General features: G+C 46.4%; 1 protein-coding gene across 5 annotated transcripts; it reads left to right on the top strand.

Annotated features, from left to right (window-relative positions):
* The first annotated feature begins 1,801 nt into the window (after positions 1-1,801).
* Positions 1,802-78,755, top strand: PHKA1 (phosphorylase kinase regulatory subunit alpha 1). 5 transcript variants are annotated; one of them, XM_020978937.2, is made up of 33 exons: positions 1,803-2,316; positions 3,213-3,371; positions 5,884-5,931; positions 8,711-8,879; positions 17,657-17,739; positions 18,249-18,329; positions 23,727-23,825; positions 24,710-24,856; positions 25,919-25,972; positions 27,874-27,996; positions 30,611-30,706; positions 31,180-31,287; positions 37,435-37,513; positions 41,680-41,814; positions 47,713-47,822; positions 49,412-49,556; positions 51,890-51,968; positions 52,932-53,110; positions 53,974-54,150; positions 55,488-55,582; positions 56,227-56,366; positions 59,047-59,203; positions 59,401-59,480; positions 62,510-62,588; positions 62,690-62,819; positions 64,880-64,981; positions 65,731-65,846; positions 65,936-65,974; positions 70,982-71,029; positions 71,590-71,760; positions 73,770-73,823; positions 74,553-74,753; positions 77,118-78,755. In XM_020978937.2, the coding sequence occupies exons 1-33, from the start codon at positions 2,239-2,241 to the stop codon at positions 77,289-77,291; spliced, it is 3,735 nt and encodes a 1,244-aa protein (XP_020834596.1). In that variant the 5' UTR covers positions 1,803-2,238; the 3' UTR covers positions 77,292-78,755. The 5 variants fall into 5 exon arrangements, with proteins under 5 accessions (XP_078004054.1, XP_020834596.1, XP_020834599.1 ...); XM_078147928.1 differs by lacking the exon at positions 5,884-5,931 and having other exon boundaries at positions 1,802-2,316; XM_020978940.2 differs by lacking the exon at positions 24,710-24,856.
* Positions 78,756-119,605: the final 40,850 nt, after the last annotated feature.

Genomic DNA, 119,605 nt, shown 5'->3' with positions numbered 1-119,605 from the left:
TTAGCAGAGATACTGGAGTGGTTTGCCATTTCCTTCTCCAGCTCATTTAACAGATGAAGCCTTTCTGTCCTTAGCTAACATTCATATAGTTGGTTTGCAAATTGCTTTATACAGATTCTTCTTTGATTATAAGGATAGCCCCTGGGGTAGGTACTATGATTATCCTCATTTTCCAGAAGAGGAAATTGAGGCTCAGAGAGTGGCCTGTCCAGGATCATACAACTATTAAGTATCAGGAGGATTTGAACCCAGATCTTCCTGACTGATTCTAGTCCCCTATCCACTACACTACAGTCCCTCTACCTCTAGTTAGAAACAATCTCCATCATATAGGGATGACTTGTCTTTGGAAGGCTTGGGAAGAATTCGCCTGTGACCCCATATAAAGCCATGATTGTGAGCTGACATGTTGCAGGCACTGCAGCCAGCTCTCACCTGGAGAGGTAAATGAGAAAAGTTCAGAGTGAGCTTCTACACCTAGGAAATCAACAAGTCTGGGCTTCATTTATTGTTTGGTCCTTTGTCTAGACTTTAGAGTGTGCTGGAGAAAATGTCAATGATGCAGATTAAACTTCAAAGAGAGTTACACATACATGTCTTCACCCAGCTCCCCCAAGGTTGTTAAACATTTACCAGCTACCAGCTCTGTGTTGGTGAATTTCCCTACGCTGGCAGCAGGTTTGAGCCCAGAATTCATTGGTGATTCATTTGGTAATTTCTGGCGCTTAATTTGTTCACCTTAAGGCATCTCTTTTATGTAGTATTAGTTTGAAAAACTTGGGAGATTTTGCTAACAAGTACCCTTTACATTTAATTTCTCCAAGAAGCCTAGAGCTTTCTTATATTCCCAGATGAGCTGATGAACTTTCTGAGCTCGAATTTCAACTCTGTTTTTCATTCCTTATATGACCTTGATCAAGTCATGGAACCCTTCCATGTCCTCAGTTTCTCTATCTGCAAATGAGGCATTTTGACTACATGGCCTCTTACCTTCGTTTCCTCTTTACATCTCGGTGGCCTCTGATTCTAAGACCGCACACTATCACTGGCAAATAGGAGTTCGGGGGGGGGGGGACTTGCTCTGCTTGGGCCATCTGATAGAACTGGCAGCAAGAGGCCGATTTAGTTGGAACCAGAAGAGCTGGCCCCGGGGCGGGGGGGGAGGGGCAAGGGGCGCTACATGGTCGCCGAGGGACCTTCTAACAGTAGTAACAGAGTCGTTGTAAAGAGCTCCACGGGAGGGACAGGCCTGGATGACCCCTGACCTGCCCAGCTGGAGGGAAGGCCGCAGACCAGCCGGCCAATGGCGGCTGAGGAAGAGCAAGGCGCCTTTCCGGGCCGGCCAGGACCGGGGGACGAGGGCGCCACTGGTCCGTGCGCTCTCCAGCAGGCCTTCGGGGCCTGCCAGCTTCCGGGCACTGGCCTAGGTGGGCCCCATGCGGGAGCGGGGAGAGGCGGCCCTGGTGGACCTGCGTGTGACCTGGGCCGTGGTGCCCCGCCTGCCTAGCCTCATTTTCCTCCTCTGTAAAATGAAGGGGTTGGCCTGCGCACGGCTGGAGTAAGCAGAGAGGAGGGGCTCAGGGCTGCGGGGGAGTCTTCTGCGCAGGCGGCTGACTCCCGGGCCAGGGCCGCCTCCCGTCGGCGGTGGCTCCAGGGGCGGCCGGGCGCCTCCTGCCGGCTGCCCGCCCGACGCCCGGCTCGCGGACCTCCCTAGGGATCGTCTCCCAACTCTGTCCCGGGGCCGGCTGAGGGGAGGACGAGGGGAGGAGCTGGGCTCAGCTCGCAGCTCTGGGCCTGCGCGAGATTTAAAGCGAGCGCTAAGAAGCCACGGGCCGGGCTTCGCGCCACCTTGTGCTTTGGCTCTAAGTCGAGAAATGGCTATCGGTCCCTCGGAGCCTTCCGAGGCGAGCACCTCCCGAGGTGCCCCAGGGCCCCCCCGGAGCAGAGAAAGAGTAGGGGGCCTCTCAGCGGCCTGGGATGAGGGTGGAGGCTTTACGTGTGAGTGTGAGTGTTAACGCGAACGCGCGCCCCGCCCGAGGAGGACAAGGAAGAGGCCCCGCCCCCGCCCGCCCTTTCCCGCCCCTGCTGTCCCAGCACTAGGCTCCTCCTTCGCGCTGCCGCCCCGCCCCTCCCGCTGAAGGAGCTTCGCCCCTTCCCCGCCCTCCCGGGCCGCCCCGCCTCCGGCATAGCCGAACCCACAGCTGCTGAGACCGCAGCCGCCACCCGGACGGAGGCACGATGAGGAGCAGAAGCAACTCGGGCGTACGGCTCGATGGCTACGCCCGCCTGGTGCAGCAGACCATCCTGTGCCACCAGGTGAGAGCCAGGGGAAAGGGAGCCGGGGACCCATCCCCGACCTCGGGCAAGTTGCCTTCTCCGCCTCAGCCTCAGTTTCCCCACCTGGGAGTGGAGAAGCTCTCCCGAAGTTTGGGATCCCCAGCGCCTGGCACATAGCAGGCGTCTAATAAGTGATCTTTGGCTTGGCTTCTCCGCCCCGGGCTTGACAGACCAAGCAGGAGGGGCCGAGGCACTGACCTGGGAGCCCGGGGTGCACTTCAGAGTGGCCTGAGATACCCTGAGATACCCTGATTCTTCCTTCTATTCCCTCCCCAGGACTTAGCTCCAGAAAACACCCGAACAAAACCAGAGTGCCAAGCCCTATTATGATCCTTTGCTCTCCTAGCTGTTAATTCTTGTCTAGACTTACTTTGTCAGAGCTGAGACGGACTTTGGAGACTGTCACTCCAGTCTCTTCATGTTACAAAGAGGGAAACCAGGACCCCCAGAGGGCGATGGACTCAGGATCACAGAATAACCCAGATCGAAATGACCTTGGAGAGCACTGAGCCCAACCTTCGAATATCACAGAGGAGGGAAACTGAGTCACACAGCCAGCAAGTAGGGGGATTGGGCATTTTTGCACAGTTGGGGTTCAGAATTCGTTCTTCTAAGACTCTATTCAAAGTGTCAGTAATTCAGACTTAAAGGCCAGACTGCAGCCTTAGAATAACAAGGTTTGTGGTTTCAGAGCAGAGCCACAGCTGAAGTAGGAGAGCCAAAGAAGGGAATGATGAGCCCATTTCCTGGATTAGGTTTCCTCCAGCTCCCTGGGGAACTCAGGGACCTTCCAGGTAGCTTCCATCACCCCACCTCTCCTCTCCCCACCCTTCTAGTCTTTGGACCTCTTCTGACTTCCATTTTTGGCTCTGCAGAATCCTGTGACTGGCTTACTTCCAGCCAGCTATGATCAGAAAGATGCTTGGGTCCGGGATAATGTCTACAGTATACTGGCGGTGTGGGGCCTGGGCCTGGCTTACCGCAAGAATGCAGACCGAGATGAGGACAAGGCAAAGGCCTATGAATTGGAGCAGGTAAAGAAATCCCTTAGGGCAGTGGGGCACTCACGTGGGGACACCTACAGGTACCCACACAAAGACACTAGATGTCCAAAGGGCTGAAAGGAGATGGACAGGAAGGAGGAAGAGAGGCAGCCGGGGCTTACCTAGCAGAACTGAGCAAAGAAAACAAGGCTTTGGGTCTACTCTTTCCTCTCCTCTCTCTCAATCTTCCTTTCCCCTCGACTCCTGGGACATTCTGAGCCTGCTTTGCTGAAAGTTTATCTGGCTAGGGCAGTCATTCCTACTCAAAAGGCTTCTGTGCTGTTGCCTAGGGGTGTCTCCTAAAGCTCAGATTCCTCCTTGGAAATAAATGCATTTCACTGGCCCAGCATATTTGTTCTAAGAGTACTCTTATGTACATCATGTTGTCCCTCATGATTGACTGATGATGTTTGCAAGGACCAACAGCCCTTCCAGCTGGACACAAGGAAAGACTGGTTTTTGACATCCACAGCTTTAGCCACCCTTTTCAGGCCCTGTTGCTTTGCTCAGAGATCTTATTGTGGGGGCAGCATTTAGGTGAGCTTCCACCCATGCCCCTGAACAGGACACCTAGTCTAGCCACTGCCCATTCTGGGTGGATGGTCACCATTCAGACATCCAGAATGCCATGTCTAGAGGCCAAAGAGTCAGCTTCAAATCCTCCCCAGTTCTCCCCTTTACTATTTTTGGAACTGTGGCAAAGTCACCCCTCCTCTCTGGGCTTCCTTTTCCTTGTCTCTACAAGAAGACGTTGAATTACATGACCTCTATGACACCGATAGGCTTGAAATCTTTTGTCTCATGACTTGAGCAAGGGTGTTCAGTCCTGAGAGCCGGGATTGCAAACCAGGACTTGGGTTTCCAAGAGCCTGACTTCTTCCCTCAAAGCAAAGCTCCTTCTTGGAGCCTGGGCCAGCTGGTGCTCCAGTAGGTATTAATTTGGTGTCTTCTGATGATTGAAGCCATGTGCAGCCACTGTCGGGGACCAGGAGACCTTCCCAGCTGCCATCTCCAGTCTGACTTCAGGGTTAGGACTAGGACATGGGAATGGGTGGAACCTGTGGAAATGCAAGGTGTCGTCCATGGGCCATGACATTCCCTGGCTTGTGCCATTAGTGATCCAGCTGGGAGGATTCAGGCCTGGATGGCAAAGAGTAAGAGTATAGTTAGGGTGACAGAGATGGGTGTGAGGGGAATGGGCAGGGGAGCAAGCCAAGGAGCCAGATTTCTTACAGAATGTTAGAAAGGCTCCATCCTAGGCCTATAGTTTCCTCTTTGAGCACAGACCCTACTGTGCAGGAGAGTGTGTGTGTGTGTGTGTGTGTGTGTGTGTGTGTGTCTGTAACAAAAACTTCAGTAGGTTCAACTTGCTCAAGTAAGGGAGAAAGGAGGCAGTGGACATGACTGCTAGGGCAGTTGACGTGACCCCTGGGGCAATGGACGTGATCCCTGGGGCAGTGGACGTGGGGTGGGCTGTGGGGGGCTACAGAATTGCACGTGGCTTCTCACAGAGTAGTGGCCCTGACTTTTCCCTGCCCCCTCCCATCCCCCAAAGTACTTGAGCAATGCCATATGACGTGTCTTATAAAACAAGGGTGGCAGCTCGTGTTCTTTGCCGGGGAGGGAGCTCAGAATCCAATCTTCTAACTTTATAGTCCCAGCTCATGGTTGATCAATTACAAATAGACATCTGTTCTCTCTTTCGCTTCTTAGAGGAGGGGCATTGCTTTGGGGGAGGTGGCTATCTTTTGGGGGAAGCGTCTTGAAGTCACTGCATTAAATAAGGGCTCCTTTCTCCTCTGCCCCCTGTCCCAGATGTCCTTGGTTCCCCCCAAGCCCTCATTCCACTCTTTGCCTGGCTGTACTCCATTGGCAGTGTGGGACAAAAGCTGCTTACAAAGTGGGGCCAGGCCACGTGGTTTATGCTGTATGAGTGGTCCCAGCCTGGGGCCAGGGTGTTAGAGGGCTGGCGTTGGTGATCCTCAGACATGGAGAGTCTAGAATCAGGCCCCAGTGGGGGAAGGGGGGGCCTCTGGCAGGAGGGGTGGGTGGGGGTTCACTTTGGGCCTAGTGCCTCTGCACTTGTCTCTGAACTGAAGCTCCCTGTTCCCTGGAAAAGGTCCAGATGGGTGTTTCTGTGTTCTTTCCAACACCAGAGCTCCTGACTCTGGGAGAAGAAAAGGGCAAGGGGCTGGGAGGCCCCTTCAGCCCTGCAGCTTCAGTAGGATGACTTCCCCCTCCTGCCAGGGGTGGCCAGCTCAGGGGCAGTTGTTGCTTGGGTTCTTTCTTTGGCCTGCCTGGATACAGGCGGTGGGTAGTTTTCCACCGTGCTCCCAGCACCCCGTGCTCTTCTGTGTGCTCATAAGCAAATGCCATTTCAGTACTCAGTGGGGATAGAGTTACATGCTTTGCAAAGGTCGGGGACCAGCTGCACTCGCTGACTCAGGGCGCTCCTGTTCTGGAACGTGGGACTAAGAGGCTGATTTTCTGTTCCTCCCTGCAGAGTGTTGTGAAGCTGATGAGGGGGCTGCTGCAGTGTATGATCAGACAGGTATGCCACCATGGGCAGCTGCCCCACAACTGAAGATGCCATAATCCCTGAAGAACCTGCCATTTACTGTGGCTTCTTAACGTTGCTGGGTGCAAACCCCAGCTCTGCCGCCTACCCCCTGTGTGACCTCGGGCAAACCACGTCCCCTCTTCTGGCCTCAGTTTCCTCCTCTATCAGATGAGATGCCTCCCAACCCAGAATGGAGGAAAACACACCCACAGGCTGCCCAGCTGTCAATCCTGTACCACATTGTACCCTGTTCCTTGGCCTTCTCTCCTCACAGCCAGATCAAGGAATTACTGTTGGTAATAGGAGTGGAAGCAACATAAGATACTGAAAATATCAGGGCTGTAAAAGAGAGAAGGAGGGGGAGAAAGATTGAGGTGGAGACAGGGACAGAGAGGGAGGAGAGGAGGAGAGAGACCGAGACAGAAATAGAGAGACAGTGACACACACAGAAAGACAGACAGAAACAGAGAGCACGATGGGGGGAGAACAGAAATGGGGACAGAGAGGGCAAGACAGAGACAGAAAAACAGAGACACACAGAGAAATGGGCAGAGAAAAAGAGGAGAAACAGAAGAGAGACACAGAAACAAGGGGAGAGATAGGAGATACAGGGACGGGGTGGGGGAAGAGACACATAGAAAGACACACAGAAAAGAGACAGAGGGAGCAGAAAGTGGGGAGAGAGATAGGGACAGAGAAGTGGAGGGGGAGAGAGAGAGAGACAGAACTGGACACACAGAGACAGAGAAAAAGAGGGGAAACAGGGACAGACAGGGAGAGAGACACAGACACAGAAAGGAACAGAGAGAAGGAGGGGGAAGACAGAGACAGAGAGAGGAGGAGGAGGGGAGAGAAACAGAGACAGAAAGTGAGAATTGAAAAAGACCTGACCCTTCCCTTTGGGGCCTGGGACCATCTTTTAAGGAGTCAGTCTGGCCTCACTGCCAGGGTCCCTTGGATTTGTTTAGGAAGGAGGTGCCCCCTTCCCACCCTCTCAGAGGAGAAGCCACGGCTTGCCTTGGTGAGGTCAGGCCCACACCTACAACAACCAGGCTCTAAGTTGAAAGGAATAGGGGACAGCCCATAGGCCTCTTCTGCCTCTGGCATTCACGGATGCAGGCATTTAAGTTCCCTCACTGTCCACTAATATCCTTCATGCTGGGCAGCCCAGCTGCTACTGCTGTCTTCCTGTGCTCGGGCCTTGCCGCTTGGTATCCCATATAAGCATTAGGAAGGAGAGATGCTTGTTCCCTTCCCAGATCTTTCCAAATCAGTTAAAGAGCCCCCTCCCCACATCCTCTCTAGTGCTAGCCGTCACTCTTGGGTGGCAGAGGTGAGATCCCAGGAGGCCAGAACTTGGGGCTGCTTGTTCTGTTACTCCCATGCACCCCAAGCTCCCTCTGGGCTAGCCTGTCACCCTTGCATGTACTCTGCCGGCCTTTGTCCCTCCTTCCCACCACACTCTCAAGTCTCAAGAATAACTGGTGATAACTGGTGCTGTGTCCGAGCTGTAAACATCTCAGCATGTGTTGATGTAACAGCTGACAAATGTCTTTGACCAACTTTTCTCCTATCATTATTGTGACATTTGGGGCTGGGAGAGTTGTTTTAGTGATATGTGGGCTGGGCACAGAGGGCATAGCAGCCAAAGGGACCCTGCCCACTATGATCCCAGATCAGAGCAGTGAAGAGAGGACAAGGAACTGGGGGAGTCAAGGCCAGCTTGGAGGAGGAGGAAGCAGAGGGCGGGTGGCATGGCTTCAGGGAAGGACTTGCACTGTCATGACAGGGGCAGGCAGGACTTGGAGATAGTCCAATTTTTGTTGTTGTTCAGTCATGTCTGACTCTTGGTAACCCAGTGGACCACAGCATGCCACTGCTGGCTGTGGGGTTTTCTTGGCAAGGATACTGGAGTGGTTTGCTGTTTCTTTCTCCAGCTCATTTAACAGATGAGGAAACTGAGGCAAATAGGGTGAAGTGACTTGCCCAGAGCCTGAGGCCAGATTTGAACTCAGGAAGATCAGTCTTCCTGACTCCAGGCCCTGCACTTAACTAACCTGAGAGGGAAGATGCTAGAAGCCCTTGGAAATCAATTAGGATAGTACTGCATCAGTGCAGATAAGTCGTGCCAAGGGCCTGCTTGAAGGTGGTAGCTATGAGTGGAGACGGAGGACATAAGAAGAGCAAGGTTTGGGTGTGGGAGACACCTAATAATAATGATAATAATAATAAGGGACATGGAGACAGACTAGGAGGACGAGGAGGTTTCGAGCCTGGGACACTGAGAGGACAGATTAGGAGGTCTGGAGGAGGGCCAGACAGAGGGGAGATGACAGGGTCAGTCTGAGATGATGACAGGCCATTTGGGGGCCACATCCCGGAGGCTGTTGGCCATATGAGCCTGGCACTGAGGAGAGAAATTAGAGGTGGACAGATGTGGAAAGAGGTGTGGACACATGCAGGTCTAGCTATAGGTGTAGATGTGTGTGTGTGTGTGTGTGTGTGTGTGTGTGTGTGTACCTAGTATTTTATATGTGATAAATACCCAGGTTTCAAAAGGAGCAGTGAGCTCCAAGAGAGCAGGGATCCCCCCCCCCCATGCCTAGCACAGTGCCCAGCACTCAGCAGGTCTTAGTAAAAGAGAAAGGAGATGCTAGTTTTTCCAAGCTCTTCCTTCATCAATGGCAGTGGGAGAGCATATTACTGGGAAGAAAAGGGGCTGAAGGCTGCAATTCTGGAGCCCTTTCTAGTTCTACCTGTTCTGTTTCAGGTAGACAAAGTGGAGTCCTTCAAGTACAGTCAGAGCACCAAGGACAGTCTCCATGCCAAGTACAACACCAGCACCTGTGCCACTGTGGTGGGAGATGATCAATGGGGCCACTTGCAGTTGGATGCCACCTCTGTTTTCCTGCTGTTCCTGGCCCAGATGACGGCCTCAGGTGAGTCAGGATTTGCAAGGCCAGAACACTTGGTCAGGCTCTGTTACCCAGGGCTTTCCACTGCTAATAGCCATGCCATTCAGGCTGCTTTCTAGGTGTCTCTGAGCCAGATTGCTCATGATTCTCAAATGCTTGGCCTCCCAGGGCTAGTGGGGGGGGGAGGGTGCAGTGAGCTCAGTGATGTCAATGTGTTGGAGAACCATCATTCCCCAAGTACTGAGGGCCAGCCACTGGCTAGTAAGAAGCCTCGGTGATCACCCTCCATTGGTGGGGATTGGAAGGGAATTAGTAGGCAAGAAAATCCGGTGGGACTTTTTTCCCCTGCAGAAAAGTAGCTTCTTCCACTTTCATGCCATCTTAATCTAGCTTTATGACTTGGGGCTAAAGTTCCTTCTCCTCTGTGGGCTGCCTCAGAGGCTTCTTCTGTCCTGGCTCTGGGGCTCCTTAGCTGGCTTCCCATGGAGGTGTGGACACTCTGGATGTTAAAGGAGAGTCGTGTGGGTGTTCAGTCAGATTCCATTGGCCCCATGTCAGAAAATGGAATTAGAAATTCTTTGACTCACAATAGACTCCTGTAGGATTATGGGGGCACAACGCTAGAGCCCAAAGGGACCTCCAGGCCATCTAGTTTGACTCCTTCATTTAGAGGGGAGGAAAAAGTCACACAAGTAAGTAGCACAGGTGATGGTGACCCTGTTAGAGCTGAAAGAACCTTGGACATGACCGTAGTCAATCCTATGTTGTTTTTTTCAGTGGGGGAGGAGGAAGGTTTAGACTTATGGGTGAGACATTTCCTCTACCAGGCAGCTGTGGGCACCACAGGTAGAGTGCTGGGCATGGAGTCAGGAACAGCTGAGTTCAAATTCTTTTTTGGATTTTTTTTGTGTGTGGGGGGTGCTAGGCAATGGGGTTAAGTGACTTGCCCAGAGTCACACAACTGGTGAGTGTTGTGTGTCTGAGGCTCGGATTTGAACTCAGGTCCTCCTGACTCCAGGGCTGGTGCTCTCTCTACTGTGCCACCTAGCTGCCCCATGAGTTCAAATTCTGCCACAGACACTTAGTAGCTGTGTGATGCAGGGTCAGTCACTTTACCTCTTGTCTGCCTCAGTTTCCTTAACTGTAACATGAGGGTAATAACAACATCTACCTCATAGGATTGCTGTGAGAATTAAAAATGAGATAACATACAGAAAGAGCACTTTGCAACCCTGAAAGTGCTATGGAAATCATAACAATAATTGTCATTATTGTTGTCATCATCAGTAAAACCAGAGACATTTAAATTGTTTTGTTATATGTCATAGAACATAGAATATTAATGCTAGGAGAGGCCATAGAGATCATTTTACAGAGGAGGAAACTGAGGCCCAGAAACAGGAAGTGATTTTAATTGTAGCAACAAGCTTATGTATTCCAAATATTTTTACCTCAAGGAGAAAGACATATAATTATTTCTTTAGCTAAATGCACACCATGATTTTAATTATAACTGTGAAGTTGTTTTTATTTTTAGAAAATATTTTTAAATATTTTCATAAAGATGTTTATAGTTGGCATACATGAATATGGGAAAGATCTGTAGTTTCTCGAATGGATTTCCTGACCTCTTGATCTGGGCACTTATTCTCCCAAGAGAGATTGTGATTGTAGCTAAGTTCCTGGAAGTCGCCTGAGGCTTGGAGAGGTAGATAAGGTGCTGAGGACTGAGAGAAGGCTGAGCTACTCTATTATTATTTGCTTTCATTTTCTCTAACAAGGAAAATGACCTTTGGACTGGAAGATTAGATGGTAAGAGATTAGATTGTAAATTCCTTGTGGGCGGGAACTAGTTTTGTCTCTATTTATAACCCCAGTGATTAGCACTGAGGCTGGCAAATAGTAGGTGCTTAATAAATGTTTGTTGATTGATTGACTGGTGTATAAGGAGATAAGTAAGAGAGCTTCTGGCTGCCTTCTAGATCCTCAATTGCCGAAAGCCATGGTAGTTGTGGCTGAGCCACTCACTGTCAGTGGTATGAGAAGGGTCATGGAAGACAGGAGAGGCATTAAAATGGCACCCCACCATGGCCCCCCCCGATGGCATCCCCACTCCCAAATGACACCCCGATTTTCATAAAAGGGAAGAGAACAGAGTGTACAAGCAACAGGCCAGGGAGCTTGGCTTCCATTCTTGGGAAAATGCTAGAATGGATCATTAAAGGCATGGTTAGCAATAAACTAGAAAGGGAAACAACGATTCCAAAGAGCTCTCAAGACCAGGGCCTGCCAGACTCACCTTATTTCCTTTTTGGCCAGGATGACTAAACTAGCTGATGAGAGCATTACTGTGGACACAGTTTACCTAATTTTTTATCAAGTATCTCATATTATTTCCATCATTGCAACATGCGGCTTATGCAATAGCATAATTACATGTGTTCAGTGATAGTTGAATGTCTGGACCCAAAGAATAGTCATTAATGACTCAGTTGTCATCTTGTCAGGAGATGGCCTCAGTGGAAGGCCCCAGGAATCTCTGCACGTACAGTGACTTTGAGCTAGACCTACGTGGTATGTGCATCAAATGTGCAGCTGACGTGACACTGGGAGAGAGAGAGCTGACCCAGCTGCCAGGCAGGATCCCAAAGGCCCTTGCTGGGCTGCAGCACCAAGCTGAACCCAACGAGATGAAATTCACTAGAGGTGAACGTTAATTCTTACATGTGAACTTCACCAGTACAAGATGGGGGAGGTACGGTTAGACTGCAGTTCTTTTGAAAAAGACCTGGGGGTTTCAGTGGCCTCCAAGCTCAGTATAAGTCATCAGGGTGTGATGTGACAGATCCATCTTGGGCAACACTAAGAAGGGCAGAGTAGCCAGGTTCAGGGAGGCCCTGTCTGGAGGACTGTGGTCAGCTCAGGTGCCACAGTTTAAGAAGGATGCTTAGAAGCTGGAGAGCATTCAGAGGATAAAGGGCCCAAGTTTGTGCCATAGGAGGAGAAGCTTGAGAAAAGGACCTGGGTGTGTTTATCCTGGAGAAGCAAGGACTGGAGGTGGGGGTGGAGTGGGAAGGGAAGAACATGAGAGCCGTCTTCAGGGATCCAAAGGGCTGACGGATGAAGAAGGGCTTCTCTTTGGCCCCAGTGGGGGGATGTTGCAAAGAGGCAGATTTAGGCCTGAGGTCAGGACAAACTTCCTGTCCCAGCATAGAAGGGGCTGCCTTGAGAGATGATAGTGGCCTCCCCCTCCTTGGAAGCCACTTGCCGGGTAGGTTACAGCGGGGAATTCCTTTCCTTTGTGGGTTGTACTGGATGCCTCTGGATTTCCTTCCAACTCTGATTCTGTAACTTGCTAGGGGGCATCCAGTCAATCAGTAAATATTTATTAAGCACCTACTGTGTTCCAGGTACTGTGCCAAGTGCTGGGAATACAAACATGAAAATAGGAAGACAGCCTCTGTCCTCAGGGAGAAGACAACACACAGAAGGAAGATGGAAAGGGTGGGGGAGGTGCCGGATATAGGGGCTGAGAAAGGAGAGCAGGGTCAGAAACAGGATCTGGACCCAGGTCTTCCTCACTGTGAGCTGGCCCTGTCACCTAGGCTGTGCTGTTTCTCATAGCTATGCTATGTGTATACAGCTGAAAAAGTGGAAGCACCCTCTGTGCCTGAGGTTGGTTGGGAGCTAGGTAGCCTGAGGAAGAGTACCACCATGATCCCTAGAGCATTGCAGATACTGGCAAAGAGTAAGGAGCTTCTGGAACATGGAAAGAGCAAGAGGAAATAATAGAGAAAGAACTAGGAAGATGATATGCTTTTGGTAATAGCCAATGAAGATGCTATTTTTCTGAACCAGCCACATGGTCATAGATTCCTATATTCTAATGAGAAACTCAGCCCTTGCTGCCAAATGAAGCCAGCTCTGCCTGAGCACCAGAGTTCATGATCCCCGACTTTGTCTGACCAGTTGGACTCCTCCTAAGCCAGTGGGGTAGTTGAGTGGGCCAGCCAGTGTCTGCAGTGGCCTTCTTTTATAGGAGAGGCTACCCCTGGCCTTCTGCCAACTTCCATGTTCATTGCTCTCTCTGCCTCTCTCTCTGTCTCTCTCTCTGTCTCTCTCTGTCTCTCTCTCTGTCTCTCTCTGTCTCTCTCTCTCTCTGTCTCTCTCTCTCTCTGTCTCTCTGTCTCTCTCTGTCTCTCTCTCTCTGTCTCTCTCTCTTTCTGTCTCTCTCTGTCTCTCCCTCTCTCTCTGTCTCTCTGTCTCTGTCTCTGTCTGTCTCTCTGTCTCTCTCTGTCTCTCTCTGTCTCTGTCTCTCTGTCTCTCTGTCTCTCTCTGTCTGTCTGTCTGTCTGTCTGTCTCTCTCTCTGTCTCTCTCTCCCTCCCTCTCTCTCTGTCTCTCTCTCTCTGTCTCTCTCTCTCTCTCTCTCTCTCTTTGTCCTCTGGTAGTTGACCACAGGCTCTACCTCTTTACATTTTGTCATGGCCTAGGTCACAGGGTACTGCCATTCTGGAGTCACTGATCATTGGCCATAAAAATGCTTGAAGTTCTTTTTGCTGAGCCACTTGGTGGATGGATGCTCCCATCTTGGCCCTGATTCCAAGGTACAATGAGTGAGAAAACAAGCAGGATTGGTTGTAAACCCTCTGGTGACTTATTTATCCAGCTTTTCTCTTTTCTTTCTTTCTTTCTTTTTAAGGCAATTGGGGTTAAGTGACTTGCCCAGGGTCACTCAGCTATTAAGTGTCAAGTGTTTGGTCTGAGACCGGATTTGAACTCAGGTCCTCCTGACTTCAGGGCCGGTGCTCTATCCACTGCGCCACCTAGCTGCCCCTATCCAGCTTTTCTCTAGAAGGTTCCAAGGATCTATATAACAAGTGTTATAAGTGCTATGAACAGTAGCTCTTTGTTATCTGTGATCAGCAAAGAAGGCATTTCATGAAAATTGATTTTCCAGTTAACTGGTATTGATTCTCTCATGAAGTTGGTTTGGGTTTTTGGTCTGGACCTGTGGTTCTCATCATGTTGGGAATTTCCAGTGTGGAAACTCCTCCCACTGATGCAGGTTGGTAATTGTTCTAGGACTTTGAGTCTTAGAGAGTGGCCTGGGGCATTGCAGGAAGTCACTTGCCTGGGGTCACACAAGTCAGCAAAACCTGATCTTTTTCTTTTTTTTGGATAATTAGTCATGTTTATTACAACGTCCAATATAAGGCACAGCTTTTACACATATTAAATTTAGAGCTCTGATTTTGAATTGTTTTCTTTTTTCCTTAATAGTATAATAGTGTGACATTTAATAGTATTTTTTTCCCCAATTACATGTAAAGATAGTTTTCAACATTCATTTTTGTAAGATTTTGAGTTCCAAATTTTTCTCCCTCCCTCCCTGTCTGATATACAGGTTACACAAGTACAATCCCGTTAAACCTATTTCCACATTTGTCATGTTGTGAAAGAAGAATCAGAATAAAAGGGAAAAACCACGAGAAAGAAAAAACAGCAAAAAGTGAAAATAGTCTGCTTCGATGTGCATTCAGACTCCGCAGAGATTTGCAGTTGGTGCAGTGGGGTAGCTAATGCACCAAGCGGTCAGATCTGAATTCAAAATGATCTTGACAGACTGAGTGATGGGCCAAGGCTAAGACAAGGAAATTTAACAGGGAGGAATGGAAGGTTCTGTATTTGAATTCACAGTCACTGTTCAAGTGTGTCATGGCTTGAAGCAGGGTTAGACAACAATTCACGTGAAAATGATCTGAGGGTTTTGATGGACCACTCAAACTCAAGGTGAGTTTGCAGCATGCAACTGTTGTAGGCCATGGGAAATGGCCTCATGTCTGGGATTAGGGAAGTGATTGTCCTCTGTTCTGGTCACACTATCACATCAGTGGGCTTAAGTTCTGGGCACCACGTTCTAGAAAGGATGTAAGTCCACACACAAGATGGCAACTGGGATGGATGGTGAGAGGAGCGAAGCTTATGATCCACGCAGACCTGCTGAAAGAGCTGGGCGTGTTAGCCCAGGGAAGAGAAGGCTCAGGAGGAACAAAAGTACAGTCTTCAAGTCTTTGAAGGGCTGTTATTTGGAAGAGGTGTTTGACTTGTTCTCCTTGGCCCCAAGCAGAATTAAAAGTGTTGTTTGGATTTGAACAGCTTCCTCACAGTGAGAGCTGTGCTATCTTGGTGTGTGGCAGCTCCCCTTCCTGAAGGGGCTAGGGGCCCACTTGGCACATATGTTCTGGCTGGCATTCTGTGCCAGGTGGGGGTTGGACTAGGGACCTCTGAGCTCCTATCTGTGATTAGGCCTTTTCTTAATGATTCTTGGTTGGCATTATGAACTTCAATTATTGTATCACACTATAATCTATAGAACATTTCATTGTGATGCAGGATTTGATGATCATCTCTGGTTTTTAAAATATTTTCATTAATTTATTTTGATTTATCAACAATCACTTCCAGAAGCTTTTGAGTTTTAAATTTTTCTCCCCCTCCCTCCCCAAGATGGCATGCAATCTGATATAGGCTCTACATGTATTTTCCTATTAAACACATTTTCACATTAGTCATGTTGTAAGTAAGAATTAGAACCAATAGGAGGAACCACCAGAAAGAGAAAAGAGAACACAGCAGAAAAAAAAATAGCAAACAGTCTGCTTCGATCTTCATTCAAACTCCACGGTTCTTTCTTTGGATGTGGATAGCATTTTCCATCATGAGGCCTTTGGAGATGTCTTAGATCCTTGTATTGCTGAGAAGAGACGTCTAACATTAGTCCTTGTACAATGTGGCTGTTACTGTGTACAAAGTCCTCTTGGTTCTGCTCACTTCACTCAACATCAACCATACCAGTCTTTCCAGGTTTTTCTGAAGTCTGCCTGCTCATCATTTCTTATAGCACAATAGCATTCCATTATGTTCATATACCAGAACTTGTTCAGCCATTCCCCGATTGATGGGCATCGCCTCAATTTCCAATTCTTGGCCACCACAGAAAGAGCTGCAATAAATATTTTTGTACATGTAGGTCCTTTTCTCATTTGTATGATCTCTTTGGGACACAGCCCTAGAACTGCTATTGCTGGGTCAAAGGGTATGCACATTTTTGTAGCCCTTTGGGCATAGTTCCAAATTGCCCTCCAGAATGGTTGGATCATTTCACAGCTCCACCAACAATGCATTAGTGTTCCAATTTTCCCACATCTTCTCCAACATTTATCATTTTCCTGTTTTGTCATGTTGGCCAATCTGATAGGTGTGAGGTGGTGCTTCAGAGTCGTTTGATTTGCATTTCTCTAAGATGATCATGTCTGTGTAGATGGCTCCCAGATCTGTCTCCCCAGCACTAGGCTCTCTCCTGAGCCTCAGTCCCACATTACAAACCTCCTGTTGGACATTTCAGATTGGATAGATGTCCAGGGGGCATCTCACACTCTCTATGTCGAAATCTGGATTAAGGTTCCCCCCACCCTCTTCAACCCATTTCTATCAAAGGCACCACCATCCTTCTGATCTCCTCACTTCATGTACTTAATTAATTGTTAAATCTTGTCATCCCTTCCTCCTCCACCTGTCTCCTGTCTGACCCCTTCTCTTCACTCATGCAGCTACCACCGTAGTTCAAGCCCTCAGCACAGCCTGCCTGAATCCTTGCACTGGCCTCCTAACTGGCCTCCCTGCCTCTCCAATCCAGCCTCTGCTGCCGCCACATTGATTTTCTTTATGTGCACATTTGACCTTGTGCAAATCTGACTCCCCTGCCCAGTCAACTCCAGTGACTCCCTCTTGCCTCAAGATTGAAATATAAACTCTTCTGTTTAGCTTTTTAAAGGCTTATCCAAACTGACCCCACCAATCCTTCTAGCCTCTCTCCTTCTCTTCCTCCTAGATTACCTTATATTTAACTACTGGGCAGATATTGGTATTTATTCTTTTGCTATTTCTGCTGCATAGCCTTCCATATGTATATGTTGTCTCCCCTGATAGACTCTAAGCTCCCTGAGGTCAGGGATTTCTGTCATTGTGTCTCTATCCCCAGTGCCCAGCACTTAGTAAACACTTGCTGTTCCTCTAGGTCAAGCCCCTGTAGCTAGTGAAGGGGTCAGCCTCTAGCCTCCCTCCCCTCACCCTTCCCCATTCCTGAGCTCCTTCTGACCTGCCATCCCCCTTAAGTTTAAGAGGAGCCACGGATGACTCAGGGAGAGCAGTAACCCTCGTTAAGCTCATGAAGTCTGGAACTTTCACCATTCACCCAGTTTGAAATGGGGGGCTGTCGGCTTGTCTTGCCTGCAGCATAAGCCTTGTGACTTTGGGCCGGACAGCACTTTTTGTCCTCATTCATAGATCTCCCTTGGGATTGGTTGGTGGCCACAAGCCATGAAGAGCTAAAACAGCCCTGCACAAAGCCCTTACCAATCACCTTCTGTGTACAGGGCTGTCCGACATGGCTGAGAATCCTGGGGAGTCCCCACTGCCTTGCCTTGTCTTTCAGTGTTTCCCAGGCCAAAGCCAGGGTTCATGTGCATTGGTTGAGGGGGATGGGAGTTCTTAGAAGAGCAGCTCATTACTATCAGAGTAGAATTGCAGTGGGTAGAGCATTGGCCTTGGAGTTGGGAAGTCCTGGATTCCAATCGTGTCTTGAACACTTGCAATCCCTGACCTTGGACAAATCCCTTGACTTTTCTGTGTCTCATCATCTGTCAGGCAGGGGCAGGGGGAGGAGGAGGGAGAGGTGGCCTGGCAATGAGAATTTGTGGTCCATGTTTAAGCCTCTCTCTGTATTCTGTTCTCTTCTCAGGGCTCCATATCATCCACAGCCTAGATGAAGTCAATTTCATACAGAATCTTGTGTTTTACATTGAATCTGCTTATAAAACAGCTGTAAGTATGTGTCTGGGAGCAGGCTCATTGGCCTAGTAACAGACCTTCCTATGTGGCCTTGTCCCTGCCTTGATGTTGACCTGTGGTAGGGAGGGGCCCCTGGGTTCTCAAGGGCTGTAGCTGTTCCTGCCACGCTGGCAAGCTTTCAGGCCTGGGCCTGGCCCTGACCACAGAGATTCACCACTAATAGTGTGTGGCCACCCCCCATGGCAGTCCAGGAAACAGTGCAGTTCTTTTTGCCAAGTGCAGCTAAGGCCCTTGCAACCATAAACATGTAGAAGGGTGAGCTCCCCGAGGCTGCCAGGGGCCCCCTGGGGCGAGATCGTGTTGAATCTCAGTGTCAGGCATCTCCACAGCACTGCTAGACTCTCCCCTGGTTCTCTCCTTTGCCGTGCTGGGCCCCTCATAGCTCCTGGGGTGGCTGTCCCTAGCTGTCCCTCTGACATGGGGTCTAGGGCTGTGTGCGTATCATCGGGGTTCTGCTGACCAGGCTGCTGTTTTCCTGGCAGGATTTTGGCATATGGGAACGTGGCGATAAGACCAACCAAGGCATCTCTGAGCTGAATGCGAGCTCTGTTGGGATGGCAAAGGTAATTCTCTTTAACTGTAATTAAAAATACAAAGCTAAAAAAAAAAAGAGGGTCAGCTAGGTGGCACAATAGATAGAGCTGTGACCTTGGAGTCAGGAGGACGAGTTCAAATCCAGCCTCAGACACATGACACTCACTAGCTGTGTGACCCTGGGCAAGTCACTTAACTCCGATTGCCTAGCCAAAAAGCGAAAAAAAGAGATACAAAGCTTGTCTCCCATGGAGCTGAGCCCTGTTGGCTCACCATGTGTGCCAGGCATGCGGCCTAATCCAGGAGGACAGGCTGTAGAGTTACTGAATTATCAGGGAGCCCAGAGACAAGCCACAGCTGACCACGAAGCCCCTCTTTGGCATCTTCAGTGTTCAGCAGGAATCTGGCAGAGAGTGGCAAAGAGCTCTTCATTTGGAGGCAGTGCACTTGGGTATGAGTCTGGGCCTCAGTTTCCTCCTCTGTCAAATGAGGGAGTTGGCTGTGACCCTATGAACTTGCTGCCTCTGTGTCAATTGTGGTCCATTGCTGGGCAGCCCCAGTTGGTAGAAAGTCCCTCATAAGACCTCAACTAAAAGGGGCATTAAAGGTTCCCCCTGTGGTGGCGCTTCCTCGGTCCTCAAGCTTACCCTCATATGTTACAGAGGAACAAGGAGCAGACCCACATGGGCATGTACAGACACATCAATTGTTAGAGAGACACATACTCCAGAGATGTCACCACACACATGGACAGGGAGATACAGAAGCAAACACATTGAAGGAGAGGCAACAGAGAGACAGACAGAAAATCTGGGTATGGAGACGTAGGGGCCACATAGAGACAACTCGATGGCACATGCAGTGGCGGGGGAAGCGCTGGACAGAAGTGAAGAAGCATGTGGGGCCCCCCAGACAGATGTGGTGACACACAGCAGAGATAGATGGGTGACCCAGAAGAGGGGCCACCCAGGCATCCCGCCCCCAAATGAGACAGGCACAGATAGAGTAAACAGAGGCAAAAGGAGAACACAAAAGAGAGGAGCACACATTGATGGGACCACTCACACAGATTGGGGGGATGGGGAACACAGACAGAAGGGAATAGACATATGGTGGCATACACGTGGGGGTTGGGAAGACACACAGATCATTGACTGGGGTGTGTAGGTGAGCTCCCATGAACCAGTTCAGTTATCATTTCTATGTAGCTGGTTCCCTGGTCTATGTGTCCAGCGCTAACCTCTCTCCTGAGCTCTAGCCTCGAATTTCCAACTGCCTTTTTTTTTTTGGCAAGGCGGTTAAGTGACTTGCCCAGGGTCACACAGCTAGTGAGTATCATGTGTCTGAGTCCAGATTTGAACTCAGGTCCTCCTGACTCCAGGGCCAGTGCTCTATCCACTGTGCCATCTAGCTGCCCCTCCAACTGCCTTTTGGCCATATTGACTTGGATATTCATAGACATCAAGCCCATCTCTAGGCCCACATCACCAGTCTCCTGTTAAACATTTCCAGCTGGGGGTGCCACGTCCAAAGCAGAACTCTCCCCTCTTCCAGACTTCCCTCCTTTGGTTGAGGGCCCTGCCATCCTCTCGCCTCCTGGCTCTCCATTTTGATCATATCCTCTGCCTCTTCCCTCACACGTCTCACCCCTCCTCTCCTTTCATGCTCTCACTCGGCTTGAGGCTTATCATCTCTCATCTAGAATATTGTAGTAGCCTCTGCTTGCTCTCCAGGCCCCTTCAGGCCAGCCAGCACTCAGCTGCTAAAGTCATTTTCCTGAAGTGCAGGTCAGACCATGTTACCCTTCTCCCCCTTGTTCTCTGAGTTCCAGTAGCTCCCTATTACCTCTAGGATCAAATATTTCTTCCTCTGTTTGACATTGAAAGCTCTTCACAACCTGGCTCCTGCCTGTCTTTCTTTCTTTCTTTAATAAATTTATTTATTTTTAGTTTTCAACATTCACTTCCATAAGATTTTGAGTTCCAAATTTTCTCCCCATCTCTCCCCTCCCTCCACCCTAAGATGGCATGTAAATTGATATAGGCTCAACATATATGTTCATATTAAACCTACTTTCACATTAGTCATGTTGTGAAGAAGAATTAGAACCAATGGGAGAAACCATGAAAAAGAAGAAGCCAAAAAAAAAAGAGAGAGAGAGAGAGAGAGCAAGCAAATAGTATGCTTCCATCTGCATTCAGACTCCATGGTTCTTTTTCTGGATGTGGATAGCTTTTTCCATCCTGGGTCTTTTGGAATTGTCTTAGATCCTTGTATTGCTGAGAAGGGCTAAGTCTATCAAAGTTACTTATCACACTACGTGGCCGTTACTATGTACACATTCTCCTGGTTCCATTCACTTCACTCAGCATCAGACCATACAAGTCTTTCCAGGTTTCTCTGAAGTCCACCTGCTCATCATTTCTTATAGTGCAATAGTATTCCATTACATTCATAGACCACAACTTGTTCAGCTGTTTCCCAATGAATAGACATCCCCTCAATTTCCAGTTCTTGGCCACCACAAAAAGAGTTGCTATAAATATTTTTGTACATGTGGGTCCTTTTCCTGTTTGTGTGATCTCTTTAGGATACAGACCTATTAGCGGTATTGCTGGGTCAAAGGATATGCAGAGTTTTATAGCCCTTTGGGCATAGTTCCAAATTGCCCTCCAGAATGGTTGGATCAGTTCACAACTCCACCAGTAATGCATTAGTGTTCCAATTTTCCCACATCTTCTCCAGCATTTATCATTTTCCTGTTTTATCGTGTTAGCCAATCTGATAGGTGTGATGTGGTACCTCAGAGTTGTTTTGATTTGTATTTCTCTAATCAATAGTGATTTAGATATGTTTAATAGGAATATGTATGTAGAGCCTATATCAGATTGCACACTGTCTTGGGGAAGGAAGTGACAAGGGAGGGGGAGAAATTTTAAAATCAAAAGGTTATGAAAGTGATTGTTGAAAACTAAAATTAAATATCAAAAAAGTGATTTAGAGCATTTTTGCATATGACTATGGATAGCTTTAATTTCTTCATTTGAAAACTGCCTGTTCATATCCTTTGACCATTTATGAACTAGGGAATGACTTGTATTCTTGTAAATTTGCCTCAGTTCTCTATGTATTTTAGAAATGAGGCCATTATCAGAGACACTTAGTGGTTGTAAAATTTGTTTCCCAGCTTTCTGCTTCCCTTCTAATCTTGGTTGCATTAGCTTTGTTTATGCAAAACCTTTTTAATTTAATGTAATCAATCGTCCGTTTTGCATTTTGTAATGTTCTTTATCTCTTGTTTGGTCATAAATTTTTCCCTTCTCCGTAGATCTGAGAGGTAAACTATTTCTTGCTCTCTTAGTTTACTTACAGTATCAGTCTTTATATCTGAATCATGTACCCATTCTGGCTTTATCTTGGTATAGGGTGTAAGATGTTGGTCTGTGCTCAGTTTCTGCCATGCTATTTTCCAGTTTTCCCAGCAGTTTTTGCTAAATAGTGATTTCTTATCCCAGAAGCCGGAGTCTTTAGATTTATCAAATAGTAGATTATTATAGACATTGACTGTTGTGTCTTGCATACCTAACCTATTCCACTGATCCACCTCCCTATTTCTTAGCCAGTACCAAGCAGTTTTGATGATTGCTGCTTTATGATACAATTTAAGTTCTGGTACAGCTAGGCCACCTTCCTTTGCATTTTTTTTTCATTAATTCCCTTGATATTCTGGACCTTTTGTTCTTCCAGATGAATTTTGTTATTATTTTTTCTAGGTCTATAAAATAATTTTTGGTAGTTTGATTGGTATGGCACTGAATAAGTAAATGAATTTAAGTAGAATTGCCCTTTTTATTATATTAACTCAGCCTAGCCATGAGCAAATGATGTTTTTCCAATTGTTTAGATCTGACTTTATTTGTATGAGAAGTGTTTTGTAATTGTGTTCCTAGAGTTCCTGGGTTTGTTTCGGCAGGTAGGCTACCACATATTTGATGATGTCTACAGTAACTTTAAATGGGATTTCTCTTTCTATCTCTTGCTGCTGGGCTTTGTTAGCAACATAGAGAAATGCCGATGATTTCTGTGGGTTTTATTCCTGCCTGTCTTTCTAACTTTCTTGTACCTGACTCCTGCTCACACACTGGGTCCCAGCCACACAGGCCTCCTTGCTGTTCCTCACACACAACATCTCACTTTCCTGACTCCATGCTTTTGCACTGGCTGTCCCCCATGCCTGGCATGCTCTCCCTCCTCATCTCCAAGGCTTGGCATCCCTTCAGGCATCACTTTCTTCATGAGCCCTTTTCATTGTCCCCAGCTGCTAGGCCTCTTTTCTAAAACTACCTTGCATTTATTTTGCATATATTTTCTTTCTTTTTTTGTAAAAAGTATTTTATTTTTTCTAATTACATGTAAAGATAGTTTTCAGCTTAATTTTTATCAGATTTAGAGTTTTTCTTCCCTCCTCCCTGAGATGGCGAGCAATCAGATCTAGGTTATACGTGTCAAACATATTTTCTGCTTACTTGTCTGTGTATGTGTTGTTCTCCCATTTGAATGTAAACTCCTTCAGGGCAGGGGCTATTCCACTTTGTATCACCCATCCTAGCACATAGTAAGCACATAAATGCTGGTTGATTGATGGATTCATTCAGTCATATATTTATTTCTAGAGCCTCCCCTGAAAAAAAGGCCCAGAGCCCACTCCTCTGAACCTTCCTCCACATGCACGCCCAGAGGAAGGGCACCAGAGGTGTTGTCAAGGACGCAGCCATCACTGCCATGGTGACAGAGACCTCAGACAGCTTGCAACATGGCCTAGCTCATGAGAATTCTCCACAGACAGACAGACAGACACAGACAGACAGACACACACACACACACACACACACACACACGACACAGCAACGTGAGAAAGCCAGTCAGGCACTGGAGCTTCCCAAAGACCCTGCTGGGAGCTCCTCCAGCTGGTTCTCTCTGTCAGACCTGCAGCGTGGTGGTGGGCCTGCCTCGAGCTTCTGGGTCTCCCTGAGGCAGCACTGGAGGCTGATGGGAAGCCCTTGGGGCCTCCTGGGGATGGGTGGGTCATTTGATGGCTCTGTCTAGGCCATTCTCTGGGCTTTGGTTGGATTACCCCTTTGGTATAATGATCCTTTTTTTTTTTAAAGGGATGCACACTAATAGCATTGCTCACTCATTCATTCGACAGCCAGAGTGCCAGCCTGAGCACGGAGGGTGATACAAAGCTTACGTCAAACAGAGTCCTTGCTTTCAACGCAAGGTCTAGCCACAGAAAATGGACAAAGACTTTCAGAGATGCTGCTGTGTCCATATGCAGAGTATGCAAAGGACAGTGAGGGGTAGAGAGAGGAAAGAGATGTGTGGGTGCTCAGGTGTGTGTTTGTCTCTTTGCTTACTGCTCACAGGCAGCCCTGGAAGCTTTGGATGAGCTAGACCTGTTTGGTGTGAAGGGTGGGCCCCAGTCTGTAATCCATGTCTTGTCAGATGAGGTCCAGCACTGCCAGGTAAGAAAACAGAAGCTCTGCTTTGCTCTGCCCTGGCTTAAATCAGGCCACGGGCTTGGACCAGTGAGCCTTGGTGATGGGGTGTGGGCCTGTTCCCCGGCGGAGGGCGTGCCACCATTTTAGGTGGGGATTCAGCCCCTGGGCTAACTGGGAACAGCATTTCTAAAGCTTTTCCTTTTCTGGATTGGCAGAGTGGGTGCTGAGCCGCACTTGGTGGTGGCCCCAAAGCCAAGGAAAGGAGACGATCCTGGCAAAGTGTTCGGGGTCGCGCTAGAATTGATGTAGGGCTTAGGGCATTCAGGGTCCTCTCTGCTGGGACAGGGAATTGAACTTTTGAGATACTGCCCAATGAGGACTTCAGAACATGCTGTGGAATATGGCTTTGGGGATTAAGTCTGTAGCTCATGGCATAGACATTGATCTTTGAAGTTATTTTTAAAAAGTCTGCCCATTTGGGAGAAGGCCCATGTGAGATGCTGGCAGCGGCAGTCTCACGTGTAGCTGCTCAGCAGCTTCGGTTTCCCTCGTCTGAGCAGGTTCCCAGTTGTTTGAACAGTTGCTCGTGGGCTAATGGGGCTTGAGGGATCTGTACCCATTAGTAGCAGGTGAGGGAAGCTCTGTAGGGAGTGTAGGCCCGGATCTGGCCCTTCATGATGAAATCATCAGGCTCGGGTTTTATCCTTGGCTGCCTCGTACTCCTTGTTTGGGAGCGGGGGTTGTTGAGTCTGGCCAGACTTCACAGTGGGGGCAAGCCGGGTCTCTCAGTTGGCCCTCTCAATGTCGCCTCCTTCAGGCCTTGCAAGAATGAACCTTCCAAAGCAAAGGGGCTTGTTGTCTGCATCCTAAAGACTTGCCTGATAGGGGCCCTTCCTTTCCTGTCTTAGTCTATCCTCCATTCCATGCTGCCCCGGGCCTCAATGTCCAAAGAGGTAGATGCCAGTGTCCTTTCAGTGATTTCCTTCCCGGCATTTGCAGTGGAGGACAGCCAGCTGGTGGAGATTACAAAGCAGGAAATCGTCACCAAGCTTCAGGTGAGTCACCATCCGGACCCTCCTCTCATTCAGAGTGCCGGCTTTAGGGAGACGTGCCAATAGGTGGGGTGCTGGGCATTGGTCTGCTTCAGATTCAGCGAGTGCTGGCCTCTCAGCTCGTTTCTAAAATGGGCCACTGGGGAGATGCGCTCCTCTCTTGGCTTCAGGAGCAGAACGCCCCATGCTCTCTCACGTACAGTTGTTCTTTTCAATGACGGACTGTTGAGGGTGGAGGCTCTGGGAGACCAAAGGAATCAAACAGTTGGATTATGGGATAAAATCGTGGAAGAGACTTCAGCTCATCTGCTTCAGCACCATTGTTTTACAGAAGGAGAAACTGAGTCCAAAGAGGTCACGTTGAGTGGCAGGTAGTACAGCGAGGTTTTGCACTCAGATCCCTTGGCTCCAAATCCCAGGTCTTTCATTGTTCCCATCAGATGTCACTGAGGCAGCTGATGAGCACTGGACTTGGAGTCAAGAAGACGTGAGTTCAAATCCAGCCTCAGACACATTTACTAGCTGTGGGACCTTGGCAAGTCATTTCACCTCTGTCTGTACAATGGGGATTATTATTGTAACACCTGCTTCCCAGGGTTGTTGTGAGGATCAAATGAGATAAGATTTGCAAAGCACTTAGCATAGTGCCTGGCACATAGTAGGTGTTTAATAAATGCTTGTTCCATTCCATGTCCAATCAAGATCCCTAGTCTATACCCCTGGGCCCTGATAGGTCAGGGATGGGGCTGGACAGAGACTGACTGTTCTCCATGATTATAGCCTGAACAGGATGGGCAAACAGGAAAGACCTTGAAGGCCATAGAAAGGCTGTGGGGGCAGGAGCTCTCTGGCCAGAGACTTGATGTGTTATTTCGCCGTGCTGAAATCATCGGCTCAGTGGCAAAGCTGAGTGCCCGGAGCTCCGTGTTTCTTCAGTTTGAGCTTTCCTTAGTTGTTTTGAAGTGGGCTTGTGCCCAGTGCTTGGCTGGCACGTTCTGCTGCCCTCTGGATCTGCAGAGGAACCTAGGATTCTGATGCTCTCTTTTCCTCTTGTCCCACCCCCAGGGTCGTTATGGCTGCTGTCGCTTTCTCCGAGATGGGTACAAAACCCCCAGAGAGGTGAGTTTCTTTCTGCTTGCCTTCCCCCACCCCTACCTGAGGCCAGCAGAGCTTGGTCAGTGCCTAGGATTTGGCACACCTGTTTCAGCTGAGCCACCTCCCCTAGGTTACAGGCAACCGTGAGATTTTTTTCCAGAGCTCACAAGGACTGAAAACTTGGTTGGTTACTGCCTTTCTTGAATTTGGCTGCCAGCAGCAGCAGGGCCCTCTGGATTGGTGGCTAGAGTCTAGAAGAGGCAGATGCAGGCGGCCCTCTGCTGTGTCGGCTTTCTTCTTTGCCGGCTAGCAGCTGGCTGTGGGCTGAAGGCTCCAGAGTTTTATTTCACTTGCCTTAAAGCCGAGTTTCTCTTTTGGAGTCCTAGGGAGAAGCTGGGACCCCTTCTATAGGGCTGAGGGCATTGAGGGGCTCGGCCAGGGTACGCTCCCTGGCAGTACTGAATGTCTTCAGGCTCGCGGCTCTGCTAGCTTTTTCAAGTCAAGGAGGGCCTGGAGATGTGGCCCAAACTCTTTGGAGATGTGTGCCCTTCCCCTGCTGCCTCGACTACCTCAGCTCCCCTTCCCTTCTCTCTCCTTGCCAGCTGCCTTCCAGCTTGTCTCCATCACCAGATTCAGTGCCCTTCCAGAGGCTTCCTCCGCCCCCAGACACCCGCTAGCTTGATGACCCTGGGTAGGTCAGCAGCAGTAACCCGCAGTTCCTCATTGGGCCCTTTCAGCTCTGCATTCTGCACCTGTGACCTTTATGTACCATTTCCCACAATGAATCCCTCACATCCTACCCCTTGCTTTTTGAGACTCTCACCTCCCTTTGTGTCTGTGACCCTGCACTCATTTACTCTGCCAGTCCGCGTGCCAGCAAGGCCTTTGTTTGTCTCTTGTTCTAGCCCTTTCTCCTCCTCTGACCCCATGGGGGGTGGGGCGCGGGGTGGCAGCAGCGGTGGCAGCGGCAGAATCTTCCCAGAATCCTCTCCTTAATATTCTATCCTTCCTCCACAGTCATTCTACCTAAATCTTGATTTCTGGTCCTGACCTCTCTCTTCTGCTCCAATCTTGCCTTTTCAGTGATCTAATAATAGAAACTTTCTCTTGGATATCTTTTCCACCTACACTCACTTCCCTCCCCATATTTCCTATCTTTCTGAGTGACCCCCTTTGGATCGCCACTCCCCAGTATTAAAACTGGGGATACGCCGTGCCTCCCTCATCGTCTACATCAGAACTGACAGGTAGAGAGCACTTCACAAATATGATCTGGAGGGTAGATAGTATTATTAGCCCCATTTGACAAATGGAAAGACCAAGAGGTGACATGATTCAGGTTACACAGCTTGTCAGTGTCAGAGGTGGTATCCAGGACCAAAATATCCAAAGCTCTGGTGTCAGGACCAAGAGAGTAATCATCAGCATCCCATGACCCCTGACCCAAGCATGCGCTAGGGAACAGAAAGGTCAGAAGGTGTTGGCAAGGGCACAGATGTCCCTGACTTGGTAATGCAGCCGTCATCAGCCAGCCCTTTGGTGTTTTCTGTGCCTAAGACCTCCAGCTGCAGACAGGAGAGCCCAGTGCCCAGGGCTTGGTGTGTAACACACATGTAACACATATGTAACGCAGGGACAGCCACACGACTCCCCAGAGTTTCACTGCCTTGCCACAAAAGGCTCTTGTGTGGCCCTCCTGCTCTATCATAATCAGTCAACAGCTGTGGTGGCGTGTGGCCCGGAGGCCTGGGTTCTCCTTGGTTTGGTTTTTTGCTTGCCAACAGGCAGCCTTAGAGTGGGGGAAAGGCTGCTGCCCTCCTGTGGGCTGTTGGCAGAGGCTGCTACCTTTCCATGCCCACAGCTCTCTGTGCTTCTGCCCTGCTTCTCTGATCATGGTGACACATGCTGGGCCTTGCTTTTTGCAGGATCCTAATCGTCTATACTATGAGCCGGCGGAGCTGAAGCTATTTGAGAACATTGAGTGTGAGTGGCCTTTGTTCTGGACCTACTTCATCTTGGATGGTGTCTTCAGTGGCAACGTGGAACAGGTATGGTGGCCTCCAGTTGGGAGTGGCTGAATGTCTTCTCCACCGGGATAGTGCTGAGATCCTGCTTTCCTCTGTGTCCCAGTGGGAGGTTCTCAGGGATCTGGCTGACCTGTCTAGAGAGCAATCAGAGGCCCCAGCAATCACAGCTGAATATCATCTTAAGAGACCCTGGCTCTTCAGGTGAGGTCAGCGAGGCTCAGACGGGATATGAGCCACAGAAAATCACACAGCAGGAAGCCAAAGGTCACTGGCACTAAACACAGGCTTCTTCCCACTTCACAAGGTCTCTGCTCATGTCTAATATTAAGGCGACATCAACAGGCTTGTTCACTTCAACCCATCGAGCACCTACTCTATGTCAGTCTTCATGCTAGGCCTTAGAGAGATGGCAACACAAAAGAACTCTCGGTGTTTGCTCATCTGTCTGTTTGGCCTTGGGGTATGAAGGAGTTCCATGCCTGGCTCTGTCTTCCTTGCCCTTATGTTCCCTCAGACATCCTAGCTCCTGGTTCTAGTCTCTTCAACCTCCTCCTCTTCATCTTAGACACCCCAGGGGTAATCACAGCCTTGATTTCATCAACCCCCATGTGTTCCCTTGCCATCATCAAGAACCCTGAAATTCCTCTGTCCTTGATCTCTCCCTCTACCTGTTTTTCATCCTCAGCCGTGATCTCCAGTCCCTCCATCACGTAGCTCTTTCCCAGGCCATCACCCTCACACCGGCTACACTTTCCTCTCCTCTCAGTTTCCACCAGTTCAGCTGTGCACAATCCTCTACTCTTGCATCAGTCAGTCAGTAAACATTTATTAAGTGCCTGCTGTGTGCCAGGCACTGTGCTCAGTGCCGGGGCTACAGAGAGAAGCTTATTCATTCCCTTGTCCTGTCACCACTTCTACTGTTCTCACCTGTGATCATTTGCTCGATTACAGTTCCTCACTCACTTTGAAACCCCCGAAGTCTACCTACTGACTTCCTCGTCCAGCTGAGACCACTCTCTCCAATATCACCAACTGTCTATTGGGTATTTCAAACTGGATGTCCTGTAGCAATCTCAAGCTGCAACGTTTTTCGTCCAAAACCAAACTCGTGTCATGTTTTCCCCGAAGCCCTCCCCTCTTCCCAGCTTTCCTCTGAGTGATTGGCTCCCAAGCTGGATGTCACCTGGACTCTCTTCCCTCAGATCCAGTCTCTTGTTAAATCTTGTCACTTCTATCTTCACAATATACCTTGAATCCTTCCCCTTCTCTCATCTGATCCTCTTCACTCCTCTCCTGGACTATTGACCCCTCTGCCTCAAGCCTGTCCTCCTTCCAGACCATCCTCTACTCAGAAGCCATGGCAATTCTGTGAAAGTAGAGGTCTGACCATATCAGCCTCCCTCTTCCCCCTCCCACACATACTCAATCAACTCCAATGACTCCCTGTTATCTTTAGGACCAAATAGAGTCTCCTGTGATCAGCATTGAAAGGTTTTCCTGACCCCACTCCTTCGAACTTTTCCAGGTCCTCCTGTGGGGGCATGATCCACACTGTGTGCCTCAAGACACAGCTGCTTATCTCCTGCCTTGGAGCCTTTGTACTCACTGTCCCACATGCCTGGCAAGCCATCTCTCCTCACGTCTGTCTCTCCAAATTCCTATTTTCCTTCAAGGCTCAGTTCAAGCATCGCCTTGTCTCCTGAACCCTTGCTCCATCCCAGTGTCCCCCATCACCTCTTTTCTGTATATCTATGTGCTTGGGGGTTATCTTAGGCCTCCAGGTGGGACAGCGGATGAGCGTTGGCCTTGAAGTCAATGTACACGAGCATTGTTGTGAGAAGCAGATGAGGTGAGGTGGAGAACTCTCAGCAAACCTCCAAGTGCGACCTAAACGCTAGCTGGGATTATTAGTATTTCTTGACCTGATGTGAGTGGCTTGAGGGCAAGGGCCATTTCACCTCCCTCTTTGTGTTCCTGTGCCTGGCATGGTACATGATGCACTGATTGCCCCTGGTCTGGAGAGCTGTCCCCTTTGTGCCCAGTGCCCTCTGCTCAGCCCTGGAGGAGAAGGAAGGCTCGCAGAGCTCAGTGGAGGGCACTTGGCAAATATTTTCAGATAATGATGATTTCACACTGACACTCACTGGGATCATTCCCTGATGCTAGTAATTAGCATTGCTAGAGTTCCAGACATTCTTGGCAAACAGCTGTGAGTCCTTACAAGATGGCAGTCTGCAAGCAAGCAGGTGAGATCAGGCGTGTGGTCTCCTTTGGTCCAGGAGCTCAAGGCTCCAAGGGCCCAGGTGGGCCAGGGACCTGCTTCCCCATCCTCCTGCTGGCCTCCAGCAGGCTCCATTCCCTTCAGCTTCCCCAGGATGCTCCCCCTGCCCTTCTGGCTGCATGGACTCTGTTCTCGCTGCTGGAGTCCCCAGCCCTTGGGCTGGGCTTTGGCTGCAGTACTTAAAGGTGAAGGCCCACCGGGCCTAGGTCTTTGGGTGCTCTGCTCTCGGCTGGTTGTGGCCTCCCACCCATCCTTTGATTCAGTCCAAGATGAAGCAATCTGGCAGTGGCTGCCCCTCCATGCCCTCCTGGGGAAGGACCCTAAGGTGTCCCCCTGCCTTGCTTTCATTTGCAGGTCCAGGAGTACCGTGAAGCTCTTGAAGGGGTCCTTATCAAGGGCAAGAATGGGGTTCGCCTTCTGCCTGAGCTCTACAGTGTCCCTCATGAGAAGGTGAGCATAGCGCAGCAAGAGAAGAAGGATGACCTGAGGCCCCAGGAATGAGCCTGTGCTTTTATCGTTGACAGATTTTAAGGATGGCCCCAGAGACCGTGTCTCAGGGCCTGAATTTTGGGCGCAGGCATCCATGGTGAGGCAGAGCTGGGATGATGTGTCTGGGACGCTGCCATATTTGACAGCTACCTCTTATGCCAGGGGTTGGTGGCCTAGGCCAGGGCTAGCTGAGGCCCCATCCGTGTTCTGCACAGGCAATGCCTGGGGCCCCTTCCCCTACAGGACCCAGGTGGAGCACTCTAGGGCCTGAGGAGACATCTTTTCCTTTCCCTGGAGGTACATGGAAGGAGCTTGGGTTAGTCATTCCTGTATTCGGCCCCTTGGCCAGGAAGAAGGAGCTCAGACCTCCCAGAACTCTGGGATTGTCTCCCGTGTCTAACATTTGAAATTGCTGCTCATGTGGCTTCTTGTAGGTTGACGAAGAGTACCAGCATCCTCACACTGTGGACCGAGTGCCCATGGGCAAGCTACCTCACATGTGGGGCCAGTCCCTGTACATCCTGGGGAACTTGATGGCAGAGGTAAGAAGAGCCCTGATCCTCTCAGGACTTTTCACATCCAGGTGCGCTGTGTCCAAGGCAGGCATTGGGCATGTGGCGGAGCAAGCAGGGTAGGGCAGGACAGGGTCAAAGGACAGGGCGGATGCCCGAGGAGGACCAGTTGGGGGAGGTGGCCACATGGAGCCAGGGCAGACATGTCAAGGAGGAATTAGCTTTGTCGTGCTTTACCAAGATGGGCAGACCCAAGGTTAGCGATGGGGAGTCGAGCTTCTTTGGTTAGGCTTGTGTCAGGAGAAATTTCCTACCGATGCCAGCTGTCCTGAAGTGGGAAGGGCTCCTTGGAGTGGTGAGTTTGTCCTCCCTAGAGGTCTTCTGGTAGAGGTTCCTGGGCCCTCAAGTTAGAGGGGGGATTCCCCTTAGAGGGCTGGGGCCTCTCCCCCTTGGTAATGCTGTGATGCTAATGAAGGTGACATTTGTCTTTCCAGGGCTTCAGTTGGAAGCTCTCTGGAGTGAGGCCCTTTCTTGGGAAAATTATTATCATTCTTCTTCTTAATAATATTCATAGCATGAATTTCTCTGGCACTGGGGGTTTGCAGAGCCCTTTCCAAAGCCCTCTTGTCCCACCTGAGTCTCACAGCCAATCTGTGGGGCAGGTACTACTCATCTCCATTTTGGAGTTGAGGTGACGATTGCTATTTCTTGAAGGGCTTGTAGAGAAGACTGCTGAGATTCATTGCCTCCCTGAGCCTCCCCCTGCTTCTAGGCTGGGGGAGCTGAGCCTGGCCCTAGGTTCTCGGGAACCTTGGGCACCTTGGAACTGGCCTCCTTTATGTTTGTCATGAACTTGGCGGTGATGCTCTCCAGAGTCGTCATGAATGTGGAGACAAGTTCCAAGGCGTCTCTGGGAGGGTTGTGACTGCTGCCCGTGGTGGATATTTAGGCAGGCCTTCCGAAAGTAGGTGAGCCTTCCATCTGAGTTTGGAAGGAATGGAGACCATGGGAGAGGGGTGGAGGTAGGGGACTGCTGACAGAGAATAATGACGGGGCAGGAGGGGAAGCAGGCCCAAAGGAATGCTAAGTGGACCCAGAACTCCATTTTGTCTTTGGAACTTGTGGCCCCGGGCCTTGTACAAAATAGAAGCCTCATTCATGCTTGTTGGATTGAACCCAGCTGGGGTGGCCCCACCCCTCTTCATGTGACGCTGATGGCCTCAAGACCTCTTGCTCAAGCATTGCCTCTCTGAATCCTAGCAGTTGTGTGTTCTCCCCCCACATTACTTGAAATGCATTTTGGATTTCGTGTTTCCCTCCAATTGAATGGAAGTTCCTCGAGATCAGGGATAGTTTGATTTTGATTTTGATATGTGTTCAGTGATGAGCACTGTGCCTGGCATACAATAGGTGCTTAATAAAGGCTTATCAAGTGAATAAATAAAAAACACTTACCTAATGCTTACATGGAAACAGTTAATGGAGTCCAGCTAAGGTATGGCTGTATTCTCAGACAGTCCTCCCAGAATGCCTTAGGGCATCCAGGCCAACCTCTACCAACCTCTGATTTTTTCGTGTGTCCCTTCCAAATCATCCTCCATCCTGCCAGGGATGGGGCCTTACCGCGTCCCCCCTTCCCCAACTCACATTCCTTCCAGTCCTTCCACTGACATAGAGGCCCTTTTACATGGGCCCACAAACAGCTCATCTGCCTCTTCTGGCTTTTCTTTTAGCTCAGTGTCCGCAAGTCCTTTGGCTAATTGGGTTTGTGTCCTCTCACCATACAGGCCTCTGGTTGTCACTGTCCCTTCTACCAGGTGGCTGAGGGCATTAGGGTTCTGCAAACAATCTCTTCTTGAAGTAGCGATGGACGCTAGGTGGCGCACCTGCTCAAGCCTGCTTTTGGAAGACCTGATTTGGAATTCCATCTCAGACCTTTATTAGTTGTGTGACTCCCAGCAAACTAGCCAATTAGTTAAGCATTTATTAAGTGCCTGCTGTGTGCCAGGCACTGGTCGACACTGAGGATACCAAAAAAAAAAAGTAAAAGATAGTCCCTATCTCAAGGAACTTAACATCTCTCAGTCTCAATTTTCTGATCTGGAAAATGGGGATAATATTAGCAGTTATTCCACAAGGTTGTTGTGAGAGTCCAGTTAGATAATATAGGGAGTCCTAAAAGTCTTAGTATGGTCTTAAGCTTGGGACATCCTGGATATGTAAGATGATGTGCAAGCCTTAAAGTACAATATAAATGTTAGGTATTATTGGTGTTATTACTCTTATTATCATCATCCCTGCTTTGTAAATGAGGAAACTGAGGCTCAGAGAGATGGTGTGAGTGTCAGAGGTGGGCTTTGAACTCAGGCGTCACAAGCCCTGCTGCCTCCTGGCTGTAATGGGCACCATGAGGCAGTCTGGGAGCCCAGGCCTGACAACCGCAGGACAGTCCCTGGACACTAGATAGCTGCTCATTCCAAAGCGCTTTGGGTCTAGCCGCTGGAGCAGAGCTCGGCCTGCAAGGCTCATCTCTGAGGCATTGCTGCCTGAGGAACAGTTTAAGTAAACAGTAAAGAGCTAGGCCCATACGCTGACATGTGCCATGGCCCTAGTCCCTCTCTTTTGAACTTCAAGCTTTGGCTTCATTTCTCCTTGTACTTAGGGTAGAGCAAATAGCAGTAATACCAGTAAAGGGGGAAAAAATGGCCAATCTGAGGATATTTTCCACCAAGGGTTCCCGAAGGCTTGTCTAGGGGAGGTAAGGACCAGAACCCGGGCTTCCAGGGAAAGCTGCTCTCCTCTGTGGAAGAGTCTACTCTCTATCTCTGGCCTTCAGGCTTTAAGGCCCAGTTAAAAGGCAGGGTTGCTCTTTTCTCACTTTGCAAACCAAAAAAAAAAAGATCGAAATTCCCTCAATCAAAACGTCCATGGCCCATTTGCTGATTTAGAAACGTCGCTGGTGGCTTTTGTTCATCAGCTTCATTTTTTGCTAAACCTTGTCTGTGTCCTAGGCCCCTTCCACAGCCTGGGGAAGCCTATGGACTCCTTCTCAGGACAAGATGTTGAAATGAAGCCCAAAATGAAATGCATAAGGTTACAAAGGAAGCCAGTTCTGTTGAAATGCAGCTATCAAAATGTTAACCGAAGCCAGGTCGTGGGCTCCAGGTTGGGAACCCTTCGCTAACCCGGCTCTCCCCACCAGAGAGCCTTCTCCTAGAGCAAACGGTTCGCAGAGAGAGAGCCGAAGTAAGCAACACGTGAGCGGAGGGCTGGCTTCGCATCCCGCGTCCTCTACCTTTGCGTTGCCACGGCTCTTCTTGTGCCAGGCCAAATGAGGGCTGTTGGTGTTTCTCATTTCCTATTTCTATTACTGTAGGCATCGGGTATATTGTTTTCCCAGTTCTGTTTACTTCACTGCATAAGTTTACCAAGCCTTCCCATGCTTCTCTGTGTCCTGATGCCTTTTATTCAACTTAAAACCAAGCTGTGCCCCTCCCCCCGCTGCATTTCAGCAGACCTTCAAGGCTCTAGCCCTGTACCCTCAATCTAAAGGGGAGAGACTTCCCTGAGACTATTGCACTTGGAGTTTCTGCCAGAAAGTATCATAAAGTATCATTTTCTAGAAAAGATAGGTTGAGCCCGCCCATTGGGCCAGGAGGGTCCTACTTTCCCAAGATAGTGATGCCCACTCGGCCTTTTCTTTGGGATGAACATCTTCCTATTGCATCTTTTCTGGGTGTGCCAACAAGACTGTGCAGGATAGCTTAAGAGGACCTCTGGGTCCTGTAGGCCCCACCACCCAAGCTTTGGGGCCCGGTGAGCAGAGAGAACAGGAAGAAGAGGGAGGAACACATTTCTTTTTCAACAGTTAGATTTTTCTTTCTATCTTTTAATTGTATCCAATCCTGTCCCAGAGAGCCATCCCTTATAACAAAGAATTTAAGAATAAAGAAAAGGAGGAAGAAGGGGGAGAAATTCAGCAAAACTGAACAGCCCAACAGCAAATATCTGGCCCCATGTGCAAGGTTACACACCCATGGGCCCCCTCTGCAGAGGAGTGGCAGGGAGCTGTCTGCTCCTTAGGGTCAGGCTTGCTCTTTGTAATTTCACAACATTCATTTTCCTTCTTATTTTTTGGTTCCATTTTTTTCATTTATTTATTTTTTATATATTTAAAGATTTAAAAAAATTAATTTTATTGATAGCTTTTGTTTTTATATCACCTAAATTTCTCCCTGTATCCTTCCCCATTACTCACTGCAGAGAGCCATCCTGTATAACAAAGAATTATTTTTTTAAAGAGGAATAAGAGAAAAAGACAGTCAGCAAAATCAATGGCTACTTTGAAAAAAATCAGACATCGGATACAGTGTGTCACTCATCGGCCTTCTGCCTCTGGGGCAGGCGGCTGGGGGGCTGGGCTCCTGGGGTGATTGTTACCTTCTCAGCTCGGCTTGCTTCGCTTTGCCTTAGGTCACGTGTTCATCACATTCATCATTTCTTTTGGCGCAGACATATTCAATTATATCCATGTGCCATTCCCCACCCGACAGGCATCTTTGTTTCCGGTTCTTTGCTACCACAAACAAGGGCTGCTAGAAGTCTTTTGGCATGTTGGGGGCCTTTCTTTTTGTCAGGTACCTCCTTGGGGTATGTGCCTAGCAGTGGAAGCTCAGGGTCAAAGGGGGTGGGCCACTTTCTCAGCATAATTCCAAATGGCTCCACCGACAGGGCATCCACACGAGCCCATCGACACTGACTGATCTCACCTTTTGTCGTCTTGGCCAGTTTGCTGGCTGCCAAGTGACTTGGGGCCTGCTGCACCACAGTTGTTAATACTTTGTATTTCTTCTTCTGGGACCCATTTATTCGTATCCTTTAAGCACGTCACTTTTCGGCTCTTGTTTTCTCTCTATTCTGGATTCCACATCTTGGTTTGGTTTTTCCTCCCCATTAGACGACTTTCCTTCTTATCCGGGATGCCTTGTTTGTGCAGCAGCTTTGCAGTGACCTCGCTTATGTTTTGTAATGGCCTCTCGCCTAGTGAGTTGTACATGATCTGCTCCTCTGCTCCATTTTAGATTTGTTGTGGAATATGGTGTAAGATGTTGGCCGACACTTTCCAGTTTTCCAAACAGTTCTTATTAAAGAGGGAATTCTTTCCAAAGTATCAAACTCTGGGTTATTGAGTTCCATGATTTCTAATTCTCTCTTGTCTGGGCTGTTCCATCGATCTACTTCTCTGTTTTTAAACTAATACCAGATGGTTTGGAGTCTAGTTGGAGGTCTGGAAATGTTATTCCCCCTTTGTTCCTCCCTTTTTCAATTTTCAGTTGATTTTTGTTATCTTCTCTTGACATCCTAGAACTTTTGAGTAACACAGTTCTTCAGAGGAGATTAAGTTCACTGCACCATGTGTGTTGCCACAACTCCTAAGCCCAAGGTGACTTGCTGAGCAGGCGACACGACATAGAGAGAGACAAATGAGAAATCAGCAGGACAGAGGAGCTGAATTATGGAGGCTGGCGCTGTGAGCTTTGCAACCAGATAGGACATGTCCAGGGAAGGCTGGAGTCTGAAACAAAACTAAGCTCTGGAGAAAAGAACTTGGCTGAAAGTCATGAGATCATAGGTTTGGAGTTAGAAGTTCTGTTCTGGGCTGGGCCTGACACAGGCCAGGGCCCTAATTGGGAGTGTTTGATATGGAAACAAAATGAGATAATGCTAAGTCCTTCAGTATCTAATTAAAGGAGCTTTACTTCCACCTTAGCTGGGAAAGGGTATTCAACGGGATAGAATTAAGCTCCTCTCCCATTATCCCCTCCCATTATAATTGCCTATTATGACCTTTCATGCAGATTTCCTGGAAGTGATTTCAATGGCCTGAGCCTTTAGACCTCTTTAGGCTAATTAGGTTTCCATATCTTTTAAGGAAAACTGACTTGTATGTGGAAGGAGAGGGTAAGAGGGGGTGAGAATACTGCTCCCACCACAGGAGCTTGGCAGTCATCTGGTCCAGATGAAGAAACTGAGGCACAGAGAGGTTGTGACTTGCCCAAGGTCACAGGGTGATAAGCTGCAGAGGGGGTATTCCAAGTCCCATTCTCCTCTGTCCCCGTCGGGGGCTGGTGGCAGAGAGGAGAGTTTGTAAGTGGTTTATTTCCGCTTTTTTCTTAGGGGTTTTTAGCACCTGGGGAAATCGATCCTCTGAATCGGAGATTTTCAACTGTCCCCAAGCCAGATGTTGTGGTTCAAGGTGGGTGTGTCCTTTTTGCCAAGAGTGGAAGTTGTATATTTAACAGCCTTTTGGAGGCAGAAACCTTCTGAATGGGCCAGTGTAGCAGTAATGGCGCACATCAATATTGCATGTCAAGGTTTGCCAAATGTTTTATGTATGTTACCTTATTTGATCCTTTCAGCACCTCCATGAGGTAGGTGCTGTTATTACTCCCATTTTACAGATGAGGAAATGGAGGCTGAGCAAGGCAAAGTGACTTGCTGGCCACTGAGTGACTTGGTCAGATAGCTAGGAAGAGTCTAAGGTGCGATTTGAACCCAGGTCTTCCTGGCTCTAAATCCAGGCCTCTCTCTCAGCCTCAAGTTACTCTTCTGAAAAGTGTCATGGATTGGGCTGTGAATGTTATCTGGTCTGATTTACAAATTACTGTTTCCAAGTGGTTTGACCCAAGGGCACCGCTCTCATGGCTGGCTTGGCCTGCCGCCTGTCCTCCTGCCCCTTCTCTGCTTCCATTGTTAATGTCTCCCAATTTCCATCCTGTCACTTTGGCTTTCAGAAGACTCTATGGGATACTGTCCCTTGCCCACATGTAGTTCCTCTGCTTACTGTCTCTTGCCTTTCTTTGTGTCCCCAGAGCTTAGCACAGTGCTGCCTTGTAGTTGGTACTTGGCATACAGTAGGTGATTAATAAATGTTGGGGGGGGTTTTGACTGTGACTGACGGCCACTTATCCATCTTCATCCCTTGTTTACAGCCACAGCTTACTAGCTGCTCTTCCTGCCCCCCAGCCATTTCCCTTACCAGTGTATCTAACAGAACACTGCCAAAATAATCTCCTGAAAGCACAGCTATAGCAGATAAAACCCAGACACCTTGGCCTGGCATTGGAGGCCTTCTCTAACCTACCCCCGTCCTACATTTCATCTGTTTCTATCACTGTTTACCCCCCTCCATGCCCCTTCCACTCCAGCCAGGCCAGTTTCCTTCTTGTTCCCTCACGTGTGCTATATACTGTTCTAATTATCTATATTCTACTCATTCTTCTAGACTCAGGTTTGCCATGAAACCTGCCCTGACCACTTGAGGCCACTTTGTGCTCCCCAGGGTTATGCTGGTAAATGTTTAATGAGCGGCTCTCTGAAAAAGAGGATGCACAGCACACTTTTAAATTTCATCTGCATTGGCACACACTGGATAGAGCACTGGTCCTGGAGCCAGGAGAACCTGGGTTCAAAGTCGGCCTCAGACACCCCAATTGCCTCCCACAGCAATTTTCATCTGCACCACAAACAATTGCTTCCTCATTTTCCTAAGTCTAAACAATCAACAACACAGTAACTCGAGCCCTGATGTGTACTCTTGGCCAGTTTCTGAGGTGAACATTTACCACTCAGCTGGCCCCACCGCCCCTTGGATCGCCCACTTGTCGCAAGGCCTGCAGCTCTGACCCTCTGAGCTACTGCTTTCTCACTGTTTCATGTCTTTTCTCTCCAATTTGACCCAGATTTTGCCTTTTCTTTGGAACTCGTTCCATCAGTCATTTCTTCCCTCTCTTTCATTCTCGTCTTCCTCCACGCTCTCCTTCACACCTGTCTCACATGAAGAAGTGGCCTTTCTCCTTGCCAAAGCAAAACCTTCTACCTGCACGAGGGATCTCCTTCCAAGCCGTCTCTTCCAGCAGATCTCCCCCTCTTTCACTAATCTTCGGTCTCTCCCTGACTCCTTCCCTACTGCCTACAAACATACCCATGTCTCCCCCACCCTCAAACACCCCTCATCTGATCTGTCCATTACTGATAGCTGTCACCTATATTTCTCCTCCATTTTGTGACAAAACTGCTAGAGAAGGCCATCCACCTTTGGTGCTCCCACTTCCTTTCATCTCGCTCCCTTCTTAACTCCCTGCAGTCTGGCTTCTGCCGAGCTGACTCACTCTCTCCCCCTTGGTTCTCTCTTCCCTCTAGGTTTCCAGGACACCCCTCTGTCTCCTGGCTCCCCTCCTCCCTCTCTGACCGCTCCTTCTCCGTCTGCTTTGCTGGATCCTTCACATCACGCCCTGTAACTGTAGGTGTGTGTCCCTCGGGGCTCTGTCCCAGGCCCTCTTCCCTTCTCCCTCTACACTACTTCACTTGGTGATCTCACCAACTCCCCTGGATTTAATGGCCATCTATCTCTATGCTGAGGATTCTCAACCTGCCCGAGCCTCTCTGCTGACCTCCAATTTCACATCTCCATCTGCCTCTCAGACATCTCAAACTGCATGCCCAGTAAGCATCTGAAAGTCCACATGTCCAGAATGGAACTCATTATCTTTTCCTCTAACCCTCCCTTCTTCCTGTTGCTTTCTCATTACTATTGAGGACATCATCAGTCCCCCAGGCTCACAACCTCTGTGTCATCTTGGACTCCTCATCCCACCCCCACCCCCGTATCCCATTTGTTGCCAAGTTTGATTGATTTTGCCTTTGTAGCATCCCTTGGATACACCCCCTTCTTTCCTTTGACACTGTCACCCCCTGGTGCACGTCCTCATCTCTTCATGCCTGGACTGTTGCTGTAGCTGCTGGGGGGAAGGAGTCTGCCTTCCTCAGGTCTCTGCCTACTCTGGTCCATTTTCCACTCAGCTGTCCAAATGATCTTCCTAAAGCACTTCACATCCTCTTCCTGCAATCAGTACATTCCAGTGATTCCCTACTGCCACCAAGATCAAATAGAAAATCCTCTTGGGGGCTTCTGAAGCCCTTCAGGCCCTGCCCCCTCCTCCTTTTCCAGTCTTCTTGCCCTTTACTCCCTGACATATCCTCCTTGATCCAGTGATACTGGCCTCCTGGCTGTTCCACCAACAAGACCCTTCACCTCCCAACTAGGGGCATTTTCTCTGGCTGTCCCCCAGGCCTTCAATGCTCTCCCTTATCATCTCTGCCTCCTGGCTTCCTCCATGTGTCAGCTCAAGCCCCACGTTCCAGAAGAGCCCTTTCCCATTTCTCCTTATTCTTAGGGCCTTCCCTCTATTGATCCTGTTTACAGCATGTTTGTACAGTCATTGACATGTCACCTCCTCCACTGGATTGGAAGCTCCTCTGGGGCAGGAACGGGCTTTTGCCTTTCTTTGTATACCTAGGGCTTAGCTCTTTGCCCAGTACATAGTAAGTGTTTAAAAACTGACTGTTTTTAACTGACTGTTAAGTTGACTCTATTGGACAAATAGTGCTGCTAAGAATATGCATGTGCACGTGCATGCATGCATGCGTGTGTGTGTGTGTGTGTGTGCGCGCACGCACGTGTGCATGTATATGTATATCTTTCTCTCTTTGACTGCCTTCAAGAATAAGCCCAGTCAGTGATGAGATCACTGGGTCAGAGAGCGGCCAGTTTGCTTACCTTTCTTATAGAATTTCGTGTTGCTTTCCAGAGTGGTCAGATCACTTCCTGGCTTCACCAGAAGTACACCAAGGGCGTTTGTCTTCCCATAGCCCCTCTCTCATGAACTGTTTCCACATTTGATACAAGACAGGAAGCAGAGCCTCTGACTTATTTGCATATACGTCTCTCTTATTCTTAGAGATGCAGGGGATGTTATCATGAGTCATTTAGAGTTTGCATTTCTCCTTTTGAAAACTATTCATCTCTGTTGGTTTCTAACAGAATGGTTCTTGGTATTCGCTATTTGTGTCAATTCCCTTTATATTTTGGATATTGACTTTTATTGGTTATCTTTGCACATGTATTTTCTTCCGCTTTACTCTTCTTATAGAAGCTGCCAATTGTTCTGGAAAAGATTTTGGCTCTTTAGAGATAGGACAATTACCCATAAGCCCTCAGTGACTGAGCCAGAAGCAGAGCCTAGTAGACTAGACGCTAGAACTTGTTCCCTTCAAAGGGAATCATTGAAAAGTGGTAGAACTATATGTAGATACCTACAGAGCCTGGCACTTTTAGCTGGTGACAAATTAGAACTTTCCCCAACAGATAAATGATCAAAGGACATGATTGGATGGTTCTCAAGAGAAGAAATGCAAGCTATCAACAACCAGAAGAAAATGCCAATTCAGGCATCTTGGAGGTGCCAAGGAAAATGCCAGCTGTCAGAGGGGCTGTGAAGGGTTAGGAGATGACAGTGGTATAGAAAAGACTAAAGAAGAAAACGCTCTTCTCTGGATAGTCTCTCTTTTCTCTCCCTGTAGTGTCCTTTCTAGCTGAGACAGAAGAAATCAAGGCCATCTTGAAGAACAATGGAATTGATGTGGAGACTATTGCTGAAGTGTACCCCATCAGAGTGCAGCCAGCCCGAATCCTCAGCCACATCTATGCCAGCCTAGGTAAGGAGCTCTGCCAGCCCAGGAAGCAAGACCCTCTGTTTCCCTGGTGCTTGGTTTTATCTTATACCATTGTATTCCACTGACCTTGAGTTGGAATTTAGGGGCTGTAGAATTTTAGCTTCCTTCAGCCCCCTTCTACCTCCTACATAGCCTTAGGGAGAAGGCCCCTTTCACATACACACACACACACACACACACACACACACACACACACACACACACACAAAAGGCTCACTGCCTGTGGGGAGTATCACCTGTGCCTCCAGTAAATAGATACCGCAGGGCATCACTGGAGACCAGCAAGGTTGGGTGCCTATCCCAGGAGCCTTTTTAATGAAAATGTTGGCCCCACCCATCCTTGGAAGTCTTGCTCAGAATGTGAAATGACAACAGTGAAATTAATCGATGTCTTACTTCTGTAGGCAGCTAGGTGGCACAGTGGATAGAGTACTGGGCCTGGAGTCAGGAAGACCTGGGTGCCTTAGACACTGGACCCTTAATCAAGTCACTTAATTATTTGAGCCTTGGTTTCCTCAACTGTAAAATGGGGATAATAATAGCATCTGTTTCACAGAGTTATCATGAGGATCAAATAAGATAATATTTGTAAAGTGTTTGCTGTAATAATGGTAGCTATTATTATCGTTATGACTTATTGGTTAGAGATTTGGGTTTTGTGGGGGGAGCAGTAGGAGTGGGGGTTGTATAAGTGTCCAAGAAAAATGACTACTTCCTAATCCATTATTGGCTCGAGTTTGTATTCATTTGTATTTTAGATGACTATCTGAGGCTGCCCTTTAACCTCAAAGAGGCCTGGGCTAGGATCATGCTGTGCTAGGGTCCTCATGGGATTCTTTCTTTCCTGGTTACTGAAGTAGTGGAGTAAGGAAGGCTATGGCTCCAGCTTCTCAAGGGTTTCCATATTATTGGCCATTATTCTTGCAGGTGAGACGGGCAGAGGTGAGCCATCGTGTAGTCGTTAATGGGGCAGTCAACTTGGCAGTAGGATCTGTCCTTGACCCAATGCCATTTCACATTGAATGATGGCATAGAGGGCATGCCCATCAAATCTGATGATGACATGGAAATGGGAACAATGTTTGACACGATGGATGACGGTGTCAGGATCCAAAGGGATCTTGACGGGGGGGAACATGGAGCCAAATTCAATAAGTTGAAATTCAAGAGACAGAGATGGAAAATATTAACCTTGCCTTAAAGAGATCCTCTTTATAAATGCAAAATGGGGGTGGGGATGGGACAGGGCATGGTCAGACTAATTCTTCAGAAAAAAAGTCTGGGTTTGGTAGTGGACCACAGGCACAGTATGAATCGGTACTGAGACATAGTGGCCGAAAACACTCATGTCATCTTGGACATGGGCACTAAGGGAGGCGTGGCTTCTAGAAATAAGGATAGAGCTGTGTGACAAGCGCAGTGTGCTGGGGATATGGCTGTGATATACACAAAGCCAGCCAGTGCCCGCCCTCAAGGAGCTTCCATTCTGATGGGGGAGACAACGCAGAAGAGGCTGGGGGATGCATGTGGTAGTGCCATAGGGGGACATGGCCAGGAGGTGGGGTGAGGGAGGCCTGGCTGCCAGCAAGATAAGGTGAAGCCCAAGGCTCTGGAGGAAGGTAGAGGGGCTCATGTCCACAGTGCAAGGAGCAAGGCAGGAGGCTGACCAGAATGAAAGTTCACATCCCGCTGGGCTCTGTTCTGTTTTCATTCTGGGTACCACAGTGTAGGAAGGACAGAGATGAGCTGTAGAGTGTCCAGGATGGAGAAGGCCTGAAATCCATGCTGTATGAGGCCTAGTTCAAGGAACAAGAGCTTTTTTTTCCAGGAGAAGGGGAAGCCCAGAGAGGAAGGGAGAGGTGTCTTCAAGTATCTGAAGGGTCGTCATCTGTACGAGGGACTAGGCTGCTGTGGGGAGTAGGAGGTTCCCTCTTCTTGGAGGTCTTAAGGCAAGGGCCAGATGCTGTTGGTTGTAGCAAGGGCTCTCCTTCAGGTCTGGGTTGGCCTCAAGGCTGCCAAGGTCTCTTTGTACTCTCAGTGCCTGAGAATCTGTGTGCAAAATCAGAGACTCACTCTAAGGCCCCCTCCAAAAGCAGAGGCAGGGGAGATCAGCCTAAGATCTTAGAACATAGACTGTGCCTCTGAACGCCAAGCCTGACGTAGCCTTGCACTGGGCATTCCTTCAGCCTAGTCATTCCGTTCATTGCCATATTGTCTTTGCTTTCTGTGGCTGCATAAGGGGTTCAGCCCTCGGGGGTCCCATGGGCTTCCCAGCTCCCTGCTTGACACCCTAGTTCTCATTCTGTTTCTTGAGTCAGCCTGGCTTTCGCCTTCCCACACCAGGAAGCCTAACGTCTAGGCACGGATTGCTTGCCTGGCACATCCTAGTGGGTGCCCTCTGCCCATGTCCTTTCCCCACTTTGGCTATGTCTGGGGTAGATATTAACTTTAAAATGTTATTGGTACCTTTCATATTTTACTCTAGCAGCATTTCCCAACCCTCCCCCCCCATTTTACTTACTTTTATAATAAAGAAAAATAATTAAGCGAAAGCAGCAGACAGAACTGCTGCTTCTGCCAGCCTATGAGACACTTAGCTCCTATAGCCTCCTCTGCTTCTGTGAGGGTCAGGCAGGGTCATGTTCTAGAACTTGGTTTTTTTTTTCCTTTTAAAAATTTTTTAAATCCTTAATATTTTATTTTTCCCCAGTTACATGTAAAAACAATTTTTAACATTCACTTTTAAAACTTTGAGTTCCAAATTCTCTCCCTTCCTCCCTCCCCACCCCTCCTCATTGAGAAGACAAGCAATTTGATATAGGTTATACGTGGGTAGTCATGCAAAACACATTTCCGTAATAGTCATGTTATGAAAGAAAACATAGACAAGGGAAAAACCCTCAAGAAAAATAAAGAAAGTAAAAAAAAGTCTGCTTCAATCTGCCTTCGGACTCCATCAGTTCTTTGTCTGGGGAGGGATAGTTTTTTTCACCATGAGTCCTTCAGAGTGTCTTGGATCAAGTCTTTCACAGGTGATCATCGCACAATACTGCTGTTACTTTGTACACAGTACATTTCACTTTGCATCAGCTCATGTAAGTCTTTCCAGGTTTTTCTGACAACACCCTGCTCATCATTTCTTATAATACAGTAGTATTCCATCGTAATCACATACAACTTGTTCAGCCATTCCCCAACTGATGAGCACCCCCTCAATTTCCAATTCTGTGCCACCAGAAAAGAGCTGTTATCAATATTTTTGTACATATAGGTCCTTTGCCTTTTTCTTTTTATCTCTTTTGGGATACAAACCTAGTAGTGGTATTGCCGGGTATAGCCCTTTGGGTATAGCTCCAAATTGATCTAAAGAATGGTTGAGTTTAATATGAATGTATATGTAGAGCCTATATCTGATTGCATGCTGTCTTGGAGAGGGGGGAGGGGAGGGAGGAGGAGAAAATTTAGAACTCAAAATTTTATGGAAGTGAATGTTGAAAACTAAAAATAAATTAGTTAATTACTAAGAATGGTTGAATAAGTTCATAACTCCACCAGCAGTGCATCAATGTCTCATTTTTCCCACATCTCCTCCAACATTTTCCACTCTCCTTTTCTGTCCTATTAGCCAATCTAATGAGTATGAGGTAATATCTCAGAATTGTTTCAATTTGCATTCCTCCAATCAATAGTGATTTAGAGCATAGCTTTGTGAAAACTGATCAATTGGGAAATGGCTCGTATTTTTATAAATTTGACTCAGTTCTCTATGTATTTGAGAAACAAGGCCCTTATGAGAAAAACTTGCTTCAATTTTTGCCACAGTTACTATTTCTAACTATATTTCGCTCCATCCTATTCCCCCCATTTATTCTGTTCTCTCTCTCCTTTCACCCTGTCCCTCCTCAAAAGTGTTTTGCTTCTGACTACCCCCTCCCCCAATCTGCCCTCCCTCCAACCGCCCCCCCCATTTCTCTTATCCCCTTCCCCTCCTACTTTCCTGTAGGGTGAGATAAATTTCTATACCCAATTGAATGTGTATGTTATTCTCTCTTTGAGTCAGTTCTGATGAGAGTAAGGTTTACTCACTTCCCCTCACCTCCCCCCTCTTCTCCTCTACTCTTCTCCTGTAAAAGCTTTTTCTTGCCTCTTATGTAAGATAATTTACCCCATTCTTTCTCTGCCTTTTTCTTTCTCCTAGTAAATTCCTCTCACCCTTTAATTTTTTTAAAGATATCATCCTGTCATATTTAACTCACACCTGTGCGCTCTCTCTCTCTCTTTCTCTCTCTCTCTCTATATAATATATGTATATATATAAAATATATACATACATACATATATATATACATACATACATACTCCTAACTGCTCCAGTAATGAGAAAGTTTTTATGAGTTACAAGTATCATCTTTCCATGTAGCAATGTAAACAGTTTAACCTTATTAAGTCCCTTATGATTTCCCTTTCCTGTTTACCTTTTATACTTCTCTTGAATCTTGCATTTGGAAGTTAGATTTTCTATTCGGTTCTGGTTTTTTCATCAGGAATGCTTGAAAGTCTTCTATTTCATTGAATATCCATTTTCCCCCTGAAGGATTATACTCAGTTTTTCTGGGTAGGTGATTCTTGGTTGTAATCCTAACTGCCTTGCCCTCTAGAATATCACATTCCAAGCCCTCTAGTCCTTTAATGTAGAAGCTGCTAAATCTAAGTTACCCTGTGTCTTCATGATATGTGAATTGTTTCTTTCTGGCTGCTTGCAATATTCCCTCCTTGACCTGGGAGCTCCGGAATTTGGCTATAATATTCCTGGGAGTTTTCATTGTGGGATCTCTTTCAGGAGGTGATTTGTGGATTCTTTCCATTTCTATGTTACCCTCTGGTTCTAGAATATCAGGCCAGTTTCCCTTGAAAATTTCTTGAAAGATGATGTCTAGGCTCTTTTTTAGATCATGGCTTTCAAGTAAGTCCAATAATTTTTAAATTATCTCTCCTGGATCTGTTTTCCAGATCAGTTGTTTTTCCAATGAGATATTTCATGTTGTCTTATATTTTTTCCATTCTTATGGTTTTGTTTTATTGTTTTGCTCAATCCTAATTTTTTTTGTTTTTTGTTTTTTAAATAATTTATTTATTTTTAGTTTTCAACATTCACTCCCACCATAAGATTTTGAGTTTTAAATTTTCTCCACCTCCCTCCCCAAAATGGCGTGCAATCTGATATAGGCTATACATATACATTCCTCTTAAATGTATTTTCACGTTAGTAATGTTGTAAGGAAGAATTAGAGCCAATAGGAGGAACCACAAGAAAGAAAAAACAAAACAGAAGAAAAAAAGAGCAAATAGTCTGCTTCAATCTGCATATAAACTCCATAGTTCTTTCTCTGGATGTGGATAGCATTTTCCATCATGAGGCCTTTGTAGATGTCTTAGATCCTTGCATTGCTGACAAGAGCTAAGTCTATCGAAGTCTGTCATCACACAATGTGGCTGTTACTATGTACAGTGTTCTCCTGGTTCTGCTCTCAATCCTATTTTTTAAGGAATTATTTTCTTCAGTGAGCTTTTGTTCCTCTTTTTCCATTTGGCCAGTTCTACTTTTTAAGGAGTTTTTTTCCTCAGTGGATTTTTATGCCTCCTTTTCCATTTGGCCTAGTCTTTTTTTTAAGGTATTATTTTCTTCAGTATTTTTTTGTGTCTCCTTTACCAAGCTGTTGACACTCTTTTCATGATTTTCTTGCATCACTGTCATTTCTCTTCCCAGTTTTTCTTCTACCTCTCTTACTTGATTTTCAAAACCCTTTTTGAGCTCTGGACAGTCAGAACAAATTTACAGCCTAATAACAACATGGTGACAATTTCTCAATCCTGTCTTAGGCCGCAACAGCCGGATGAAACTCAGTGGAAGACCGTACCGACACATGGGAGTCCTAGGAACATCTAAGCTCTACGACATTCGCAAAACCATCTTTGCTTTCACACCACAGGTGGGTGGAATGGGCTGGTGAATGAATGGAACTTGGATGGCAATTACATCTACTGGCCAGGAAGGCACGAGCTTCTTCTTGTCCAGTACGTACAAACAAATTACATACAAGATGAATGGGAAATAATTAACAGAAAGAAGCCACTGGAATTAAACAGAGCTGGAAGAAAGGCTTCCTATAGAAGGTGAGATTTTAGCTGGGACTTAAAGGAAGCATGGGAAGGCAGGAGACAGTAGGGAGAGTGTTCCAAGCCTGGGGGGCAGCCAGAAAGGATGCCTGGAGCCAAGAGATGGAGTGGCTTGTTGGTAGAATAGCCAGGAGGCCAGTGCTACTGAATCAAAGAGTACATGTCAGAGAGCAAGGTGTAAGAAGACTGGAAAGGGAGGGGGCTAGGTTATGAAGGGCTTTGCTCCTGGAGGTGATAGGGAGCCACTGGAGTTTAGTGAGTGGGGGTGGGGTGATCACTTTGATAGTTGAGTGAAGAATGGATTGGAGTCAGGAGAGACCTGAGGTAGGCAGACTTGCCCCCCCCCATTATTGCCCTAGTCCAGGGGTGAGGTGATGAGGGGCTGCACCAGGGTGGGGGTAGTGTCAGAGGAGAGAAGGGAGCATATTTGGGAAATGTTACGCAGGTTCACTGGACAGGCCTTGGCACCGTATTGGATATGGGGGGGGGTGAGAGAGTGAGGAGTCCAGGATGACTGCTAGGGTGAGAGCCTGAGGGACTGTGAGGAGGGTGTTGCTCTGGACAGCAATAGGGAAAGTGGGGGGGCAGGGCAGGGTTTAGGGGGAAAGAGAACGAGCTCTGTTTTGGACATGTGGAGTTTATAATGCCTACTAGACATCCAGTTTGAGATGTCTGAAAGGTGGTGGGAGATGAGACTGGTCATCAGCAGAGAGTTTGGGGCAGGATGGCTAGGCTTGAGAATCATCAATCCATGGGAGCTGAGGAGATCACCAAGTACAGTGGCCTAGAGGGAGAAGAGAAAAAAGGGCCCAGGGCAGAGCCTTGAGGGTCACCTGTGGTTAGAGGGTTTGATCTGGAGGAGGATCCAGCAAAGGAGACAGAAGGAGCTAGCGGGAAGGGAAGAGGGAAGGGGACCCGTAGCGGGGGAATTGTCCTGAAAACCTAGAGAGGAGGGGATCGAGGAGGAAAGAGTGACCAGCAGCGTCATAGGCTGCAGAGAGGTGCAGGAGAATGAGGACTGAGAAAAGACCTTTGGATGTGGTAACCTGGGGGAGAGCAGCATATATTAAGGCCCCCAATCCTGCTCTTTATATCAGTTTGATATTTATCTTGTCATGCCAAGCCCGGGCATTTGATTGAAGCCTCAGAGGCTGTGCCATAAATGCTCATTGACTGACTGATTCCTGTGGACAGCATCACGTGTGAGGAGCAGGAGGTGAGGGGAATAGTCTTCTATCCTTGCCCCTGGCATGCATCTCCACACTCATCATTAAGTGCCTCCCCCTGAAACGTGGTTGCCACCACCAAGCACATTGGCAACTTTGAAGGGGTGAGTTTGTGGGCATTTCCTCGGCCGTATTGAATGTGGCTACTTCCTCTGTCTCCTACCTTTTCCTACCAGTTCATAGATCAGCAACAGTTTTATTTGGCCCTCGATAACAAGATGATAGTGGAGATGCTGCGGACAGACCTCTCCTACCTGTGTAGCCGCTGGAGAATGACGGGCCGCCCCACCATCACCTTTCCCATCCTGCACACCATGCTCGGTAAGAGTTGTGGGAGGCATGGGAGAAATCAGCCAGCTGGAATTCTGGAAGGCTCAAGGAGTGCTTGACTCTCTGAGCTCCTGGACTCACTGACAAGCTGCTTGGTCAGTGGAATTCAATGGAACCAATAGTCCCTCTGGTAACATAAGTCCACCCGCTAGAGGGGAGTGCCATTTCCTGAGTACTCGGAGTCTGGTTTCTCAAGGTATTAGAGTGCTGGGCTTGGGATCGAGAGAAATGGAGGCCCCCATCCAGCTTCCACAAGGCAGGGAGCATCTTTGGGCCCCAGCCTCCTCCTCCTCTAGGCTTCCTGGTTTTCCATTTCTTCATTTCACCAGTGAGGGCGATGATGCTTATAGTACCTGCCCCCTCCCTTAGTTGAGGTTGTGCATGGAAGGTGCTGCTCTGCAAATGCCTGCCAGCATCAGCATCAGCATCAGAGCTTAACTGGAGCCAAAGGGAACCAAACGGGCTGTTGTGTCCAACCCACCACCCCAGCTGAGAGAGGAGGAGGAGGAGGGTAGGGCCTAAAGATGCTCCCTGCCTAATGGAAGCTGGATGGGGGCCTCCATTTCTCTCGATCCCAAGCCCAGCACTCTAATACCTTGACCCTCCAAAGAGAAACCAGACTCAAAGTACTCAGGAAATGGCACTCCCCTTCAGCTTGTGGACTTATGTTACCAGAGGGACCGTTGGTTGTGACGTTACTGAGTAGTGACTGTGTGCTGAGTCCTGCCCTCAAGAAGCCTAAAATCTCATTGGAAAAAAGGTGAACTCCCATGAAACAAGGTAAGACAATGGGTCACAGAATAAATGCCACGTTCCACAGGCCAGGCTCTGAGGGCTGTCACATGGCCCAAGAGGAGAGCGCCAGCTCAGTGACGGAGGGCTGGACTGAGCACTCAGCCTTGTAGAAGGAGCTGGAGGGCAGTGACTTGCCCAAGGTCACGCGATAAGTTGGTGGCACAGCCCAGACTTCAGTCCAGGTCTCCCACTCCCTGTGTAAGGAGTAATACAGGAGACTCTGACACTTTCCGGCTGCCTCTCTCTGCCTCTGAATCGTTGTAAAGAAAATGCCTGAGCATCTTCTGGGGCAGTTTGGGGCTCTCATCCCCGTCAGCCTTCCAGGAAGAGGCCCGGTACACGAACTCCACCTTGAGCTTTGCTTTCCTTACCTGGACTGTGAGGGTTCTCATGCTTGCCCAGGGGCAGGAATGAGCAGGTTCTGGGGAGGAGCCAGAGCTGGAGGGGCAGTTGGAAAACAGAGGTGAGATTGGGAAGGCAGTGCTGGGATCATAAAGGACCATGGAGCCTAGTAGAATTGACCCTCGATGCATTAGGACATAGGGAGCTGGGAAGGCCATACTGGAAGGAGTATGGCAGCCAGATCAGGCCAGTGGCAGCGGGATTGGCTGTTTGGGAGCTTGTCATGTAGCACAGCTGTGGAGCAAGGGAGGCATGCAGTGGGGAGGGAGGTGGCAGCAGATAGGGAGCCGTGTCACAGGAAAAGTCAGGAGTGGGTGGAGAAAGAAGGACAAGGAAGAGGTGAGGCCCTGGGCTTTCATCAGTGAGGGCCCTTCCCCCCTCCCCCACAGAACCACAGCCTGCCTATGACATCTGGTGTGTGTTCAGGAGGACCTGAGTTCAAATCCAGCCTCAGACACATAACAATCTCTAGCTGTGTGACTCTGGGCAAGTCACTTAACCCCAGTTGCCTCACCAAAAACAAAACCAGACAAACAAACAAAAAAAAACCAAAGGACATCTGGTGTGTGTCTGAGGTAGGATTTAAGCTAGCACTCCAGCTGGGAGGACGAGATGAGGGGGAGCCCTGAAAAAGTTCAGGTCTACCATGACTGGCCTGAGGATTCTGGGAGCTCTTTAGACTGTTTGTTGGGATCTTTGTTTTGAGGGATGATTATCTCAGGGAGGTCCCCGGTCAGCCCAGCATTCCTGAAAGGCTGGCCTAGAAGCCATTCTGTTCTCCAGACGTCTGGCCTAATCTAGGGGTGAGTCCCAGAGTACATCCTAGAAGTCTGTTCTGGGCCAAAGCTGTACTCCATGGAGGTTCCATGAGGATCTTAATATCTTATTGAAGTATAGAGGTGTGGCCTTGAGGACTCCCATGCCAAGCATCAGTCAATATCATTACATTGGCTGCCCTTCCAAGGGTGCATGGTTGTTAAAATGCCACACAGCCCCCTCCCTACTCAGGGCCTAGAGGGAAAATAATTCATTGGCTCCATTGGCTCTGATGGGACAGTTGAAAACACTTGTTACTTTTTTACAAACTCAGAGTTCTGGCACTACATATTTCTTCTCTCTATATTAAGATGAGTCTGGAACCACCATAAATGCATCTGTCCTGGCTGTGCTCAGAAAAATGCAGGATGGCTATTTTGGTGGGGCAAGGTAAGTGACCTCTCCTGTTGGCCTATGGAATACAAGATGTGGGTGGGGCAGAGTGGGCCAGGACTGTGGGCCAGCTTGGAAGAACCACCAGATCCCTTCATGCCCAGATGGATCCCATTCTGATGCTGGGCACTGGCTGCCTCCCAGATCAGATCAAGGATTTGGCTGTTATATGATGGGGGGAGCTGTTCCCCCTACTTACCCGACTTCAGTGTCAGAGACAAGATCATGAGATGCTGTTGACAACAGCCCAAACTGAAAGTCAGAACTCTGGAGTTTGACTCCTGGCCTTGGAGGGGCAGGCCAAGAGGATCCTATTTATTCCTGCTGTGGCTCGCAAACAGAAACATATGCTGTAGGGACCCAAGCTTTAGAGATGGAAGGGACCTTGGAGGCCATGTAGTCCAACCCTCTCCTTTTACAGAGAAGGAAACTGAGAGCCAGAGAGAGAAGTAACTTGGCCAAAGACACCCAGGCAGAAAAGAGTGGAGCTTGGCTGTGAATGTCCTCAGTCCTTTGACTCCAAGTGTGACCCACTTTCCATTCCATTGTACTACATGTCCCAAAGCATGGATGGTCTTGGAGTTCTTTGGGGGAATCATGGTCATAGACTTGTCCTCAGTTGTACCTTTTCTCTTTCCTGGTTCCCTTTGTGACCACAGACATGGGTTTGCTAGACGCCTGGCTGTGGTTGGAACAAAGCAAAGTTAATTAGTCCATTTGGGGATTGTCAGCACAGTGCCTGACACACGTTAGGAGTTTAACACGTTTGTTGACTATTGATTACTGACATTTCCCTTTGGCCTTGTTGGTGCAGTTTCAGAATCAGTGTAGGGATGGCGTGAAATTGTACTGCCTTCAACACAAATGAGCCCCTAACAGGGCTCCTTAGTCCAAATCTGCAGCCTTCCCCTGAAGAACATTCACCCTACTTGCCCTCTTTTGTCTGCCCCTGATTATCAGGGTCCAAGCAGGTAAACTGTCCGAGTTCCTGACGACCTCATGCTGCACACACCTGAGCTTCATGGATCCTGGCCAGGAGGGCAAGCTGTACGGTGGGGATATCGACGATGACAATGACTATGGTGATGGCGAGCTGTACTCTGACAGCTGGCTGGATGACTTGGACTCCCCCAAGCACGGTAAGTAATGCAGCCACAGGTGGTGACCCCAGATCTCAATGGCCATTGTAATCTGTGGCTGCCACAAGTGGTCTCCCTTCCCTGCCTTCACCCCGACTGAATACGCTTTGATCACTGATCTGCTTTGGCCTCCCTTCCCAGCAGTCTGCTTCTGGGCTGAAGTCCTGGGGCAGAAGCTCCAGCCTGGGCAGTGGACAGGTCCCTCGGCCCACTGGCCAAACATTTTTCGTGGGATCTGGGGCCAGAGAGGCAGTTTTGCAGCAGGAGGAAGCAGTGGGGGAGCAGACCCAGATGATTCAAAGTCAGGTGTGTTGTGGGGAGACAGGAAGAGGAAGGAGATGGGTGGCAGTGACGAGAAACTGGAAGGTGGAGAAGAGGGAGGTAAAGGTGCTCCCACCAGAGGGCCTCGCCCTTCTCATCTGTGGAGAGTGCAGAGGGTCACAGTAGGGTCACAGTAGGGTTGAGGGGCAATGCCATCTGTCAGAAGAATCAAGCTAACGAAGGCAGGGCCCTGAGCCCCAGAGGAGGAGGAGGTAAGAATGTCAGACCATGGCCCATCTCTGGATCTGGGTCCCTCTTCCATTTTCCATGTTATGATGATCCCCTGACTGTCTCTTGTTTGGATTCCCACAGCGAGGTGGGCATGCATCAGTAAGGGGTCAGTAGCTGGTGAACGAATAAACAAATGAGTGATTCCTGAATGAACGAGTCTAGGCTTGGGGTTTGCCCAATGGCTCCACAATCTTTTTCTTCCTGTGAATTTCCAGTGTGGCGCCCTGTGTGTGGGCAAGCCAGGCCTTCGATTTGGCTGGGGTGAACTAAGCTGTGCCCCTTGTCTCTGTCCTCCTCCACTGACCCTGCAGTCCATGGTGGTGATGAAGTCCTGCGGTATTTAGACCGCCTTTTGGAGCACACTGCACCCAAGCCCACACTGTCCCCTACTGCCCAGCAGGGAGGGCTCAGCCGCTTCAGAACGGCGGTGCAAACAACCCGTGACTTCATGTCCTTGGTGACCAAGGCTAAGGAGCTGCATGTACAGAGTGAGTAATCCCATGGCTCCCTGGAGGAGGAAGAAGAGGGGGAAAAGAAGAGAAGGGGGAGGAGGAAGATAAAGGTCTAGCAGTGAAGATGGGGAGCCACCTGCAGTCAGGGGGACAGAGGAGGCGCCTGGGGGAGGGGGAGAGACCTTTGCTTTGCTCCGTTAGAGATAGTTTCATCAGTGGAGGAGAAAGGGAACACGATATTGCCAAGAGCCACAGAAGGCTGAGGGAAACATGGAGCTTAGAGGGTGCGCTCAGGGTGGCACGCTCTGCCCACAGCCTTGCCCAGCCTTCCATCCTACAGCAGGACCTGTAATGGAGACTGTCATCACTCCTCTGAGCCCCAAGGAGAGCAGTGCTCCATGGCCAGGGCTGGGAGGACCCCAAGTGTGCCCACTGCAAGCTGGGAAAATTCAGCTCGCGTGGCCTTGCCATCTCTAAGCCATTGACCCCCACTAACCAGAGCCACAGCTGTATTGACATTGGCACCACTGAAGGCGGGCAGCACAGCGCTTAGTGTGTGGACCCGGGGCTTTGCCTCTGGCCTGGGGGACTGTGCTGAGTGCACTGAGGGAGGAGCTGCTAGCCCACCAGCCCGCTCGCCTTAACATGATGAGTTGGGCTCCCAGCTCTGCTACTCCCTTGCTCAGGCAATCATTTGATCGTCCTTTTGTCCTTCTCCCCGGGCAATGGTGTAGAGGGCCCAAGGGCGCCTCCTTACAGGTTCTGGTGAGTATTTGGCAGCCGCAGGAAGTGGCAAGTGGCTTTCTTCCATTCCACTCAGGGGCCACGTTCTTCACGGCTCTAGGATGGGGACCAGCTGTCCCCTTCTTTGTGCACGGAGGGGATGCCCTCGCCCAGGAGCACCAGAGAGTCTCATAGGCCAAGCTGCTAGTCCCTGTGGCAGGGGGGGGGCAACCAAACTCACTGGTCTTGGTGCAGGATTTTGTGGGGGTGTTTCTGGCCACCTCAGCTGCAACCCAAGTCATGTGACCTGGTAGGAAAAACACTGGCTTTGGAGGCACAGGCACTAGGTTCAGATCTCAGTTCTGCTCCCTGTGTGACTTTGAGACAGTCATTTAACCTCTTGGGGCCTCAGTGTGTTCATCTGTAAAGTGAGGGGGTTGGGCTCACCAACTCCGGAGGTTCCTTCCCACTCCAAATCAATGCTCCTTTCCTTGGAGTCGTTCACCCCAAAGGGCCGGCTCCTCTTGGCTGCTCCAAGAGCTGCTCAGTAAGTGGCAACCAGGTTTTCTGAAGCAGGGACCCATCACTTTTGGAGGCCTAGGGCACCTTTTTCTTAAGTCCAACCCTCCTCCAACATTGACTTCTTCCAGATGCTCACGTGTACCTTCCCACGAAGTTGCTGCCAGCCTCCCGGACTTCGTTCAGCTTCCTGGACACCACATCTCTCCCTCCCCAAGCTGAGCAGGTAATGGGACAGAAAGCACACCCAGCCAGTCCCCCCTCTAGGAAATGGGCACAAATCCAAGTGAGCAGCCACCACCATGGGTTTCTGTGCACAACTAGTGGTTCAGGAAAATACCAATTTCCTTTCATTTGACTTCAGCTAGTTGGGTTGGCTCTGCTGCGGTTGCAGATGAGAGGCCTGAGGCAGCAGCTGCTTCTGGCTTTGTGTTTTCCCCAGATGCTGACACTCATATCAGAGCTGCAGCCCTCTGATAGACATGGGGATTGGAAGGGAAAAGATTGATTGGGTCTGGGGGTTCTGCCGGATTGACTGAAAGCCATTTGAGGGCCCCTTCTCCTCCTTCCCTTCCCCTTCTCCTTCCCCTCCCCCTTCCCTTTCCCTCCTCCTTCTCCTTCCCCTCCTTCTTCTCCTTCCCCTTCCCCTTCTCCTTCCCCTCCTCCATCTCCCTCCTTTCCTCCTTCCTCTTCTCCTCCTCCTTCTCCTTCCCCTTCCCCTTCTCCTTCCCTTCCCCCTTCTCCTTCCCCTCCTCCTTCCCTCCCCCTCCTCCTTCTCTTTCCCTTCCTTCTTCTCCCTCCCTTCCCCCTTCACTTCCCCTCCTCCTTCTCCTCCCCCTTCTCTTTCCCTGCTCCATTGCACTGTTACAGGTTCCTTCTGTCCATGTGGAGATGCACCTTCCCCGGGATGAATTGGGGGAGATAGACTTCCAAGCCCTGGTGGGCCAGTTGCATGAGTGCCCAAGCTTACAGGACCAAGCTGACATCCTCTACGTGCTTTACACCATGAAGTATGTTATCCTGACTCAGTGATTTGAAGCTTACAAAGTCCCTATTGGGTGTTTAACTCTGTAGATGACACATTCAAACCTATGAGTTTTGCATGTGGGAAGGGCTCAATTACCCAGGAGTAAGGTATAAAATCCAGTGGTCTTGTTGGTTTCATTCTTTTCTTGGGCAGAGCAAGGTGAGGGGGAGGCAGAGTTCGAGTGCTCATGGCTGGGATGAATACCCATGGGTCTTGGGAAAGACAGAGAGAGAGAAAATGGGAGGATGCTCTTGGCTTCCAGCCAGCTTGCATGAGCTGGTGCAAAAAGTGGTGGAAAGAGAAGTGGATTTGGAGCCATGGACCTAGGTTTGAATTCTAGCTCTGTCCCTTCCTATGTGACCTTGGGCAAGTTCCTTCCCCTCCTCATGCCTCAGTTTCCTTCTCTGTAATGTAAGGGGGTTGGACTAGACAGCTTCTGATATTCCCAGTCTGATGGCTTGGCTCTGCTCTTGACCCCTCTGCTATTCCTTGTGCTTCCCAGCTCGCCGAGCTCTGTAGTAGATCTGGGCATCCCTTGTCTCCTGTCATAGTCGCTGAGGTCTTGTCAGGGTGCACACCTGGCCAGGCAGGCTGTGGATGGAAAGCTACATTCGTCTTACAAACCAGTGGTTGAGATCCTAATAGGACGGGGTGGGTCACACGGGATCAGGATGAGGCTCAGACATAGCTTCCAAATGTAACCATGCTTTGGCTGGGCACATTGGCAGGGGCAAGGCAAAATTTGAATGTTACATTCTGATGATGGAGAGAGGTACACATATAAGTGTACACAGAGTAAATATGAGGAGAAGAAATGCAGAGATGTTAGATCTCAGGTAGATTGGGAGGGGGTGCTAGAAGCTCGTGTTTATGAAGTCCTTACTTTGCACAGGGCATTGTGCCAAGTCCTGGGGATACAGAGAAAGGCAAAAACATGGTCCTTGCCCTCCAGGAGCTCCCAGTCTAGTGGAGGAGACAACATGCAGACAAGATCTAGCCAGAACAAATAAGAGGCAATGTCAGAGGAAAGGCCCTAGCCGTGAAGAATAGGAAAGAAAGGCCTCCTTTGGGAGGCCACATTTGAGCTGAGCTTAGAAGAACGTGTGGAGGTGGAGGTGAAGAGAGCATTCCGGGCACATTGGCCATAGGATAAGGGTACCAGGGTCTCAAGTAAAGAGTGTGATACAGATTCACCAAGGGGGTGGAGACAGTGCAGCGTGATGGGCTGGCCTGGGTGGGTAGATTGGAGGTCACAGTAAGAACAGAGAACAGCGAACAGGGTTAGGGGTCGTGAGATGGAGGGAAAGATGGAATGATGGAAGATTATGATTAGAGAAGAGGGTTTGGGGAGGTTACATACTTAGAAGTGGAACACTTAGGGGTCATGATACAGTCAAGAGTATGATAATCTGTGTGTGTAGCTGCTGCCAGGTGGAAAAGTTGCTTGTGAGAAATGAGTAAGTTGGGGCAGCTCGGTGGTGCAGTAGATAGAGCACCGGCCCTGAAGGCAGGAGGACCTGAGTTCAAATCTGGCCTCAGACACGTAACACTTACTAGCTGTGTGACCCTGGGCAAGTCACTTAACCCCATTGCCTAACCCCCCCCCCAAAAAAAAAAGAAAGAAAAGGGAAATGAGTAAGTTAAGGAACTGGGAGCTGAGGATTTTTGAGAGAGTATCAATATGTGTGCTGAAGCCCTCTAATATGAGGGCTGGACTTGTGTTTCTGAACCCGAAAGCCTTTATGCACAAGATGGCGGCTGAAGGAGGAGAGGACTCTGTAAGAGAAGGCTTGGGAGACAGCCATGAGAGATAGACAGGGAGGGTAGGTTGGGTCAGGCAGAAAGGCCTAAGGGGTGCTGAAGAAGTTAGCAGTCGGTAAGGGCAGAGCTGACCTTGGGAGTAGGTGCTGGGGAATTTCCCCACTGACTCTTCATGCTGCCTGAAGCTACGCTTGTATAGATTTCATTCATTTGAGTTAAAAAGTATATTTTAAAATTCAGATTCTTCTGGGAGGGTGCCCCTTTCAGATTTGGTCATCCCTTAATGAGCCTGCTGGCCAACAAGGGAACGCATTTTCATCGGGGAGGGGGCGGGTGAGGGAGGGGCTGGAGTCTGGGGACAGAGCTTCCGGTGATGAAAGCACAGAAGATTCCTGCCACTTGCTGCTGTCCTCTCCCCTAGAGAGAAATGTGGACGTGTTGTTTCTCCCCTCAAAAGAATATAGGCTTCTGGAGGGCAGGGACTGTTCAGTCCCAATGGCTTAGCCCAGGTGTCTACTAACAAATGCTTCTTCAGTGATTAAAGGATCTGGCCCCTCTGTGGGACTCCCTCCACCAGTCCATACCCCAATACCTCAGGGCCTTCTTGTCCTGAGCAGTTTGTGGCTAAATCCTCGCCCGGGTCCCAGTGCAGCCTGCAGCCTTCTGCCAGTGGCATCACGTGTGCCTTGGATGTCGCATCTCCTTCCCCCCACCAGGTGCATGTCTCTCCTCTGCCCTCTGGGTTATCCACAGTTCCATGATTTGTAGCTGTGCAAGACTAGGGGATCCTGTTCTTTAAAAAACAAACTTTTGTGCCACAACAGCTTGTCATCATTGCAAGTGCTGGACAATTTTCCCCAAATTGACTGCGTGTGCTCTCCTCCTGTTTTTTCAAACCCTAGGGGTCCTGACTGGAACACCACCCCCTCTGGTGAAGAGGGTGGGACTGTCTGGGAGCTCCTCGCTGCCCTGTATGCCAGAGCTGGGGAAGTGCGTCACTGGGGCCTAATCCGCTACATCTCTGGCATTCTAAAGAAGAAAGTGGAAGCCCTGGACGAGGTAAACCCTAACCCTCTTTTTCATAATGGCTATGGGAAAGGAACCACAGGGAAGGCTCTGGTGGCCTCATGGAGTTTGAAAAGCCACATCTTCGACTTCATTTTGCCCATAGTGCCTGGCACAGTGCTAACCATGTCACCATCACTCCCAAATACTTTCCAACTTGATGTCGCTTTTCATTTTTGGATGACTTTTAGGCCTGCACAGATCTGCTGTCTCACCAGAAGCACTTGACAGTGGGATTCCCTCCAGAGCCTCGGGAGAAGACCATCTCTGCGTGAGTCAGCTGGTTGCCTTGGCCGAGCCCACTCATCTGGCACACTCGGCTTGCCAGGCTTAGAATGTGTGTGTGAGTGTGTATATGTGTGTGTGCACGTGCCTGTGTGCACAAGCTCGCACGTGTCCAGTGGGAATACAAGCACTGGAGTAAATCACAATGGTAGCAGGTGCTTTGAGTTCTGGGCCTGATTCTGCCGAGAGTTAAAACTGTGACCTTAGGTGGATCACTTCCCTCAGTTTCTTCCCCTGTGAAATGGGATGATCTTTCCTGTGTATCTCAGGGTGGTTGAGAATCCGGTGTAATGAGGTTCAAGAGAGTTCGTTGAAGTCTGTCTGGAGCCCTCCAGAGATTGGGGTGGGGTGAGAATGAGGCCCCTGGAAGAACCTGGAGCTATGTTCCAGAGGGGAGGAGACTGAGTGGGGGGCAGGGAATTGAGGAAGCCCACGGGCTGGGCTGCCATGATTGGGGTTAGTGAGGCATCTCCTCCTGCCCCCGACTTATAACTCTTCTCTTGCACTGGCCACTCTGGGCCTACCTCACCTGGTCTGTGTGGGGAGTTCAAGTGACCTCCCCTATTCTCTTTCCCAGACTCTCTGAGGTAGGCCAGAGTTCAGAGGAAATCTGCAGAGATGGCACAGTTGCCGGCCTTCTCTGCCACCTTTTTGGTGCTTCCAGCAGTGAGGAAGCATTTCCTTACAGTGAGCCCATGTTGGCCCTGGGAGCAAGCCTGACCACAGAGGCTGATCACTCTCCTACCCACCTGCCCTTCTCGGACAGCACATGTGCCACTTCTCTGTTTTCTCCTCTCCAGGGTCAGCATCTCCTTTTCCTTCAGCCAGTCTCTATATCGCATGACATTCAGTCCCCCTGCCCCTGCTCCTGGTCACCCTTCTCAGGACTATCCCCGGCCTGTGAGTGGCCTTCATAAAAGTGGCATCTGGAACAAAATGGATCCTGCCAGATGTGGCCCAGCCCAGCCAGGGGGAGGCAGCACAACTACCTCTTCCCTCTTTTTAGTCATGAGGCCTCTCTTAATGCACATTCAGGTGGCACCAGATTTCTTGGCGCTCCTTTAGAATCCACCCAGACCTTGGTCGTTTGCACTGTTGTCTAGCTGTGCCCCTTCCCCGGCCTCTGCTTAACCTGGTGCGCTGTTTCCTTAGACTCGGCCCATATTTAGAATCTGGAAATACTCAAAGGGTCTGTGATTTCATCAATTTAGGGAACTCCTGGTATAGGAAATTCCTTCACCAATGCAATCACAACCCATCTGTAACTTAGCAGATAAACCCCAGGGAGTTTCTCAGAGCACAAAGAAGTTGTGACTTGTACACAGCTAACAAGTTTAAGAGGTTCAGACCCCTCCGTCTACTATACCGATGTTCATTAGAGCATTCGCAAAAAGGAGGATAAGGGGGCAGCTAGGTGGCGAAGTGGATAGAGCACCGGCCCTGGATTCAGGAGGACCTGCGTGTCATTGAAGCCTGCTGAGCTTTAGAGATTGTGACTTTAGGAACCCTGGTGGATGCACACCCAGACACTCACACATTCTCTCTCTCCTTCCCCGCCCCCCACATATGCACACTCACTCCTTTTAGCTGCTCTGGCCTGGCACACTGCTGCTTTAGTGCCTCTTAGGCTGTAAGATCAAAAGTCAGGAATACCTGAGTTCAAATTTGGCCTTAGACTCTTACTAGGGTGACCCTGGCCAAGTCACTTCGCCCTGGTTGCTTCAGTTTCCTCGTCTGTAAAAGGAGCTGGAGAAGGAAATGGTAAACCCCTCCAGTATCCCTGCCAAGAAAACCCCCAGTGGGGTCATGGAGAGTTAAACACAACTGCAAATGACTGAACAACAAAATATGTGCGTGCCTGTGCGTTATACATGTGTGTGGCGCGTGTATACCTATACTGTGTGAAGGATCATGGTCTGTCTGAAATGTAATGGATAAGTCCTAGGGAACTGCCTAAGTCCCCAGAGTCACCCAGCCAGTGCCAGAGGCAAGATTGGAACCCAGTTTTCCCAATTCCAGGCTGGGAACTCTGCCTCTAGCCTAAGGTGCACCATAATAAATCACGTGTAGCAGTACAGAACTAAAACAGCCAGGCCTCTCCAAGTCACCCTCGAAGCATGGCCTCGCCATGGCTTGGATAGACAGTGGCACCAAGGGTTGGGAGTGGGAAGACTAAAGAACAGGAGACCGAAAGGGGAGCACAGGAGAAGTGGGTGCTGCTGTATGAGGCTGTTACCTTGGTGTCAGGGAGGAATGACCCTGGCACCCATAGTGCTTCTGAGGTGACAGGGGTAACCAGCAAACCCACCTGGAGCAGGAAGGCAGAGGGGGAGGGGCAGCAGGAGAGGAGGGGTATGCAAAAGGGAAGCGGGCCCCATGTCCAAGCTCTAGTCGGGAGTCATTGTGCAGTTCATGGAAGGAAGACTGGCTGCTTTCTGTTGTAGGATGGAACAAAGCCAGAGAAAGCTAGAATGACAACTGGTGCCCATGTTTCATTCTAAGACCTACAAAGAGGAAGTGACTTACCTAAGAGCACACAACTAGCCTTTGAAGCCAGGCTGTCTTCTTCTGCTACACCGGCTCAGAGTCATAGTTTTAGAATTTGAAGGGATCTTCGAAATTGTCTCGCCAATGAGGAAACTCAATGCCCCGCCTAGAGTTTAAGTGATCTGCTCAAGGTGATACAGAGAATAAATAGCAGAGGCAGATCTTTCCATGACAACATGGTACCTTCCCTGGGGGGAAAGAGCTGTTGTAATGTGAAAGGTGATCTGAGAACAGAGGGAATAAAGGAATGGCCTCAAGAAAGAAAGCTATGATGGTGGAAGAGCAGGCAGCCTTAGACAATGGACTGGCTAGTGGGCCGAAGGGGACAGAGAGCTCCAAGATGGTTTCTGAGCCTGGGGCCTGAGGCAGGAGCACAATCCCTTCAGTCACAGAGTCTTCTTTTGAATGTGCTGAATTTTGGGGGGCAAGGGTCCTGATGATGCAGTGATAGAAGGTTTCTTCCCTTAGTCCTCTACCCTATGAGGAGCTCACCAAGCTGATCGATGAAGCCAGTGAAAACGATGTCAACATCTCCATCCTCACACAGGTGAGCCAAGTGGCCAAGCCGGCCTGGTGACTGGCACCTTCATTTTTGGCTGCTGAGAGGCCCACAGCCTTCCCTGCTCTTCTCTTCCCTCTCGTGTCCAGGAAATCCTGGTGTACCTGGCCATGTACATGCGGACTCAGCCCAGCCTTTTTGCGGAGATGTTCCGGCTCCGGATTGGTCTCATTATCCAGGTGATGGCGACAGAGCTGGTGCAGTCGCTCCACTGCTCAGGTAGCTCCCCAGGGAGCTTGCTTTTACTTTTGTTCCAGAAGAAAGCAAAGCAGCCTGGCACCTCTGCCACCCATAGTGCCAAGCCTCACATTGCCCCTGGCAAGCCTGCTCCTCTGCCAGCTGGTTACCACTTTGTCATTGGGCATAAGGTGTGAAGGAAGAGGAGGTTTCACAATCACTTGGAGGGTTCGAGCCTGCCTAGTGATTTCATGAGCAAAGGGGAGAGGAGGGTTTGGAGGGGCCGTTGAGGAATTCAGCTTGGGGAGTGCTCAGTCAGAAGTCCTGGTTGGGTTCACCCAGCAGGCACTTGGAGCTCTGCAGGAAAGTGGAGGGTGAAGATCCAGGTTTGGGAGTCACCTGCCTGGAGGTGCTCACTGAAGCCAGGGCAGTGGCTAAGATTCCTAAGACAAGAGGTCAAAGAGAGCAGAAAAGGGCCAAGGACAGAACCTTGGGAACTTTTATCCATCCACGTGAAAGAGCAGAAAGATAAGGTTCACGGAGCAGCCCCAGCCACTCAGAGCATGTGTCCTGGTGCCAACTTTAGCCAAAGCCTGGCTCCCGGTGGCCCACAGGATCAAACCCGAGCTCTGGCTCTATCAAGTTTCTGGGCCACAGCCCCTTCACCCATCCTTCCCAATGGCAGAGTCGAGGACCTGGCCCCGGGATATGTGGGAAAGAATCTGAGCTGAGTCAGAGGGCCTACGTTCTAATCCCACTTCTGCCACTCGCTACCAGCAACTTGACCTCTCCAGGCCACATGACGGGAATTACACTAAAGGGGGAGAGGCGGAGTGGACGGGCAGCTGGCCTTGGAGTCAGGAAGACTTGAGTTCGACTTGTGCCACCTCCAGGCAGTGGGACGCTGGGCTAGTCCCTTCCACTCTCAGTGTTCTGCTCAGCTTTCTAAGACTGTATATTGAACAGAAGATGGTGAATGGCACTGGTCGAGAGTTTCCTTACCTGGGAGTTCCCTAGACCATGGGTGAGGACCCTGCAGCCTCGAGGCCACATGTGGCCCTCTAGGTCCTCAAGTGCAGCCCTTTCACTGAGTCCAAACTGCACAGAACAATTCCCCTTCATAAAAGGATTTGTTCTATAAAACAGACTGAGTCAAAAAGCCGTACATGAGGACCTAGAGGGCCACATGTGGCCTCGAGGCTGCAGGTTCCCCACCCTAGCCCTAGACCGTTGAAATTCCAGGTCCAGTCACTAGGTAATGTCTAGGTCCCTTTCAGGCAGCTAGGTGGCACAGTGGATAGAGCACCAGGCCTGGAGTCAGGAGGACCTGAGTTCAAATCCAGCCTCAAACACTTCCTACCTGTGTGAACCGGGGCAAGTCACTTTACTGTTTGCCTCAGTTTCCTCCTCTGTAAAATGAGCTAGAGCAGGAAATGGCCAACCACTCCAGTGTCTCTGCCAGGAAAACCCCCAGTGGGGTCATGGAGAGTTGGACATAACTGAAGCAAGTGACTGAAGGTTCCTTCTGTCCTCAAAGCCAAGGATACCTTGATCCCATCGACTCATTTGTCCTTCTCTGCACCATTTCTGGGTCCATGAAGTCATGAACAAGCAGTGATGGGTCCATTCAGTAGCTAAGGAGAAAAGACAAGAGACTCTAATTCACAGACTGGGCCCAATATTCCCATCTGTCTCATATGTGTCCCCAGTACCTGGCAGAGGGACTGGCATAGAGTGGAAGACCAGGCCTGTGATTCCCTGCTATTGGGAATTCCCTCGACCCATGGAGGGGCGGTGCCTTGCAGTCAAGGCCGAGTCTCAGAATGCTGCTCAGAACATTGAGAGCTTAAGGGACCTGTCCAGGGTCACACAGCCAGGAGATCTCAGAGGCAGAGCCTGAATTTGGCTCTTCCTGACTTCCAGACACCTTTAACAATGCTTCCGGACTGATTAATGTGGTGCAAGGAGTGTATTCTTACAGTCCAGTGGATCATGAAAATGGAAATGGATCCTGAAAGAAAGTGGGGGAAAGGAGGAAGGAGCAGGGGCCATAAGTCCCAGTGGCCTCCGCCACCCTTCAGCTTTGGTTTTCTCATGTGCAGCTGAAGAAGCCACAGAGAGCCTGATGAGCCTCAGTCCTTCAGCCATGAAGAATCTCTTACACCACATTCTCAGTGGCAAAGAGTTTGGCGTGGAAAGAAGTGGTAAGCCTGAAGTGCTCCAGTCCATGCCAGTTTGGCCAGGGTAGATTTTGTGGGGGGCTCTGGGGACCCAATTTGTGGCTGTCACAGTAGGAAGTTGGGGGGGGGGGTTTCTGCAGCTTTGCCCCCAGGAAGCCCAAGCACTGAATGGCTGAATGGCTCTGGGGTCCTAGCAGCACCTGCTCAGCCTCTTGGATACCCACTTACACACCTGCCCAGCTGGTGGGCCTTCTCACCTCTGCCCCGCAGTTCCAGGCTTTAGCTATTTCTCCATCTGTGCCTGTGGTTATGGTGGTAGCCAAGATGGCAGCAGCTCATGCCAGGAAGTCAGAACAGAACAGTTAGTCAGCTTTGCCACGGTGTCAGATGGGGGAGGGCAGTGAGAGAAGGTAGTCCACTTGCTATGACAGCAGGCGCTTCCTAAGCGGCCCCTGTCTGCTGGGTACTGCACTAGAAGGTAGCCTAGCTTCCAGTCTAGTCAGATGGCTCTAATGTGTGACTTGATACAACCAGGGCACTAGAGGGCTGCAGATGAATAGGCCGTGTGAGGTTTGGAGGGTGGGCGGGGATGACTTCCCAGCAGCGTTCCTCGCTCTCCCCCTCTGTGTGGGTCTTTCTCTGCATCTCTTACTCCTTTTCTCTTTTTCCCTCCCTTGGTGTGTCTGTCTGTCTGTCTCTCTCTCACCTCCTCTCCCTCCCTCCCTCTCTCTCCTTCCTGCTGTCATTCTCATTCTCTCACTCTTTACCCATAGTGCGTCCTGCTGATTCCAATGTCAGCCCTGCTATTTCCATTCATGAAATTGGTGCTGCTGGGGTGACCAGAACTGAACGGGCAGGAATCATGCAGTTAAAAAGCGACATAAAGCAGGTAAGGTAGCATCATGAAGTGCCTGTGATGTGACCTCGTTAGGGCCTTACCTCCACGTCAGAGCTCACTCGGATTAATTTATTTTCCAGGTGGAATTACGCCGACTGTCTGTCTCAGTTGAGAGTCAGGTGAAATGACTGAGCTATTTAACAGCTTCTGCCATGGGGGTGCCCCCCCCCCAGCTAAATATGCTCTTGTTCCTACCGCCAGCCGCACTACATGGCTGCAGCTGCTTGAGGCCCCTTTTCAAACAATCAGTCAGGGCACGTGTACTAAGTACCTACTAAGTGCTGTGTGTGTGTGTGTGTGTGTGTGTGTGTGTGTGTGTGTGTGTGTGTGTGAGAGAGAGAGAGAGAGTGAGAGAGAGAGTGAGAGAGAGAGATCTACACATTCTAAAGGGAGACAGTCTGCTTCCACAGAACTTCCATTTTACTGGGGAGGACACAAGAGGCCTACAGATAAGTAAATTGAGGAAGGCTAGAAGTTAAATAAGGGTGCTCTCAGAGCAGCCAGAGAAAAGAATTCAGCTGCCATCTTGTCCACCATTGGATAGTTTCTCACCAGTCACACTTCTAGCTCTTTCAGGCAGGAAAAGTTGATGCATACTTAGCTCATTTTTGCTAGAGTCTCAGTGTTATCTCAACATGAGTTGTCTTTGGGGAAGGTCTTGGCTGGCCCTGGAGGAGGGAGCAGTAGAAAGAGCTCTAGATTCCAAGAGAGGTCTGTTCCGGATTTGTCTCTCCTCGAGCATAGTCCCTGATCTTGACCCAGAGGGATACAGGATTTTTTTTAAGCTGCATCAGCTCAAGTTGCAGGGAAGGCACCAATGAAATCTAGGCTTTCCCAAGCCTATATTCTGCCCTCCTTGAGATCTAACTGAAGAAGACTTTGCTTCCATAATTATAGATGGCCAGTAGGTCTGGATAATGGCCCACTTGCCCACTGGACCTAGAACAGTAACAGGATGAAGAACCAGGAGAGCTGCATATCACTGCCAGATTTGCGTTCACTTTTCTACCTTCCCAGTTGGGAAAGGACAGATTGACATATTCTTTTCATATGTAAATTTGAACACTAAGTTCAGTCACAGACAACAAAGGATCAATGTCTGAATGCAATTTCAACTTCTCTATAAAATGTTATTTCAGAAATGAGCAAGCATGTGATCAGCTTTCTGGTTCCAAAACAGAGCGCCCTTAAATCACCTAACCTCAGTCAGTCAGTCAACAAGCATTTAGCAAGGACTTGTGGGCCACAGACTGTGCAAAGCACTGGGGATTCAGAGGACAAAAACCTTGTCCCGTCGACAGACAGTGTGAATGAGAGGTAATCTCAGGGAAGGTGCTAGGAGGGAGAGCATGCCAGGCATGGGGTACAGGCAGGGTAGAGGTGTGGATGGATCAATGGATCATAGAGGGGAGAAAGGTATAAGAAGACTGGCAAGGTAGGAAGGGGCCGGGTTAGAAAGGGCTTTAAAGGGGCAGCTGGATGGCTCAGTGAATAGAGCTCTGGCCTTGGAGTCAGGAGGACCTGAGTTCAAATCTGGCCTCAGACACTTAACACTTAACTAGCTGTGTGTCCCTGGGCAAGTCACTTAACCCCAATCGCCTCACCAAAAAGAAAAAAAAAAAGAGACTTTAAAGCCAAACAGAAACGTCTATTTGATCTTTGAGATAGTAGGCAGCTACTTAGGGTGACATGGTCAGACCTGAGCTAATTTAGGAAGATCCCTTTGGTAGCCAAGTGGATGATGGGTTGGAGTAGGGGCAGACTTGAGGCAGTAGACCTACCAGCAGCTATTCCACTGGTCCAGGCATGAGGTTGATGAGGGCCTGCTCCAGGGTGCGGGCAGTGTGACAGGAGAGAAGAGGATATAGAGGAGAGATGTTGTCAAGGTAGAAATGACAAAATGTAGCAACAGATCAGATGTGGGGTTGGGGCATGAGAGAGTGGAGTCAAGGATGACACCACAATTTTGAGCTTGGATGACCAGGAGAATGGTGGGGCCCTCAACTGTAGTAGGCAAATTTGGAAGAGTGGAAGGCTTGACAGAAAAGAAAATGAATTTAATTTTGGACATATTAAGTTTTGTTTTGTTTTGTTTTGGAGGCAATTGGGGTTAAGTGACTTCCCCAGGGCCACACAGCTTGTGAGTGTTATGTGCCTGACTCCAAGGCAGGAGTTCTATCCACTGCGCCACCTAGCTGCCCCTGGACATACTGAGTTTAAGATGTCTATGGCACAACCAGTTTGTTATGACGAATAGGCATTTGGAGATGCAAGATTGGAGGTTAGCAGAGAGTTTGGGCTAACGATCATTTCCATAGACGTAATTGAGCTCATAGGGACTGATGAGATCACCAAGTGAAATGGCATAAAAGAAGAGGGCCCAGGACAGTGCCTTGGGGGCCACCTGCAATGAGTGGGTGTGACCTGGATTTGGATCCAGCAAAGGAGACTGTGAAGTTGCCAAGAGGTGGCAGGAAGGAGGACTGAGAAAAGGCCATTGGCTTGGGCAGCTAAGAGATCCCTGGTAAGTTGGGAGAGAGCCATCTCAGGGGAATGCGAAGGTCAAAAGCTTTACAGTTTGAGTTGCTGAGGTCAGGAACCAGATGGCAGATGGTTTAGAAGTCAGTCAGCAAATCAGTAAACATTGATTAAGTGCTAAGGCACTGTGCTAATCTGGGAGTGAGTTAGAGGAGGAGTGGAAACACCCATTACAGGCAACTTTCTCAGGGAGTTTAGACACAAAGAGAGGAGAGATATGAGATGGTAGCTAGTGGGGATGGACTGATTGAGTGAGGGTTTTTTCAGGAGGTTTTTTTCAGATATAGGAGTGTTTATCTTCAGCAGAGAAGCAGCCATTAGGCAGGGAGAGATGACTGGGAGAAATCTGCTAGAGAAGGTGCCTCAGGATACCAGGAAGCTTTCTAAGACCAGAAGTAATAGATGGATTGCCAATCTGCATTGGTGAAGGGAGTTTCACCACTAGGGATTTCCCCATACTGATGAAATCACAGGTCCGGACCAAGAAATATATTCACCTAACTAAATGCCTTTATTACTATGGATCTGTGCTCATCTATACACAGTAATGAGGGCATACAGGAAGGCAGACATCCTGCAGTTAGGTGACTTGCCTAAGGTCACACAGCCATTATGTGTCAAAGGTAGGGTTAGTTCCCAGGTCTTCCTGATTCAAAGGCCAACGCTCCAACCATTACACCACACTGCTTCTCAAGTAATCACGAAATGCTTTACTCCCAGCAGCCTGGTGAGGTAGACTCTTCCTGTAGGGTAGGGAGAATTCAAATAGTTCTGAAAGAAAATTTCGTACATCCAGTGGTAGAAGGAAGAAAGAATAAATTGAAGAAGAAAAGGAGAGATGGGGTATTAGGATAGACTAATTATGACTCAAATGACATTATCCTAGAAAATGGGAGAAAACTGGTATCAGTAGAGATTCCAATTTGAAAGGGGAATGGACCATCTTTACCAGTGGGTAATTCACTGGGCCTTGTGGGGCAAGAAATACTTGTGTTGATTGGGAGAGATTGGCTAAAAATTGTATAAATAGTGAGTGTTACTTGGGTTTCAAGCCTCAAGTGCCTGTTTACTCTTAGACTTGTAGGATATTTCGGGTGCTGGCTGTGAGATTTTTAAGAACTTGTCCTGGTATTTTGATTTGCTAATTTTCTATCTCGGTTGGGGAATAAGCAGTGCAAAGACAGGGACGTGGGAGATGGAGTATTGTGAAGGGCAGAGAGAAGGCTGCTTTGACTGGATTGCGGCTAGGGAGGCTGTGTAGGTTGGATCAGCTCATGGCCAGCTTGTGCAGGGTTTGGAAACTGAACGGGTCAGTTCAGACTTCCTCCTAGAAGCAGCAGAGGAAAGCAGTGGGGTGGACCAAGTGGTGGAATCACATGCTGAGATCTGCACTTGAGGAAAGGTCCATTGGCAGCAAGGTGGAGGGTGGACTGAGTGAGGCAGGGAGGTCAGTTAGGAGGCGAGAAGTGGAATGGAGGCAGAAATGTGGATAATGATTGGATATGTGGCGGGGAGGGAGAGTGACAAGCTGAGAACAATGCTGAGGTGATGAGAGAACTTGGGAGGTGAGGAGGGTGGCAGTGCAGTGGCGCCCTCCATGGGAATGATGAGTTCATTTGGGGACATGTTGAGTTGGAAGTGGCCCAGGGACATCCAGTTTGAAGTGCCCAATATGCCATTGCTGATAGAGGATAGAGGCTCGTGGGAGAGAGCAATGGAAGCTGGCCATATCAATCTGTGAGCCATCTGCAGAGAGACCAGTCCAAGCAATGATGAGGTTACTGCAAGAGTGTATAGAGGGAGAAGAAGAGAGAAGCTAAGACATGTCCTTGGGAGATGGCCATAGTTAGGGGCGTGGGATATAGATGACGAGCCCACAGAGGAGACTGAGAAGGAATGAGCAGATAGGCAGAAGAGAACTGGGAGAGAAGAGTGACGTGAAAAGCCAGCAGACCCAAGAGTTCCTGCCAGCAGAGTGTGGTCCACGGTGTCACACACAGCGGGGACATTGAGAAGGAAAAAGCCCATCAGATATGGCACGTCATCCCTCACTCTTGTTACTGTGGGGACCTGTCGTGACCAACACCTTGGAGGTCTCAGGAGACTCGAGAGCACTCAGCTTTTCTCTTGTGATCATGTTAGGGAGCCCAGATCCCTCTGGAAATGAGCAGCTTCCTGCCATAGCCCCAGTGCAAACAGAAGCCACCCCCCCCCACACCCCACCCCCACCCCCAGCTCGTGAGTCTCAAGCAGAATGCAGTTCCTTACACTTGGTCCAGTCTCTTCTGCTGAGAAGCTTTTAGAAGCTTCATCCCATCATGCTACATTCCGTCTGCTTTTCTGACACTGGTCCCTGAGAAGGACTTTAGTAGAGACATCAGTTCTAATAAAAGGGTTATTGAATGTGTTTGTAGGCTGGCTGCCTTCTCTGTGGTTTCTCTTAGACTAGTTCTATTATTTTTGGCTTTTCATTGATAATATGCTGGCCTGTCCTTTGAAGAATCAGTAAGTTTGCCTTTGTTAAGCATTTTATTTTTTTAAAGTGTCCCATTCCTTTTAAATTTTTATTCTCTGGTTTTCTTTCCTAGCCCAATGGTGGCCACATGCTGAGTGCTGAGCTGATGTCCCCGATTCAGGTAACTGTTGTCCTCTTGCCTCTCGTGTCTGTGGGCTTGTGGACGTAGAGGGCCGAGCCAACCTAAAGAAGCTGAGCTTTGGGGGAGTCCTAGGATCATAGAGTTAGAGCCAGCAGGGCTTCTAAGAGAGGTGGGAGCGGGTACACTTCCACCTGCCCACTTTTAAATATAAAAATATGATTCAACCACTTCGTAATCAAAAATGCAGAGAAGAGGGGTCAAGGGAGGCAAGAGGTGCTCCAAGAGGACCGGGGGACCTTCTGGTCAGGGTGGAGGCTCCCACTGATGCTTCCCTCCCCACCACTGGCTGTGGTGGGACAGGCCCACGCACCAAATTACCCACTCCAGGATTTTGAAGTTCCCATGAACTCAATCCACTTCAGGTTTAGTTTCCCAATTCCAATAGAATTCTAATCTGACGACTTCCCACAAACATTTACGCAATGAGCCCGCAGCAAGCTCCTGCGCCCTGGGGGCACGTTGGGACCGCAGCTTGATTGTGTGAAAGGCCCCACTGTTTTGCCTTTGGCTCCATTGTGCTTTCCTTTTGTTCTGTTCAGTCACCCGGACCTTCTTTAAGCCCAAGTGGGGGCTCCTTCGGAAGTGCCTTTGAAGAGCAGTCCTGGAAGGACACTCGTCAAGGCCAGTGGCAGCGCCGGCGCCGGCTTGATGGAGCGCTGAACAGGGTCCCTGTCGGGTTTTATCAGAAAGTGTGGAAGGTTCTACAGAAGGTTTGACTCTACATTGTGGCTTTGCCGGTGGCTTTCTCCTTATTTCCCCCATGAGCTCTCAGCCAGACGAGCACCCGGCCCTCGTGGTAGGCAGAGGCATGGTGTTTTCCTGCTCCCTTTTCCCTAAGGCCAAGTGGGCTTTTCTGTCTACCAGCAATGGCAGTCTTCCTTCAGGTTGGATGGCCACCTTCCCCTGGGACTGGCTTCCCCCTTAGCCAGTGTCCATATATGCTTGATATTTCTAATGCTATATCAGATGGACTGCTTGTGGCTAAGTGCTGGGAGGACCTGAATGAGAACCTCATAGGCCGATCAGGCCTCACAGTTGGGAGCTCCTATATCACTGAAGTGCCTGATCCATTGGGGGAATTGATACATTCTCCTTGAAGTCTGGTGACCCTCCTCCCCCAGACACAAGAGGTTGGACTGGGAGAGAATGCAAGTGTGATGGGGGCGGGGATGCTAGACAGAAAGCTCTAGAACTCAGAGACCTCTAGAAGTAAGTAGGCCCCTAGCATGTTATAGCAACGAGAACACAAGGGGCTGAATCAGGAGGGGGACCTGCTCCGTTCTGCCACTAGCTCCGGGACTGCACACTTTAGTCACTTTGCCCCTCTGACTGGACTCCATGTTCCGTTCCCTGTATAATGAGAATATGAATCTTCCCAGGCCCGGAGGGGGCACTTGCCTAGTGGTTCCAGGGCCATGATTGTTTTCTCTGCCTCTGATTCCCAGGTTGTCAAAGTGTTTGCTCTAGGTCCTTGGCCCCATAGCAGTACCTCAGTGAGCGACACTGAGCCCAATTCCTTCCCAGCCCATCCTGTTGATAGGCAAGCTGAGACATAGTCCCTTTGAGCTGGAAGGAGAAGTGCAGGTGGTTAATGATAGACCCTGGTTCTGGCTAGGGAGGAAATACATAGCAGTTCATTATGTAGAGGTGGCCAAGTATGGGCCTCTCATGAACAGTTCTTCTAGTGCGAGATTAGTGATGTTGCTGGCCATATGTTGGCTCAAGACCCTAACACTTCCAGCTCTGTGGCGCAAATGGGGATTGGGCTTGGCTGCCAAAACTTATTCAAAAGGCATGGATTTCCAGCTGGCAGCCTTGGTGGGCCTCTTGAATGCTACCCCAAGAACATTGCTGAGTGTGTGGGAGAGAATGGACAAGGCCCCTTCTGGATTCCAGCCTTCTTCTGCCATCATATAACAGATGGTTATCCTTGTTCCAGTGACCAGGTGGCTCCTTCCCTCTGCTTTTGAGTCCCTGAGCCAGTGGGGCTGCCCCATGAGGCAGCTGCTTTCTCACCAAGGTTTCTCCTGGGGTCTACAAAGATCTCTGAGGCTCTGTCTCAGGGGAACCATGTTGGCTTCCTAACCTAGCATGACCTCTTTGCATAACGTGGGCATGGGGCCTGACTTTGTCCTGCTGGAGGCCCATAGAATGAAGGCAAAACATGGGAGGGAGCTGGGCCAGTGGCCTCCAGATCTCCCTTAGTGACCTGGATGTACTCCAGGGGTCTCCACTTAGCCCTAAGGATTGGGGAAGTTTAGAGCCAAATCTGGCTTGCTTTAAAGCCTGGAACCACTGTGGGTGGCATCTAGAACTGCCCAGTTTGCTATGTATTTCCTAAATCTGTGGGCCGAGCCTGGCTCCTGCATGCCTGCTCACATGCACATGTTCCCACACACATGCATACACAGAGCAGAAGTGCCCTAAGTCCTGATGCCAAAGTGGCTTCTGGGTATGAGGTTCCAGTCCAGGGCCATGGGTGTTTGGGCTTCAGGGCTTCCCAGTCCAACCAGGTTTTCCCAAGTGCCTCCTGTGGTCCAGCTGCTAGGGAGAGACCAGCCCCCGGCCTGCCAGAAGCTTCTCCTTCTCTCCCCTGTGATCTTTGATCGTGTTGCAGTGTTTAGTGTCTCCTGAAGATTATGCCGTTGTTAGCGTAGCCTGGCACAGAGTGATGAAATCTGCATTTCTGGCCAGTCACCCAAGTTTTCTTCTCGTGCAGTGCCATGGCCTGTCTGTGGAAGGCTTCGTTCTCCCTTCTTCAACGACCCAAGAGGTAAGAGTCTGGGTGCCCCCTGGCCCAGGGCACTGCAGAGTGATGCATGCGATGGCCACTTGGCAAAGTCTTGCACACAGAAGAGAGCGTTTCTAAGCCATTTGCCTGGGGCTTATGTTGAGAAAAAAGGAGAAATGTTTGCTTAAGCAATTGGAAGCCTGCTGGCCCCATGTTGGGCACAGCTTACCAGCGGGGCAGCCTCGCCGCCTGCCGTCTGCCAAGGTTGCGAGTGTTGAGAGAACAGACATGACGGAGATGTGGGAATGGCGCATGACTTCAGGATCGCTAATGGGGCCTAGGAATGATGGAGGTCCTATTGTGATCATTGTGGACTCGTGTATGCTAAAGAGGGCCCGAGTGCCAGCTGATTATTCTAGGCTTTGCTCCTGTTCGCAGGTCCTCTGAGCTGATTAGAATCAAGAGAATACTCTGCTCTTGAAGACAAATGGGATATTTGGGGGGGGTTTTAAAGTGCTTAGCACAGTACCTGACACATAGTAGGTGCTATAGAAATGCTTATTCCCTTCCTCTTCCCTTCCCTGCTTTTCTACCTGGAGGCCAGGCCACAGTGGGAGGCACCAGGCAGATCCCAAGTAGCGACTCAGTTATTGTCAAAGGGGCCAGAACGTTGCTCTTGACTCTGGTGGTTTTGCCGTCTTTACAAATCCATGATTCGTGTCAGTTAGACCATGGGCACCTTGCAAATGGTGCTCCTTTTCCTTCTCCTAGATGACACCAGGGGAGATTAAGTTCTCCGTTCACGTGGAGTCTGTCCTCAACCGCGTTCCTCAGCCAGAATACCGCCAGCTGCTGGTCGAAGCCATCCTCGTCCTGGCCATGCTGGCAGACATTGAAATCCAGAGTGTCGGTGGCATCATCGCCGTGGAGAAAATCGTACACATTGCCAACGAGTTGTTCTTGCAAGAGCAGGTCTGTGTAGCCTCTGGGGCAGGCCAGTTCCGGCTGAGCCTGTGTTGTCGAGCCCGAGTTTGCCTGCTGGGCCACATTGGCTTCATTGCGCTGTGGCAGTCGGTTTCCGTCTCGTTCTTTTGGCCTTATTCTGTGCGCTCCATCCTCTTCCCAAACCAAGCTTTGCCAGTGAGCTTCTTGATTTCATAACTGTTGGGTGGTGGAGCTTCCTTTCTGTCCACAGAGCCAAGCTGTGTTATTGGCCCAAGGGTTTGGGTGCAGAGGGCACCACCCTTCAGCCTCTTGCCAACAACTAGGCAGCCTGGTCTGCTCTTCTAAGTCTGGCTGCTCTGGTCTCGGGACAGACTGCTGCCCGGCCCCCAGACACATTTGGTGGGCAGCAGTGCTCATTCAGATTTCTTAGCAGGCATAGCACACTGGCTCATTAAGAGACCCAGGGTACAGCGTGTCATTTTTCTATTTGAATTGCATTGAATCAGAGAAGGTGGAGTTTCCTAAGTGGTCTTGATAAGTATTCCTAGGCTCATAAGATGTAGAGCTGAAAGGTCTTTGGTCCAACTCCTTCATTTTACAGTTAAGGATACTGAGGCAAGAGGGAACAGAACTTGCCTAATTGACATGATACTAGGTTAGCCCTTCTGTAGATTGGGTGCGGGCCAAGGGAGGATAATGAAGGGATATGACTTGCGTTAGCCCTGCTGTCAGAAGAGAAGATGCAGAGGAGCAGGGAAGGCCGGATGGCAGCACTCCTCCTAGGTCAGTTAAGAGATCATTGATGTCTGTGTAGAGAACAGTTTTGGTGGAATGATGAGGCTGGAGGCTGGATGGTAAAGGATTAAGAAGAGACTGTGAGAACGTGACTATTGTGGGTATGTTTTGCATGAGTATATGTGTATAACCTATATCAAACTGCTTGCCTTCTCAATGGGGGTGGGGGAGGGAGGAAGAGAGAGAATTTGGAACTCAAAGTTTTTAAAACGAGTGTTAAAAATTGTTTTTACATGTAACCAGAGAAAATTTTTAAAATAAATAAATAAATGGACCAAAAAGAAAAAAAAAAGGCAAGAGGAGTGTGAGGAGAGGAAGTGAAGGCAGCTATTGTAGACGACCTTTCTGAGGAGTTTAGCAAGATGCCAAGGAGATGTAGGACCATGGTTAGTGGGAATGGAAGGACCAAGTGACGAGGTTTTCAGGATGGGGAAGACATGGGCATGTTTGCAAGTAGGGAAGGCGCCAGGAGCCAGGGAGAGGGTGAAGATAAGTGAGGGAGAGGGGGTGCCTGAGGGGGCGATCTGCTGGAGGAGCCGGGCTGGAAGGGGATCCCTTGTGCACGGGGTGGGGCTGGCCTTGGTTAAGAGTAAGGCCACCTCTTCGTGTGAGACAGGGCGAAGGAGGAGACAGTGGGGGAAAGCACCTGAGAGATAGGAGATGGGGAAGAGTGGGGGAGAGGCAGCTCACTGTGAATGGCCTCCATTTTTTCTGTGAAATACAAGGCAAAGTTGACAGCTGAGAGAAAGGGGGAGAGTGGGAGCCATGGGAAGTTTAAGACAGAAGGAAAGTCAGAGCAGTTCTCTGATTTTCTCCACCTTCGTTCAGTATCACACAGATGAACGGTGGGAGTGATCCAAGGCTGTGATAAGGGGGGTCAGGGGTTCAAGAGAGGAGGCCAGTGTAGTGTTCAATTGGGTCACCAAGGGGCTAGGGTGGGGAAAAGAGAAGGGAGTGGCTAGTGCTAGGAAGATGGTATGGGAGAGCATTGAGGGGCTGAGTGACTATAGGTCATGGTGTGGACAAAGAGTAGGGTCGTGTAAGGGAGGGCAGAGGAAGTGGTGGAAAGCCAGTCAATTATGACCATCTTTGTGTGTGGCTGAGCTAGGGTGGAGGAGTGGCTCATGGGAAGGCTGAGGAGCTGAGTGGTTAGGGTATTGGAAGGAGGGTATCTAGGTAGGATGTGGGTAGGAGCTGGAGAGGAGAGAAAGATCGGGAGATACGTACCGAGCTCATTGAAGAAGGAAGGGGTCTGCAGACAACAGCTGCCCGGCTTTTGATTGGGTGGTAGAGATGAACAGCAAGGACCTCGAAGGGCATCATCCCCATTTTACAGAAGGGGAAACTGAGTCTTTGAGCTGAAGTACCTCTTCCCTGATCACACAGATCTGCCTCCAGACACGGAGAATTCTGAAATGGACGTATTCTTTCTCACATGTACATCTTCACCCCCTTGGGGCCCAGGTCCTGTCCATAGCAGCCCAGGATCTGGCCAGGCAGTAGGAGGTTGGGGGAAAATGAGCCCCTTGGGTGTAATCAGGAACTGATTAGTCATTTTTTCTTCTCCCCTTGTCTTCTCCTTCACCCACCAACCAGAAAGCCCTCGGGGCAGACGACACCATGCTGGCAAAGGATCCCTCCTCTGGCATCTGCACCCTCCTGTACGACAGCGCCCCCAGTGGCAGGTTTGGCACCATGACCTACCTCTCCAAAGCTGCAGCTACCTATGTCCAAGAGTTTCTGCCTCACAGTGTCTGTGCCATGCAGTAAGGTGTCTGGCCTCTGCCGCGCTGGGAGCTGGCCCAGGACTGAGCACATCCTCCCTTCCTTTTTCTTCTTAGCTTAGAAGGGGAGCAAACCCACCTACTACAGTAGCTGCTTGGGCAGAAACCAACTCTTTGTAGAGGCTCACTCAGAGCACTCCTTAGCAGCCTTTTCACCAGAGATGGCCTTCAAGTATGCTGGCTTGGCTTCTTCAGTCTTCCTGACTCACTTTTCCTGTTTTCATGCTTATTCCTCTGTATTGTGGGGTGCACGGCGGGGATCTTTGACCATGTATTCCATTGTTTCACTTTGAAAGCTTGAGGAGGATGTGATCTAAGTCTTTTCTCCCAGCCGCCTCCTGGTCTTCCTGGGGGCCGCATGCCAACCACAAGAATGGCCGTCCTCCCATCCTTCCTTGTGTCCATCCACTCGCTGAATGATGGCTGGGGGCTCAGGGCCAGATACAACTCCTGCTTCTCAGCTGCCCAAGAGTCGTTGGCATGCGGCTATGCGTGTAGAGTCTGGGCCTTGGACATTTCAAAAGAGGGTGGGGAGGCAACGGACCCAAAGCAATCATCCAAAAGTGGTGAGTCGAGGGGCAGACGCTGCTCTTCTTCCCCAAGGAGGATTCTGGGCTGTCATGCTCCCTCTCACTGTCTTCCAGTCCTCCAGCCGCCAGGCACCTCCACGTTCTCCACTGGCACTTTGAGAGATGTGGGATACATCTGGCTCCAGATGAGCACGTGCACATGGATAGGGGATTGGGAGTAGCCTCTCGCTATGTTTGTATGGGCCTTATGGGAGGGTTCTAGCCTAGCAAAGCTTCTCAGAGAGGGTGGGGTCCTGAGCCTCTTTCCTAAATTCACTTCCCTGACCCTGGTCCTATGTCTGGGTCACCTCAAGGTTTTTCCAACTTCTCCTGATTGGAAGACCAAGATCCTACTTCCTTACTCTCCTAGCATTTACTGCCTCTCCCCCTCCCAGACCCCAGCAATCAGTCTGGGCTTTGAAAAGAGCTCTGAGCCAATGTTCTTTCTACCAAGAGAACCTTCATGCCCAGCTCAGTGAGAATCTTTTTAGCTACAGAAGAACGAGCAGTGAGTGTCAGGAAACCAAGTGTAAAGAAGATGTCTCTCTGCCCTCTGACATTCGAAGGGCAAGGGGGGTGGGGCTGGAGAGATGGGGCTGCCCTGGAGCCCAGCTCCTGGGCCTTCCAGCTGGGGGCCAGCTTCCCTGTGGAGCTTACAGCCCAGACTGCCATTTGGCCTGGGGCAGCCTGGCATGTGCCTAGCATGGCCAAGCACTAGGACTTCTGGGTTTCCCAGCTGATCTTTGCTGGTACTCTACCACACAGTGGCATTTCACTGTCTGATTTAATGTCAACAGTCTACTGGAAGCACTTGACATTGAGGATGTGCGGAGCCTTTTCTTGTTTTGAAAGTTGACAGAATAAAAGTAAAATGTGCCCAATGTTTGTCTGTGTCTTTGCTGCCAACATTTCAGACATTGTCACTGTTTTTCAATGATTGGAGTCCACTGGTTTGTGTTCACTTCTGGGCATCACATTTTAGGACAGACATGGAGAAGCTGGAAAGCCATGACTTCAATATCAAACCATATGGAGGGACTGGGGACATTTAACCTGAAGAAGGGAGGGTCCTGAAGGGACATGTGAGCCATCTGAGTGTTTGTGGAAGAGGAATTGGACTTGTCCTGCTTGGTCTCAGAGGACAGAACCAGGAGCGACACTGGGCAGAACTGGCCGAGTCAGATTTAGGCCTTGTTTCCAAGAGTGTCTGCCAACGATAAGCAACGGCACCGCCGGGAAGGGGCTGGGCTTCGGCTCCATGGATACCTCAGGTAGAAGACGACTGTTTAGGGGCTGGCTGGCTTGCTGTCATAGTATTCTTTGCTTGGTGGTCTGCTACTTAATATTTAAACTCCTGCTCCACCAGCCAGGGCTCAAGTCTGAGTCAGAATTAGAAGATTTCTTTTCAAGAAATATAGTCTTGTTATTTTCAAGTACATACGTTTGTAGACTCAGTTGACAAAGTATGTTAATGCACACTGGCTTGTTGAAGTCCTTAGGAGACTTATTTTGATGCATAAATGAAACTGATTTTAACTTAACAGAAAATGGCTTGTCAAGTTTTTAAGGGTGCTTCAAAACACTTGTCCTCTTAGCCAGTAGTGATGATGGAATCCTAATAATGCTGCCTCCAGCCCCAATATTCTGACTTCCTTATGGGCCCCACTGAACAGCAGGCATGTCTTGATTTAACCACACCACAGGTCCCCAGACTCAATACAGCCACTGCCCCCAGATGCAATTCACATATTTGAGCAGGTGTGTCCTCATCCCCAACCACAATCACATCATCCATGTAGCCCAAGACAGGACCATAATGCCTAACCATCCATCTTGACCAGTCAGGACCACTATAGCTAGCCAATCAGAAAGCAGGATGTTTGAGCACCGAACCATAGAAGGGACCCCTCTCCGTTACCTAATCCCTTAACAAAGCCCTCCTGCCCTTTTACTATCATCACTTTGGTCATGTAATTGTATATTTACCCTATAAAAATCCATCTTGCTATCTGTGAAGTTGCTGGTTCCTCTTGAAACCTAGCCCACTTCCTCAACAAATGCCTATACTTGGATTAGAGATGGTCTGACTCTGAATTCTTTGAGACGGCTGCCATAACACACCATGAAACTGCAACAGTGGCAAACTCAAATGGGGGAGACCCACTAATCCATACCTCAGGAGCGATGTGGGCTATATAGGGACTTGGTTTCCAAATGTATGTTATCTATGTTTTATTGTATTTTTATTTATTTTGTCAAATATTTCCTAATTACATTTGAATCTGGTTCAGGCTGGGAGTGTTGTGGGTTACATATGGCCCAAGGTCACGTGTTTGATACGCCTGCTCTTAGTTTTTTTTTTGTTTTGTTTTGTTTTTTTTGGTAAGGTGATCAGGGTTAAGTGACTTGCCCAGGGATACACAGCTAGGAAGTGTCAAGTGTTTGAGGCCAGATTTGAACTCAGGTCCTCCTGATTCCAAGGCCGGAGTTCTATCCACTGTGCTCTTAGCTATTTAAAAAAATTCCCTTAAGACTTGCATTTGCATTATCTATGTGAAGATGGGATGTTCCAAGCAAGGGTTGGTCTTAGGAGCCTCAGTTAATGAGGTTTCATGATGTCCTGGGAATGTCATCCAACTGAGCATGTGGTCATCTAGTTCTTCAAGTGCAGCCTTTTATTAAGAGGATTCAGTCAAAGGACCCCAGGTTCCCCACTCCTGCACAGTCTGAACCCTTCCCTATCATCATTGCTTACCTCATGACGTGCATGGAACAGAACTTGTTTGGGCATTTCCCAATTGATGGGAACCCCTTTAGTTTCCAGTTTTTTGCAATTACAAAAAAAGCTGTTATAAATATTTTTGTATGTATGAATCCTTTCCCCCTTTCTTTGATCTCTGTGGGATACAGGCCAGTAGTGGTGTCGCTGGGTCAAAGGATACACACAGTTCCAAATTGCTTCCCAGAATGGCTGCACCACAGCTCACAGCTCTACCAACAGGGCACATCCCCTCTTTTGATCAGCTTTGACAATCTAATGCGTATGAGTTGAAACCTCAGAGTTGCCTTAATTTTCATTTCTCTAATTATTATTAATTTGGAAATTTTTAAAAAATGTATTGATAGCTTGGACTTCTTCCTTTGAGAAGGGCCTGCTAATATCCTTTGACCATTTATCAGTTTGAGCCTTATTCAATATTTCAAACTAAGTGTCCTGGGGATATAGAAAACTCACCATCCCCAAATCAGTGATCCTTACTTTTCCCATATATCCATCCCCTTCCAAACTCCACTGCCACCCTTCTAGTCACTTAGATCTGAAACCCTGGTGTTCTCTCCTCTTCTACCTTGGCATTTGTCTCTCCTCAGCAAAGATTCCCATAGATGCCCATCTACGCATACAACCACTCCTCTAGTCCAAGCCCTTAGCATTTCTTAACCTGCACTATTGCACTAGCCTCCTAGTCAGCCTCCTTGCCTCAAGACCTTCCCCACTCCAGTCCATCCTTCAGCTAGCAAAGTGATTTTCGCAAAGTCCATTTTTGATGATGTCACCACTCCAACTCTACCTCCCCGCTAGGATCGTGTCTACAGTCCTCTGGCATTCAGATCTCTTCACAAACTAGTCCTTTCCTATCCTATTAGTTTTCTCCCCTTCATGCACTCTACCATCCACCCGTGGTGTTCCTTACACACACAATTTGTGTCTGCTTTGTATCTGATGTCTATCTACTTATGTTCAGATTGTCTCCCCTGTTGTGCCACAAGCTGTGAGGACAGGTACTGTTTTGTTTATCACAGTCTGGTGTGTAGGATAAGGAGCTTCAGTTATATGTATTTAAACTTTTTCAAGATTCCTCCCCACCTTCACTTAAACTCTCCTTTGTAAGAAAAAAACTGTCAAATACAACCAGCTGAGTGCATCCTTAACATTCAGTCCCTGTTGCCACAGCTCACTAGAGGAAGGAAATATGTTTTATTATCTGTTCTCTGGGACAGATTGTAAATTGGTCATTGAAATTAATTTGAGGCTATCATTTAGTGGTTTTTGTTTATGCTATCATAGATAGAGTCTTCTCCTGATTCTACTTGCTTCCCTCTGTCTCAGTTGATATGTCTTCATGTGATTTTTTGAATTCCTCATAACTGTCATATATCATACTGTGCAGTAGTATTCTGTTGCATTCATATGCCGCATTTTGCTTAGCCATTCCACAGTCAATGGGCACCCACTTGGCATTTTTTTTTTGATTAACACAAAAAGTGCTACTAGGAATATTTTGGTCTATATTGAATTTAGTATATATGAAATTTTTCTTTCTGAACTGGACTTGCTTGGAGTATATGCTCAGTAATGTGATTATTGGGTCAAAGGGTATGAACAATTTGGTGACATATCTGCCATAAATCCAAATTGTTTTCCAAAAGAGTTTGACCAATTCATAGCTCCACCAGCCATTTAGGAGTGTTGTTCCCTCGTCTTTCTCAACATTAACTGTTTTTGTCTATTAATAACATTTGTCAATTTGCTGCATGTAAGGTGAAACCTCACACTCATTTTACTTTGCATTATTAGTAGTAGTAATTGAGAAATTATTGGATTGTTGATGGTTTTTGTCTCTTGATAATTTTATTCATGTTCTTTGACCATTTATCTATTGAGAAATGTCTGATTTGTATCAATTCCCTCTGTATCACAGAACTATTTGATGAAACATTTTTTCCCCTCTCTCAGTAATTGCTCTTATTTTAAAGGCATCAAATGTAATGCAGTTTACATTTTATGTAATAAAATGTGCCTTTCATTTTCTGAACACTGCTAGCCCTCGTATTCTCCAGTTTCTGTGATGTGACTTTGTACGTTGAAATTGCTTATCCACTTGGATCTTAGGCTAGTGTGAAGAATGTGCATTTCTGCCGTGTTTGTTGTTTACTGAATATCAGGTTCCTGTGATAGGTTGTTCTCGAGGCTGTTCCACTGGAGGAGAGTGTGCAGGCATGTGCGTGTGCACACATATGCATGTACATGTACACACGTGATACCACATGGACAAAGAGAAGTACATAGAAAGTAAGTTCTGGAGGAAGGAAGCACCAGCTGTGTCCAGGGGTGGGAAGCACACAGGAGGGAGGAGTCTCACCTGAACTGAGCCCTGAAGGAAGCCTGGAATTTAGGAGCTTTAAGAGCTTTGGATTAAAATATAAATATGAGATCAAACTTGGGCTTTTGTGTCTTTTTCTTGGTACAGACATTCCTTTCCTTTGAGGCTTCCCATTCTGATGTTTCTTTTTGTGACATTTGAATCCCAAAGCAGTCATTTCACAGCAATAGCAGCAGCCCCTGTGTGTTCATTCAATATGATGGCAGTGGAACTTGGCAGGAGTCTTAAGTATATCCTTCAGTGGCAGCTGGTGACCCTCATTTTGGCAAAAGGTGAGTGTTCACTGTGAGGGTTAGTTTATTTAGCTTATTCTGTGTTCTTTATATCTGTAAAAATAGGATCTTGTTTACAAATGGGCAGAGGAAGGCTTAAATAAATAAAAGCTCAGAGCTAAACGAAAGATTTCAAAGCATGTTCCTTTGGTCCAGAGTTGGCTAAGAGAATCAAGCAGGTGTGTCAACACACATTAGTTCTTCTTTTCTCACCATTAGCAAGGCCAGGTCTCAGTGGTGTGATACAAGTTTGTGTAAGATCTTTGCCTCACAGGACTTGCACCTGCTGTGACCAGATTCATAATCCAGGCTGCTTGAAGCAGAACCAAGAAAGTCTTGGGTATATAAGAGAGCCCAGATCAGCTCTTCACAAGGGCCTTGTGTGCTCTTGTGTTAAGAGTCTCCCACTGAGAGTGCAGCCTAGTCAATTGAATGGGAGACTCAAAGGCATTCAGATCTCACCTGTGCCACTAACTGCGTGGCCAAGGCACTCAGATGTGAAGAGGAGCTAAAAATGCCTACAATGGTGAAATAATAAAGTCGATGGGTTCAAATGAAATAATCTGAAAGTACTTTAGGAACCTTAAATTGCCATATAAGGGTCAGTTATTGATAGTTTCTATTAATCTGTTGAGAGAACTGTATAGTCAAGAAAAGCAGGTATAGACATGTGAAAGGGTCCTTTGTGTTAATGGCGATTCCTTTGAGGATGCCTTGTTTGGCATAGCCTTTACTTACATGACAGAATCTATGTTTCATTCGATGACCAGGCCACATACATCAGGTATGTTCACTGAAATGGATTCTCTTTATTCTTTATCTTTTGCTTATTTATATTTTTAATTTATTCTGCCATAGAGAAAGTTGGAAACTGCTAAGATGAGGACTGGGTGAAGATGCTGGGAAACCATTAACCCTAGTTTTTTACTCAGGGGCTATAAAGCACTGCCCACTGATTATCACCTAATAGTAGAATAGGAGGGAACCCTTGAGTGACAAAGGAAGGAAGAAGAGGCATTGAGTAGGGGTAGGTACTTAGATTCTGTGAATGGAAAGAGTGAGAATAAGGTCAATGTACAAATGGACTATGAATAATTGGTTAGATGTGGAGTAAGACTATGGAACTCCAAAACCCCTAAGTATCAACTACCAGAGTTAGTTGTGTGCATGAGAGTGCCCAGGTCTGTGCTGGGTATATGGGGGGGAGTAGGTTTTAGCTCTGGTCTCAGCCTTGCGTGGGCACTGATGATGCTAAGCCCTGGACAGATGTGAATGGTGAGTTAATAAGCCTCAGTTGGTATGCAAAAATTAAAGAGCATCAGATGAAACCCCAAAGAACTCAAAACAAGTGGTGTCTGGATCCCTAGACTAGAGGAACATCTATCCATGGAGGCAGGTCTCCTCTTTCTTATTATTTTGAAAGGGTGAATGTTAATTGGGGTGAGCTTGAAAGAAAGAGGTTTGGCAAAAGCAAGCATTTTGATAAACTCTTGAAACAGAGTATGTGAAGACATAGTGTTGCCTTGCTAGGCACCTGTGAGTGGGCACATGGTGAACCTGGCCAGGGCACCTGCTGCTATGGCACCTGGTACTTCCCAAGGGAGATCGACTGGTTCAAAGCCATGCAAGTAGCTAGGAAGGTCAAGGTGGCTGGGAATTTAGGGCCCATCCATTTAGGGGCTGGCCTGGGCCATTTGATGAAAGCCAAGAGACAGATTATGAGGGCAGATAATGTTGGAAAATGTTTATTTTCACTCTTGAAAACAGAAAGAGGAACCATAGCTCCAAGTGGACTGTGGCTGGCAGGATGGAAAACTGTGGTGAATAATATGGTGAGAACATGATGGAAAGACAAATGAGCACCTGTCATAAGGCACTTTGAAAGTGTTCATGGGGTTTGTGGAGATGTTTGGAGGAAAACCAGACACATCACCCTGTCGTTGCATGCTTTACAATTGGCATAGCTCCAGGGGATTGTCTGACTGTCTGTTGGGCTGGCAGCAGGCACTTGGGCTGATGGCGCCCTGGACGCACTATATCCACGAGGTGTGAGGTAGGAAGCTTGGGTTGGAACTCTGCTCTTGAGACCACTGAAGTCGATCACATTACCCAGTATAGGTATAACCCTCTTTGGGCCAAACTAGAGAAATGTTTTGTTTTGTTTTTTAATGGAAACCAAGAGACTGAAACTATCGAGGATAGACAGATGCCTAACTTTTATCACATCACCTTGAAACCCCCATAGAAAAACTGAACTGTCATTGATTTTGAATTAGAGAAACAGGTTCAAGGGGATGTTGACAAGTTGGCAGATCTTTATGTGGCACACCTGGAGTTTAGTGATAGCCCTTATGAAGCTGGCAGTAGTCACGTGGAGAACTCTGCTCTGTTAGTAAAGTGGGGTTAGGGAGTCCAGTGAAATTGAGCAGCTTGCCTAGTCCTTTATACCTATTGACAGCAAGGGTCAGATGTACTCTTTCATAATCACCTTGAATAGCATTCAGGATGTTGATGGAGGGATTGGGAGGAAAAACTTACCTAAGAAACCTTACAAGCGCTCCTCTCCACCCTGTAACTAGGGTCCCTGTTCCCATGCAGCTGCAAGCTCTGCTGGGCTAGGGTTCCTCCTCGCCCTGGGACTGAGACCCAGGACTATGACCTGGATCCACATATGGGCAGCCCAACAGAGTCCTGCACCCAGTGCCAACAAAGGGCCCCCTTGTAATCTTCTGACCAGTCGTCCAACCCCTTCAGTGTCGGTGGGCCAAGAGCTCTGGAAGGCACAGCTGCTGCCACTGATTCAGCTCTCCCCAAGGCTTGCTGCTGGTTTTCTGGCACAGCCTGTGCTATACTGTGCTCTACTCTCACCTCATGCAACAGATCTTTCCTGCTGACCTTCTAAGTTGTCTTGGACTGGAAAATTATTTCCCTCCAACCTTTTGTAGATCCTGCTGTTTCAGAATTCGTTTTGAGAACTTATTCAAAAATTGTTTGGAGGGGAATCTGGGAGAGCTTGGGTGAGCCCCCTTGCCTTTTCTCCACAGTCTTGGTTCTGCTCCCATGTTTTGGATGTTTAAATTTTTCCCTGGGAACTCTAGATTTTCATGGATGTTCTTGGAACTTTTCCTTTTGGAGTTTCTTTCCACATGTGATGGGTGGCTTCTTCTTATCCTTACTTTGCCCTGTGGCTCTAATAGATGGGAAGTTTTCATTTATAGTTTCAAGAAATAGGGGCAGCTAGGTGGCGCAGTGTATAGAGCTCTGGCCTTGGAGTCAGGAGGACCTGAGTTCAAATCCAGCCTCAGACACATAACACTAGCTGTGTGACTCTGGGCAAGTCACTTAACCCCACTTGCCTCACAAAATAAATCAATAAACAAACAAACAAATAAATAAATATAGTTTCAAGAAATCGTATCCATGTTTTTGTTTTGTTGTTTTTACCATGGCCTTCATTGAATCCAGTGATTTTTAATTATCTCTGCTTGACCTCTTTTTCAGGTCAGTTATTTTCTATATCTGATATCTTATATTTTGTATTTGTTCAATCTTTAATTTTGTTCTAATATTTCTTGCTGACTTATTGAATCATTGATTTCTCTTTTGTCTACTGTAATATGCCATGTTCATCTCACCTAACCAAAACCTGACTTTATGGAATCATACTGTTAACTGTTTTTGACATTCTTCAGGTAGAAGCCAAAGGGAAGTTTGAACTTCCCAAACTGACTTAGTTATTCCCCTAGCTAACTGTATGAGGAAGGTATTATCTTGTCAATATGTAAATCTCCCTTCTCAATCAGTCCATTGTGACCCCTCTAAATGTAATTTAATTTGTAACCCGACTTAGTTTACCTATAGAGTCTGATGAGATATATCTCCTTAAGGGATGTGTGAGATTATGACTCAAATTTGTTCAGTTTTGAAGACATTGAAGGAAACATGGGATTATGATTTTTTGTGATACTCATGGGTTTCTTCGTGTAAGTTTAAGTCCCCTAATTTACAGCCCCTGAGATTTATTCCAATTGATTCCTCTAACCATGAGAGGTTGGGAAAAGTTTGCTACCCCTCCTGAAAGGAATTCTATTAAGCTCTAGATGAGATAAGTAGTGAGGAGGCTGCCTCTAACGAGTTGGGTTACTTTAATGAACTTCCTTTGAGAATGTAACCCAGCTCTCTGCTTATGACAACTTTAAAAGGCTCCAAAAGAGAGGAAGTGTGAGGAGAGTAGTTTATTCTTTATCCTTTACCAGTGTTGTTTGAACCTAGCTTTATATGGCTAGAAAATGGTCTAACCCAAAAGTTTACCTTAGAGGTCAGGTTGACTTCAGTGATGCTCTAGGGAACAGGGTGGCTGCAGGGAATACTTAAATCCCACCCAAACCTCATGTTGGGGCTACCCAAAGCTTGTGTTTTGGGTTCCCAAAATTTGAATATTTATACTTATCTACTGATACACATCTCAAACTGCCCTTCTCTGCAAAACTACCTGCTTATAGTCAGTCAGGCAAATGTCTTCATGCCCTTGTCTGAACTCCATATGATGTAACCTCACAAAGACTCGGGAAGGAGCCACACGCACCTTTTTCCAGCTCTCTCCTTTGCCAAATTACCTAATAAAGTTCTTTATAAAAACTAGTTCAGGTTTGGGGTTTGTTCTCACAGCTAACAAAGACTACTGTTTGAAAGGGTTTCCCTTCAGTAGAACAGTGAATTAGATCAAGATGTGCCTTCTCTGGGCTATCCAGCTTTAAACTATTGTAACCACTTTTATTTGGCTACCTAATGATGGACAATCAGTTTGAGTAGAAAAATGAACTAGGATTCTGTATCCCTGTTAAATAACTTTATTGGTATAGAGCAGTGTCGAGGGGGGAAATGCCCGAAAATATCCCACAAAAAGCATTCAAGGAAACATAGGCAGCAGATTGAGTGATTTGCTCATGGGTATTGCATGTTGGTAATTTCCCCTGGCTCAAGTGAAGAGGGCAGCAGGCAATGTGGATTACTGCTAGCCCATCTGTTTGCTATCCCTGAGCTTTACAGTTGGCCATGGTTTCCACTCACTCAGAATGGTGAATTACATCAAGATGTGCTTTCCTTGGGCTACTCAGCTTTTGGAGTATGGCATATACACATTTGCTCGGTTATGCAATGGTAGACATTTTGGGTAGAAAAATGTATTGGGATCCTATATTCCTTTTTAAGAACTTTAAAAGTATGTAGGAGTCTGATGGGAAAAAGAGGTCTACCCCAAAAACCTAATCTTTCTTAGTCCAAATAAAGGAATTTTTTTTTTTGCTGAATAAAATAAATGAATGAATATATTTATTCAAATAAATTGATGAATTTATTCATTTAACATAAGGAGTGAACATTACATTTTTTCGATGAAAATAGAGCAGTAGGGCCTGCCTACCCTGGTTGGTTGGTATCTCGAGCCCCTGACCCCTTAGCAAAAGGTCACAGGAATCATGACATATTCTTTGCCCATCTTCAGCGTTTGTTGAGGCTATTTTGGGACAGTTTTCCTATTTTTTCTTCCATGGTGTTTACATTGTTGGGAAGCACCATTTTCTATAAGTTGTCCAAAAAATAGGGAAATGGACTTGTCAAAATAAGGAATAGATTTCCTCTCTAAAAAAAAAAATTAGATAAATTTATTCTTTTCAAATCAGAAATAAACTAACGGTTTGTTTAAGGAAAAGATTGAAGAACGTGTGGAAACTAGTCTTAAGTCTACAACCTGTTGACACAAGGGTGATTCCTGGCAAAGTCACAGAAATTCTAATAGGTACTTTATCCTCCACCTTTTTGGATTTTTTTATATCTTAATTTGAGCTTTGGCAAAACCAAAACAAAAGAATAAAAGACCAACCAGTGACCCTGCCACTTGCCACTCGCCTGCTGCGAGGGAGTTCATTTGAAAATGCAGTAAATTACAGAGTGTTTTTAGCTTGGCAAGTGTGGCGAGGGTTTTTTTAATTACTTGTGCTGCTTTGAAATACAGGTTTGATTTGGCCTCTTCTCAAGAGGATTTTTGGACATTTTTCCAACTTTTCTTGCATGTGATTGGGGCTACTGTGAATCACCATTTTGAACAAGTTTTCTTTTTAAAAAAATGCAAAATAATCAAAATAAATTATTTTTTTAAAAAAAGGACAACAGCCATTTCAGTCTTGACAAATAGCAAAAAATAAAAACTGATTAAAAAAGTTTTTCAAAATGCGAAATAAGGGAATATGTTTGTTGAATGAAATAGATGTATAAATTTATTGAATTATTAGAATAAATGTATAAATTTATTCATTTCAGATCAGAAACAAGTTAGGCTATTGATCAAAAGAAAAGATTTTTAAAAATGTAACAGTAATCATGTTAGAGTTCTTTAATTTGTTAGTCTGAGAGTCATGGATGATCCTTGGCAAATCCCAGCGATCATAAAGGATATCTTGCCTTTCTTTAGCATTTTTGTGTCCCTTAGTTTGAGGTTTTGTAAAGTCAAGCCAAAAGAACTGAAGACTTTTCCATATGTTTCCTGCCATGGTTGAGATGAATTGAAAATGCAGTGAAGTAAGTACATACACTTTTGTGACATGGCCAATATGGCAAAGCTATTTCCTTGCCCAGACTGCTTGGTCATATGGGCTTGGATCCAAGTTTTTTTAATGTATTTTTAGAAAATTTTCCAATTTTTGTTCCATGGGGATGGGAGTGCTTAAAAGCACTATTTTGACAATTTGTCCAAAAAAAAAAAATAGGGAAATCTATTTCTTTGTCAAAATAATGGAATAAATTCCCTGAGAAAAAAAATGAATATATTTGTTAACATAAATCAGTGAAAATGTTCATTTAAAAACTAGATTTAAATTAGTTGGTCCTTTGGGCAAAAAAAAAAAAAAACCCAAAACAATAAAACAGAAGCTTGTAGAACCTTGCTGCTTGCTATCAGGGAGGCAATTCATTTCAAATGCAGCATCATGCGATTTTAGGCATGGCCAATGTGACAAGGGTTATTTCTTGCCCAGGCTGCTTTATAATGGTGGTTTGGCTTTAAGTTTGGCTGGGGCGTTTTTGGACAGTTTTCTGAATTTTGTTCCATGGGGCTGGCTGGGCAGCATCATTTTGTAAAAGTCCAAAAAAAGAAATTTATTCTTTTGACAAAATGAGTGAAAAAATAAATGAATCAATTTCAGTTTACAAAATGAAGTGATAACTGTTTCCTTTAAAATAAGAAACAAATTTGTTTATTGGTTTAAATGAAAGATTAAAAATGGTGCAGCATGGCATACCCCCTGGGGGTTTGAGAATCTTGAGCCACTGATCCCTTGGCATGAAGATGATTCCTGACAGGACCCCAGGCATTATAAATAGTACCTTGCTTTAAAAAAAAAAAACCACAATTTTGTACCCTTTATGTGAGGTTTTGCAAAGTCAAGCCAAAAGAACAGAAGACTGAAGAGTAGCTTTGCCGCTTACCTGTGGCAGCACTATGTCGAGGTTGAGATAGTGTGTGGCTGACCGTGGCTCATCAGTGTCAGTTCAGTACAAGCCCAGGTCAGTACAAACAGTCCATTGGAACATTTGGGATGGAGTTGTCTCCTTTGTGCTTACTGTGTTCGTGGAGCCTTCTTACCTGTTGCCAAGGGGGTGATTATTTTAAAATACAGCAAGTTCCATCCAGTTTGGGTTATGGCCAAGGTAGCAAGATGTGTTCTTACCTGAGCCAATTTGTCTTCTGTGTTTGGTTTTTATTTAGGGTTGGTTTTCTGTTTGTTCTTCCATGGTGCTGGAGGGGCAGGGAGGCACCATTCTGAAAAATGGGGACCCCAAAACCACAATGAATGAATTGATTTGATTGCTGAAAAATTTAGGTATTTAAAAAGTATACCTATGCTTTCATTTAAAACCAGAAAGAAACCCACCTGTTTACTGGTTCACATAAAAGATTAGAAAAGGGGCAGTAGCGGGACAGTAGCAGGGTAGCTAGGTGGATAGAGCACCGACCCTGAAGTCAGGAGGACCTGAGTTCAAATCCGGTCTTAGACCAGACACTTGACACTTAACTAGCTGTGTGACCCTAGGCAAGTCACTTAACCCCAATTGCCTAAAAATTAAAAAAAAAAAAAAAGAAAAAGAAAAGGGAAGTAGCAGCTGTACCCTTGATCTTGAGTGTCTTGAGCCACCAAGCTTGTGGTGTCAGAATTGTAATAAATGAATGGTCTAACCATCTTCTATGTTCTTTGTGTAACATTCATGTTTAGGTTTAGCAAGGCAATCACAAAAAGACACAGTAACCTTGCCACTGGCCTGGTGCAGATGTGACTAAGCTGCAACTCAGGACCTGGCCAATGGGGCAATGTCATTTTGGTTTGGTTTTTATTTTGGGATGTTTTTCAGATTTTTGTTCACTTATGCTGGGTGTGATTGGAGGCATAAATTTTAAACACAGGGGTAGAAAAATATTGTATGGTCTCAATCAGTTTGTTTACTTAAAAAATAACGAATGAATGTATCACTTTTAAAAAATTAAACTAAACTTGTTTAGAATTAAAAATGAAACAATTTGTCCAAATAAAAGTTTGAAAAATGGGTAGCACTGGCTGCCTCCTGGCTGTTGGTGGTCTTGAGCCCCTGAGCTTTTAGCACAAAGACACTTCACATGATAAGTAGAATAATAAAGGATACCTTGCCCCTCTGTAGGTATTTTTGTATATCTTAATGTTAGCTTTAGCAATATGAAACCATGATCCCTGTTATTCTGAGGACTAAATTTTCCCCTTGCATGCTAGTAGAGAGGTGAGGAACTCAAAATGCAGAGAGTGAAATTGCTTTTCTTAGGAATGAATGATTTGTAATTGGGGAAAAAATAAAATCACAATTTTTTTTAAGTAAAAAAAGGGATGAATGATGCTTCCATGTCCCTTTTCATTAAAAAAAAAAATTATTCCAAGACAAATATCCATAGTCTCTTCACCGGGTACATGAATGGCATCATCTCTAGCTTAGTTACTGCTCTGGTTAATTTTTCAGTAAGAGGTCTTTTAGTGGACCTCTGGTCTCCACAAAAGATCAAAATATTGTCCACTGAAGGTCTTGATGTTTGGTGGGTCTGGGTTTTCTTTAGTCTTTTTCAAGATGTTTTATTAGTTGAGTGTTGGAAGGAACAGGGGAGAACAATATGAGTGTCCCTAGATGTAGCCTACCCACATTTCAAGTTGAAGTCATCGTATTGTATCCATTTCTAGACCCTAGCATTATTTTGGACTTCATCTCACCTGGAAACAGAAACAGGTAATGGTGCCAACATCCTAAGAGAGAAGTGACTCCATGGCTCTTCCCTGTGTGCAGTCAGCTATATTTGCAAACCCATCCCCTCCAGCTAGGTGTCGTAGTGGATAGAATGCTGGGCCCAGAGTCAGGAAGTCCAGATTCAGGTCTATACTCAGATACTGTGTGACCCTGGGCAAGTCACTTAACCTTGGTTTGCCTCAGTTTCTTCCTTGTAAAAACAATGGGGATAACAGCACCTACCCCAGGGTGGTTGTGTGCATCAAATGAGATAATATTTATAAAGCACTGGGGGGCAGAGCCAAGATGGCAGAGTAAAAGCAGTGACTTGCTTGAGCTCTCCCCCAAACCCCTCCAAATACCTATAAAAAATGACTCTAAACAAGTTCTAAAGCAGCAGAACCCACAAAAAGACAGAGTGAAGCAAATTTCCAGCCCAAGACAACCTGGATGGTTGATCAGAAAGGTACATCGCGATGGGCTGGGAGAGGAGCACAGTTCAGCGTGGGTGTGCAGGCCACAGTGGACCCAGAGCAGGCCTCAGAGGACTGAATCATAGGCAGCTGTGGCGGCTTCCAGACTTCTCAACCCATGAATGCCAAAGGCAACTTAGAAGGTCAGTGGGAAAACTCTGTTTTTGCAGTGCTGAGGGAGGAGCATGGGGTTTCAGCTCCAGTTCCCCAAGAGCGCAGCCTTGGGGAGGCAGCTGCCTCCTGAGCTTCCGGACCACAGACTGAGGGGGAATCCAGTGGCTGATCAGAGAGGGATTACAGGGATCTCTTTGCCAGTGCTGAGGCAGGAATCTCTTGCTTTGCCCATGCTTGAATCTGGGTCACAGTTCTGGGTGGTGGTGCTGGGGTGAGGAGGAGTGCTGGCGTGGTGGAGCTTGTAGTGGCAGTGGAGAGAGGAAACCTTCCTCACAGTTCCAGGACAGAAAGCAGTACTGGTGGTCACAGGCCAGGAAAAGAGTAAACACTTCGCCCCTTATCATATCACCTTGGAAGAACTGAAAATTTACAGGTCCCTACAAGTATCTCTGAAAACAGCTGTACAAACCCCTGAAGCTTGGGACAGTACATTCTCCACATTGGAAGCAGACTCTTACCTTAACAAAGAGTTTATAACTCAAGTAAAACTGGGTGGGATCATGAACAAACGCAAAAGGTCAGACTATAGAATCTTTTTTGGTGAACAAAGAAGATCAAAATATACAACCAGAAGAAGACAACAAAGTCAAAGCTCCCATGAAAAATAAGAATCAATCCCTGGCCTTGGAAGAGCTCAAGAGGGATTTTGAGAAGCAAGTAAGAGAAGTAGAGGAAAAACTGGAAGAGAAATGAGAGTGATGCAAGAAAATCATGAAAAACAAGTCAACAGCTTGCTAAAGGAGACCCAAAAAAATACTGAAGAAAACACCTTAAAAAATAGCCTAACCCAAATGGCAAAAGAGGTCCAAAAAGCCAATGAGGAGAAAAATGCCCTAAAAAGAAAAATTGGCCAAATGGAAAAGGAAGTCCAAAAGCTTACTGAAGAAAATACTTCCTTAAAAAATTAGGATAGAGCAATTGAAGCTAGTGACTTTATGAGAAATCAAGACACTGTAAAACAAATCCAAAAGAATGAAAAATAGAAAACAATGTGAAATATCTCATTGGAAAAACAACTGACCTGGAAAATAGATCCAGGAGAGAGAATTTAAAAATTATTGGACTATCTGAAAAAAGAGTATCAAAAAAGAGCCTAGACATCATCTTTCAAGAAATTATCAAGGAAAACTGCCCTGATATATTAGAACCAGAGGGCAAAATAGAAATTGAAAGAATCCACAGATCTCCTCCTGAAAGAGATCCCCAAAGGAAAACTCCTAGGAATATTGTAGCCAAATTCCAGAGTTCCCAGGTCAAGGAGAAAATATTACAAGCTGCCAGAAGGAAACAATTCAAGTACTGTGGAAACACAATCAGGATAACACAAGATTTAGCAGCTTCTACATTAAAGGACCGCAGGGCATGGAATATAATATTCCGGAGGGCAAAGGAGATAGGATTACAACCAAGAATCACCTACCCAGCAAAACTGAGTATAATCCTTCAGGGGAAAAAATGGTCATTCAGTGAAATAGAGGACTTTCAAGCATTCTGATGAAAAGACCAGAGCTGAATAGAAAATTTGACTTTCAAATACAAGACTCAAGTGGAACATGAAGAGGTAAACAGGAAAGAGAAATCATAAGAGACTTATTAAGATTGAACTGTTTACATTCCTGCATGGAAAGAATATTTATAACTCATGAGACCTTTGTCAGTATTAGGGTAGTTGGAGGAAAAAAATTATATGTATGTATGTATGATAGATAGATAGATAGATAGATAGATAGATAGATAGATAGATAGATAGAGGGCACAGGGTGAGTTGAAGATTAAGGGGTCATATCTGGAGAATAAAATTAAGGGATGAGAGAGGATTATACTAGGAGAAGAAGAAAGGGAGAGGTAGAATGGGGTAAATTATCTCACACACAAAAAAAAAAACAGAAAAAAGTCTCTTATAGTGGAAGGGAAACGGGGGAAGGTGGGAGGGAATGAGTGAATCTTATTCTCATAGGATTTGGCTTAAGGAGGGAATAACATACACATTCAATTGGGTATGGAAATCTGTCTTACCCTACAGGAAAATAGGGGGAGAAGGGGACAAGAGAGCAGGGGATGATAGAGAGGAGGGCAGATTGGGAAAGGGGTAATCAGAAGAAATACTTCTGAGGAGGGACAGGGTCAAAAGAAAGAATAGAATAAATGGGAGGGCAGGATAGGATTAAGGGAAATAGAGTTAGTTTTTCACAACATGTCTACTATGGAAGTGTTTTGCATAACTGCACATGTATAACCTATATTGAGTTGCTTGCCTTTTCAATGAGGGTGGGTGGGGAGGGAGGAAGGGAGAAAATTTGGAACCCAAAGTTTTAAAAACACATGTTTAAAAAAAATGTTTTCACATGCTACTGGGAAATAAGAAATACAGGAAATGGGATACAGAAGTCTATCCTGCCCTACAGGAAAATAGAAGGGGAAGAGGATAAGAGAAGGGGGAGAGATAGAAGAGAGGCAGACTAGGGGAAGGGATATTCAGAATGCATGCCATCCTGGGGTGGGGGAAGGGGTGAGATGGGGTGAAAATTTGGAACTCAAAAGCTCGTGGAAGTGAATGTTGAAAACTACAAATAAATAAATTTATATTTAAAAAAAGAAAAAAAGAAAAAATATTTATCAAGCACTTAGTACATTGCCTGGTGCACAATAGGTACCATATGTTTATTCCCCCTCAAACAAGCCTCTAAATCTTTATTTCGCTTCTAGGCTCACCTCATGTGTCACTTCCTCACTGAATACTTTTCCTGATGTTTTTGCCCAGTTTCCCTGAACCCAAGGGACCTAAGACCCAGTTAAAAGACAAAGCTGGCTGAGCCAAAATGAAGTATCATGATGAATTAAAGCTCTTGAAAAAGTGGACAATCCAAGAGAAAAACTGTAGGGAGTAATATTTCTGATCCAGGTCAAGAAAAGGAGATAGGGAAGTCGGTGGTCACTGGAGATGGGGGTCTAGCCAGCAGCATTGCCACCTGCAGAATTCCAGTGTTTAGGAACAGAAAGACCAGCAAAGCTAGTAAGGGTCAGAGGTCTGACTGAACTTGGGAAGATGAGTCTTTCTGACTTCAAGCCCAGCGCTCTATCCACTGTGCAACCTTAGCTGCCCCTCCATTCCTATCTTATTTCCCTGTAACTCTGACCTACATTTGTGCCCAGATACTAATAAAGTGAAAACACAACATTCTCCTGGTATTTTCCTCCACCATGTGCGCCCATTATCTAGTTGAGAGTCATTCCTTTGTCTGCCTCTTCCTTGCTTAGACGTCTAGGGTCATCATACATGTCTTTAGACTTTCTTCTATTTTCTGTTTAGGTTGAACCTGTCACCTGCATGAGTCAGTTTCCTCTGTTACAGATCAACAACTCCCTTCTTCCTTCCTCTTTCATGGATCCTATGCTGAATAGAGTGAAGAGAAGATTTTGTAAGACTAGAGAGAAAGAGATCACTGGAGAGATCATTTGGGAGAGCAGAAGAAGAGGAGGAAAGGAAAGTCAGTGAATGCTGAATGCTCCAAATAAGCAGTTACCAAGATATTCCCACATCTTCCTAGCAGAATGTAAGTCCACACTTTCCTTAGGAAAGCTGCTCAGCAGAGCCTCAAGCTGCCTAGACTTTTTCATAATGCTCAAAGCCTATAGGAAATAAATGCAGTTATCTGGCCCCACTAAAGATAAGCACAACTTCCCCCTACTCCTTGTCTCAAAAGTATCTAACTTTTCTTTGATGAATGAAGTGAAATTACATCCACCTGAACCGAGCAAACGAATTCCCTCCTCACCCCCTCCGACCTCTTCAGGATTTTTTGGGACCTCTCCCAAATTCACCAGAATCCATTCATGCACAGCTTTCTTCTCCTGCTGAAGTACCACTAGGTACTTCATTTTAATAAGAAAAGAATTTGCTAGTGATTGGTAGAGTTGGGGGCAAAAAGAAACAAAGTCCTTCTTTCCAGAATTGACTGTGAGCCCTCAGATTTCCTCTCATTCCCCACCACCGGTCCATCTCTAATCAGAATACTATGCATGGAATGGAGTTAAATCAGCATGGTACAGCTCTCCTTTACCCGGGGATATTGAGAAGCCGTGCCTTGGAGTGGAAAAGGCCTTGGGGTGAGAAGACTTGGACTCTATGCCTGGGTCTGCCTCTTGGTGGGTAAATTTAGTCAAGTCAGTACCATTCCCTGGACCTTAGTTTTGTCATCTGTCAAATGAAGAGATTACACTAAATTATATCTCCAGTCCTTCCCAGCTAAAGTGGTTATCTGATTTCTTAAATCTCTCCTGTGTGCTCATCCCAATGTGAGAAAATATATGAAAAGAGGTCACTGACTGTAAGGACCTCATGATCTAGCTTAGACAAGACAACTACATGGATGATCTTAGATCTAGATGTGGAAGAGACCTCTGGGTTCATCCAATTCAAACCTGTTCTTTCCAGATCAAGAAGCTGACATCCAGACAGCATAAGCGAATTGCCCAGTGTCACACAGGAAGTAAATGTGAAAGCCATAAATGCCATTGAGTATGTATCATAAAATAAAGATCTAAATTTTGTTGACCTTAAAAGTGTTAGTCAGAGGGAAGCGAAATCAGTAAGGGCTGGATCAGAATCACTGAACACTCTGCATGATAAATTGCTTAATAAATGTTTCCTTAATTTAATTGAACAGTAAGCCTGGCATTACAGATAATAACAGGGTCACAGACTCTCACTGCTGGATGAGGATGTTTAGAGAGACAAGAAGATGGCATCTAATCCAATAGTTCTCATTTCTCCAAAGCTATACAGTTGATAAAACTTTGCTTGCAGCTGTCAAATCCTGAAATAAATCAAACGCGGAAGTGAAGGAATAAGGTGTCTTTAATTGAGATAACAGGGTAGCAAGCCTGTCACCCTAGGGTATGTCCTATGGGTGTAGAGCACAATGGATTTTCCCAACCAGAAGACCCACGAGAAAGGTTCTTGTACTTTTAGGAGAAAAGGGAGAGGGTATCACATTAGTTAGTGAGATCTGGTCATGTGATACCAGCCACCCTAGGCAATCCAAGCAAGGAAAACCGCTGCATTCTGGCTGTTTTGCCTTTCATGACATGAATCTCTGTAGAAGGGGGCAAGGACATTAGGGGCTACTTTGGAAACTGGTCTAGCTCAAGCTGGTTTTGTTTACAGGGTAAGATCCCAGGGTGGGACTTAGGGTGTGGTTCAACTCAACCTAATTGAGAGTAAATATCTTAAGAGTAGGAATGCAAGGCATTACTAAAATTTTGATGGTACTAGGACCATTCGAGGGACTTGGCAAGTGATATTACATTTGGTATTAACAAATTTCTGTCACAGCTATCAGATGAAATTGTGCAGGTACATTTTTATTATCCTCATTTTACTAATAAGAAAACAAAAACTCAGTTATTTTAAGTGATTTGTCCCCCAGTTAACAAGGGTATTTAAATGGGGAGGTCTGGACTTGAATGGCTTTTCTTCAGAGTTACAATCCAAAGTTTTCTTCTACTAACAATCATAGTTGTTTATATGTGGATATGTGCATGTGGATTTGTATGTATTTGCCTATATGAATCATTACCTCCCACTAGGATATAAACTCATGTGAGTGTGTACGTGTATATATGTATATATTCTGATATATATAGTTGAATTTACCTCATCAATTGAAAAAGCCCAGCCCTAGATGTAATACCAGTATTACATCTTCTGGGAACTGGTCATTTTTTTTCCTGGCATTTGGGTTCAGAGTTGCTGGTCCAGGTGAGAAAAAGGAGGGTATTGGTGCCAGGGTACATGCCAAAATAGCTGAAGTGAGTAGCATGATGTAAGATGAAGCATGGTCTGAAGAGGTTACTGTCCTTTCCACTTGTAACTCCTCTCCTTTCTCTGTCTGTCTCTTCTCCACTCTCCCCTCTTGAGTGACTACTGATTATGTTTTTCCCTCCACAGGAATATCAATAGGTCTTCTTCCGTCCCTTCCCTTGACTCTTGAAATTCCTCCTAAATCTTTAGCCCTTTAGATCCTTTGTTCCTTGATTTCTCTTTGTCCTGTATTTTAACCCTTCATCAGATTTTAAACAAACAATAGTCTTGTCTTGCCTGAGAAGGATGAAAATAATTTATTTCATTCTTTTCTTGGTAAATGACTTTTTTTCCTTATGTTTCTCTTGTTTAGCATGTTTGAGTAGAATGTCCTGATTACCTCTGGTTTCTTTTGCAAGAATCAATCAACATCACTAGCTGTGTGACCTGTGTGACTCTGGGCAAGTCACTTAATCCCAATTGCCTTTTAAAAAAGTCAATCAACAAACTTTTATTAAGTACCAACTAATTCTTGTCTTTGGTTCAAGGTCCATAAGTTTCATGGATTATTAGACTCAGCTTTGGAGGATATGTTGTTGGGGGATGGTACATCTCATTCTTATTTGCTTTTAGAATATCCTATTACAAAATCTCTGATTACTAGCTATAGAGAGTAGTTTTGAGCTTTTCAAGTTAAATTTCTTCCATTGTTGAAGCCTTCTTCCCTTGCTTGTGGATATTTGCAAAATTCATTTATTGTTGTGGAAATTATGAAATTCAAGTACTGCATGACTTGGAGTTTTAAGAAGTGGGTTTTTCTCTGCAGAGATCTGTGGATGCTACTAGTCAGTACTTTACCATATGTTTTCAAAACATCTGTGTAGTTTTCTTGTATTTTTTCCTGTAATAGAGTATTGAAGCTTCTACATTTATCTTTTTTTTTTTCTGGGACACTATCTCCTAGGAAACCGGGAGCTGTTGTAAACTCAGGTGTCAGGGCAGGATAAATGACTTGTCCAACACAAGCAAGAGGAATAAAAGGAGGTTTCAAAGATATAATTGTCATTCACAGATCAAGGAGACATGCTGAGAGTGCTGGTGAGTACCTGGCATCCCTGTGGAGGCCTGCTCATAATGGTGATTGGTGTAGCCTTGTTGGGTGAGGAACTGGACCCAAGTCCACTCTGTGTCTCATTCCATAGCTTCCATCTCCAACTCCTGGTACTGACCTCAACCCTGTCTTCATCTCACTCTCGTTATTCAATCCTCAATTAGGAGTTGGCTTTGTCCCATGTTTTGTCTCCGTTAAGCCTCAACAGGTCCCATTGGTTTTAGGCTTCCCTTGGTATGAGTTGAGTGGCTGCCCCTGCCCTTTCTCTTTGTACTGCTCAGGGGTCTACCCACAGCTAGCTTGGTCTCTTGCTGTGGTTCTGGCACTGAATATCGTATTTGATTTAAACCTCTTGGGAGATAGCAGTCCATGAGGGGCATACACCGTCACTGCCCATCTACCCATCTCAGTCTCCTTGAGCACTGACCTACCTGTAGCTGCCCTTGTCCCCTGATGTGAATCTTTCAAGCCAGGGCTAAGATCTTACCAGCTTTAGACCCCATCTACCAGAGACTGTGTTCATTTCCATTTTCCTGGTGTGCATCCCACCAGAACTCCTACATGTTTCTGACTGTCCTCCTAAATGGTCTTGAACTAGATGAAGGAGCTGTACTGCTGTTTCCCTTTGGTTTTGTTGTTCTTTTTGTTATCTGGAACCAACCATTTAAAAACCTTTTCTAGGAAATAGCTTGGAGGAAGATAGGCTTTGCTGTCACTTTCACCAGCTTCACCAGAAGATGGTGCTGTTTCACCAGGTGCTGCTGGGTGCCTAAAGATGGTTCAGCTTGTCAGAACCTTTCAGAATCACTGGGAGAAAACGGCAGGTGGTGCCTTCCTGCTGCCTTTGGGGGATACTCTGGTAACCTAAGGAGAGTAGCCTGTCAAGAAGCCTAGGTATTTGGAAATCAATTCACTCTACAAAGTATAGGCATAGAGGGACATATATAGAGTGAAGCAAGGATGCCCACTCTCCCCACTATTATTTGATATAGTTCTGGCAATGTTAGCAATAGCACTAAGACAGAAGAAAGAAATTGAAGTCATAACGATAGGGAAAGAACTGATCAAACTATCCCTAGTTAATATGATGGTTTACTTGGAAAATTCAAGGGAATCAACAAAGATACTGATTGAGGCTGTAGCTTCAGTAAAGTGGCAGGCTAAAAAATAAATCCTCAAAAATCAACACCATTTCTATATAATAACAAAACATACATCCATGACCAAAAGGGAAATCCCATTCCAAATAACTACAAAAATGCGTAAGCCAACCAAAGCACATAAAAGACTTGAATAGATTCGATTACAACGTGCTCCCTGAAGAAATAAAGAACAACATAAATCGCTGGAAGAATAGACCGTGCTCATGTCTAGGTCATTCCAGTAGAACCAAAATGACAATACTACCAAAATTAATTGACTCTTTTAATGCTATACAAAGGTGGTACCAAACTTGCCATGCCAAGTTACCAAGGGGATACTTTATAGACCCTGATAAAATAATTACGAAATTCATTTGGAAAACCAAAAGATCTAGAATATCGAGGAAAATGATGGAAAGAAATAAGGACAAAGGGGAAATAGCATTTCTGGACCTCAGACTATATTGTAAAGAAGCAGTCATTAAAACCATCTGGTATTGCTTTAAAAATAGAGATAGAACAGTGGAACAGATTAGAAAAGGGACAACAGGAAACTCATTAGCCCTGTGTTTCATAAAGTAGGAAACAAATTAACTAGGGAAAAACTACCCATTTGATAAACACTGCTGGGAAAACTGGAAAGCAGTCTGACAGATACCACAGCGCTTTACACTATATTCCACAATCCATCCTAAATAGATACATGACCTTAATATTAAAAATCATACCATTAAAAATTTAAAAAGAAAAAGATGACATCTCTCTCACATGTATGGGTAGGAGATATATTCTTAGCTAAACAAGAGACTGAGACAATTACCAAAGAGAAAATAGATAACTTTGGTTACTTGAAACTGAAAAGCTCCAGCACAGACAACATTAATGCACCTAGGATAAGAAGAGAAGTGGTCAAACTTGGGGGGGGGGGCCTTGTATCCCTTTCAAGGGTTTGGTATTCAAGATATGTAAACAGTTCATACATATATATATACACACATATATGTATACATATGAAACTAATAGCCATTCCCACTAGTAAATAATCAAAGTATATGAACAATCAGTTCTCAAAAGAACTGCCTAGTATTTTCAATTACATGACAAAATGCTCCACATCCCTAATAAGGTAAATGCAAATCAAACCTCTGAGGTTTCACTGCACATCCCACAATTGTCAAAAATCATAAAAAATGGCAATAATAATGTTGGAGGGGTTGTAGAATGATAAATACACTAATACATTGTTGGAGCTGTGAAATAGTACAACCATTTTGGAAAGCAATTTGGAATTATGCAAATAAAGTAACTAAAACATCCAGACCCTTTGAAACAGAGACTCCATTGACTGCATTTATACCCCAGGGAAATCACCAATAAGAAGAAAGTCCCCATGTGCTCCAAAACATTTGTAGCAGCACTTTTGGTGATAGCTAAGAATTGGAAACAAAGGAGATGCCCATCATTTGGGAATTGATAAAAGAAAAAATGTGGTACTGGAATGTCATGGGATATCACTGTGCTATAAGAAATGGTCAATGTGATGGATACATAGAAGCCTAGGAAGATCAACATGAACTGATAGCAGAGGGAAGTGAGCAAAGACAAGGAAACAACATACACAGGAACTGTAACAATAGCAATGGAAAGAATTCTACACCAATACAAATCAAAATTATAAAGATAAAGCATGACTTGAAGAGATGAGGAGATATCTCCAACCTACCATCCCCCTTTTTTTTTGGATTTTAAAAATAGAAATAGTAATATTTTGGGGGTTTTTTTTTATCTGAACTGCATGTAAAAACAATTCTTAACATTTTTTTTTAAATTTCGAGTTCCAAATTGTCTCCCTCCCTCTCTCCCGTCTCTCCTTTCTGAGCCAGTAAGCAGTTTGATATACAACCAACCCCTTTAGAGGAGGTGGAAGATCCACAGGTGTTACACACTGCATAGGTTTTCAGATTTTCTCAATCAGTTGTGCTGATTTTTTTCCCCTCTGTAAGAAATACTGTTTGTTATGTGGGATGGCTCTCTGGAAGGGGGAAGAAAGGGGATACTTAAGGATACTGTTGTGATATAAGAAACAGAAGATACTAATAAAAACTGATTTTTAAAAAAGAATCATTAAGAGATAAGTATGCACATACCAAACATTTTCCCTCCCTATTAGTAAAGGCCGAGAATTGAAACAGAAACAATGAAGCACAAGTTACAAAACTGACAAATGTGCAAGTCATCGGATGCTGCATTAGGCTATAGCGGAGAGAAAAACTGAAGTGGACGTCACCAGGGATGTTTTATCTTTCATATTGGAAACAAAAGAGTAACTAGAAATAGAGTCCCTTTGGAAGCACAGTTGACTTGCTAATCTTATCAAACATAAACAATAAAAAGCCTAGTTTTTTAAACAAGCCACCCTTTAGTAGGAGCTGGGATCATTTGAAGCGTTAACTCTTTAGTTCCAGATCTGCTGGTGCCATGAAAGCAACCCAGTGTTTCTATGGAAGAGACAAATGCTGCCTCCCAGCTAGAGCTTGTGTTGTTGAGGGAGAATTATATTTGTCAACAAGTGTCTGGAGCATGACAGAACGAGTCATAGAGCTTCAAATAAAATTCTTTCATGATACAGTGATTTCTGTGGGTTTATAAGTTCAAGATACACAAAGAATTGGTTTTAGTCTTAGAGACTGATTATGCTCATTTGGGTAGTTACTAATATGAGACTAAAGCTTAACTAAGAAAAGCCAAATTCTAATGCTAGCTAGCTGAAGCTCAATGGTGGAAGTACTCTGGGGTGAAGGTAAGAATAAGAATGCTGCTTTTTAAGGGTGAACTGGCCTACTGCATCCAAGTACTGGCGGACTATTATTTGTCATGGGCCCAATCAATTAAGATAATTTCTAGGGTGTTTTTTTACTTCAAGTTAAATGTGTTAACATTACTCCATGTTAAGAATTTTTTCTATTAACTCTTGAGTTAGCTATAACTCATCTGGGTGATTTTATTGCCAAGAATTATCAAGCACAACATATTGGTCAATGACCTATCCATTTAAGGAGATATAGATAGCTTAGCTGAAAGCAAACAATGCCTTCTAGTTTAGTTCATTTAAAAGGATCTTTAATGGTACATTTGTTTTTGTAAAATAAATCATTGGAAAATTTATTTTAAAAAAATAAAAAGAAAAATAAATAAATAAGTCTAGGGGCAGCTAGGTGGTGCAGTGGATAGAGTACTGGCCCTAGACTCAGGAAGACCAGGGTTCAAATCCAGCCTCAGACACATAATACTTACTAGCTATGTGACCCTGGGAAAGTCACTTAACCCCATTGCCTAGCCCTCCCCAAAAAAAAAAAGAAAGAAAGAAAATTTATTTAAGATACTTTGTATTTCAGATTAAATTTCAATAATTTTTCGTGTTCAATTTTCAGTGGAGGTAGGGAAAAACTTATCAGACACCTGAGATTTGCAAGTAAAGTGTTTACCTTTTATTAACTGCAGTGCAAAGGGGGAGGGAGTGGTTCAGAAGAGCAACAGGGCCACACAGAGATAACAAAATATTATTGCTACTCACAATGGTAGTGTTGCCAATGGGGGATAACATAGGTGAGTGGCCTTTACTGCCCTCAGCCCATAGGCAGCGCATAGTAGGGAAGCTGTGGACATGCAATGGTATTCACACTCCAGTAAAAACCCCAAAGCCCTATGCGGCTCACATTTATATAATGTTTAAGACAAAAAGCCAATAAGAGACTACCCTGTCATCCCCCGTGGCAGTATGGTCATCAAGACCATGGAAATGAGGACGTTTTCAGAGTTTCCCAATAAAGAATGAGGGGCAGGGTCCAAGGAAACAGGTGGGGCAAGAGGCTAGTGACCAGTCTACAGGCTTATTAAGGATAGCTAGTTTGCTCAGTGGTTAGAACACAGGGCCTGGAGTCAGGAAGGCCTGAGTTCAAATCCAGCCTCAAACACTTACTAGCCCTGTGACCCTGGACAAGTTACTTCACCATGTTTGGCTCAGTTTCCTCATCTGTACAATGAGCTGGGGAAGGAAATGGCAAATTACTCCGGTATCTTTGCCAAGAAAACCCCAAATAGGGTCATGGAGAGTCAAAAATGACCAAACAGCAACAAAAATCCATGCATCCTGAGAAGCTGGGATTGTACCTGTCAAACCAGTTTTCAGTGGCTCACATTTACTAACAAAAGTCACTCTCTACTTCTTAGACAAAATTTTACGAAGTGTCCATTTTTATACTAATCTCAAAATAGGGCCTTGTTTTTCTTGCAGTGTTTTAACAGCAAACTATAGCCCTTCCTGCTGTCTTTTATTGCCTCAAGATCATCTGACTCCAATTTACTTGAAGCCTTTTCTGAATCTATATAGTGAGTATCAATTGTGATTATTTTTCTCAATTATCCAATTGATTCATTTTAGATATCTAAAGTAGCCTTCCCATAAGGAACACGGAATTTCTGTGGTAGCTAGTGTGAGGTAGATCGTATAAAAGTGGAAACTCGTAACATTCATGGGCTACAGCTGTCACTCTTTCTTACTAATAGTCTCACTAAAGCATCTTTTACTTTTAAGAGGTAGAAAAACACCAATGGATTATTTTCCTTTAAAATGTTAATTATGAAAAAGACCCACATGTACAAAAATATTTATGGCAGCTCTTTTTATGGTGGCCAAGAATTGGAAATTGAGAGGATACCCATCCATTGGGGCATGGCTGAGCAAGTTGTGGTATATGAATGGAATGGAATACTATGGTGCTATAAGAAATGATGAGCAGGCAGACTTCAGAAAAACCTGCAAAGAATTGTATGGTCTGATGCTGAGTGAAGTGAGCAGGAGAACATTGTACACAGTAACAGCCACGTTGTGTGATGACTAACGTTGCTAGACAGCCCTTCTCAGCAATACAAGGACCTAAGACATCTCCAAAAGCCTCACGATGGAAAATGCTATCCACATCCAAAGAGAGAACTATGGAGTTTGAATGCAGATCGAAGCATACCATTTGCTATTTTTTTCCTTCTGTTTTGTTTTGTTTCCTCTTTCTGGTGGTTCCTCCTACTGGTTCTAGTTCTTCCTTACAACATCACTAATTTGAAAATATGTTTAATAGGAATGTGTATGTATAGCCTATATCAGATTGCTCGCTGTCTTGGGGAAGGAGGAGGGGGAGGGAGGGGGAGAAAAATTTAAAACTCAAAAGCTTATGGAAATGATTTTTTATAGATCAAAATAAATTTAAAATTTTTTTTTAAAAATAAAATGTTAATTATGAAGGGCCACATAGTTTAACTGATATAGTGCTTTGGGACTTTTTCTCCCTTAATAGTATGTTTTTTTTTTCAATTACATGTAAAGACAAATTTAACACCCATTTTTTAAAAACAATTTTGAGTTCTGAATTTTCTCCCTCCCTCACCTCCCCCCTCCCTAAGATGGTAAGCAATTCAATATGTTATCTATGTGCAATCATGTAAAACATGTTTCCCTATTAGTCATGTTGTGAAAGAAGAAACAAAAAAGGGGGAAAAACATGGAAAAAATGGAGTAAAAATGGTATGCTTTGATCTGCATTCAGACTCCATTGGTTCTTTCTGGATGTGGATAGCATTTTTCATCATGAATCCTTTGGAATTGTCTTGGATCATTGCTGAGAATAGCTAAGTCATTCATAGTTGATCCTCGTACAACATTGCTGTGCTGTGTACAATGTTCTCCTGGTTCTGCTCGCTTCACTTTGCATCAGATAAGGTAAGGCTTTCCAGGTTTTTCTGAAATCCACCTGCTCATCATTTCTTATAGCTCAATAGTATTCCATTACATTCATATACCACAACTTGTTCAGCCATTCCCCAATGGATGGGCATCCCCTCAATTTCCACTTCTTTGCCACCACAAAAAGAGCTGCTATAAATAATTTTGTACATGTGGGTCCTTTTCCCATCTGCATGATCTCTCTGGGATACAGCCCTAGAAGTGCTATTGCTGGATCAAAGGGTATGCACGTTTTGATAGCCCTTTGGGTATAGTTCCAAATTGCTCTCCAGAATGCTTGGATCAGTTCACAACTCCACCAGCAATGCATTAGTATTGCAATTTTCCCACATCTTCTCCAACATTTATCATTTTCCTGTTTTGTCATGTTGGCCAATCTGATAGGTGTGATGTGGTACCTCAGAGTTGTTTTGATTTGCATTTCTCTAATCAATAGTAATTTAGAGCATTTTTTCATATGACTAGAGATGGCTTTCATTTCTTCCCCTGAAAACTGCCTGTTCATATCCTTTGACCATTTGTCAATTGGGGAATGATTAGTATGCTTATAAATTTGACTCAGTTCTCTATATATTTTACAAAGGAGGCTTTTATCAGATACGCTGGCTGTGAAGATTGTTTCCCAGCATTCTGTTTTCCTTCTAATCTTGGTTGTATTGGTTTTGTTTGTGCAAAAAAAAAGTTAATATAATCAAAATTATCCTTTTTTACATCTCATAATACTCTTTATCTCTTGTCTAGTCATAAATTCTTCCCTTCTCCATAGATCTGACAGGTGAACTATTCCTTGCTTTCCTAGTTTGCTTATGATATCCTTTATGTCTAAATCATGTATCTTATTTTGGTGTATAGTGCAGGATGTTGGTCTATGCCTAGTTTCTGCCACACTGTTTTCCAGGTTTCCCAGCAGTTTTTGTCAAATAATGAGTTCTTGTCTAAGAAGCTAGGGTCATTCGGTTTATCAAATACTAGATTACTATGGTCATTGACTACTGTGTCTTGTGTACCTAATCTATTCCAGTGACCCACCGCTCTATATCTTAGATGGATTTGCTCATTTCTGTGAGAAAAGCTTGTTCTATAATATTTGGTTCCTGGGACATTTATTTTCCGAAAGACTGGATACCAAAAAAGCCCTAGGAGAAGCGCCAGTCATAGAATCATCCTCAGTTTTCTTGGGCCTTGTCTGTGGTGCATACTTTAAGCTTCTCTAGTTCTTAGAGCAACATACTTGTCTTCCTTTCAATTCTATAAGAATGATGGGAAATAGGGGGGCCTAGAAGTTAAACCAGAGCAAGTGTCTGATTTTCTGAATTCCTTTGCAGTCTCATGCTGCGCCTTAACTTTTGTTCCACCATCACTTCATCTCTTAAAGCCTTCTTGGGGAGGCAGCTAGGTGGCACAGTAGGTAGAGCACTGGCCCTGGATTCGGGAGGACCTGAGTTCAAATCTGACCTCAGACGCATAACACTTACGAGGTGTGTGACCCTGGGCAAGTCACTTAACCCCATTGCCTAGACAAAAATAAATAAATAAATAGATAGATAAACAAACAAATAAATAAATAAATAGATAAATAGATAAATAAATGAAGCATTCTTTGACAGACTCAGTTAAACTGAAAGAGAATTCAGCATTGTCTAGTCTAGTCTTCCCCTAAGCTGTTAAGATAGGAGGAAGCGACTGATTTCCCCAAAATGGATCCCCTGACCCTCTGGACAGTAAATCAAGCTTCTTCTGTTTCCTTGAAAGAGCTTTATAATGCAACTGTTTTCTTTTCATTTTCTTCTTTTTTTAACTTTCAATACTGTTACTTTATTCTAGTTATTAATTTCTTCTATTCATTTTACTTTTCTTTTTTTATTAATTTATTTTGAATTATCAACAATTACTTCCATAAGCTTTTGAGTTTTAAATTTTTCTCCCCCTCCCTCCCTACCTCCTTCCCCAAGATTGCTTGCAATCTAATATAGGCTCTACATATACATTCCTATTAAACATATTTTCATGTTAGTGATGTCGTCAGTAAGAATTAGAACTAATAGGAGGAACCACCAGAAAGAGGAAACAAAACACAACAGAAAAAAAAATAGCAAATACTATGCTTTGATCTGCATTCAAACCCCATAGTTCTCTCTTTGGATGTGGACAGCATTTTCCATCATGAGGCCTCTGGAGATGTCTTAGATCCTTGTATTGCTGAGAAGGGCTAAGTCTATCAATGTTAGTCATCACACAATGTGGCTGTTATTGTGTACAACGTTCTCCTGGTTCTGCTCACTTTACTCAGCATCAGACCACACAAGTCTTTCCAGGTTTTTCTGAAGTCTGCCTGTTCATCATTTCTTATAACACAATAGTATTCCATTACATTCATATATCACATTCACAATTATGATTACTATCTGTTTCTTTCTCTCTATCCTCCCCCAACCCCGTTTATGTTTTTCTTTCTCCTTTCTCCTTTTCCTCCTTCACTAATGTTTTGCTTTTGACCACTGCCTCCCTCAGTCCCACCTCCCTTCTATTAGCCCCCTCCCTTTTCTTTCCCCTTTTCCCTCCTACTACCTATAAGGCATGTTAGATTTCTATACCTAACTGATTATGTTATTCCCTTCTTGAGCCAAATCTGATGAGAGTAAGGTTCAAACAATGCTCATCTCCCTCCCTTCTTTCCCTCTGCTGTAATAGGTTTTTGTGCCTTTTCCTGTGATATAATCTGCCTCCTCCTTTCCTTTTCTCTCAGTACATTTTCTTAGATCAGATTAATTCACTTACTTGGATCCATTTAACCCACTTGATTAGATTTTTTTTCATCATTACATCAAAATCAATTTATACCCACCCCCTTTATGTATACTCCTTTAACATTGTGTAATAACAATACAGTTCTTAAGAGTTACAAGCGTCATCTTCCCATGTGGGGATGTAAATAGTTTGCCCTTATTAATAACATGTTGTTTCTTTCCATCCCATTTACTTTTTTATGTCTCTCTTGAGTCTTGTATTTGAAGATCAAATTTTCTGTTGAGCTCTGGTCTTTTTATCAGGAAGGTATGGAAGTCCCCTATTTCATTGAATATCCATCTCCTCCCCTGAAAGATCATGCTCATTTTCGCTGGGTTAATTTTCTTCTTTTTAACTCAGGATCGTAATTTTAGGTTTCTTCCATGTCCTCATTTGTTTTAGCATCTCCTAGACCAGGGGTGGGGAACCTGCAGCCTCAAGGTCACATGTGGCCCTCTAGGTCCTCAAGTGTAGCCCCCTTGACTGAATACAGTTTAGACCCAGGCTGGAGCTCTATGACTACAACACCTAGCTGCCCCAGAGAATTATATCTATACATCCCTTTAAATATTGTTAGGGGAACCTAGATGGTTCAGTGGCTAGAGTGCTGGGCCTAGAGATAGGAAGACCTGAGTTCAAAATCTGGTCTCAGATACTTATTAGCTGCATGATCCTGGGCAAGTCACTTAACCTCTGTTTGCCTTAATGCACTGGATAAGGAAATGGCAAACCGCTCTAGGATCTTTGCCAAGAAATCCTCATGGACAGGATTGGTGTGCTATTGTCTATGGGGTCACAGAGTCAGACATGGCTGAACGACTAAACAACAACGAATAGTGTCAGTCTAAGAGAAATAATTTTTAGGTTCAAGCTGCACTCCTGATCACTCTTCCTTAATGAGCCACATATTACAAAAGGAAAAGCCCTTGCAAAGAGAGACACAGAGAGAGAGAGAGAGAAAGAGAGAGAGATTGAGAGCAAGATTTTTTTTTTTAAGAGCAAAATTTAGAGAAATGTTTTCGGCAGTTTGATTAGGGTTTTTGTACATATGTCACTTTCCATGGCACAGTATGGATGCCAGCTACCCTCTCATGGTCTTCAGAAAATCAGAATGGTGAATTAGATCAAGGTGCCTAACAGTTAGAGTTAACCTGCTTAATGCTATTGTGGACCCCCATTTTGTTCATTACCGAGAGAATGAGTATAACTCTGGATGGACAAATGACCTATCCTTCCCTCTCTCCCAGTTGAAAATCTTTCATAGAATTGTGGGACCTTGAAGTCAGATCTCCTGCCCCTCCCCTCAAAAGGAAAAAAAAATTTAATGCTTTTGAAAAAAATATGCAGCTGCTCTAGTCATCTGATCAATTCTTTTACACGTATGGATGGCTACTACTCTTTCTGCGTGGACACTCGTGATCTGTGAATGAATACACTTCGGCTTGGGTTCCAATCATTCAGAGCAGTCTGGGAGGTCAAAGTGCCCTGGCCTTTTAGGAAAGCCCCTTTGAGTTTGAGGCTACCATTGGCCAACCCATTCTTTGTTGCTTACCATTGACTGTGAGTAACTCTGGATGGACAGAGTAACTCTTTGCTCCATATTTTTCCAAAAGCCTTAAATGGATTTATGGGGAGTTTGGGAGTAAAACTACTGTCTCCCAGCCAAAGTAAGCTATGATTTTTTTAAGTGCCAAAAATGAATTGTGTGCAGCAGTTTTAGTATTTTGATCAGAGATTTTGCATATACGAAACCTTCCATAGCACAAATGAATCAAACAGAAGGCAAAAGGACTGATATCCTGTCTGGGTTGACTCCTGTAAATTTTAGGTGAGTCAGTCAATTAACATTGATTAAGCACCTACTATGTGTGGATATGAAGAAAGGTAAAAGACAGTACCTACTCTCAAGGAGCTCACTATCTAATGGGAGAGACAACATGCAATCAGCAAAGATATAAATGTAGGATAAATTGGAAATAGTCAACAGAGAGAAGACACTCAAATTAAGGAGGAGTGGGAAAGACTTCATGTAGAAGATGGACTTTTTGCTGGTACTTGAAGGAAGCCAAGAGATGAAGAGCATTCCAGGCATGGGGGCCAACTAGTGCAAGTGCCTGGAGTCTGGAGATAGGAAGCGCAAGGTCACTGTCAGTGAATCGGAGTATTTGGGAGGTTGTGCGAAATAAGGTGTAAGAAGACCAGAAGCATGGGAATGAGGCAGGTTATAAAGGGCTTTGGACATCAAAGGATTTTATATTTGATCCTGGAGGTAATATGGAGCCACTAGAATTGAATGGGGCCAGGGGTGACATGGTCAGGTCTGCACTTTTTAGAAAGATCACTTGGTTAGCTGGGTGCATGAGAGAGGGGAATGGGGAGAGTCTGCTGATGGGGAGATCAACCAGCAGGCTATTGTCATAGTCCAGGTGTGAGGAAGCCCGTCAGAGGAGAGGAGCGAGCACGTACTGGAGGTGGTACAAAGGCAAAATGGATAGGACTTGACCACTGAGTCGATGTGGGAGTCCAGGATGACACATAGGCTGTGGGCCTGAATGCGTAGGAGGAGGATGCTACCTGAACAGTGACAGGGAGGTTCAGAAGAAGGGCAACAATGAATTCAGCCTGGAAATGTTGAGTTTAATGTGTCTATGAGACATCCAGTCTGAGAAGGGAGACCAAAGATTCGGAGGGAGATTAGGGCTGGACAAGGCCATCAGAATTCTCTGCATAGAGGTGACATTTAATCCATGAGAGCCCATGAGATCACCAGGTGAAATGGTATGGAGCCTGGGCTTGGCCTAATCTAGCCTACCAAAGAGCCAAGAATGGGTTTTGCTTTTTTTTTTAAATAAAATTTTATTGTATTTTAAAATATAAAAAACCAGTCTTAGTTCACCAGTGGTATAAAAGCAGGCTTCAGACTGGCCTTGACCCTCAGGCCATAGTTTGTTAACCCTTGCTATGGAAGGAAAAGAGAAGAGGACCCAGGATAGAACCCCATGGGACACCTATGGTTAGTGGGCATGACCCAGATGAAAATACAGCAAATGGGACTGAGAAGGAATGGTCAGAGAGGTAGGAGAAGAACCGGGGGGGGGGGTCCACAAAAAACTAGAGAAGATCAAAGAAGGGTAAGGTTGGGCTTGAGTTCTAGTTATTCAGAACAGTAAAGAAGATAAAGACGCCTTACACTGGAGGCTAAATCACGTTGTCTAGACTGGTCTTTTTGGGGAAGAGAATAAGAAAAACTCTGGATCAACAATGAACTGCCCTTCTATTCCAATTGAAAATCCTTAGTAGTTTTGTGGGATTTTTAGAGGAAATGTTCTTGCAAAAAACAGATTTACTTATTATGTTTCTTTATGTATGTATGAGTATATGTGTGTGCACATATGGGTATTTAAACATGCTTGCAGATAAAAGAAAGCTTTTCAGCTACTTTGTCACTTTGATCAGGGATTTGCAGTTCAGGCTCCTCCATGGCATCTGCTGCCCTCTCTGGCTGAACACACCCCTGAGCTGTTAGTGAGTGATGGTAGCCTTGGCCTTCTGTCATTCAGGTTTCTGGTCCTTAGCCCCTACCCATTTGGACTTTGCCTGGGCTGCTGTTTTGGTGAAAACCCAGAGACTGAGTAAAGCTGTGGTTGTACAGATGAACTTCCGTTGCCTAACCCTCTGACCTTTCTGTTACTGGGGTTTTCGAGAGAGCTTTGGAGGAAAAACTAATGATACTAATAACAACCTGCCAATCATTTTTTTAAAAGAAATGTAAAAAATGAGATGTGCTCCAGTCACCACTGGTTAACCAGGCGTTTTACAATTTAGACTTTGCAGGCCTATTGGCAGTGTGGCTTATTGAGAAGCGGACTGTTTGGACTATTATGGACTGAGGGAATAATGTTTGTCTCAGGCTCTCATCATTCTGAGAGTGCTTAGACTTTAGGGCAAACCCATGAGTGTTGAGGTCTCTGGTTTGGTGAGAAGATTTCCTTTGGGCCCCAATCCTTCTGTGTGTATGAGATGATCACAGTGCCCAGGCTCTTGTCTGGGGAGATTTGATATGAGAGGAGGGTGTTGGGATGCTCCATTGAGCTCTCCATTCCCAGAACACTTTGCTCTTCCAGTTGTTTTTTTTTTTTTAGTTGCAGTCCCAATTCTTTGATCTGTTCTTTTTCTCTTTTATTGATGAAAGCCTTCCAGAAATATCGATTTTCCCCTCAGGACAAAACAAAAGTATTGTGTTTTTCTTATTGTCATTTTCTTTGATGACATTTTCTGTTGTTTTGTCTGATTTGTCCCATGTCACTTTGACAAGTTTTAGTGTGCTTTGTGGGGGAGTTTAGGCTAAAAATGTTTGCAAAAAACCCGAAAAGTACATCCGAGGCAGCTAGGTGGCACGGTGAATAGAGCTCTGGCCTTGGAGTCAGGAGGAGCTGAGTTCAAACCCAGCCTCAGACACTTAACACTTATTAGCTGTGTGACCCTGGGCAAGTCACTTAACTCCGATCGCCTCAGCCAAAAAAAAAAGTACATCCCCAGGTTATTGCTTTGCCACTATACAATTGACAGACCTCCTGGGATCCAGTGGTAAGTGCCATGTTTTCTCTTGGTATAAGTAGGCAGACTTACCTTACTGTTGACCCATGTGGCCTGGGGTCCTCTCCATTGGCTGTGCTTTGGCCTATGCCAGTGCTTCCTCTTTAGGGGTATGGGACATGTCACCGTAATCGAACTTGGGCCCTGAGTTTTCAGAGAAGGCATTAGCACACGCTAGTGAGGGCTGCCTGTCACTCTTGTTTTCACTGTGGCCAGGTGAGGGTACACAGGTGACCCATTTATGTTTGAAGAATTCCCTCTATATAGCCTGGGTTCAGGGGATAAGATTGAAAGATCCCCTGTAATATTCTTATATTATGGGGAGAAAGAGACTACCACCTGTACATGAGTCTGTGGACAGTGGATTCTGGAGCAGGGGAAGGTGGCCCCAAAGATTCTCAGCACAATGTATAAACTGAGGCAAGGCTGGGACCTCCAGCTGCAAGATAGGGAGACAGAGACCGAGAAGAAGGAGAAAGGAGCAGCCGCTGAGGATGTGGATCGTTGTGGCCATGGGTCCGTAGTGGGTAATTGGCTTGGATCCTGGAGCCAAGCCCAGTGACAATCTCAACTTTGCATGGGCTGTGATAGTGCTGAACCCTGGAAGGAAGTGCTGCCAGAAACACCAAGTTTCTGAGCCCCTACCCCAGCAGTTTATATGAGAAATTAGAGAATGCTCAGAGACCAAGAGACCCAGGGCAGTGGAAGTTTCTTTTGTTGGGAGTAAGAAAGGTGCAGTGACAAGAAAGATAGGTTCTCTTTCTTTCATCTTTGAGAGTTGTTATAAGGATGAAATCACGTAATACAGGATGTTCTGAAAGTCTCAATTAAGTTGCAAGCTATTGAAGCTTAAAACTGCACTAAGAGTTTGGGGACACCTGTATATGTGAAGGCACTTTGAAAATTGCCGAGCACGATGCAAATGGAAAATGCCATCATTTCTGTCTTCTGGATTTGGAGCAATAGCTTTAAAATATGGATCATTTTTCAGCAGTCTGGGCAGCAAGGACTGCGACCATGGTCTCCTGCTAAGAAGCCTTCATATCGAGTTGGTTACCGCAGGATATCTTGGTGATCCCATCTAAGCTTCACTGATCTCTGCCTACACTTAATGAAGGTTCCAAAATGACAGACTATGTGATCTTTGTAGACTTTGGCCTTCATAATCTCGCTTGTGTGCCATGTGATTTGAAAATGCCTTGTTGGACCACAAGGTTTTCCTTTCCATAAAATATTTTCTTACCCTGGCCCTCCTCTTTTTCCTGATGTTTTCTGATTTCCTTCTTGATTCCCAATTCTTGATGGAGGCAGGAGGCTACAACCTTGCTCAGACAGCCGGATGCTGGACATACTTGACTGAAGTCATCCTAGGGAGAACACTATCTTCTCATATCCCAGATCATGAGGTAGGACTGCCAGGCCCTCCCTTCTTTGGTGGGAAGAGCTGAGTCATTCCACCTAATCAAAATCACGTCCTTGCTGCCCAATACCATTTTGTTGAGAGACACACCAATCACAATAATGCACTGTCCTGGAAGTATAGTAGACTCTTGTTTCTGAAAATCTGAGACCTGCTTCTTTTTACAAAGAATCTGAAAAACCAACCAACTTTAAATTCTCAGCTAATTACAGAGACTGTGGGAAGAGGTCACCTGTTGACACAAAGAACTCTTTAGAAAACGTGCATGTTTTCATGCCCCATCACCAAAAGAGAAGGTCGATTTAGAAAAGTTCCCTCCACATACTGGAGTGTCTATTCTTCAGGGAGGCTCCTGGCACTCAACTTTCCCTTATAAATACAAGACTTTATGAAATGACTGACCATTATAGGCAATGTTCTATTGTTTGGGATTTTTTCTTTCTTTCTTTCTTTCTTTCTTTCTTTCTTTCTTTCTTTCTTTCTTTCTTTCTTTCTTTCTTTCTTTCTTTAATGGTGGTTAGTATAAAATGGTTGGGTTAGGAAAATGCTCACTACAATATGCTTTTTTCCATCATTTCCATTAGCCTAACTAGCATTTCCAGACTCAGGTTTCCACTCTGGTTTGCCCAATGCAAGCTGCCTATCACCAGCCGCCACAGTGATTTTACCTAAGTACAGGTCTAACCATGTCAGCCCCTGCACTCCCTCCCAACACACACTCAATAAACTCCAGTGGCTCAGTCTCACCTCCAGAGTCAAATTCCAGATGCTTTGTTTGACTTTCAATGCCATTCATAACGTAGACCCCGCCTCCCTCTCCAGTCTTCTCACATCTCACTCCCTGACACATTCTCTTCAATCTAGTGACACGGGTCCCCTGGCTGTTCCATGAACAAGACACTCCATCTCATGACTTCAGGCATTTTCTATGGTTCTACTCCATGCCTGGAATGCTTCTGCTCCTCATTTCTGCCTACTTCCTCCCCTGTCTTCCTTCCAATCCCAAATAAAATCCCGCCTTGTACAGAAAGCTTTTGCCTTTCCTCTACTGATCATTTCATATTTATCCCTTCTTTTCTTACCCATTAGATGGTGTCCTCCATGAGGACAGGGACTGTCTCTTGCTTTTCCTTGTGTCTCTTACACTTGGCACAGTACCTGGCACACTGTTGGCTGGTTGTTGTCCTTTGTTCTCGGACATCGTAATGTTGGGGTCAAGGTGCAGTGTGTCCAACTGTGGCTGAGCAGACCAGTCCAGCCTCCGAACAAGCAGGCCCTATGAACATTTGGGGTGGAGATAGCTCTAAATTTGCTCATCTCACCTTTCTTTGGAGCTACTCCAGTTCTGCTTTGTTCCTAGAGCACAGAGCCGGCTTTGATGTAGGCATGCCGTGCTGGATGGTCCTGTGCCAGTGTCTTCCATGTCTAACAGTCGATTCTGGAGTTCTTCAGAGAGACCTTGAGAAAGACTGACTGACCTGCAAGAAAACGATATGATCCCAAATCCACAGCCTACCTCCTGCACCTGGCAAGAATCACACAGGTACACTACAGGACACAAAGCCCCAAGCGCTAGACTTTAGAAAATCCAATCGAGTGACTCTGTAGTAACAGACTTGTTTAGGCAATAATTCCTGTGGCTAAAGGTGGTGGGGTGGGGGGGGCAGGGAGAGGGACAGACAAGGTAGTAGCGTGTTATGCACCAAATAATAATAATTCCACTATTTGAAGATAGTGCTCGTGTCCCCCTCCCCACCCTGCCCAAGTCTTCCTTTCTCCAGTACAAATGCCTCCTCTAGACTCCCCTGGAAGCTCACCAGTGTATCAATGCCCTTCCAAACCTATGGTGCTCAGAACTTAATACAATACTACAGATGTGATTTCATGAGGGCAGAGTGCTGTGGGACACTCATTTCCCTAGACCTGGACACTAAGCCACCAACATTGTCATGTCTAACCTACTCAAGTTGTGGCTTAAAGCCTTAAACAAATTACCAGATGGTCAAAGCAAAAATGAGTGGCTCTAATTATGGAGCTAGACAGAACCTTGGATACAGTGGTCTTCTAGACATGGCAGGAGGAAGAAGGGTGTTGAGAGATCACTCATCACCCCCAGAGAGACTGTCCTCAGACTTTGCACCTTCATCTTGGCCAACCTTGCTAGCATTTCACTAACTCAATGTGTAAGACAGCTGGGGTCTCATCAGCTCAACAGCAGGACAGCTCCTCAAGGCAGCCCAAAGGTCATGGGATTTCTATGGTGGGGTGTGTTCTCACTGCTGAATATGATGGATTTCCCATGCTAGTGGCCAGGGGAAGCCCAGGTTGTACAAGAATGGAGGATGAGAGTTTCTGGGAAAGCATAGGAGGAACTGTTAGGCAGGACAAGGGGTAGATCCAGAGAAGTCCTGAAGGTTTTTTTGGACTTTGACATCAGTATTGGTTTGTTAGTCAACTAGCATTTATTAAGTACCTACTATGTACCAGATATTGTGCTAAGTGCTGGAGATAAAAAGAAAGGCAAAAGACCAAATAGTCCCTGCCCTCACAAAGCTCCCAATCTAATGAAGAAGGCCACACGGCAAGTAAGGTATAAGAAGACTGCAAAGGTAGAAAGAAGCCACATGATGAATGGCTTTGAAAACCTCTTAGACGATTCTCTCTTTGATCCTGGAGGTGATGAGGATCCACTGGAGCTTCTTGGATACTCATGGTCAGATTTGCACTTTAGGAAGATCACCTTGGTGGCCAAGGGGAGGATGGCCTGAAGGCAGGCAGACCCCCCCCCATCTGGCTATTGCCATAGTCCAGGAATGAGATGATGAAGGCCTGTACCAAGATGGCATCAGTATAAGAGGAGAGAAGGGAGAGTAGACAGGAAATGTTATGAAAGCAGAAATTCAGCAGCAGTAGCTAGGTGGTACAGTGGATAGAGCAGCGGCCCTGGAGTCAGGAGGACCTGAGTTCAAATCTGGCCTCAGATGCATGACACTTACTAGCTATGTGACCCTGGGCAAGTCACTTAACCCCATTGCCTAGCCCCCACCCCCAAAAAAAAAAGAAATTCACAGACTTGACCATTGATTGAATATGAGGGATGAGAGAAGATGAAAAGTTGAGAGTGACATTTGGGGTGTGAGCCTGGATGACTGGGAGTCTACGAGGTGGTTGGGGATGCAACGCTGAAGGTCAGCAGAAAGGGGAGGACTGAACAAGTAGATCTGAGCCATTGAAACTGTGGGAACTGACAAGTAAGATTGTACAAAGGGAAAAGAGAGGAGGGCCGTCAGTGTGTAGAAGCTTCACGAATATAACCACAAGTCATATTTAGGAATACAGTCATCTCAGGTTGTCTTGTTTCACTTCAAACCTTGGACTTTTCAAAATGGGCGAAATGGCGTTGCCTTTCATGTTACAAGCCCAGCTGAATCGACCACTTACTAGAGTTATTAATAAAGATGAATACTGCTTCTGGTACACTTAGAACTTGCATGTTCATGAATGGATGAGGGCTTGGCCACAAAGGTACAGAGCTTATCTATATTACCCCTTAGATGTTCTGCATGTTCCTGTTAAGGTATATCCTAATCATTTCCTCTATTATTACTCAACTTGTCAAAACTCTCTGAGAATCCTTTCTGCCAAAGCTTTCTGGTTATAAGAGGTCTGGGTCACCTGAAGAAGAGTAGAGGAAATTAGA

Source organism: Phascolarctos cinereus, unplaced genomic scaffold (genome assembly GCF_003287225.1).
Source record: "Phascolarctos cinereus isolate Bilbo 61053 unplaced genomic scaffold, phaCin_HiC Scaffold_8;HRSCAF=390, whole genome shotgun sequence".
Taxonomy (NCBI): Eukaryota; Metazoa; Chordata; class Mammalia; order Diprotodontia; family Phascolarctidae; genus Phascolarctos; species Phascolarctos cinereus.
This window is presented reverse-complemented; position numbering and strand designations above follow the sequence as displayed.

Excerpts from the sequence above, each read along its gene's own strand:
- PHKA1 (XM_020978937.2), top strand. The coding sequence starts at position 2,239 with ATGAGGAGCAGAAGCAACTCGGGCGTACGGCTCGATGGCTACGCCCGC. Across the intron at positions 64,982-65,730 it reads GTTTGGCGTGGAAAGAAGTG|TGCGTCCTGCTGATTCCAAT; the intron begins GTAAGCCTGAAG and ends CTTTACCCATAG. Across the intron at positions 73,824-74,552 it reads CTTCTTCAACGACCCAAGAG|ATGACACCAGGGGAGATTAA; the intron begins GTAAGAGTCTGG and ends TCCTTCTCCTAG.